Raw genomic sequence first — 144,179 nt, forward strand, 5'->3', positions numbered from 1 at the left:
GATTATAAGGGGATGAGAGAAGAACTAGCTAAGGTAGACTGGGAGCTAAGACTTTATGGTGGAACAGTTGAGGAACAGTGGAGAACCTTCCAAGCAATTTTTCACAGTGCTCAGCAAAGGTTTATACCAACAAAAAGGAAGGACGGAAGAAAGATGAAAATCGACCGTGGATATCTAAGGAAATAAGGGAGAGTATCAAATTGAAGGAAAAAGCACATAAAGTCGCAAAGCTTGCTGGGAGATTAGAGGACTGGGAAATCTTTAGGGGGCAACAGAAAGCTACTAAAAAACCTATAAAGAAGAGTAAGATAGAGTATGAGAGTAAACTTGCTCAGAATATAAAAACAGACAGTAAAAGTTTTTACAAATATATAAGACAAAAAAGAGTGGCTAAGGTAAATATTGGTCCTTTAGAGGATGAGAAGGGAGTTTTAATAATGGGAGATGAGGAAATGGGTGAGGAACTGACAGGTTTTTTGTGTCGGTCTTCACAGTGGAAAACACAAATAACATGCCAGCGACTGATAGAAATGAGGCTATGACAGGTGAGGACCTTGAGAGGATTGTTATCACTAAGGAGGGAGTGATGGGCAAGCGAATGGGGCTAAAGGTAGACAAGTCTCCTGGCCCTGATGGAATGCATCCCAGAGTGCTAAAAGAGATGGCTAGGGAAATTGCAGATGCACTAGTGATAATTTACCGAAATTCACTAGACTCTGGGGTGGTCCCGGTGGATTGGAAATTAGCAAACATGACGCCACTGTTTAAAAAAGGAGGTAGGCAGAAAGCAGGAAATTATAGGCCAGTGAGCTTAACTTTGGTAGTAGGGAAGATGCTGGAATCTATCATCAAGGAAGAAATGGCGAGGCATCTGGATAGAAATTGTCCCATTGGGCAGACGCAGCATGGGTTCGTAAAAGGCAGGTCATGCCTAACTAATTTAGTGCAATTTATTGAGGACATTATCAGTGCAGTAGATAACGGGGAGCCGATGGATGTGGTATATCTGGATTTCCAGAAAGCCTTTGACAAGGTGCCACAAAAAAGGTTGCTGCACAAGATAAAGATGCATGGCATTAAGGGTAAAGTAGTAGCATGGATAGAGGATTGGTTAATTAATAGAAAGCAAAGAGTTAGGATAAATGGGTGTTTCTCTGGTTGGCCATCAGTAGCTAGTGGTGTCCCTCAGGGATCCGTGTTGGGCCCACAATTGTTCACAATTTACATAGATGATTTGGAGTTGGGGACCAAGGGCAATGTGTCCAAGTTTGCAGATGACACGAAGATGAGTGGTAAAGCGAAAAGTGCAGAGGATACTGGAAGTCTGCAGAGGGATTTGGATAGGTTAAGTGAATGGGCTCGGGTCTGGCAGATGGAATACAATGTTGACAAATGTGAGGTTATCCATTTTGGTAGGAATAACAGCAAACGGGATTATTATTTAAACGATAAAATATTAAAGCATGCCGTTGTTCAGAGAGACTTGGGTGTGCTAGTGCATGAGTCACAGAAGGTTGGTTTACAAGTGCAACAGGTGATTAAGAAGGCAAATGGAATTTTGTCCTTCATTGCTAGAGGGATGGAGTTTAAGACTAGGGAGGTTATGTTGCAATTGTATAAGGTGTTAGTGCGGCCACACCTGGAGTATTGTGTTCAGTTTTGGTCTCCTTACTTGAGAAAGGACGTACTGGCGCTGGAGGGTGTGCAGAGGAGATTCACTAGGTTAATCCCAGAGCTGAAGGGGTTGGATTATGAGGAGAGGTTGCGTAGACTGGGACTGTACTCGTTGGAATTTAGAAGGATGAGGGGGGATCTTATAGAAACATTTAAAATTATGAAGGGAATAGATAGGATAGATGCGGGCAGGTTGTTTCCACTGGCGGGTGACAGCAGAACTAGGGGACATAGCCTCAAAATAAGGGGAAGTAGATTTAGGACTGAGTTTAGGAGGAACTTCTTCACCCAAAGGGTTGTGAATCTATGGAATTCCTTACCCAGTGAAGCAGTTGAGGCTCCTTCATTACATGTTTTTAAGGTAAAGATAGATAGTTTTTTGAAGAATAAAGGGATTAAGGGTTATGGTGTTCGGGCCGGAAAGTGGAGCTGAGTCCACGAAAGATCAGCCATGATCTAATTGAATGGCGGAGCAGGCTCGAGGGGCCAGATGGCCTACTCCTGCTCCTAGTTCTTATGTTCTTATGCAGCCTCAGAAGTACATCCATGGTCTTGTATTCTAGCCCTCTTGACATGAATGCTAACATTGCATTTTCCTTCTTAACTCCCGACTGAACCTGCACGTTAACCTTAAGAGAATTGTGAACAAGGAATCCAAAGTCTCTTCGTGCTTATGGTTTCCTGAGCATTTCCCCATTTAGAAAATACTCTATCCCTAAATTTCTCCTTCCAAAGTTCATAATCTCACACTTTTCCACATTGTATTTCATTTTCCATTTCATTGCCCACTTTCCTAGCTTGTCCAAATCCTTCTGCACCCCCCTTCTTTACTCAATACTACCTGTCCCTCTACAGATCATTGTAACATCTGCAAACGTAGCAACAGTGCCTTCAGTTCCTTCTTCCAGATCGTTAATGTATATTACAAAAAGTTGTGGTCCCAGCACAGACCCTTGAGGCATACCACTCGTCACCAGCTGCCATCCTGAAAAAGGCCCCTTTATCCCCACTCTCTGCCTTCTGCCAGTCAGTCAATCGTTTATCCATACCAGGATTTTACCCTTAACACCATGGGTTCTTAGCATATTTAACAGTCTTCTATGCGGCACCTTGTCAAAGGCCTTCTGGAAATCTAAATAAATCACGTCCACTGATTCTCCTTTGTCTAACTTGCTTGTTACCTCCTCAAAGAACTCTAACAGATTTGTCAGACATTACCTCCCTTTGACAAAGCCGAGCTTACTCAGTCCTATTTTACTATGCACTTCCAAGTACTTCGCAATCTCATCTTTAATAACAGACTCAATCTTACCAATGACCGAAGTCAGGCTAACCGGCCTATAATTTCCCATCTTATTCCTCCTTCCCTTCTTAAACAGCGGTGTTACATTAGCCACTTTCCAGTCCTCTGTGACCCTTTCCATTGGGCTGTGATGCTCCATTGGGCTCCTTTTGGGGAATGGATTCTCAGGATTGGCTGCTTTTTTTGTTGTTGCTTGTTTTGTATATTTGCCTCATCATTTTGTACAAAGGAATGTTGCCCTGATTGGGCGGGTTGGAATGCTTTCTATCTCTCTATCTTCTGCCATGTGGAGATGGATGGAATGAGGGAAAGAAGAGGGGATGGGACTGATAAGTCAAAAACATTGGACCACTGCGACCCACAAGCAATATGATCTGGATGCTGTGACTCCCATCTCCAAGCGGAACATGTTGAAAACACTCAGCTGGTTGAAATTGTTCACTACTGCCTCCCTTGTTCTCATGACTCGAACTTTGGACCTGGAGGTATCAGGTGACCTACTGAAGGTGCGGAGGGGCGGTGTCTCAACTTCACTGATCAACTGGATGGCTGTCTTCCGATACCTTATGGTCTACTGGTGACTTTCTGCGCAGATGCCTATGAACTGTCCCAGTTGCAGAGCTGTGTGTATTGTTGGTGTTGCATGGTAGTGCTACTTTTTTACATTTTTGTAGATCGTGCACAGACAGACATTGATTGACACACAGGATGACCAATGAACACACAGAACACAGCAGCCAATCATCAGACAGGACACGGAGACTATAAACCAGAGGGCACTAGTTTACCCGCTCTCTTGGGATGCAGCCTCTGAGACAGTCAGAGCCTGTGAGCAACAACCGGAACATCCACCATGTGGTAGTAAGATAGTCTGGTCAGGTTAGCCTCAGGTCTCCAGTCAACTCAGCATAGTATCAACCCACAGTTAAATTATGATTAATAGTTAAGAGTTCAATAAAATAGAGTTGCATTTCTTCAAGTGTTTGAAGCCTGTCTCTCTCACTGGTATGGTAAATGCAGTCCTCGCAGACCCAGCACACCATGGTACCAGTGAGTCATGTTAGAGTTTGACGGACCTATCTTGAGATAGTCTGCCTTTGACCAGCAATCAGCCATCTGGTAACATGGACAGCGTCCGCCGTCCCCCGCCGCTCCGCATCGTCGGCAACCCCAGTGGCAACAGGAAGATTTTTAAGCAGAAGTTTCAGCTGTATCTTGAAGCCATCGACCTTGAAGCCGCATCGGATGCCAGAAAGATTGCTCTCTTCCTCCCTACAGCCGGGGACCACGCTATCCACATTTTTAACTCCCTCACCTTTGCTGAAGGTGAGGACAAGACAAAGTTTAAAACAGTCCTGCTGAAGTTCGACAGCCACTGTGACATCGAAGACAATGAGAGCTTTGAACACTATGTGTTCCAGCAAAGGCTTCAGGGTAAGGATGAACCTTTTCAGTCCTTCTTAATCCATCTCCTTATCCTTGCGCAATCCTGCAACGACAGCTCCACTTCCGACTCCATGATCCGCGACCAGATCATTTTCGGGGTCCACTCCAATTCCCTTCGCCAGCAGCTCCTTAAAGTTAAGCAGCTCACCCTCACCATCGACGACCTGTGTCCTACATAAGCATGCTAATAACCGGTACTCCCATATCAAGGCGGCAGGGATGGCGCGGCAAGGCTCCCACGATGCGGAGTGGGTGCAGGCCGTAAAACAGCTCTAGGGCCTGAGTCTGGATGGGGCAGCCATTTTGCGCGCCTTTCCCGGGCTCCTGCACATGCGCGCAACGACCGAGGGGACAGCGAGGTCGAGGACTGAACTGCACAGGTGCGCACATTGTTTGACCACACCGCGCGTGCATGGTGGCGCACGGAGCGTCCTGACGTCAGCGCCATGACGTGCAATAACTGTGGCTCCGCCCACTTGAAGTGGCAATGTCCTGCGAAACGTCGATGCTGTCTCTAGTGTGGCAAGCTTGGCCACTACACAGCCCTTGCAGATCTGCTCAACTGCCCAACACATATCGATCCCAACAGCAGTGCAGGAACATCTGGTCAGTGCAGCAACCCGTTGCAGACTCCGACATGGTTCCACATCCCCACACCGAGGATCTCACATCCCCATTCCGGGTGGGTATCATCACCAACCATACGATGCTTTCCGCAAAAAAGGCTAAATGACTCCCAGTGATGAGCATTGACCCAGACGACGAGTGGTGTGCCACTCTTACGGTCAACCAGAATTCCTCGCCCGCCACAGAGACTGAATTTATAGACTGAATGTTTCATTGCCTTGTGCTTCGTTTACACATTTGTACATATTGTTTCTTCCTATTTTGTTGTATGCACTATCTGCACTGGACACGTTCCTATGTAAATACGTTCATGCATTTTGTATACAGTCAAGCTCCTAGTCATGTAAATACGCTCACATACTTTGTACATAGTCAGGCTCATACACACACTCACTATTTATTGACATATATACATTTTTGTAAAAGGGGGGAGATGGCATAATATACACACAAGTATATGATGGTGCACAGACAGACATTGATTGGCACACAGGATGACCAATGAACACACAGAACACAGCAGCCAATCAACAGACAGGACATGGCCACTATAATGCCAGAGGGCACTAGTTTTCCCGCTCTCTTGGGATGCAGCCTCCGAGACAGTCAGAGCCTGTGAGCAACAACCAGAACATCCACCATGTGGTAGTAAGATAGTCTGGTCAGGTTAGCCTCAGGTCTCCAGTCAACTCAGCATCGTGTCAACCCACAGTTAAAGTATGTTTAATAGTTAAGATTTCAATAAAATGGAGTTGCATTTCTTCAAGTGTTGGAAGCCTGTCTCTCTCACTGCTATGGTAAACGCAGTCCTCGCAGACCCAGCACATCAGAAAAGTTTAGAGATTTAGTAAAATTTAACACCAAAAAATATGTTGTTTAATTAATCAGTTAAAAGTCTTAAAATGTACACTAAACGATGAGGTTTGTAAGTTGCAGAGCAACAGAAGAAGAAAGATGAAATATTCTGGTTAACATCCTGTCTAACAAATCAGCAGATTCAAGATTTCAGTGTCAGCAACTGTAAAACTTTGTGACAAAATATCAGCTAATCAGGGAAGTTGGTTACTGGGAACTCCAGTAATGTCATAAAGCAGCATCATTCAGCCCAGCTCTTCCCCCCTAAACCTTTGAAAGTGGAACTAGGACAGTTCATGTCCAAAACATCCCACCCTGTTCACACTGAGTATCTCAGTTCAGCGTTCAAAGTTGAACTTTAGAGCCAGTTTGTCCCAGTGGGGCAGTGGAAAGGTGGGAAGCAGCAGAGGCAGTTGATCGGACTGTTTCAAGCTCAGTGACAAAGAAGCTCCATGAGTTGTTCACACTTTCTGGAGGTCAAGATAGACGGCCAATGGGAAAGGGAGAGACTTTCGAGATAGAGATGTATAAAATATTCAACACTATGTTTAACACAAAGGTGGTTTATTTGACAATTATCGAGAATATTAAGACATATAACTGAGATTGATTTTATTAACATCAATAGTAGCAGATCTGAATGAACATATTGCAATCCTGGATGTGATTAATACAAAAGAAAAATCACTGTAGTTACTTGTGAACATCTCAGCAGGTGGGATGAGGTAATGACTCCCTTCCGAGACTCGAAGCTGATGAATGGCCTCTCCCCAGTGTGAGTGTGCTCATGCACAGTGAGATTAGAAGGTTCCCTGAAATCAGTCCCACAATGAGAGTAGCTAAAACGTTTCTCTTCCGTGTGAACACGTTGATGGGACATCAGTTCCCCATAACTTTCAAAACACTTCTCGCAGTCTGGGCTTTGAAATGATCTCTCACCAGTGTGTGTTCGCTGGTGTCTCAGAAGGTAGGATGATTGAGTGAATCCTTTCCCACAGTCTGAGCAAGTGAATAGTCTTTCTCCAGTGTGGCTGTGCTCATGCAAAATGAGATTAAATGATTTCATGAAGACAGTCCCACAGCGAGAGAACCTGAACAGTCTTGCATCAGTTTCAAAAGATTGATGAGACAGCAGCTCCCCAGAAGTCTTAAAGCTCTTTGCACAGTCAGGACATTTAAAAGGTCTCTTCCCAGTGAGAGTCCGCTGGTGTCCCTTCGTGCTCCCGCTGGTGTCCCAGCAGGGTGGATGACCGAGTAAATCCCTTCCCACACTCAGAGCACGTGAACGGCCTCTACACAATGTGAATTTGCTGGCATGCAGTAAGTTAAGATGATGTCTTGAACCCAGTCCCACAGTGAGAGCACTGAATGGTTTCTTAACACTGAACTCGCTGCTGTTTCAGCAAGTGCATTGATTGAGTGAATCCATTCTAACTTCTAACACTCAGAGCAGGTGAACAGTCTCTCCCCAGTATGAAATCCCTCGTGTTGAGTCAGTTAGGATAATCACCTGAATCGAGTCCTGCAGTGAGAGCACCTTGTGAACAAGTTGATGGGACAACAGCTCTCCAGAACTTTTAAAGCACTTCCCACAGTCTGAACACTTAAAAGGTCTCTCATCAGTGGAAACCTGCTGCTGTCTGCAGATGTGCTAAATGAATGAATCCCTACCCACACTGAGAACAGGGGAATGGCACCTGCCCAGTCAGACTGAGGCGATTAGTTTTCAGCTCACTTTCGTTATCAAAATCCTTCCCACTGCCTGCACAGGTCAAAAGTTTCTCCCATTGTGACGGCATTTGTGCTTTGACAGGTCTGATGAGCGGCTGAAGCCTTGTCCACACACAGAACACTTGTACAGTTTCTCCCACTGTGAATGGTGCTTTTTCCTTCCATGTTCAAAAACCAACGATATTCCGGTTGCAGGAAACTGGGCAACGCCGTCAGATCCTGATGTGCTTTTTTCAAAATAAATTTAGAGCACCTAATTATTTGTTTTTCAAATTTTAGGGGCAATTTAGCATGGCCAATTCATCTAACATGCATATTTTTGGTTTGTGGGGGTGAAACCCACGCAGACACGGGGAGAATGTGCAAACACCACACGGACAGTGACCCAGGGCCGGGATTCAAACCCAGGTCCTCAGTGCCGCAGTCTCAGTGCTAACCATTGTGCCACATGCTGCCCTCTGTTGTGCTTTTTGGTTTGAGTTCCCCAACTGCAAATCCTTCCCTTCTAACACACAGTGAAATTGAATTCAAACAGAACAAGGGGAGTGAGAGACAACCCGTAAAAATACAAACGCAGGTTGTGAAATTGAACTGAATTTGTGGGGCTGGCACGAGGAAACGGTGACCATGAAAGCGAGAGGACTGTTGTAAAAACCAACTGTGTCACTAATGTCACTCAGCGGAGAGTGTGAAGGAGCACAAGCCAAATAATGTGGAATGAAAATCAAGACAAATTACTATGGGTGCTAGAATCTGAAACAAAAGCAGACAACATTGAAGAATCTCAACAAGTCTGACAGCATCTGTGGAGAGCAAAAGTTAGCTAACGTTTTGAGACTGGATGATTCTTTGTCAAATCTGGAGAGAACTGGAAGGAAGATGAGATTTATACTGTTGTTGGAGGGGGGGAGCGAAGAACAATGGGTCTGAATAGAGGACCACCAATAGATGGAGATTGACAAAGATGTTGTGGACAGGAAGACAAAGGGAATGTAAATGGGGGAGGGGAAATCAAGGCTAAGAAACGTGCTGATATTGGCACATTAAGAAATTAGAAGGCGCTAATGGCAGAAAAAGGTAAACAGTGTGTCAAAGTACAACTAGGAACAGGTGGGTCAAGTGGGGTGAAGGAAAACCAGATTGATGAAAGAAATGAAAATAAATGGATAGAAATAAAAATGGTGTGAAGGTGGAGGAGAGAGTCGCAGTCTGAAGATTTAACATGCTTAACCGTAAGATGAGGTGCTGTTCCTCCAGTTTGCACTGGGCTTCACTGCAAAATTGCAGCAGGCCAAGGACATGTGGGCATGAGAGCAGGATGGGAAGTTAAAATGACAAACATTGTCTGTGCGGAGTCTGCATGTTCTCCCTGTGTCTGCGTGGGTTTTCTCCCACAACTCCTGAAAAACGAGCTGTTACGTAATTTGGACATTCAGAATTTTCCCTCTGTGTACCCAAACAGGCGCCGGAATGTGTCGACTAGGGGCTTTTCACCGTTAACCTCATTGCAGTGTTAATGTAAGTCTGTTTGTGACACTAAAGATTATTAACAGGAAGGTCTAGGTCCTGCTTGTGGACGGACAAAAGGTGTTCTGCAAAGTGGTCACCCAGTCTGTGTTTAGTCTCTCCAATGAAGAGCAGAACGCACTGGGAGCAGCAACTGCAACAGACCAGATTGAAGGAGATGCACGTGAAGTGTTGCCTCACTTGAAAATAGTGTTTGGGTTCTTGGATGGTGAGTATGAAGGAGGTAAAGGGGCATGTGTCCCACCTTCTATGATTGCATGGGAAGATGCCGTGGGAAGGCGGTGAGGCATTCGAGGTGATAGAGGAGTTGACCAGGGTATCCCGGAGACAACTGTCCCTGCAAAATACTGATGGTAGAGGGAGGGCTAGATGTGTTTGGTGGTGGCTTCATGCTGAACTTGATGGAACTGGTGGAGGACATTCTTTGAATGAGTTGGCTGGTGGGGTGAAAAGTGAGGACAAGGGGGACCCAATCCTGCTACTTGAAGAGGGGAAAGGGTAGGAGCAGTGGTGCGGAAATGGATCTTTGAGAGCCCTGTCGACCACAGTGGGTGGTAAACCACAATTAAGGAAGAATTAAGTCATGTCAGAAGGACTGTTTTGGAAAGTGGAATTAATACAAGTGTATCAGGTTAAAAGTAACTTCAGGTAAAGAGTCAGTAAAACCTACTTTAACAGGGACAGAATAACTGAACATTGGTAAAGAGTCAATTCACGGAAGGTTAAGTGATTGAGAGAATGGTAGCTGCCTGAGTTGACGCAAGGACAAAGAAGTGCTCATCCCTAACACGCAGCCTTAGACCGTAGAACATAGAACAGTACAGCACAGAACAGGCCCTTCGGCCCTCGATGTTGTGCCGAGCTTTGTCCGAAACCAAGATCAAGCGACCCCACTCTGTCATTCTGGTGTGCTCCATTTGCCTATCCAATAACTGCTTGAAGGTTCCTAAAGTGTCCGACTCCACTATCACAGCTGGCAGTCCATTCCACACCATAACCACTCTGTGTGTAAAGAACCTACCTCGGACATCCCTCCTATATCTCTCACCCCAAACCTTCTAGTTCTGCCCCCCTTGTAACAGCTACATCCACCTGAGGAAATAGTCTCTGAACGTCCACTCTATCTATCCCCCTAATCATCTTATAAACCTCTATTAAGTCACCTCTCATCCTCCTTCGCTCCAATGAGAAAAGCCCTAGCTCCCTCAACCTTTCCTCATAAGACCTACCCTCCGATCCAGGCAGCATCCTAGTAAATCTCCTTTGCACCCTTTCTAATGCTTCCACATCCTTCCTGTAATAAGGTGACCAGAACTGCACACAATACTCCAAATGTGGTCTCACCGGGGTCCTGTGCAGTTGCAGCATAACCCCTTGGCTCTTAAACTCAAGCCCCCTGTTAATAAACGCGAACACACTATAGGCCTTCTTCACAGCTCTATCTACTTGAGTGGCAACCTTCAGAGATGTGTGGACATGAACCCCAAGATCTCTCTGTTCCTCCACATTCCTCAGAACCCTGCCGTTACCCTGTAATCCACATTCAAATTTGTCGAACCAAAATGAATCACCTCGCACTTATCAGGGTTAAACTCCATCTGCCATTTTTTGGCCCAGCTCTGCATCCTATCAATGTCTCTTGGCAGCCTACAACAGCCCTCCACTTCATCCACTACTCCACCAATCTTGGTGTCTTCAGCAAATTTACTGACCCACCCTTCAGCTCCTCCTCCAGGTCATTTATAAAAATCACAAATAGCAGAGTACCCAGCACTGATCCCTATGGTACACCGCTGGTAACTGGTCTCCAGTCTGAAAATTTTCTATCCACCATCACCCTCTGTCTTCAATGTAATAGCTAGTTATTTTCTGGTTTAGCACTGGGCGAAATCGCTGGCTTTGAAAGCAGACCAAGACAGACCAGCAGCATGGTTCAATTCCCGTACCAGCCTCCCCGAACAGGCGCCGGAATGTGGCGACTCGGGGCTTTTCACAGTAACTTCATTTGAAGCCTACTTGTGACAATAAGTGATTTTCATTTAATTTCATTTCACTTGGCCAAATTTCCCTCTATCCCAGTGTTCTTCAAACTTTTTTTTTTCCGGGGACCCATTTTTACCAACTGGCCAACCTTCGGGACCCAACCCGGCCGACCTTCGCAACCCACGTGGCCGACCTTTGCAACCCACACTGGCCGGCCTGCGCGACCCACCATTTTCTCTTACGTTGTTTGCGGCTGCCAAAAATGGAGGAAATTGTTTTGGGTCCCTTTGGCCCTCGTACACGCTGCTCCAAAGATACCTGTTGGATGAAGGTGAAGACTCAGGAGAACCGCATCACTGTGGAGAAGTAGATACAGATATGGAAGAAGGAAAGATAAACTATGTACCTTTAGCAGCTGCTGAGGAAGCCCTTTTTGGAGATGGATTACGTAAATAGGTGGAGGGATTACCAAGGACAGGCTGGGCAGTGGTCAATGATAGATTGGAAACGTTAAAGTCAGGAAGGATTGATGGAGGGTTGTCAGCACAGGTGGCAGAACTCGTGGCACTCACACAAGCCCTAAAATTATCTGAAGAAAAGGTAGTAAATATATACACAGACAGCCGGTATGCATTTGGGGTAGTACATGACTATATGATAGCATGGGGAAGAAGAGGATTCATAACGACAGACGGTACTCCAATTAAACACAAACAAAGGATAGAAGCGCTACTAAAGGCTAGTGGGCTCCCGAAGGAGGCGGCAGTAATCAAAATCAAAGCCCACCAACAGGAACCAGGAAAGGATGACCGTAAGTGGCCTAAATTTAAAGGAAATCAAGCCGCAGATAGAGTAGCACAATTAGCATTAGAACAAAAGGCCATTGATGAGCTACCAGTAGCTGTGGCAGACCAGATAAAAGACGAAATAGATATCTTAAAGCTGCACGAGGACATCTCGGAGGAGGAGAGAGGGAAGTGGAAGCCACACGGAGCTAATAGAGAGAATGAAATGAAAATCGCTTATTGTCACAAGTAGGCTTCAAATGAAGTTACTGTGAAAAGCCCCTAGTCGCCACATTCCGGCGCCTATTCGGGGAGGCTGTTACGGAAATCGAAACCGTGCTGCTGGCCTGCTTGGTCTGCTATCAAAGCAAGCAATTTAGCCCTGTGCTAAACAGGTCATAAACAGGAATGATGGTGTGTGGAGATATAATGATAAAGTAGAAGCGCCAGAATGTATGCAAAATACCCTCCTGCAATTACATCATGGACTCTCGCATGTAGGAAGGGAAGCTATGACGACTAGTATAAGAAAGGAATGGTGGTGGAAAGGAATGGGAAGAGACATAGCTCGGTATTTCCACTGAGATGTGACCTGTGCACAATATAATCTCGGTCGACCCATAAAAATAAAAATGGGATACCAGACCCGGCCAAAGAGGCCATGGGAACATCTACAAATAGACTTCACAAGACCCCTACCACCATCCAATGGAAAGACGTATTGTTTGGTGATTATTGATCAGTTTACCTGGTGGGTAATTCCCTACTAGGAATTGTACGGCCACCATGGTGGCCAGGATATTGGCAGAAAAGGTTAATCCGAGATGCTCCAAATTGATTCCGATCAGGGGACGCATTTTACTGGGAAGGTAGTAAAAACGGTGTGCCAACCCGGGGATAAAACAGAAATTCCACATCCCCTACCATCTGGGATGGTAGAGCGAATGAACCGAACCCTTAAAAATGCTTTGGCAAAAGCTATATAGGTGTCAGGAAAAACATGGACTGAGGTATTATCCATAATCCTGATGAAATTAAGAGCTACAACGAATCGTACAACTGGATTAACCCCATATCAATAAATGACTGGAAGAGCGATGCAGCCAACAGAGAATATTATCACTGGTGGGGCCGATGTAGGCCCGTTGAAAGATAGGATTAGACAATATGTATTGGAGCTGAGCGCCCAACTAAAAGAGATGCGTAAATCAGTCAAGGACAATCAGGAACAACGAGACACTCAGAGATAGCTCAAAAAACTTCCTGATGTCCTTACTGCAGGGAGTCGAGTAATGGTAAAAACATTACCTGAAAAACGCGGTTTTGCCCGAGATGGAACGGGACCATACCAGGTTATAATTAGTGGAGATACTTGTGCATGTATAGACATTAGAGGTAAGGGGGTCGGGAAACATTGGACTCAACTTAAAACGCACCCAGGCGACAGTTCAAAAAAAAATGTGATTTGCTTGATTTACAGACCCTCCTCTCAAACCTCCAAGCAAGCTGAACGGGAACGTGGGCAGTAGTGCGTGGCCGGTCTAGGCTTTGGGATATTGTTAATTTAGAGTAATAAGGATGAATCTGATAAAATTGATACTGTGTTTGGGACTGCTGGGAGTCGGCAACTGTCTCCATAACAGCAAACGAGAATTACATGTGAATACGTACCTTTATATGTCCTATGTGTATGCAAGGGATGCCAATGTGTCACAGTGTTGGGTTAGTGCTCATGTACCAATACATGCAAAAGGAGAGATCCCCCAACGTCCCATCTCTTTTAATACTTCTGAAACGGCACAATGGTGGCTAAGGAATGGCGATGCAATCACACCGCGATTAGTATTCTCGCCATTCTTTCACAACAGGAATACTATAGAAAAATGGGAATCGGCTGGGTATTATATGAATCAGTTCGAGGATTGGTATCGACATGAGTATGATGGCCACTATGACCCCCCCTCATTTTGTCCTGACTAATACATCAGGGATAGGCCGCCCAAAGGGAGAAATCTGCTTCCTAAAAACTGGGACACGAGATGCCACCAGAATACGAGATATTTCATGTGAACACTATCTCAATGTCACCCCCTCATACGGCAAAAGCACAACCCTTCAGACTATTATGAACCTGAAAACTCCCAGTAAAACTGAAGGAGGCAACGTAATATTTACAACCTCCTGGATGGGTGATCAAGTGACAAACCTGGCCCTGTACAATGGAAATACGTAAAATAGCAAAGATCTTAGAAGAAGTAGCCAATGACACCAGAGGCATTGCTCAAAATGAGCAACGAGATAGTGGCCATAAGAACGGTGGCCCTACAAAATAGGGCAGCCTTAGATTACCTCCTAACCAGCGAAGGAGGAATTTGTGCCGTGATTGGTTCCGAATGCCTGATAGTTCGGACAATATTACTAACCTTGCTGATCATATTTGGAAGGTCCTACTTGGAAGGTCCTGGGGCTCTTACCTGATGCATGGATTGATGATACTTGTCGGAATTATGATTGTATGTTGTATAATCATTGGATGCATTAACACGTGTTGTAAAATGGCTACGGCTCGAATGATGCCAGTACACTCGGCCCGTAATCAGAACGACATCCTGGTAATGATCACCACAGAACAAGGTGGTGAAGAACGGGGTGACACATATGATGATGTGTTTATAAGTAATTTAAGACTAAACATCGAAACAGGTTATAAGCCCGGGGATGTTTAAATTAGAGACAGGAAGGTGTCTGTCTGACCAAGATCTGAAATTGGAACAAGACAGCAACAGGGATATTGTTGGTCTGAAGAATTGTTGACACAATATTTGTCCAAAAGGAGGGATTGTTCAGGTAAAAATTGTACATGGAGAAGTTCAAATTAAGGGTTGTACATGGAGAAGTTCAAATTAAGGGTCTCTCTATTTTAATTATGCTTGCAATAATGTAATTGGGATTCTGCAAATATCTGGTGCAGCTTTCAATAATATGATTGGAAGATTCTGCAGAGTTCTGATACAAAAGTGCATTAAACTAACCGTTTGCTGTTGAGACACCTGCTATTCTTGTAACTGAAAACAAGGAGTTGTGGACATCAGTTATCAAATGCTTTCAGAGGGATGTGATTGGAAGCTAATTGTTGCTAGGGGCACCTAATTAGTCATGTATGTAACCCCTTCAAGCTAATGAGGAACATGTATAAAAAAGGCTACCTGCCGCTGTGAAATGGAGAAGGTGACTGCGAGCACTGCGGAGTGCCGCTCTTCTCCCAAAAGCTTTTGCCAATAAATGGGCTTGACTCAACTCTTTGGTGTGGGCAGGTTATTAACTACTTCAAGCCCCTAATGGGGCAACAATTGGGGGCCATGGAGCATAGCCTGACAAAGGCAGTGCCATCAGTGATGGGCACCAGGGCTAGAGTCCCCATAGTGCTGGGCACCGACGGGGCCAGCGATAGGGACATGAGGGGGCAGAGTCAGCAATGCCAACCGGGGGCACCGTACAGCCCATTGAACCTGGTTGGGCATGGGGGTATGCATCTTGCAAAGATGTCGGCCTTTCACTCTCTGCAGACAATGGATATTGGAATTCAACCAGCAATTATGGCCTTCCTCCTAGTCTCTGCAGCCTTCGGGGATGCCCTGTGGCTGTACGAGCTGGAGCTTCACGAGGAGGAGACAGCTGCAGCAGCGGAACCTGCCCCAGAGGAACAGGAGGCAGCCACACAGGATGGAGAGCTGAACCTCCCAACAAGCCGAGGAGGAGGAGGTGCCAAGGAGGTCCCTCATGAGGCCTTGTGTGTACCAGAAGCACATGTCATTCGAGGACCTGCCGGACCAGGCATGCAATTGAAGAATCCGGCTGAGCAGCGGGACATTGCGACATATATCGACGGGGTGGCCTGGGTCCAGATGGTGATCGACAGGATGCATGTCGCCCACAGGCACCTGCAGATGACCGGACAATCTACACAAATCAAAAGAGGTTCCATTCGATAAATGCTCGCGGTCTTTGCCTCAAGACTCAGTGTGCCCTATCGAGTGCTGGCGCAGTAAATACCTCATCACAGACTCTTCAATTGGGAAAATTTCGCAACAAAGTATTTGGTCGGCCATATTCCCTCAACTCCCTTGGGTAGACCCACTTGCCTCAGGTTCATGCGCTTGGATCTATTTTCTAAATCATCCGGCTTCCCCTTGAAGCCCTTGTTCCTATCCCCAACGATTGCCATTGCAGCCTTCAATGATGCAAATCTGTCTTCCTAAAGGGATATGGCCTCCTCCACATTTTTCAATTTCTCCGCCTGCACCCTACTGCTTTAATTGTTTTGCTCAGCTGCTCCCTGACTGGGCATAACGATTCCTCTATTTTGACTTTAAATTAAGCTTTCAATTACTCACTGTTTTTCTTGAAGAGCTCATCTATTTCTTCACCAAATTTCTTCAATTCTCCGACTACCACTCCATGTCGTGGGTGATAGGCATGGCCAGTTCCTCTGCCATCTAGGATGCCTCATTGCTCATGCTCAACATCTGCAACTTCATCCCTCCGCCCCTTTTCGATATCACTTTCGACATTGCACTCTTTGTGGTCAGTTTCACTTCGGAGAAGAGTCCATTTTTAAAAAAAAAGCAAATTCCTCCGATCGGGTAGATAAGCCCAACACACCAGAGCCTGCCTGGGAGTCATCTGAGATGTGGCCACTACTTCATGCCGCAGCACCGGAGGTCCACACCTTCAGGTGTTAAACTACGTTTTCAAATTTTCTCCTTTAGAGAAGGCAGACTACGAAAAGCTGTTCATATTGGCTGATCTGAAAAGGATTATAGGACACAAATTTATGAATTTGGGCAATACAACGGGGATGGGAAGAAGAAATTTTGCATGCTGAGTGGGAATACCATGGAACTTACTTTCAAAGGCGGATAACATCTAGGTCCTGATGAATCGGGTGCCTCTGCTGTGATATTTGAATTGAGTCTCCGGTTAATGCAAATTATCTTCGCATATCCTGCAATGAAGGTTAGAATTTGAGAAAAGACAAACACTTATCTTCTTTGGAGTTTTCTGCGTATGAATCCTCCCCTTTTGAGCCTCTGTAAAAGGAGTTTCAAAAATCCATCAGTGTCAGAGCAGGATAGAAAGTCACAATATTTTCTCCTCCTGCTGCTTGGAACAGGGTGCTCGTGCATGCGCTCTGCTCCAGATTGCCCCAGTACAAATGGATGGCGTTACCTCAGGGAGTCCAATTCAGGCAGCTGCTGCCGCAGTCTCGCTTGGTGCAAACGTAGCACCGATTGGTTCTTATTCGGGGTTTGAGTTCATTACGGGGTGCCTATTAAACCTCTTCACCCACTCCTCTGCCTCAATTGCCCTTGTACAATCAGCAATTTCTCTCCACGGACGAATGCGAGTTGACAACATCCCTCTGTCTGGAGCCTATCCTGAGCATGCACCGGTTGGATTCCTCAAAACGCATGCTCCATTCGCAACTCACTGTGCCATAGAATCATAGAATTTACAGTGCAGAAGGAGGTCATTGGGCCCATCAAGTCTGCACCGGCCCTTGGAAAGACAACCCCACTTAAGCCCATGCCTCCACCCCATCCCCACAACCTAGTATCCCGACGTAACCTTTTTGGATATTGAGGGCAATTTATCATGGCCAATCCGCCTAACCTGCACATCTTTGGAGGAAACCAGAGCACCTGGGGAGAACATGCAAACTCTGCTCAGACAGTGACCCAAGCTGGGAATCGAACCTGGGACCCTGGAGCTGTGAAACAACTGCGCTAACCACTGTGTTTGCACAGGGATTTCATGCAAGGCTAGTGCCGATTCTGATGCGCTGTGAATGCTGGGTAACAGCCACGCCATTTAAAAGAAAAATTATCGCATATAATTATTTTTTTAAATCTATTTTATTGAACATTGTTAGATAAGTACAAAACAATAAGACAAGAAAGAAAACAAGCAACGATAACTCCCAACCGCCCAGAACCCTACCCACTCAACAGCTGACAGTTACAAGCGCCTTGAAGTATAAAATAAACGGCTGCCAACTTTTGTCGAACCCCTTAATTGCACCCTTCACGGTGAACTTAATTTTCTCAAGATGCAGGAACTCCATCAGATCCCCCAGCCATAGTGAGGACTTGGGGAGAGAAGCTGACCTCCACTCCAACAGAACTCACCTGCGAGCGATCAGTAAGGTCAAGGCAAAACCATCCACCCCCGCACCTGTCTGCAGCTCCAGCATGTCTGACAATCCAAATATGGTCCCTAAGGTGACAAATTAAGTTCTTTACCATCAGTCTGGTCTCAATAAAACTCGAGAGGGATCTGTAGGTATGGCATTATTTACATAGAATTTTTTTTTAACATAGAATTTACAGTGCAGAAGGAGGTCATTCGGCCCATCGAGTCTGCACCGGCTCCTGGAAAGAGCACCCTACCCAAGGTCAACACCTCCACCCTATCCCCATAACCCAGTAACCCCACCCAACACTAAGGGCAATTTTGGACATTAAGGGCAATTTATCATGGCCAATCCACCTAACCTGCACATCTTTGGACTGTGGAGGAAACCGGAGTACCCGGAGGAAACCCACGCACACACAGGGAGGATGTGCAGACTCCGCACAGACAGTGACCCAAGCCGGAATTGAACCTGGGACCCTGGAGCTGTGACGCGATTGTGCTATCCACAATGCTACCGTGCTGCCCAATTTATTTTTAAACAACTTGCAAGGCTGACCCGCTCTATAGAGATTCAGAACACATACAGTCTCCTGAAGCTCCCAGAACCAAGTGAGGCCAAGGACAAAGCGATCTCTGCACATATCATTCAAATGGCATCAAGTTTCACATACAAGATTCCTGTAGGCCATCCTATACACCTCCTGACCTGGCCATATATCCTGATTGGCTCACTTCGCATTCCTCAACCCTGGGCCTCTTGTTACCCAGCATTCTAGCGTTCATTAGCAGAGGGATTGAACTTAAGAGCCGTGAAGTGATTATGCAGTTGTACAAAACCTTGGTACGGCCACATTTGGAGTACTGTGTGCAGTTCTGGTCACCACATTTTTGGAAGGATGTGGAAGCTTTGGAAAAGGTGCAAAGGAGATTTACCAGGGTGTTGCCTGGAATGGAGAGTAGGTCTTATGAGGAAAGGTTGAGGGTGGTAGGCCTTTTCTCATTAGAACGGAGAAGGATGAGGGGTGACTTGATAGAGGTTTATCAGATGATCAGGGGAAGATAGACAGTCAGAAACTTTTTCCCCGGGTAGAACAAACCATTACAAGGGGACATAAATTTAAGGTAAATGGTGGAAGATATAGGGGGAATGTCAGAGGTAGGTTCTTTACCCAGAGAGTAGTGGGGGCATGGAATGCACTGCCTGTGGAAGTAGTTGAGTCGGAAATGTTAGGGACCTTCAAGCGGCTATTGGATAGGTACATGGATTAGGGTAGAATAATGGAGTATAGATTAATTTGTTCTTAAGGGCAGCATGGTAGCATTGTGGATAGCACAATTGCTTCACAGCTCCAGGGTCCCAGGTTCGATTCCGGCTTGGGTCACTGTCTGTGTGGAGTCTGCACATCCTCCCCGTGTGTGCGTGGGTTTCCTCCGTGTGCTCCGGTTTCCTCCCACAGTTCAAAGATGTGCAGGTTGGGTGGATTGGCCATTATAAATTGCCCTTAGTGTCCAAAATTCTATGATAATCTATGATTAACCAAGGACAAAAGTTTGGCACATCGTGGGCCGAAGGGCCTGTTCTGTGCTGTATTTCTCTACGTTCTATGTTCTATATTCTTTTCACCATCCTCTGCACGAGGCTCCCCTCCCCCCTTTCTGGCCATGCTTCGCTCAATTTCTTTGTTCTTTGTCTGTTAACTCACTACCATCAGACCGGCTCTATCCTCTACATTATTCTAACTAATTACCCTAATTTATATCACATTCGTTTTTTCCAATTCCTCAAAGGGACTGGGCTCCAATTTCATTTGTAGAATCGCCGACATGGTGACGAAAGAAGGAGACCATGACTAGAACATATGCACATGGTTTGCCGGGCTCCTCCCTCAGCACTCACATTTATCCACCACTCGGCTAAATAGCCGATTCATCCCAGACCTTGTTAAATGCGCCCAGTGTCCCACCTTTAACTGCTAAGTCCAAGTCATGTGCATGGTGAACTGATGTTCATCCTTCACAGGGCTTCAAACCACACACCCTTCTCCAATTCCGTCCCAACTCCTCCTCCAACTTGGCTATAATCACCTCCAGGGATGTGATATCCTCTGCTAGTATTTTCATGTAAATTCCCAAACTAATCCCCTCCTTCTTCCCGCGAGAGACAGAACACTTTCCAACAGCTATGGTGGCAGCACTACAGCAAAAGGTGGGAAGACCTTCCTCAAAAAGTCCCGAACCTGCAGATACTTAATATTTTCTACTGTGGGAGCTCAAACTTCTCCGATAACTCCTCTAAACTCATGAACCACTCCTCCAGAAACAAATCCCTCATTCCTTCCACCCTATTGTCCTTCCAGCAACTAATCTTGCCAACTGGAACATATGGTTAGCACAAATTGGCACCAACTTCGATACCGCTCCTCATTTGGAGTGCTGTCCAAATAATCTCCATATCTTCAGCGTAGCAGCCACCACCAGATTACATGATTATCTCCCAGGTGAAAACGGAAGCAAAGCCATCAAGAATGCCCGCAGCCCCGAGCTCCTACATGAACCTGACTCTATCTCAACCCAAAGTGCCTCCTGGTTCCCGCACCATCCCAACTGCCTGCTGGTCCCCGCACCACCCCAACACATCTCTGCATTTGCCACCCAATCATAATATATCAGGCTCGGCAAATTCAATCCCATGGACTGCTGATCCTTGGGCAGGAACATTTTCAGAATCCTGCATACCTTGCCTGCCCCTATGAAGGCTGAGATTCATCTCTCTACCACCATAGAAAATGCTTTAGGTTAAAAAAAGGGAGACATTGGAATAGAAACAAAAACCATGGCAAAATGTTTGAACTGGGCCTATCAAAGACAGGGGGGGCTATCCACCTCTGGAGATTGGCCTTAATCCTACTCACCAGACCCGTAAAGTTCAATTTGTGAAGCCAGGCCCAGTCACGAGGCGGCCCAGTCCCAAGGCACCTGCACCCCAAGGTACCTGTAGTGAGTGACCATCAGACGCAATGGCAATACTAACAGATTAGCTCCATTCTCTGACGGAGTAACTGAAAAATGTTCACTTTTCTCCACATTTAGCTTATATCCAGAAAAAGCCTCCAAACGCTTCAACAGGGTAATTATGTCCCCATTGTGGGGACCATGTCCGCAACATGCAATAACAGATCATCAGTGTGCAGGGACACCCTATGCTCCCTCACTATCTCCCTCGACGTATCTAAATTCCTCAAATCGATGACCAAAGGCTCAGGGGCCAACGCGAACAGGAGAGGAGACATAGGTCACCCCTGCCTCATTCCCTGTGCAACTGGAAAAACCTTGAACTCCCATTATTCGTACAATTGCTGGTCTTAGGTTCCTTATATAATGGCTTAATCCAGAACACAAACTTGGACCCTATTCTAAACTGCTCCAACGCCGTGAAGAAGTAACTCCACTCTACTCTACCGAAGGGTGTCTCTGCATCTGACACCACAATAACCTCCTGTTCCAGCCTTCCAATGATGGTAAAATCAGTCAAGAAGTGCCTGCCCTGTACGATCCTTCCCAACAACTTGTGGGAGATACTACTGCAACCTGAACACCAATACTTTAGCCAAAACCTTTGCATCTTCATTCAGTAAAGGGGTCCTCCACCTCTGTGTGTTACAGAGCCTGCCAGCCTGTCCCACCTCCACCAATGTGAGTTACAGAGCCGCAGTCTCTGTCTAATGTCCCCACTTCACCTGAGTCACAGAGCCTGCAGCCTCAGTCTAATAACCACCCTCTGTCTGAGTTCCAGAGCTTGCAGGCTCTGTCTAAGGCTCCACCTCAGGCTCACAAAGCCTGCATGCAGCCTGTCTAATGTACCTGCTCCACCTCTGTGAGTTACAAAGGCTGCAGCCTGTATCTAATAATAATAATCTTTATTGTCACAAGTAGGCTTGCATTGCAATGAAGTTACTGTGACAAGCCATTAGTCGCCACATTGCGTGGCGATACTTGCGTTGGACTGAGCACAGTAAGAAGTCTGACAATACCAGGTTGAAGTCCAACACGTTTGTTTCAAACACTAGCTCTCGAATGTCGAGCTTATATAACAGCATATCTTTCAGGACTAGTGGGAGGAAACCGGGGCACCCGGAGGAAACCCATTCAGACAAGGAGACAAGAGGAGAACATGCAAACTCTGTACAGACAGTGCCCCAGCCGGGAATCGAACCTGGGACCCTGGCGCTGTGAAGCCACAGCGCTAACCACTAACCTACCGTGCTGCCCAATGCCCCTCCCCCCCACCTCAGTGAGTTGCTGAGCCTCTGTCTAATATCGCTCCTGCACCTCCGAGCCACAAAGCCTGCAGCTTCTGTACAATGTCCCCACTCCATCTCTGTGAGTTAGTGCATGTAGCCTCAGTCGAGTGTCTGTTCCGGACCTCCCTCGTCCCTCCACAGCGGTTCACACTTCCTGCAACCAGACGGAGCCCACCCCTACACACCGCAGCCTTTCTGATGGAGATAGGCGCCCTCACACGCGGTGCACAGAGTCAAGCCATCCGCCATTATACCGGAAATTTTAAGGCAGCTGACAGTTCGTTCTTTGAATTTTGATTAAGTGTGTTATTTAGAACTAACCGGGCCGCAGTATCTTTACCATTGGCATGCACGGGTTAACGCTCACGATCCTCAAACAAGCAATGTTCAGTGATGCGCAATCGTGGTCACCATCATTATTGGGCATTGTGGCGTAATGCGCATGCGGTGTCGCCATATTTGTAAAGGGGCAATGTGCAGCAGGCAGAGAGAGCCATGTAGGTACAGGAAGAGAAATTGCAGTAAATCTGTCTCTTGAGCAGAGTGAAAATCCTTTTGGAAAGTAATTTTAGTGTTTTCGAAACGAGGGTTTCCGAACGACAGACTCAAACTAAAACTCCCGTCAAGGTCTGAGAGATTCACTCGCTATTTCATGACCCGAATACCGGTAAACATTTTGAAAGTGGAAGGAAAAATGTTTGTTCTGTCTGTGGGGTAAGATTTCGGATATCAGAGTGACTGAGACTCTTTTTATGTTAAAGTTGAGTTCAATTACACTGATCTCATTGGCAAAGGTAAATAATTTGCTTTTGTATTATGTATACTTTTTTATCAATTTGCAGAATGTGGGTGTTGCTGGCTAGGCCGACATTTATTGCTTATTCCTAATAATAATTATAATAATAATTGCATATTGTCACAAGTAGGCTTCAATGAAGTTACTGTGAAAAGCCCCTAGTCGCCACATTCTGGTGCCTGTTCTGGGAGGCCGGTACGGGAATTGTACCCGTGCTGCTTGCCTTGTTCTGCGTTACAAGCCAGCTGCTAAACCGGCCCTGGAGAAGGTGGTGCTGAGTTGCCTTCTTGAACTGCTGCAGTCCACGTGGTGCAGATCCACCCAGAGTGCAGGCAAATCGAATTGTTTCATCAAAAAACTATATTAGCTTTGAGGTAGCTAAAATTGGTCGACTATTGCCTGACGTTATCAGTGAGAGTTACAGTGGGGCAGCACGGTAGCATGGTGGTTAGCATAAATGCTTCACAGCTCCAGGGTCCCAGGTTCGATTCCCGGCTGGGTCACTGTCTGTGTGGAGTCTGCACGTCCTCCCCGTGTGTGCGTGGGTTTCCTCCGGCTGCTCCGGTTTCCTCCCACAGTCCAAAGATGTGCGGGTTAGGTGGATTGGCCATGCTAAAAATTGCCCGTAGTGTCCTAAAAAGTACGGTTAAGGGGGGGGGGGGTTGTTCGGTTACGGGTATAGGGTGGATACGTGGGCTTGAGTAGGGTGATCATTGCTCGGCACAACATCGAGGGCCGAAGGGCCTGTTCTGTGCTGTACTGTTCTATGTTCTATGATAGTCCCAGTTTTTATTAACATTTGTTCATAGAATAGATCACAGATTTTACAGTGGAGTAGGAGGCCATTTGGCCCATCAAGTCTGCAACGGCCCTTGGAAAGAGCACCCCACTTAAACCCATGCCTGTACCCTAACCCATTAAACCCACCCAACCTTTTTTTTTTGGACACTAAGGGCAATTTAGCATGGCCAATCCACCTAACCTGCACATCTTTGGAATGTGGGAGGAAACCCATGCAGACACTGGGAGGATGTGCTTTCCTATGCATTATATGTAAATCCCTCATAATTTTATATATTCCTCCCTTCAGCCTCCTGTTCGAAACAAAACAACACCAGCGAACCAACAAAATAAAATTCTCCATTTTTGGCACATCTTAAATCTCCTCTGAACCCTCCCTAATCACATCCTTCCTGTACTCTAGCTTGATCCAACTTGTATTTATTCAGTTCCAGCAGAACTGCCCTGCTTATATATTCTACTATTTTGGTAATGGAGGTAGTAATCTTGTAGCTTTCTTAATAACCTTATTTACCTGTCCTAACTTCTGTTGACATACACTCCAAGATCCCTGTGAAATTCTCAATGTCCTACCATCAATAATCCTTTACCTTGACTTCCTTATTTCTTTCTCACTGTCAAGCATACCAACATGTTTGTGTCATCTGCAAACTTCTTATTCACAACACTACATCAAATCCAAATCAATGCGCTCAGCCAGGAATCCTGCAAAATCTCACCACTGGAAACAGCCTTCGAGTCACAAATCAACACCCATCGACGATCATTGATCACTCCTGTCATTGATCCAATTTTACATCCACTTGTAACTGTCTCTTGGATCTCTCAAGCTTTATTTTGCTGACCTGTTTGTCATGTGGGACCAGAGAATGTTTTAGATCATAGAATTTACAGTGCAGAAGGAGGCCATTTGGCCCATCGGGTCTGCACCGGCTCCTTGAAAGAGCACCCTACCAAGGTCAACACCTCCACGCTATCCCCATAACCTAGTAACCCCACCCAACACTAAGGGCAATTTTGGACACTAAGGGCAATTTATCATGGCCAATCCACCTAACCTGCACATCTTTGGACTGTGGGAGGAAACCGGAGCACCCGGAGGAAACCCACCCACGCATGTGCAGACTCCACACTCCCAAGCCGGGAATCGAACCTGGGACCCTGGAGCTGTGAAGCCGTTGTGCTATCAACAATGTTACCGTGCTGCCCTTGTGGGAGATTCTAAAACTATCGGCCAGAATACATGACCGTTACTGATCAATCCAACAGGGAAATAAGGAGTTTTCTTTAGAGAGTGGTTAGAATGTGGAACTCTCTACCACCAGAACTGGTTGTGGCAAAAAAAACTGAGACACCTTCTAAGGAAACTAGACAAGTAATTGAGAGAAAAGGAAATAAAAAGATAAACTGAAAGACTGAGCTGAGGTAGATGGGATGAGAAGAGAGGTGTGTGGTGTATAGAAACCAGCAGAGACTAGTTGGTCCAAATTACCTGTTTCTATTCTGTATATTGTAATTCTATGTGAACTCTTTTCACAAGGTCTGAGAAGAGGAGGATTTACAATCTGGGGAGAGGATTGTACGGCAGGAACAGAACTTCAGCCTGGAAACAGTCCAGGAGCACGAGGACCATCCATATATTAATAATAATAATCTTTTATTTTCACATGTACAAAGTTACTGTGAAAAGCCCCTCGTTGCCACATTCCGGCGCCTATTCGGGTAAGCTGGTACGGGAATTGAACCTGCACTGCTGGCCTTGTTCTGCATCACAAACCAGCTGTCTAGCCCACTGAGCTAAACCAGCTAAACCTTGTTCCTCTTTGATAGAATCAAACCAGTGTTTATTCTCCATCTAGTTAACAGACATTTCATTTTGTACAGCTTGTACTGAACTCCATGGCAACACAGATATTGTGCTTCTCTCTTCCTAATCGTCAAATTCAGATTTGTTCCTCCCAGTTTATCTAATACATCATCTGCACCTTCCCAATTAGCCTCCCAATCCCACCCACATCTCACATTGAGCTGTTAATGTAACAAGTAGCGTGGTTCTCGCTGCTAGGGTTGAGGTGAGCAACAGTATCTTCTCCGTTGTCTGCAGTCGTAAGTGATTTTTCCGGGATAATGAGGTGCCAGTTACTCTAATACTGTCAGGTAGTTCATTATTGTTTGGATCAGGGCAGCGCAGTGGTTAGCACTGCTGCATCACAGTGCCGAGGACCCGGCTTTGATCACAGCCCCAGGTCACTGTCTGTTTGGAGTTATGGACTGAACCTGGTAAACTGGGAGCTGATGTGTTTTTGGAGGACGAACAAGGCAAGGGAATTGGAGGGCCGAAGGGCTTGTTCATGTGTTGTACTGTTCTTGTACATAATGGATGGCTAACAAGGCAAGCAAATACACAATGGACGGCAGGACACTAGGAAGTACAGAGGAATGGAGGAACTCTGGGGTTCATGTCCAAAGATTCCAGAAGACAGGTAGGACAGATCGATAAGGTGGTTAAGAAGGCTTATGGGATACTTGTCTTTATTAATGCAGGCATAAAATATAAGAGCAGGAAGGTTAAGATGGAGCTGTGTATAGTGCTGGATAGGCCACGGCTATAATACCATGTGCAGTTCTCATCGCCACACAACAGGAAGGAAGCGATTGCACTCTAGAGGATGCAGAGGGATTCACCAGGCTTTTCTTGGGCTGGAGTTTCACCGAAGAAGAGAAGCTATTTAGGTTGGGATTATTTTCATTACAGCAGCTATGGCTGAAACGGGACCCGATTGAGATGTACAGAATTATTTTAATTTTTTTAATTTTTATTTTTTTATAAATTTAGAGTACCCAATTTTTTCCAATTAAGGGCCAATTTAGCGTGTTCAATCCACCTACCCTTGCACATCTTTTGGGTTGTGGGGGCGAAACCCACGCAAACACGGGGAGAATGTGCAAACTCCACACGGACAGTGACCCAGAGCCGGGATCGAACCTGGGACCTCAGCACCGTGAGACTGCAGTGCTACCACTGCGCCACCGTGCTGCCCTTACAAAATTATGAGGGATATAGATTGGGCATAGCAAAAAAAACATTCCCCTGGGTTGAGGGGTTAATAACCAAGGGGTATAGATTTAAGGTAAGGGGCAGGTGATTTTGAGGAGATTTAAGGGAAAACTCTTTCATCCAGAAGGTGGTGGAAATCTGCAACTCACTGCCTAAAATAGTGGGAGAGGTAGGAACCCTTGCAACATGTAAGAAGCATTTAGATGGGCACTTGAAATGCCAGAGCATACAAGGCTATGGATCAAGTGCTAGAAAATGGGATGAGAACAATTATGTGTGTGATGGCCGGCACAGACACGATGGGTGGAAGGGCCCCTTGCTGTGCTTTAAAACTCTGTGGTTCTATTTTGGGTGTGAGAGTCTGGGAGGTGGGGCCCCGCTTACCTGGGAAAGTTGTCACCTGCCACCATGTTGACGCTGCAAGTTCAGGGAGAATGATGGCCATTTTGGGCACTGATTTATAAAAAAATATATGTTCTTTACATTTTGCCGCCACCTAACCTCCCACTGTATTACTTTCCAAAAACCTTAAAACCTGTGTCCCTTTGTTCTTGAACCAACGAATGGGAACCGCTTTTCCTTGTCTACCTTACCCAAACCTGTACACCACTATCAGACATCCTGTCACAACCTCCTTTTCTCTCCGGAGAACAAGCCCAGTTTGCCCAGACCCACCTTGAAGCTAAAATTCCCTCAGTCCTGGATTTCAGCCATCCTGGTATATCTCCTTTCCACGTAACGTAAGGCACAGGGGCAGGAGAAGGGTGGGTGGCCCAGGGTTGCCAACCCTCCTGGATTATCCTGGAGTCTCCAGGAATTAATTGAGGATTCATATCAAGAATGCAGCTCTGTGCATTTATTGAGGGACATTGAAATAAAAAATTAATTTGTCAATATATTTGAATATTTCTCTTTTCAGATATAAACAAATATTGAAAATGGGGAGGGGGGAAGGAAAAGGCTGTTTGGTTGAGAGTCGAGCTTTATCCAAATGGGTAATGACTATTTTTGCTTTCTGATGGCGGAGGAAGGCATTGTGTCACAAGGATGGGTGTGTTGGTCGATTAACAGTTGGATTGTGAGGGTACATGATGATGAAACCATCAGGAATACATGGGAAGATCGTTTAATCCGGGGTGGCCAACTCTTGTGGAGAATATAAAGTGCCATTCTGGCATGAAGGTCTTTGGAGCTGTGGCGGGGAGGGGGGGGGGGGGGGGGGGGGGGGGGGTTGCGGGTGTGCTGCCAGAATAAAAGAACAGCTACTGCGCTTTCAAGATCCAGATTTTGTGAAAAAACAGCATCCGCTGATGCATGCAACACGGGACAGTTGGCTCAATTATGGGACAAGCCCTGGTCACCCTGGTACTGAATCTGTTTTGTCATTCACTATGATCATGGCTGATCTTGGCTATTTTCCTTCTGAATGCTCTTATCTAATTCAATGAAAATTCCTTTTGCAGGCTTCAGAAACTTAAACCAATTATCAAGATCTGTCAAAGCTCCTCGATTCCTCAGGCCCTGAAAATCATCAGCCACTGACTATAGAAGGTAAGAGGTTTGCCAGTTCTATCCATGAGGAAAGATTTCAGCTACAGTATGTCTGGAATAGCAATGCAATGTCAGAATCCCTGGTGAGATCACACATTGTCCGTTCTGGACACCACAACTTCAGAAGTAATGATTGGCCCTACCTGAGTGATACATGAACTCCTGAAGGTACAATAATGGATAAAAATTACACCAATGAGTCAGAGTCATTATGAAAAAGAAAGAGCCATTCAGTCAGTTGTACTCCCCTGCTCTTTCTCCAACATATTTATTTCCCTCAAATATCTATCTAATTTGTTTTGAAATCTTGGAGCAGCCCCACTTCCACCAATCTCACAGGCAGTGATTTGATGGTAATTACCAATCGCTGCATAAAAATGTTATTCTTCACGATCCATCTGTATCCCTTTCCCCAAACCAGAAATATGTGTTCTGAGTACTTGTAGTATCAGCCAAAGGGAAGAGCATTTTCTTGGCAACGTTGCCTAAAGCTGTCATCACCTTGCGCACCTTGACCAGACATTCCTGCAGCCTCCAAGGAGAACAGTTCAAGCTTCTCCAATCTAACCTCATACACCTCGATCAGACATCCCTGCAGCCTCCAAGCAGAATAATCCCAGCTTCTCCAATCTAACCACATTCACCTCGATCAAACATCACTGCAACCTCCAAGGAGAACAGCCCTGGCTTCTCCAATCTAATTTCATATTCCTCGATCAGATATCCGTGCAGCCTCCAAGAAGAAGAGTCTCAGTTTCTGGAATCTAACTCCTACACCTCAATCAGAGAGCCCAAACGTCTCCAATGTAACTGCGTACACCTCATTCAGACATCCCTGCCGCCCTAACCTCATATATATGGATTAGACATTCCTGTTGCCTCCAAGGAGAACAGTCACAGCTTCTCCAAATCTAACCTCATACATTTTGATCAGACATCACTGCAACCTCCAAGGAAACAGTCCTAGCTTTCCAATCTAACCTTGCATAGATTGATCAGATATCCCTGTAGCCTCCACGAACAGCATCTACTGCACCAATCTTACCACATATGCCTTGATCAGACATCCCTGCAGCCCAGAAGGAAAACATCCATAGCTTCTCAGCTGGGGTCTGGCAAATGGAATACAATGTTGACAAATGTGAGGTTATCCAGTTTGGTAGGAATAACAGCAAAGGGGATTATTATTTAAATGATAAAATATTAAAACACGCTGCTGTACAGAGGGACCCGGGTGTCCTAGTGCATGAGTCGCAAAAAGTTGGTTTACAGGTGCAACAGGTGATTAAGAAGGCAAATAGGGTGGCTTGTGGCACAGTGGTTAGCACTGGGACTGCGGTGCTGAGGACCAGGTTTCGAATCCCAGCCCCGGGTCACTATCCGTGTGGAGTTTGCACATTCACCCCATGTCTGCGTGGGTTTTACCCCCACAACCCAAAGATGTACAGGTTTGGTGGATTGCCAACTCTAAATTGCCACTTAATTGGAAAAAATATATAATTGGGTACTCTAAATTTATTTTTAAAAAATGAAAAAGAAGGCTAATGGAGTTTTGTCCTTCATTGCTAGAGGGATGGTGTTAAAGACTAGGGAGGTTATGCTGCAACTATACAAGTTGTTAGTGTCCACACCTGGAGTATTGAACCTGGGGCCTCACGGTAGCATGGTGGTTAGCATCAATGCTTCACAGCTCCAGGGTCCCAGGTTCGATTCCCGGCTGGGTCACTGTCTGTGTGGAGTCTGCACGTCCTCCCCGTGTGCGCGTGGGTTTCCTCCGGGTGCTCCAGTTTCCTCCCACAGTCCAAAGATGTGCGGGTTAGGTGGATTGGCCATGCTAAATTGCCCGTAGTGTAACGTTAATGGGGGGATTGTTGGGTTACGGGTATACGGGTTACGTGGGTTTAAGTGGGGTGATCATTGTTCGGCACAACATCGAGGGCTGAAGGGCCTGTTCTGTGCTGTACTGTTCTATGTTCTATTGTCTTCAGTTTTGGTCTCCTTTCCTGAGAAAGGACGTACTGGCGCTGGAGGGTGTGCAGAGGAGATTCACCAGGTTAATCCCAGAGTTGAGGGGGTTGGATTACGAGGAGAGGTTGAGTAGACTGGGAATTCGTTGGAATTTAGAAGGATGCGTGGGGGATTCTTATAGAAACATATAAAATTATGAAGGGAATAGATAGGGTAGATGCGTGGAGGTTGTCTCCACTGGTGGGTGAAAGCAGAACTAGGGGACATCGCCTCAAAATCAGGGAAGTAGATTTAGGACTGAGTTGAGGAGGAACTTCTTCACCCAAAGGGTTGTGAATCCATGGAATTCCTTGCCCAGTGAAGCAGATGAGGCTCTTTCATTAAATGTTTTCAATATAAAGACAGATAGTTTTTTGAAGAATAATGGTTATGGTGTTCGGCGGGAAAGTGGAGCTGAGTCCACAAAAGATCAGCCATGATCTCATTGAATGGCAGAGCAGGCTCGAAGGGCCAGATGGCCTACTCCTAGTTCTTATGTTCTCCAATTTAATTTCATATCTCTCGACCAGACATTCCTGCAGCCTCCATGAACAGCTTCTACCTCTCCAATCTAACCTCGTTCACCTCGATCAGGTGTCCCTGCAGCCTCCAAGGAGAACAGGCCCAGCTTCTCCACCCAGGTTGATAGGGTTGTGAAGAAGGCCTATGGTGTGTTGGCCTTTATTGGTAGAGGGATTGAGTTCCGGAGCCATGAGGTCATGTTGCAGTTGTACAAAACTCTAGTACGGCCGCATTTGGAGTATTGCGTACAGTTCTGGTCGCCTCATTATAGGAAGGACGTGGAAGCTTTGGAACGGGTGCAGAGGAGATTTACCAGGATGTTGCCTGGTATGGAGGAAAAATCTTATGAGGAAAGGCTGATGGACTTGAGGTTGTTTTCGTTAGAGAGAAGAAGGTTAAGAGGTGACTTAATAGAGGCATACAAAATGATCAGAGGGTTAGATAGGATGGACAGCGAGAGCCTTCTCCCACGGATGGAGGTGGCTAGCACGAGGGGACATAGCCTTAAATTGAGGGGTAATAGATATAGGACAGAGGTCAGAGGTGGGTTTTTTACGCAAAGAGTGGTGAGGCCGTGGAATGCCCTACCTGCAACAGTAGTGAACTCGCCAACATTGAGGGCATTTAAAAATTTATTGGATAAGCATATGGATGATAAGGGCATAGTGTAGGTTAGATGGCCTTTAGATTTTTTCCATTTCGGTGCAACATCGAGGGCCGAAGGGCCTGTACTACGCTGTATCGTTCTATGTTCTCCAATTTAACCTCGTACACCATTTTTTTTTTAAATTTCCAATTAAGGGACAATTTAGCATGGCCAATCCACATGCCCTGCATGTCTTTGGGTTGTGGAAGTTAGGCCAACGCACACACGGAGAGAATATGTGGACACCACAAGGGGCCAGGATTGAACCCAGGACCTCGGTGCCGTGAGGCAGTTGTGAAAACCACTGCGCCATTGTGCCATCCTAACCTCAAATATTGATCAGTCATACATGTAGCCTCCAAGGAGAACAGTCCCAGCTTCCCCAATCTAACCTCATTCACCTCGATCAAACATTCCTGGAGCTTCCAAGGAGAACAGTCCCAGATTCTTCAATCTAACCTCATTAACCTGAATCAGACATCCCTCCAGCCTCCAAGAACATTCCCAGCTGCTTCAATCTAACGTCATACACCTCGATCAAAGATCTATGCGGCCTCCAAGCAGAAATCTCCCAGCATTTCAAATCTAACCTTATACACCTCAATTGGACATCCCTGCAGCCTCCAAGCAGAACTGTCTCAGCTTCTCAAATGTAACCTCATACACCTCGATCAGACATCCCTGCAGCCTCCAAGGAGAACAATTCCAGCTGCTCCAATCTAACACACAGAACATAGAATTTACACTGCAGAAGGAGGCCATTCGGCCCATCGAGTCTGCACCGGCCCTTGGAAAGAGCACCCTACCTAAGCCCACACCTCCACCCTATCCCCATACTTCCACCCTATCCCCGTAACCCCACCTTACCTTTTTTTTTGTTGGTCACGAGGGGCAATTTATCATAGCCAATCCACCTACCCCTGCACATCTTTGGACTGTGGGAAGAAACCGGAGACTGTCTGTGTGGTGTTTGCACTTTCTCCTCGTATCTGCGTGGGTTTCCAACGGATGCTCTGGTTTCATCCCACAGTCCAAAGAAATGCAGTTTAGGTGGATTGGCCACGCTAAATTGCCCCTTAAGTGTCCAAACGTTTAGGTGGTGTTAAGGGGATAGGGTGGAGGCGTGGGCTTAAGCAGGGTGCTCTTTCGAACGGCAGGTGCAGACTCGATGGGCCCAATGGCCTCCAGCACTGTAAAATTCTATGACTCTCTGAATCTCCAATCTCAGACACCTCAATCTGACATCACTGCAGCCTCAAAGAAGAACAGTCCCAGCTTCTCCAATCTAACTTCATACACCTCTGTCAGACATCCCTGAAGTCTCCAAGAGTGACCTAAGCTTCTCCAATCTAACCTTTCTTAAAATAAATTTAGAGTACCCAATTTTTTTTCAAATTACGAGGCAATTTAGTGTGTGTGACCGACCCTGCACATCTTTGGGTTGTGGGGGTGCAGACGCACGCAGACACGGAGAGAATGTGCAAACTCCACACGGACAGTGACCTGGGGTGGGGATTGAACCCGGGTCCTCTGCACTGTGAAGCATCAGTGCTAACCACTGCACCACCGTGCTGCCCCTTTCTCCAATCTAACCTGAAACAGCTTGACCAGACATCCCTGCAGCCTTCAAAGAGGACAGGTCCAGTTTGTCCAATTTAACCTCTTACTTCTTGATCAAACACCTACAGCCTCCAGGAACAGCCCCAGCTAATCCAATCTAAATTTGTACACCTCGATCAGCTATCTCTGAAACCTCCTGAAGGGCTGCAGCTTCTCCAATCTAACCTCGTACACCTTGATTAGACTTCCCTACAGCCTCTGAGGAGAACAATCCATACACCGCAATCACACATCCCTGCAACCTCCATGAACGGTCCCAGCTTCTCCAATATCAACTCGTATACCTCGAGCAGATATCCGTGCAGCCTTTTAGAACAGTGCCAGCTTCTGTACCTAATCTGATACACCTCGATCAGGCATCCTGCAGCCCCAAAGGAGAACAATCCCAGCTTCTCCAATCTAAATTCATATACCTCGATCAGACATCCTGCAGCCTGCAAGAACAATCCCAGCTTCTCCAATCTCACCTCATAACCTTGATCAGACTTCCTTGCAGCCTCCAAGAAGAACAGTCCCAGCTTCTCGAATTTTAACTTGTTGTGCATCGAGATCAGACATCTGTGCAGCCTCCAGAAGCAGGCTCATCCTCTACTATCTAAGTTCATACATCTTGATCAGACATCCCTGCACCCTCCAAGTTTAGCCCCTGCTTCTCCAATCTAACCTTCTACACCTCGATCAGACGTCCCGGCATCTTCCCAGAACGGCCCCACAGTCTGCAATCTGACTTCATATACCACGAACGGACATCCGTGAAGTCGCCAATGTAACCACGTACACCTCATTCAGACACCCCTGCTGTCCTAACCTCATACACATTGATTAGATATCCCTGCTGCTTCAAGGAGAATAGTCACAGCTTTCCAATCTAATCTCGCATACGTTAATCAGATATCCCTGTCGCCTCCATGAACAGCGTCTACTGCACCTATCTTACCAGATTTTGCTCGATCAGACATCCCTGCAGCTTGAAGAAAAACAGCTCCAGCCTCTCTAATCTAACCTCATACACCTCAATGAGAGATCCCTGCAGCCTCCAAGGAGAACAGACCCAGCTTCTCCAATCTAACCTCATACACCTTTTAAAAAATATTTCCAATTGAGGGGCAGTTTAACGTGGCCAATCCACCTGTCCTGCACATCTCTGGGTTGTGGGGGTGAGACCAACTCATACACGGGGAGAATGTGCAAACTCCACATGGGCCAGGATTAAACCTAGGTCCTCGATGCCGTGAGGCAGCAATGGTAACCATTGTGCCATCGTACCGCCCTAACCTCATACACCTCGATCAGACATCTCTGCTGCCTCCAAGAAGGACCAGCTTCTCCAATCTAACTTCATACACCTCGATCAGACATTCCTATAGCCTCCGGGAACAGTCCCAGCTTCTCCCATCTCACCTCTATTAACGTCGATAAGATATCGCTGCGGCCTCCAAGGAACACAGATCCAGCTTCTCCAATCTAGCCTCATTACACCTCAATCTGACATCCCTGCAGCCTTCATAGAACATTACAGCCCAGTGCAGACCCTTCGGTCCTCGATTTTGCGCTGACCGTGAAACCCCTCTAAAGCCCATCTACACTATTCCCTTATCGTCCATATGCCTATCCAATGACCATTTGAATGCGTTTAGTGTTGGCGAGTCCACTACTGTTGTAGGCAGGGCATTCCACGCCCTTACTACTCTCTGAGTAAAGAACCTACCTCTGACATCTGTCCTATATCTATCTCCCCTCAATTTAAAGCTATGTCCCCTCGCGCTAGACATCACCATCCGAGGAAAAAGGCTCTCATTGTCCACCCTATCTAATTCTCTGATCATCTTGTATGCCTCAATTAAGTCACCTCTTAACCTTCTTCTCTCTAACGAAAACAGCCTCAAGTCCCTCAGCCTTTCCTCATACGATCTTCCCTCCATACCAGGCAACATCCTGGTAAATCTCCTCTGCACCCTTTCCAATGCTTCCACATCCTTCCTATAACGCGGCGACCAGAACTGCACACAATACTCCAAATGCGGCCGCACCAAAGTTTTGTACAACTGCAACATGACCTCATGGTTCCGAAACTCAATTCCTCTACCAATAAAAGCAAACACACAGTACGCTTTCTTAACAACCCTCTCAACCTGGGTGGCAACTTTCAGGGATCTATGAACATGGACACCGAGATCTCTCTGCTCATCCACACTACCAAGAATCTTACCATTAGCCCAGTACTCTGTCTTCCTGTTATTCCTTCCAAAATGAATCACCTCACACTTTTCTGCATTACACTCCATTTGCCACCTGTCAGCCCAGCTCTGCAGCTTATCTATGTCCCTCTGTAACTTGTAACATCCTTCTGCACTGTCCACAACTCCACCGACTTTAGTGTCATCTGCAAATTTACTCACCCATCCTTCTACCGCCAGGTCATTTATAAAAATGACAAACAGCAGCGGCCCCAAAACAGATCCTTGTGGTACACCATTAGTAACTGGACACCAGTCTGAACATTTCCCATCAACCACTACCCTTTGTCTTCTTCCAGCTAGCCAATTTCTGATCCAAACTGCTAAATCACTATGAATCCCATGCCTCCGTGTTTTCTGCAATAGCCTACTGTGGGGAACCTTATCAAACGCTTTACTGAAATCCATATACACCACATCAACTGCTTTACCCTCATTCACCTGTTTAGTCACCTTCTCAAATAACTCAATAAGGTTTGTGAGGCACGACCTACCCTTCACAAAACCATGTTGACTATCTCTAATCAAATTATTCCTTTCCAGATGATTATACATCCTATCTCTTATAAACCTTTCCAAGACTTTGCCCACAACAGAAGTAAAGCTCACTGGTCTATAGTTACCGGGGTTGTCTCTTCTCCCCTTCTTGAACAAGGGGACAACATTTGCTACCTTCCAGTCTTCTGGCACTATTCCTGAAGACAAAGGTGACTTAAAGATCAAAGCCAAAGGCTGAGCAATCTCCTCCCTAGCTTCCCAGAGAATCCTAGTATAAATCCCATCCGGCCCAGGGGACTTATCTATTTTCACACTTTCCAGAATCGCTAACACCTCCTTATGAACCTCAAGCCCTTCTAGTCTAGTAGCCTGTATCTCAACATTGACTTTTTCCTGTGAGAATAGTGACGAAAAATATTCATTTAGCACCTCTCCTATCTCCTCGGACTCCATGCACAACTTCCCACTACTGTCCTTGACTGGCCCTACTCTTACCCTAGTCATTCTTTTATTCCTGACATATCTGTAGAAAGCTTTAGGGTTATCCTTGATCCTACCTGCCAAAGACTTGTCATGTCCCCTCCTGGCTCTTCTTGGCTCTCTCTTTAGATCCTTCCCAGCTAACTTGTAACTCTCAAGCGCCCTAACTGAACCATCACGTTTCATCATTACATAAGCCTCCTCCTTCCTCCTGACAAGTGTTTCAACTGCTTTAGTAAACCATGGTTCTCTAGCTCAACCACTTCCCCCCTGCCTGACAGGTACATACTTATCAAGGACACACTGTTCCTTGAACATGCTCCACATTTCCATTGTGCCCATCCGTTGCAGTTTTCCTCTCCAGCCGATGCATCCTAAGTCTTGCCTTATCGCATCATAATTGCCTTTCCCCCAGATATGACTCTTGCCTTGCGGTATATACCTACCCCTTTCCATCACTAAAGTAAACGTAATCAAATTGTGGTCACTATCAGCAAAGTGCTCACCTACCTCCAAATCTAACATTTGTCCTGGTTCATTACCCAGTACCAAATCCAATACGGCCTCGCCTCTCGTTGGCCTATCTACATACTGCGTCAGGAAACCCTCCTGCACACATTGGACAAAAACGGACCCATCTAAAGTACTCGAACTATAGTGTTTCAAGTCAATATTTGGAAAGTTAAAGTCCCCCATAACAACTACCCTGTTACTTTTGCTCCTATCCAGAATCATCTTTGCAATCCTTTCCTCTACATGTCTGGAACTTTTCGGAGGCCTATAGAAAACTCACAACAGGGTGACCTCTCCTTTCCTGTTTCTAAACTCAGCCCATACTACCTCAGTAGTCGGATCCTCATCAAACGTCCTTTCAACCACCGTAATATTGTCCTTGACTAACAATGCTACCCCATCCCCTCTCTTACCACCTTCCCTGAGCTCACTAAAATATCTAAACCCCGGCACCTGCAACAACCATTCCTCTCCCTGCTCTATCCATGTCTCCGAAATGGCCAAAACATCGAAGTCCCAGGTACCAACCCATGCCGCAAGCTCACCCACCTTATTCCGGATGCTCCTGGCATTGAAGTAGACGCACTTTAAACCACCTTCCTTCCTGCCGGTACACCCCTGCAACTTCTAAACCTTACTCATGACCTCACTACGCTCAACCTCTTGTGTACTGGAGCTACAATTCAGGTTCCCAATCCCCTGCTGAACTAGTTTAAACCCTCCCGAAGAGCATTAGCAAATTTTCCCCCCAGGATATTAGTACCCCTCTGGTCCAGGTGTAGACCACCCCGTTTGTAGAGGTCCCACCTACCCCAGAATGAGCCCCAATTGTCCAGGAATCTGAAACCTTTCCTCCTGCACCATCCCTGCAGCCATGTGTTCAACTGCTCTCTCTCCCTATTCCTCGACTCGCTAGCACGTGGCACGGGTAACAACCCAGAGATAATAACTCTGTCCTGGATCTATGTTTCCACCCTAGCTCCCTGAATTCCTGCCTTACATCCCTATCCCTTTTCCTACCTATGTTGTTGGTACGTATGTGGACCACGACTTGGAGCTGCTCCCCCTCCCCCTTCAGGATATCAAAAACACGATCCGAGACATGGCGAACCCTGGCACCTGGGAGGCAACACACCAACTCTCTCTCGTTCCCACAGAATCTATCCCCCTAACTATGGAGTCTCCAATGACTAATGTTCTTATCCTCCCCCCCCCCCCTTCCCATCTGAGCAACAGGGACAGACTCTGTGCCGGAGACCTGCTACCCCATGGCTGACCTCTGGTAAGTCGTTCCCACCCCCCCCCCCCAACAGTATCCAAAGCGGTATACCTGTTACCAAGGAGAACGACAACAGGGGATCCCTGTACTGACTGCTTCCCCCAGCTTCTCTCACCATCACCCATCTGTCTTGAATTTTTGGCATAACTACCTCCCTGAAGCTTCTATCTATGACCACCTCTGCCTCCCGAATGATCCGAAGTTCATCCAGCTCCTGCTCCAGTTCCCTAACATGGTTTTTGAGGAGCTGAAGTTGGGTACACTTCCCACAGGTGAAATCAGCAGGGACACTGACGACGTCCCTCACCTCAAACATTATGCAGGAGGAGCATTGTACTGCCTTCCCTGCCATCTCCTCTAGATAAAAACAAGAAAAAGAAAGGAAGAGCTTACCTGATATTCCCTCAACCCCTTAGGTTAGAGGAGGTGGAAGGGTGGGGGACTCGGGTTGTGTCTCGGGTTTAGCAACCGCCCAACCTATATACAGGTACTCACCTTCCCGACAGGCCCCTGCTCCCGCCAAAAATCCGGAGGCCGCTCCTGCTGAAAAGCAAGTGAATCCAAAGGTTTACACTCTGTACACATACTCACCTTCCCGACAGGCCCCTGCTCCCTCCGAAAATCCGGAGGCCGCTCCCTCTGAAAAGCAAGTGAATTTAAAGGCCCACACTCACCTTCCCGACAGGCCCCTGCTCCCGCTGAAAATCTGGAGGCCGCTCCCGCTGAAAAGCAAGTGAATTTAAAGGCCCATACTCACTCAAGTTGAAGAGTCCCAGCGTTGCCAATCTAATTTCAAACATCTCGATCAAACATGTCTACAGACTCCAGGAGGAGCCGCAGCTTCTCCAATCTAACATTGTACACCTTGATCAGACTTCGCTACTACCTCCGAGGAGAATAGTCCCAGCTTCCCATGTCGAACTTCATACACCTCGATCACACATGCCTGCAGCCTCTAACAACGGTCACAACCTCTCCAAACTAACTTCATACACCTCCATCAGACATCCCTGCTGCCTCCATGATGAACAGTCTCAGCTTCTCCAAACTATACACCACACCTCGATCAGACATCTCTGGCGCCTCCTCGAATGGTCCCGGTTTCTTCAATCTAATGTCATGCACCTCGATCAGCTTCTGTCATAGTTCAGTGAGATCTGATCACTTTTTGGCTCTGTACAAATGTAACTCGCAGAGACACAGCTTGTGTAATAATAGTTCAGTGACAGCTGAGCACTTAGTGAGTGACCAAGTCTGTAGATGTGTAACTCAGATAGGAACAGCTTGTGTCACAGTTCTGTGAGATCTGATTATTTACTCAGTGGGTGAATCTGTATAAATGTAACTCAGGCTCAACGTGTGTCAGAGTTCAGTGAGAACTGATCACTTACTGAGTGAGTGACTATAGAAATATTATTCAGACTAAGGTTTGTTAAAACAGCCCTTGGGGGAAGGAAGCTCTGAACTAATCATTAAATTTATCTTCTTAATTGGAAAAAGGCGATTTGTTCCAAACATTCACATTGACTAATGAAGTCATTAAAAATGATTTGTTGTTGTGAGTTCAATTATTTTCTCCAAAGAAAGTGTAGAAGTGGGATTGACCCACAACCTGAGTCACCAAAGAAACAGAGAGGATCTGGAGAGGAGAAAATAATTAGTAGGACACCAGATACTAAATCTGGAACAATGAGCACCGAGTGGAAGGAGTGTGTGGGATGGGGATTTACAGATTTGGGGAAATGAAAGGAGAAATAATTTTCCATTAAAAAAACTAGATTTGTCTGTTCTGAATTTCTATCCTGTACTGAATGATTTTATAAACTCCGCATACAGCGGATTAGAGAGAGATTGGGAAACTGAAACCAAAAATCTCAACGAGATCTTAAGAAATCAATTAATCCCTGTATGATTAGCCTTTGATTATGGAAGGAGATTTTTTTTCTGTTCTGTCCATGGAGGGATATTTGGATCATCAATATTATTGAAAGAATTACTGGTACAGACACACACACACGTCAAAATCTCCTCTTGGGGTTAAATATATCATGTGTGTAGAAAGTTCGATTTCCTCTAATCGGCTGCATAGTAGCATAGTGGTTAGCACAGTTGCTTCACAGCTCCAGGGTGTCGGCTTCGATTCCCGGCTTGGGTCACTGTCTGTGCAGAGTCTGCACGTTCTCCCCGTGTGTGCGTGGTTTCCTCCAGGTGCTCCAAAGATGTGCGGGTTAGGTGGATTGGCCATGCTAAATTGCCCTTCGTGTCCAAAAAGGTTACGTGGAGTTACTGGGTTAGGAGGACAGGATGGAAGTGTGGGTTTGTGTAGAGTGCTCTTTCCAAGGGCCGGTGCAGACTCAATGGGCCGAATGGCCTCCTTCAGCACTGTAAATTCTATGATTCTATGAATGCAGTTCACCGGAAGTGGAATGGAATTGGCAACTGGGGAATAAAAATAATGGCTTCAATCTTCCCAATATTTTATTGGAGGTCCCTGGAGGAAGCAGAAAAGAAACCACTTGGCACACAGCACAGAATGGGAGGTCACCCCTCACCCCATTCCCCTGGTTACACAAATCATTTACCTTGGACTGACCCACACTTGGGCAGGGCTGGGTCAAGGTGCAGGAACCTGCAAACTGGTAGGTTGAGCTGTGAACTGGGCAGGATTAGGGGATTTGATTGATGGGTCTGGGGCTTTTCCAGAGCAGGCCCAGTCACTGCTTCCCCCCATTTCCTCGTGGATGTTTCACTGAAGTCGTGCTGGTGAGTGTTTTTAAACTCTGTCTCACTATCTTGACCCATCAATCAAATCCCCTAATCCTGCTACTATCTTGGGAATGGAGGTGGATTGGAAGTTGCTGTGAGTGTTTTGTTTCTCAGATGGGCTCAGGCAGGAGTAAAGGGAGACAAAGTTACTCAGGTGGAAATAGGTAGTCTTAGTGATATGTTGTCAGAACATCAGCTTGTGGTGAAAAATAACTGTGAACAACCATCTCACTTTTGTGGACGGACCGAGAGATCTTGGGGTTCATGTCCATAGATGTCTCAAGGTTGCCACTCAAGTGGACAGAGCCGTGAAGAAGGCCTTATAGTGTGTTAGCGTTTATTAACAGGGGGCTTGAGTTTAAAAGCCTTGGGGTTATGCTGCAACTGTACATGACCCTGGTGAGATCACATTTGGAGTATTGTGTGCAGTTCTGGTTACCTCATTATAGGAAGGATGTGGAAGCATTGGAAAGGGTGCAAAGGAGATTTACCAGGATGCTGCCTAGTTTGGAGGATATGTCTTATGAGGAAAGGTTGAGGGAGCGAGGGCTTTTCTCTTTGGAGCTGAGGAGGATGAAAGGCGACTTAATAGAGGTTTATAAGATGATGAGGGGGATAGAGTGGATGTTCAGAGACTATTTCCTCGGGTGGATGTAGCTGTTACAAGGGGGCATAACTATAAGATTCAGCGTGGGAGATATAGGAGGGATGTCCGAGATAGGTTCTTTACTCAGAGAGTGGTTAAGGTGTGGAATGGACTGCCTGCTGTGATAGTGGAGTCGGACACTTTAGGAACTTTCAAGCGGTTATTGGATAGGCACATGGAGCACACCAGAATGATAGGGAGTGGAATAGCTTGATCTTGGTTTCGAACAATGCTCAGCACAACATCGAGGGCCGAAGGGCCTGTTCTGTGCTGTACTGTTCTCTGTTCTATGTTTATCACCTCCCTGTTCCCCACCCAATGGTCTAAACACACTTTCAGGTGAGGCTGCACTTCATGTGCACCTCCTTCAATCTGGTCCATTGCATTCACTACTCCCAAAGTGGTCTCCTTTACATTGGACAGACTAAACGCAGACTGGATGACTACTTTGGTCCATCCGCAAGCAGGATCCAGACCTTCCTGTTGCTTGCCATTTCAACTCCCCATTCTGTTCTTATGTCCACATGTCCATTCTTGGCCTGCTGCAATATCCCAATGAAGCCCAAGGCAATCTGGAGGAACAGCATCTCTTCTTGTGATTAGGCAGGTTACAGCTTTCCAGACTTAACATTGAGTTCAACAACTTCAGTCTGTCAAATCTCTCCTCCACCTTTTTTTTAAATTCAGAGTACCCAATTATTTTTTTTCCAATTAAGGGGCAATTTAGCGTGGCCAATCAACTGTTTTTGCACATCTTTTGGGTTGTGGGGGAGAAACCCATGCAAACACGGGGAGAATCTGCAAACTCCACACGGACAGTGACCCAGAGCTGGGATCGAACCTGGGACTTCGGCGCAGTGAGGCCGCAGTGCGAACCCACTGCCCCACCGTGCTTCACCCATTTGTATTTCGTTCAATTTATTTTCTTTTGTTCCATCAATAAATTTTCCTCATCACCGTTCCCACCTCATCAGGGTCCCTATCCCACCTCATCAGGGTCATCCGTTCCCTGTTCTAAGTTGTCTTTGACACACTGCTTATCTTTGTTCTGCCATTAACACATTCTGATCACTTAATGTGCCATTATCAGCACGCTTCTTATTCATAGTAAGAAGTCTTACAAGGATAAAGTCCAACAGGTTTGTTTCGAAGTCTAGGTGCATGATTAGCACCAGTTCCATTCCCTTTGTGCTTTTGTCTCCCATATCTTTGTCAATCTCTCCCTAGTCTCCACCTATTGCTGGCCCTCTATGCAGTCCCACTGCTCCACAGTCCCACCACCAGCCCCCCCCCCCCCCCCCCCCCCCCCCCCAACCACCACCACCACCAAACAGTTCCAGTGGGCAGCACGGTAGCATGGTGGTTAGTACTGTGCTTCAGAGCGCCAGGGTCCCAGGTTCGATTCCCGGCTTGGGTCACTGTCTGTGCGGAGTCTGCACGTTCTCCGTGTCTGCGTGGGTTTCCTCCGGGTGCTCCGGTTTTCACCCACAAGTCCCGAAGGACATGCTTGTCAGGTGAATTGGACATTCTTGAATTCTCCCTCTGTGTACCCAAACAGGTTCCGGAATGTGGCGACTGTCGGCTTTTCACAGTAACTTCATTGCAGTGTTAATGTAAGCCTACTTGTGACAATAAAGTAAGAAGTCTTATAACACCAGGTTAAAGTCCAACAGGTTTGTTTCAAATCACTAGCTTTTGGAGCACTGCTCCTTCCTCAGGTGAATGAAGAGGTGGGTTCTAGAAACATTTATATAGACAAAGTCAAAGATGCAATACGATACTTTGAATGCGAGTCTTTGCAGGTAATGAAGTCTACAGGCCCAGATGGAGCATCTGGAGACAGGGCTAATCACAGGTTAAAGAGGTGTGGATTGTCTCAAGCCAGGACACGGTAGGATTTTGCAAGCACAGGCCAGATGGTGGGGGGGGGGTGAATGTAATGCGACATGAATCAAAGGTCCCGGTTGAGGCCATACTCATGTGTGCGGAACTTGGCTATAAGTTTCTGCTCGGTGATTCTGCGTTGCCGGGCGTCCTGAAGGCCGCCTTGGAGAACGCTTATATAAAGATCAGAGGCTGAATGCCCTTGGCTGCTGAAGTGTTCCCCGACTGGAAGGGACTGCCTGACGATTGTCGTGCGATGTCCGTTCACCCGTTATCGCAGTGTTTGCATGGTCTCACCAATGTACCACGCTTCGGGACATCCTTTCCTGCAGCATATGAGGGAGACAGAAACAAACCTGTTGGACTTAAACCTGATGTTATAAGACTTCTTAATGTGCTCACCCCAGTCCAACGCCAGCATCTCCACATCATGTGACAACGATTATTATTACAAAGAAAAGGGCAGCACGGTGGCGCAGTGGTTAGCACTGCTGCATCACAGCGCTGTGGTCCCAGGTTCGATCCCGGCTCTGGGTCACTGTCCGTGTGGAGTTTGCACATTCACCCCGTGTTTGTGTGGCTTTTGCCCTCACGATCCAAAGATGTGCAGGGTAGGTGGATTGGCCGTGCTAAATTTCCTCTTAATTGGAAAAAAATCAATTGTTAGGTGAATTTAAAATCAATTTAAAATTTATTCAAAAAATATATAAATTATTGCAAAGAAATTTCTTACCAGCTCTGTTCACTCTCCACAGATGCTGAGAATTTCCAACATTTTCTGTTTGTGAATGGTCTGGTTCAGCTTCAAGCTGGAAGAGAGATGGATGGTATTGATGGTTAGGGTGTGGAGTTTGAAGCTGGGATTGGATTAGAAAGATTGGAGAGGCTGGGACTGTTTTCCTTGGAGCAGCAAAGATCAAGATTATGAGGGGCACGGATAAATTGGATAGGAAGACACTTTTTCTATTAGTAGCGGGGTCAATAACCAGGGGGCATAGATTTAAGGTCAAAGGTAGAAGGCTGAGAGGAGAGTTGAGGAGAAACCTTTTTCACTCGGAGGATGTTGGGAGTCTGCAACTTGCTGCCTGAAAGGGTGGTTCAGTCAAACTCGTAACATTGAAGAAGTATTTAGATATTTACTCGTGCGGTCATAACCTCCAGGGCTATGGGCCAAGTGCTGGAAAATGGGATGAGTGTAGTCAGAGCTTTGTTCACACTGTGGACACACGATGGGCCAAATGGTCCATTCTGTGCTTTAAGCGTGTTCTTGAATCTATAATTATATCCTGAATTCTCACTTCTCAATCTTTCCAACACCAATGTTAAACTGACTGATCTGTTGGTGCTGGGCTATTCCTTCCATTTATGATTCGTCACGATTTAATATTAATGATAGAAAGTGCGAGGAAAATTAGAGAAGTGATGAAATTGTAACTATATTTAAAAACACTGAAAACTGATAAATAATTCAACAAATTATTCACAGGTCAAGACATAAACGAGAGCTAACAAATGAAAATATGTCTAGTGCAGATTAAAATCAAGCTTCTTTATTTGAGAATAAGAACTGCATTTTGGTTTCTGACTTTGAACAAAATAAGCTGTGCAAACAGTGGGACAAACATTTTCAGATTGGCTGCAGCCAGGGGCGGCATGCTGGTGCAGCGGTTAGCACTGCTGCCTCGTGGCGCTGAGGATCCGGGTTCGATCCTGCCCAGAATCACTGTTTGTGTGGAGTTTGCACATTCTCCCCGTATCTGCGTGGGTCTCACCCCCCACAACCCAAAGAGATGTGCAGGGTGGGTGAATTGGCCATGCTAAATTGAATCTTATTTGGGGAAAAAAAAGAATTAGATACCCTCAATTTAAAAAAAAACGATTGGCTGCAGTCAGTTAAAACGAGTTTGAAGACTTCCGGTTGCGGCTATGCAGAGCTAAGTTGCATGTTCGGCAGCTCCCGCCTAGAACGGACTTTTGGGCTCTTTTCAGGGCCCCCAATGGCATTTTTCCGACATTTCCTGGTGTGGGAAGGAGACTGCAACATTCCCCCGACAGTGTATGGCTTAGACCAGGAGCGGGGCGACTAAAAAAGTGGTGGTGAAGCCAAAGAAAGTGCGAGGGTAGAAAAGCAAGATGGCGGCAGGCGGAGACCAGGCAGCGTGGATTCAGTGGGCGCAGGAGCAGCAGGAGGATATCCAGCGCTGCTTCAGGGAGCTCAAAGCGGGGAGCCGATGAAGGCTTCTATTGATAAGCTGCTGGAGACCCAGGAGACAGCGATCCGTGAGGTCTGGCAAAAGATCTCGGATAACAAGGACGAGATCTTGGGCCTAGCGGTAAAGGTGGGGACGCACGAGGCGCTCCACAAGAAATGGCAGGAACGGTTCGAGGAGATGGAGAATCAGTCGAGGTGGAAGAATTTGCGGATCCTGGGCCTCCCGGAGGGGCTGGAGGGGTCGGACGTGGGGGCCTATGTGGTCACCATGTTAAACTCGCTGATGGGATAGGGGTCCTTGCAGGGGCCCCTGGAACTGGAAGGGGCCCATAGAGTACTGGCGAGGAGGCCCAAGGCGAACGAGCCGCCGTGGGCGGTGCTGGTGTGGTTTCATCTGTTAGCTGATGGGGAGTGCGTACTCAGCTGGGCCAAGAAAGAGAGGAGCAGCAGGTGGGAGAACGCGGAGGTTCAAATATATCGGGACTGGAGTGCGGAGGTGGCGAAGAAGAGCGCCGGGTACACCGGGCGAAGGCGGTGCTGCACAGGAAGGGGATAAAGTTTGGCATACTGCAACCGGCGCGTCTGTGGGTCGCCTACAGGACCTGCACCATTATTTTGAGTCCCCAGAGGAGGCGTGGGCCTTTGTTCAGGCCGAGAAGCTGGACACAAACTGAGGGTCGGGATGGGGCGTCGTGCGTGGGGATGGTTGGGGATTGTTGTGGTTGTGTAACATTTTGAGGGGGGTTCTTTGTTCTTGTTTATTTTTGGTTTGGTGTGGGTGGTTAGGGTGGGTTGGGCACTGTTTTGGTTGGGTCTGACGGGTGGGCTCTTGGAGGGGGGCAAGTTAACGGAGTGGGGAGTGGATGGCCAGTGGGGGGGAGAGCGCCCTGCGGGGGAGGGGGAGGCCCGAGTCGGGGGTGAGGGGACTGGGCCTGTAAAAGGAGCTGCGCCAGAGGAGGCGGGGTTGGGCAGGTGGAAAGCGCGGGCTTTTTCCCGTGCTGGAGGGGGCGGGGCAGGGAAGCGCGGGCTTTTTCCTGCACTTCGGATGGCAGGTGGAGGCGGAGGGCCTGCTGGTGGGTAATGGAGGGGGTGGAGAAGTCCCATAATGGGAGGAGTCGAAGGAGAGGCGGGAGCGGCCGGGGTTAGCAGGGGTCAGCTGACTTGCGGGAGTGCAATGGAGGGAGCAATGCAGCTAGGAGGGGTCCTAGCTGGGGTGGGGGTAACTGGGTTGCTTCTGGTATGGTCAAGGGGGAGCTGGAGCGAGTAGGGGTCGGGACGGGGGTTTGCCGCCGTGGGGAACGGGCCTGGCGTGGGGTGTGGGTGCGTGGCTGGCCGAGGAGGGGTTATGGCGAGTCGGCGGGGGAGGGAGGCGGGCAGCCCCCTGATCCGGCTGATAACCTAGAACGTAAGGGGACTGAACAGGCCGGTTAAGTGGGCCCGGGTGTTCACGCACCTGAAGGGGCTGAAGGCGGATGTGGTCATGCTCCAGAATACACCTGAAGGTGGCGGACCAGGTAAGATTGAGGAAGGGGTGGGTAGGTCAGGTGTTTCATTCGGGGCTGGATGCCAAAAATCGGGGGGTGGCAACCTTGGTGGGAAAGTGGGTGTCGTTCAAGGCATCGAGCATTGTGACAGACAATGGCGGCAGGTACGTAATGGTAAGTGGTAAGCTGCAAGGGGAGAGGGTGGTGCTGGTCAACGTGTCTCCCCGAACTGGGATGATGCGGGTTTTATACGGCGCATGTTGGGTCGGATCCCTGACGTGGAAGTGGGGGGCCTAATAATGGGAGGGGACTTTAACACGGTGTTGGATCCGGCACTGGATCGCTCCAGGTCTAGGACGGGTAGGAGGCCGGCGGCAGCTAAAGTTGGTTTAGCTCACTCGGGGCTGGTTTAGCTCACTCGGCTAAACCGCTGGCTTTTATAGCAGACCAAGCAGGCCAGCAGCACGGTTCGATTCCCGTACCAGCCTCCCCGGACAGGCGCCGGAATGTGGCGACTAGGGGCTTTTCACAGTAACTTCATTGAAGCCTACTCGTGACAATAAGCGATTTTCATTTTCATTTTCACTTCAAGTGCTGAGGGGGTTTATGGACCAGATGGGAGGGGTGGACCCATGGAGATTTGCAAGGCCGGGGGCTAGGGAATTTTCGTTCTTCTCGCACGTTCATAAGGCCTAGTCCTGGATCTACGTCTTTGTTATGAGCAGAGCGCTGATTGCGAGAGTAGAGGATACCGAGTACTCGGCGATAGCCATTTCGGATCACGCCCTGCATTGGGTAGACTTAGAGCTGGGGGAGGAGAGGGACCAGCGCCCGTTGTGGCGCTTGGAGGTGGGGCTGTTGGCGGACGAGGAGGTGAGCGAGCGGGTCCGAGGAAGCATAGAAAGATACCTGGAGGCCAACGATAACGGGAGGTCCGAGTGGGGATGGTCTGGGAGGCGCTGAAGGCGGCGGTTAGGGGAGAACCAACGAGAGAGCAAGCTATCCTAGATCTGGTCCTGTGTAATGAGGCAGGAATAATTAATGACCACATCGTTAGGGATCCTCTTGGGGGGAGTGATCACAGCATGGTTGAATTTAGTATACAGATGGAGAGTGTGATGATAGAATCCAATACTAGGGTCCTCTGCTTGAACAAAGGGGACTACGATAGAATGAGGAAGGACCTCGCTAAAGTAGACTGGAAACAAATATTTTATAGTAGGACAGTTGAGGAGCCGTGGAGTACTTTCAAAGAAATCTTTCATAGTGCTCAACAAAAGTATATTCCAGTGAGAACGAAAAATTGTAAGAAAAGAGGTAATCTACCATGGGTGTCTAAGGCGATACATGAGGCTGTCAAATTGAAAGAGAAGGCTTACAAAGTGGCCAAGATCAGCAGGAAACTAGAAGATTGGGAAAACTTTAACGGTCAGCAGAAAGCCACGAAAAGAGCCATAAAGAAAAGTAAGATAGAACACGAAAAAAACTGGCACAGAATATAAGGACAGATAGCAAAAGTTTTTATAATTATATAAAACTAAAAAGAGTGGCTAAAGTAAACATTGGTCCGTTAGAGGATTAGAGTGGTATTTAATTATGGGATATGATGAAATGGCGGAGGCATTGAACAAATATTTTGTATCGGTCTTCACAGTGGAGGACACTAATAACTTGCCAGCAATTGACCGAGAGAAGAAGGTAGGTGAGGACCTGGAAACCATTACTATCACGAAAGAGCAAGTGTTGGGCAAGCTAATGGAGCTCAGGATAGATAGGTCTCCTGGCCCTGATGGAATGCATCCCAGGGTACTGAAAGAGATGGCTGGAGTAATAGCAGATGCACTAGCGGTAATTTTCCAAAATTCGCTGAACACTGGGGCAGTCCCAGAGGATTGGAAAACAGCAAAAGTGACGCCACTGTTTAAAAAGGGAAGTAGACAAAAGATGGGGAATTATAGACCAGTTAGCTTAACCTCTGTCGTGGGGAAGATGCTTGAGTCTATTATCAAGAAAGAGATAGGAGGGCACCTCGATAGAAATTGTCCCATTGAACGGACGCAGCATGGATTCATGAAGGGCAGGTCATGCTTGACGAATCTCTTGGAATTCTATGAAGACATTTCGAGCAAGGTAGACAAAGGGGACCCAGTGGATGTGGCGTACCTAGATTTCCAAAAGGCCTTTGACAAGGTACCACACAAGAGGCTGCTCCATAAGATAAGGATGCATGGTGTTAAGGGTAGAGTACTAGCATGGATAGAGGATTGGTTGTCTAACAGGACACAAATAGTGCTATTCTGGCTGGTAATCAGTGACGAGTGGTGTGCCTCAGGGATCGGTGTTGGGACCACAATTATTTACAATTTATATAGACGATTTGGAGTTGGGAACTACGTGTAAGGTATCCAAGTTTGCAGATGACACGAAGGTGTGTGGCAGAGCAAAGTGTACTGAGGACTGTAAATCCTTACAGAGGAACATTGACACATTGAGTGAGTGGGCAAAGGTCTGGCAGATGGAGTATAATGTCAATAAGTGTGAAGTCGTGCATTTTGGTAGGAGTAACAATAGAACGGATTATTACTTAAATGGTAAAAAGCTGCAGCATGCTGCCATGCAGAGGGACCTGGGTGTACTTGTGCATGAGTCACAGAAGGTTGGTCTACAGGTGCAACAAGTAATTAGGAAGGCAAATGGAATTTTGTCCTTCGTCGCGACGGGGATCGAGTTTAAAAGTAGAGAGGTAATGTTGCAGTTGTACAAGGTGCTGGTGAGGCCACACCTGGAGTACTGTGTGCAGTTTTGGTCTCCACACTTGAGAAACGATGTGCTAGCACTAGAGAGGGTGCAGAGGAGGTTCACTAGGCTGATTCCGGAGTTGAGGGGGTTATCGTATGAGGGGAGGCTGAGTAGATTGGGATTATATTCACTGGAATTCAGAAGGTTGAGGGGGGATCTAATAGAAACATATAAAATTTTGAACAGAATGGATAAAATAGAAGTAGAAAGGATGTTTCCACTGGTAGGTGAAAGTAGGACAAGAGGGCATAGCCTCAAGATTAGGGGGAGCAGATTTAGGACTGAATCAAGGAGGAACTTCTTCACTCAGAGGGTGGTTAAAGTATGGAATTCCCTACCAAAAGGAGTACAAGGATCCCCTGCAGTGTGGGTTTTACAGGCCGATTTTGTTGTTAAATGTAGATGCCAAGGTGTTGGCGAAGGTCTTAGCCACGAGAATTGAGGATTGTGTGCCCATCCACGAAGACCAGAAGGGGTTCGTGAAGGGGAGGCAGTTGAACGCGATTGTGCGGATGCTCCTGAACATTGTTATGATGCCGGCGAGGGAGGGAAAGGTGGAGATAGTGGCAGCGATGGACGCTGAGAAGGCCTTTGATAGGGTAGAGTGGCGGTACTTGTGGGAGGTGCTGGACAGGTTCGGGTTTGGGGAGGGGTTCGTCAATTGGATTAGGCTGTTATACGAGGTCCCGATGGTGAGTGTGGCCACGAACCAGAGAAGGTCTGAGTACGTTCGGTTGCATTGTCCCCCCCCTGCACTTCGCACTGGCGATTGAACCCCTGGCTATGGCACCGAGGGCGTCGAGGAACTGGAGGGGGCTGGTGAGGGGTGGGGAGGAGCATAGGGTGTCGCTCTATGTGGATGACTTGCTGCTATATGTGGCGGACCCGGTGGGGGGGATGCCGGAGGTAATGAGGATCCTCAAGGAGTTCGGGGATTTCTCAGGGTATGAGCTCAACATGGGGAAGAGCGAGTTGTTCGTGGTTCATCCAGGGGACCAGGAGAGGGGGATTGGCGAGCTCCCACTAAAAAGGGCGGAGAGGAGCTTCAGATACTTGGGGGTCCATGTGGCCAGGAGCTGGGGGGCCCTGCATAGAGGCTGGAGAGCCCTGCATAGAGGCTGGAGATGGCGTCTTGTGAGGGTACGAGTCTGGAGGCGCTGGCAGCGGCTCCCTCCAACGAGGTATACCACGAGCCCGGTGGTGGCGGCTACCCTCAAAATTTGGGGGCAGTGGAGGTGGCACAGGGGGTGGTGGGGGCCTCGGTGTGGACCCCAATACGGGGGAACCACCGGTTTGTCACGGGGAGAATAGATGGAGGGTTTATGGGGTGGCACAGGGCAGGGATGAGAAGTTCGCGAGCCTGGGTGAGCTGGAGGAGAAGTACGGGCTCCCCCCGGGAAACACCTTTAGGTATCTACAGGTAAGAGCGTTTGCCAGGCGGCAAGTGGTGGAATTCCCGCTGCTGCTGCCACGCACGGTACAGGACAGGGTGCTGTGGGGGCTGTGAGTTGGAGAGGGGAAGATTTCGGCAAAATACCAGGCGATGCAGGAGGAGGATGAGGCCTCAGTGGAGGAACTGAAAGGTAAGTGGGAGGAGGAGTTGGGGGAGGAGATCGAGGAGGGGACGTGGGCAGATCCCCTAGGGAGGGTGAACTCTTCCTCTTCGTGCACGAGGCTCAGCCTCATACAGTTTAAGGTGCTGCACAGGGCACACATGACCGGGACAAGGATGAGCCAGTTTTTTGGGGGTGAGGACAGGTGTGTTAGGTGCTCAGGGAGTCCAGCAAACCACACCCATATGTTCTGGGCATGCCCAGCGCTGGAGGAATTTTGGAAGGGCGTAGCGAGGACGGTGTAGAGGGTGGTAGGATCCAGGGTCAAACCGGGCTCGGGGCTCGCAATATTTGGGGTCGCAGAGGAGCCGGGAGTGCAGGAAGCGAAAGAGGCCGGTATTCTGGCCTTTGCGGCCCTGGTAGCCCGGCGGAGGATTCTTCTTCAGTGGAAGGATGCGAGGCCCCCAAGCGTGGAGGCCTGGATCAATGACATGGCGGGGTTTATTAAATTGGAACGGGTGAAATTTGCTTTGAGGGGGTCAGTCTAAGGGTTTTTCAGGCAGTGGCAACCGTTCCTAGACTTCCTGGCAGAACGGTAGACAATGGTCAGCAGCAGCAGCAACCTGGGGGGAGGGGGTGGTGGGTTTATTTTATTTTTGTTTTTCTATATTGGGGGATCTGAGGGGGTGTATATATTTGCTATGTGTTTCGATGGGTGTTAATTTATTATTTATGTATAGGGGGAGGGGGGCGTTGAGTTGTTTTGTTCTATTTTGTATTTAATTAAATTGGGTTCCTTTTTCATTTTGTTTTTGATATTTTGTGAAAACTTTAACAAAAATTATTTTTTTTAAAACAAGTTTGAAGCTAAATCCTGAAATCGTGTAAATCTGAGCTCAACCCAGACCAACAGAAAACTGCTGATGGTTAAAGCGGCCAAGGTCTGGATGGGGGAGGTAGAATTATAGAATTCCTACAGAAATGCAGAAGGAGGCCATTCGGCCCATAGAATCTGCACCAATGCTCTGAAAGAGACCGTACCTCGGCCCAATCCTGCACCCTATCCCCGTAATCCCTCCTAACCTACACATCTTTGGACACTGAGGGACAATTTAGCATGGCCAATGCACCTAATCTGCACATCATTGAACTGAGGGAGAAAACCGAATCAAGCAGAAGAAACCCATGCAGACAATGAGAGAAACTCCACACAGACAATCACCCAAGGCTGGAATCTCTGGTGCTGTGAGGCAGCAGTGATAACCACTGTGCCGCCAGGAAGAAGTCTGACAACATGGCACTGGGGCTGTTTAGCACAGGGCTAAATCGCTGGCTTTGAAAGCAGACCAAGGCAGGCCAGCAGCATGGTTGAATTCCGGCACCAGGCTCCCCGAACAGGCGCCAGAATGTGGCGACGAGGGACTTTTCACAGTAACTTCATTTGAAGCCTACTTGTGACAATAAATGATTTTCATTTCATTTCATTTTCACAGGAGAAAGGGGAGGAATTACTTGGGTAAACAGGGACCCGGGGACAATAGCAGACGATGAGAATCATTGGGAAGGTTGCAACAGGATAAAGGGCTATTCAGAGAATGGTAGAATGGTTACAGCACAGTTTAGCTCAGTTGGCTGAGCAGCTGGTTAGTGATGCAGAGCAAGGCAACAGCATGGGTTCAGTTCCCGTACTAACTGACTTGCCCCTGGTCAGTCAGCCTCAGTTTCGATCACCACCAATCAGCTCTCCCCCTCGAAAGGGGAAAGCAACCTATGCTCATCTGCGACTATGGTGACTTTACTTTCTTACTTTTACAGAACAGATGACGGTTGTTAGGTCTGTTGTGCTGGCCCCTTGCTGGTACAATTTACCGCCTCCCTGTCTTTGTCCTGTAGTCCTGCAATTTATTCCTGGCATTAATAATACTTGGTTAGTGAATGGACGCAGATAAAATCAACCTGTTCACAGTGAGGCTCCCCAAGGTCCATTAGCCGTCTGTTTGTAGAGGGTCCTGGGGGCGGGGTGGAAGGTACCATTTGGGACACAGCACAGGGCGGGAGTCACCCGTCCCCCGGTTACACAAACCACTCACCTTGGACTGGCCCACACCGAGGCATGACTGGATTAATGTGCAGAAAGCTGTTGGGTTGAGCTGTGAAGTGGGCAGGTTTGGGGGAGGGTTTGACTGACGGGTCTGGGGCTATATCAGAACAAACACAGTCATCACTACTTCCTCCCTTTTCCTCATGCATGTTTCACTGAAGTCATGTTCATAAGTCCGTAAGATATAGCAGCAGGGGCGGCATGTGGCACAGTGGATAGCACTGGGACTGCGGCGATGATGACCTGGGTTCGAATCCTGGCCCTGGGTCACTGTCCGTGTGGAGTTTGCACATTCTCCCCATGTATGAATGGGTTTCACCCCCACAACCCAGAGATGTGCAGGTTAGGTGGATTGGCCACGCTAAATTGCCCCTTATTTGAAAACAAAAATAATTGCGTACTCTAAATTTACAAAAAAAATAAAATAAAACAAAAAACAAAGAAAGATATAGCAGCAGAATTAGGCCATTTGGCCCATCGCCATTCAGTCACGGCTGATCTCATCCTGGCCTTAACCCCATCGTATTGCCCATTCTCCATGATCTTCAACACCTTACCAATGAAAAATCTGTCCAACTCCTCTTTAAATGTACTCATGTCCCAGCTTTCACTGCCCTCTGGGCTAAGAAATTCCACAGATTCACAACCCTTTGATAGAAGTAGTTTGTCCTCAACTCTGTTTTAAATTTGTTAGTCTTATCCTAATACGAGGACCTCTCCTTCCAAAATGCCCCTCAAGAGGAAGTGTTGGTGGGTGTTTCTCGACTCTGTCTCACTATCCCGGGAATGGAGGTGGATTGGAGGTTGCCGTAAGTGTTAGATTATATTGTTTCTTCTCATTCTTCCTGCTTCTCCAACTCGCAGTTCTAGGCTGTAGATTCTGGTGACTCTGAATGTAGGTTGGTTGTTAGTCTCAGCCTTACTCTGGATTCGCAAGGTTCATTGTGCTATAATAATGGTGGGCGATCCTCCCAAAATGCTCCGCGTGGTAGAATATGGTCGATCTCATGGAAACTTGTAAAATTTTAATAGGACTGAACAGGGTAGATTCAAGAAGCATGTTCCCGATGGTGGGGTGTCCAGAACCAAGGGTCACAATCTGAGGAGACGGGGTAGACCATTTAGGACTGAGAGGGGGAGAAATTTCTTTACTCTGTGCGGTTGGCCTTTGGAATTCGCTATCACAGAACGCAGTTAGATATAGCACTTGGGCGAAGGGGATCAAAGGATATGAGGGGAAGGCTGAATGAAGCTATTGTGTTGGATGATCAGCTAGGATCATTGTGAATGGCGGAGTGGGCTTGAAGGGCAGAATGGCCTCTGCCTGCTATTTTCTATGTAACTTTATTTTTGGGATTTGGGTGTCACTAACAAAAGCAGTAGATATTGTCAGTCCCTGTTGTGTGTTGATCAGGTGTTGATGGGCCTTCTTCCAGAATGCTGCAGTCACTGTAGTGAAGGTGCTCCCACAATGCTGTTTGGTTGTGATTATTCAGGACCCTCGCATCTATTAAAGCGTAGTATTCTGCTGGCTGTCTCTCAGTATGTCCTGCCACCTTGATTCATAAACACCAAGCTCCAGGTCCTCCAGTCCCTGTGCACTTCTTTCAGACTGGGCCTTTAAGAATCTGTTGCCTCTTCCTACTCCTGACAGAATTCATCATCTCACTGTGAAGGTTGTGATCCCTGAAATGTATAAGTTCAAGGAGAATTTTATCACAGTTTCAATGATATTAATTGGAAATGTTATGATAGATAGAGGGGAACTATTTATATTGCTTGAGGTATCTAGGATTAAAGAATGCTATCTGAACATTAGAGCCAGACCTTTCAGGAGTGAAATTGGGAAAATCTTCTCCAGGGAAAGTTGGTGGAAGTTCGGAATTCTCTTCCTGAATTGGCAGTTCATGTTTGATCAATGTTCCATGTAAAACTGACATTGATAGATCTTTGTTAACCCAAGGTATTAATGAAGAGACACGAGACAAAGTGTCACTGATCAGCCAGCATCTGATTGCATGGTGGGATAGGCTCGAGGGCCGAAATGACCAACTCCTAGAATCATAAAAACTTACAGCACAGAAGGAGGCCTTTCACATTTTGTACTGGTGCTATCTCTTTGAAAAAGCGATCATGCTCTTGCTGTTTGTAACCCTGTAAATTCCTCATTCACAAATGCCCGTTAACTCCTTTTTAAAATTCCAGATTCCAGCACCTTTTCAGGTAGAATGTTCCAGATCCTGACAACTCTCTGCTGGTGCAGAAACTGCTGAGTGCAGAAGGGGCTGGTTTAGCTCACTGGGCTAAATCGCTGGCTTTTCAAGCAGACCAAGCAGGCCAGCAGCACTGTTCGATTCCCGTACCAGCCTCCCCGGACAGGCGCCGGAATGTGGCGACTAGGGGCTTTTCACAGTAACTTCATTGAAGCCTACTCGTGACAATAAGCGATTTTCATTTTTTTTCATTTTCGGAAGGTTGTGAAGTGCTGAACAGAGCTACTGTTCCGCGAGCTTCTTTGTAACAGCAGGACGCCAAGGACAGAGAAGTCCTTCAGAGAGTGATGCGGAGAATTAAAATGAAAAGTGACTGGATGTTCCGGGTCAATCTGACAGATTGAACGGAGGTCGTTGCACAAATTGATCACCTAATCTGTGTTTGGTCTTCCCAGTGTAGAACAGACCACAGCGTGATCAGTGAATACAGGAACTAAATTCCAAAGATTACAAGTAAATCACTGTTTGCTTTCAGCTTTCAAAACCTTGAGAACAGCCTGAATACAGATAGTTTATAGGGCAGCAAGGTGGTACAGTGGCTAACACTGCTGCCTCACGGCGCCGAGGTCCCAGGTTCGATTCCGGCTCTGGGTCACTGTCCGTGTGGAATTTGCACATTCTCCCCATGTTTGCATGGGTTTCGCTCCCACAACCCAAAGATGTGCAGGGTAGATAGGCACGCTAAATTGCCCCTTACTTGGAAAACATAAATTGGGTACTCTAAATTTTTTTTAAATGATAGTTTATTTGAAGAATAAAGCTTGCAAAGTAACGTAAACTGATTGTCAGAATATTACATTCTATCTCAGTTACAGGAATTTTTAACATCACCATAAATAAACCTCAACTGCCTGAATGAACATGGTGTGTTAATCACATCCAGTCCTGGATGTCATTAACAGCAGAATCTAACCCCTGTGGTCACTTGTGAACTCGCCGGTTTCTCAGCAGTTGGATGATAAATTAATTCCCTTCTCACACATGGAGCGGGTGAATGGCTGCTCTCCAATGTGAACTCACTGGTGTGTCTTGCAGATGATGGATTTTCCCTGCACCAGCTGCTCTTCTAATTGTTGAGTTGGGGAGATTCAGTCTACATTCTGGTTTAGTTGCAGCTTAATGAAGTCCATTTCTGTGTATTCCCCCAACCTCTGTCCTTTTTTTTTTCTCTCTCTCTCCTCCCTCAGAGGCTAGAGTCTTGTAGGCCCAGACCAGGTGGCAGTTTTCCTTCCCTGGAGGAAACTAATGAACCAGTTGTATTTTTACAATGGTCCAGCAGCTTTCACGGTCACTTATTCCTGGGACCGTCCCCACAAATTACCAGATTCATTCAACTCAATTTCACAAGCTGCCTTCGTGTTTTTTTTGGGTTCTCTCACTTTATTTTTCTGCTTCAGATCAATTTCACAGGGTATTAGAAGTGGAGGATTTGCAGTCGAGGAACTCGAACCATGAATGAGATCCAAACTGATGATTTATGTTCGAATTATCAGAGCCTGAACATCATTGGATTTGGAACATGGAAGAAAAAAGCACTGTTCATTGGGGAGAAACCGTATACATAGAAACATACGTAGAAAATAGAAGCAGTAGGAGGCCATTCGGCCCTTCGAGTCTGCCCCGCCATTTATTATGATAATGGGTGATCATCAAGTTCTGTACCCTGACCCATCCTTTAGCCCCAAGAGCTATATCTAACTTCTTGAAATTACACATTTTGGCCTCATCTTCTTTCTGTGGTAGTGAATTCAACAGATTCATCACACTGTGGGTGAAGAGATTTCTCCTCACCTCAGTCCGAAAAGGTTTACCCCTTATCCGCAAACTAACGATTCGTAGTTCTGGATTCCCCCACCATCGAGAATATTCTTTCTGAATCTACCCTGTCCAATCCTGTTAAAATTTTATATGTTTCTATGAGATCCCCACCCACTCTTCCAAACTCCAATGAATATAATCCTAACCGACTTGGTCTATCCTCATATGATAGCCCCGCCATCCCAGGAACCAGCCTGGTAAACCTTCGCTGAACTTCCTCCATATCAAGAACATATTTCCTGACGTAACGACACCAAAACTGTACACAATACCCCAGGTATGGCCTCACCAATGCCGACATATTTGCAGTAAAACCTCCCTATTCCAATACTCTAATCCTCTTGCTATGAAGGCCAACATACCTTTGCCTGCTTTACTGCCTGCTGTACCTGCGCACTACCTGACAGTGACTGATGCACAAGGACACCAAGATCTTGCTGAGTATCCACATCTCCCAATTTATACCCATTCAGATATTAATCTTCCTATTTCTGCTACCAAAGCGATAACCTCACATTATCCACATTTACTGCATCTGCCATGGATATGCCTACTCACTGAGCCTGTCCAAATCCTGCTGATGCATCTTCCTCATTGCTTGCCCTCCCACACAACTTTGTATCGTCTACAAGATGCACTGCAGGAACTCGGCAAGGCTCCTTATGCAGCACCTTGTAAATCCAGGAGCACTACCATCTCGAAGAACAAGAGCAGTTGATACCTGGAAACCCCACTAGCTGGAGGTTCCCTTCCAAATCACTCACCACAATTACTTGGAAATACATTACCGTTCCTTCACTGTCGCTGGGTCAAAATTCTGAAAGTTCCTCCGTAACAGTACTGTAGATGTATCTACATCTCCGGGACTGCAGAGGGTTTGGAAGGTGCTGCGTAAGGAATCTTGGCAAGTTCTTGCAGTGCATTTTATAGATGGTCCACATGGTTGCCACTGTTCGTCAGTGGTGGAGGAATTGTATTTTAGTGGAAGGTGTAGCAATCAAGTAGGCTGCTTTTTCCTGCATGGTGTCAAGCTTCTTGAGTGTTGGAGCTGCACTCATCCAGTCCAGTGGCGAGTATTCCATTCCACTCCTGACTTGTGCCTTTCAAATGATCGACAGGCTTTGGGGTCAGGAGGCGAGTTACTCGCCATAGGATTCATAGCCTTTGACCTACTCTGGTAGCCACAGTATTAATATGGCTAGTCCAGTTCAGGTTCTGTTCAATGGTAAACCCCAGGATGTTGATTTTGGGGGATCCAACGATGGTAATGCCATTGAATGTCATGGGGTGATGATTAGATTCTCTCTTGGAGGAGATGGGCATTGCCTGGCACTTGTGTGGTGCGAATCTAACTTGCCGCTTGTCAGCCCAAGCCTGGATATTGTCCAGGTCTTGCTGCACATGGACTGCTTCATTATCGGAGGAGTTGGGAATGGTGCTGAAAATTGTGCAGTCATTACCATTTCTGATCCATTGATGAAGCAGCTGTAGATGGAGAAGGTTGGGCCTAGGACACTCTGTGAGGAACTCTTGCAGTGATGCCCTGGCGCTGAGATGATTGGGCTCCAACCAACACTACTACCTTACTCTGTACCAAGTATGGCTCCAACTAGCTGAGAGTTTCCCTGCTGATTCCCATTGAATCTCGTTTTTCTAGGGATCCTTGATGCTATATTCGGTCAAATGCTGCCTCGATGTCATGGACATACTAAGGTGAGGCCTTTTCAATGTCCAGTCTGCAGAAAGTACTTTTAAGTTCAGAGAGCCTGATGTTCCATCAACTTGTTCACACAGACAAGAAAGTGTTCAGATGCTCTTACAGTGGGACTGGGATCAGGTGCCGATCTGTCCTTGCTAAACATTGACGCACTCACACTGGGGAGAGACCGTTCTACCTACTCTGTGTGGGACTGAGATCAGGTGGTCATCTGACCTCACTCAGCATTGATGCACTCACACTGGTGAGAACCGTTCACTTTCTCCGAGTGTGGGAAGGGATTCACTGATTCATCAACCTACGGAGATACCAATGGGTTCACACAGACTTTTCAAATGCCCGGCCTGCAGGAAGTGGGGCCAAAGTTCCAGGAATGTCCCATCAATGTGTTAACGCTGAGGAAAGGCTGTTCAGGTTCTCTAACTGGGGGACTGGGATCAGTAGTCATTTCAACTCATTGCACATCAGCACAATCACACTGAGGAGAGAATGTTCACCTGCTCCCAGAGTGGGAATGGATTAATTAATTCGTCCAACTTGAAGACACATCAAACAGTTCACACCAGGAAGAGACTATTTACCTGACCCAAGAATGGGATGGTATTCATTCATTTGTCCCATCTTTGAGTTTACAGATGGCGGGCTAAAGAGATACCAGGATCTCCTCTTCCTGATTCCCCCAGATACTGAAAACAGGAATGTGTACAGAGCAGTATTGTGTACGTTGTTAAGCTTTGTCATCTTTAAAGTCTTGCAACAGTTTTTCAGTGTTCTGATGAGACCGCATCTGGAATATTGTGTGCAATTTTGGTCTCCACATTGAAGAGAGAATGGGCGGGATTCCCCGGTTGCCGACACCGAAACCACATTCGGCGGTCGGCCGGAGAATACCTGTTTCTGACAAAATTGGGGGCGGCACCGCTTTCCGGATGCTCCACCCCCTCCAAAGCCATCATATCGACGCCCTCAGGACGTTGCCTGAGGCTCACCCTCTGTAGCTCCACCCCGGCCGGCCGAGTTCGCGATGGCGTCAGTCACATGTGCTATCATCCGTTGGGAACTCAGCGTGGCAGCTGTGGACACAGTCCAGCGCCGCCACAGTTGGGGGCGGGCTGAACCGTGGGCAGGGGTTCTTGTCAGTGGCTGGAGGCACTGTTGGAGGGTGGTCCGGGGCTCACGAGCCAGACAAAGGGGGGCGCTATTCTGCAAGCCAGGTCTGCGCATGGCCGACGCCATGTTGCAAGGCGCGGCCGCTGTCGGCCGCCGCCGTGCATAGGCACGACCAGGGACCCGGCAATTCTCTGGCCTGTTTCGGCAGCTAGAGCCGGGTGCTCTACGGTGCTCGGCTGCTAGCCCCGAGCCAAACGGATGATCGGTGGTCGTTTTGCGCCGAATGTTCGGTCGTCAAATGTCACCGTTCCCATGCCAGCATGAGGACATAGCCTCAGAATCGAAGACTCCAGCCAAATATACTTGCATTGAAGGTGGTACAGCAAAGGTTCACTAGATTTTTTCCTGGAATTACGGGGTTTTCCTATGTTACAGGGCTGAGTAAATTGGGCTGAAATTCCCAATTGAGGCAATTTCAATGAACCTACACAATTCTGAATGGGTTAGATAGAGTGAAAGCTGAGAAATTGTTTCCACCGTTCGGGAAATCTAACACGGAGGCAGAGTTTGAGAATAAGGGGCTGATCATTTGTGACTGCAATGTGGAGAAATTACTTCAAAGGGTTGTGAATTTTTGGAATTCTCTAAACCAGAGGATTGTGGATGTTCCTGCATTGGACACATTTCAAGCTGGGATAGATAGGTTTCTGGTCTGTCTGGGAATGAAGAGGAGTGGGCGGGAAACTGGAATTGTAACCCAAGATCAGCCAACAGTTAAGGTTTCACAAGTTAAGTTTAAGAGCGTATTTTAAATATACTTTTTATTACATGTACAATGTTTATAATGAATATTCATTGAAAAAGTAATGTTGGTAACACCGGATAATAGTAAAGCCGGTAATACTTGAAAGTTATTTTTATTGTTGCCCAAGGACCCAATAACAACTCGAAATGGCAGAATCCCTACAGGGAAAAAAGCGACTATGCGGTACATCGAGTTTGCACCAGCCCTTGGAAATAGCACCATACTTAAGCTAACGCCTCTACCCTATCCCCGTAACCCTACCGAACTTTTTGGACACAAAGGGGCAATTTAGCATGGCCAATCCACCTAACCTGCACATCTTTGGATGGTGGGAGGAAACTGGAGCACCTGGGGAAAACTCACGCAGACACGGGGAGAAAGTGCAAGCTCCACACAGACAGTAACCCAGGCCGGAATTCAACCCGGGTGCCAGGAACTGTGTAGCAGCAGTGCTAACTACTATGCTGTTTCTGTGAGACAACAGAACTGTGCGCAGTGTCCTACTGGAGGCTGCGCAAAGTGTTCCTCCGGAGGCCCGAGGCTGCTGGCGGTTTCTCCGTGGTTTCTGAGGTAAATGTGCAGTTGTTTCTCACTCAGTATCGGCAGCCCAGGGATTTCCCCCGATAATGGAAGTTATGCTGCCACAATTTGAATTGGTTAGTTTAAATAGTTCAAATATTCCTCATGTTGTGAACATAAATAAATAGATTAATCAATTAGTATTACTTTAGGTATCAGGTCTGATGGGAGAATAGTGAATTTCTCTATCCCACACTGAATAGCGAGTTTCTCCTTGAATAGCGAGGTTCTGCATTCCATACTGAATAGCAAGTTTCTCCATCCCACATTGAATAGCAAGTTTCCCCATTCCAAACTGAATAGAGTTTCTCCATTCCAGACTGCAGAGCGTTTCTGCATCCCACACAATGGTGAGTTTCCCCATCCCAAACTGAAACGTGTGCATCTACATCCCACACGGATATTTTCCCCTTGTCTTGGACTGGGAAAATCAAGTTGCGCTGTGATAACAGTTGGCATTAACTGTCCAGATGCACAGTTACATGTCAGCATCTTTCTAGTTACACAAAAATGGTTTGCAACCTTGGAACTATAACCCAACTATATGTTCAATAAATCATTTTAACTTTGATTATATGATACTCTGTCTGGAAGGAAAATAGTTAAAATATTATATTGTATCGATGAATGGCACTGAAAAAGAATAAATCTGACATCAGAGATCAGTAAGGAGGATTACAGCAGGTTAAAGTCCAACAGGTTTATTTGGAATCACGAGCTTTCAGAGCACAGCTCCTTCATCAGGTGAGCCAGAGATGAGCTTGCAATATTAAAGCATGTGAGATTGGGGGTAGTACATTAGGGTGGATTGAGGATTGGTTAGCAAACGTGAAGCAGAGACAAGGACTCAACAGACATATTTTCAGAAAGGCAGATAGTAAGCAATGTTGTGCCACTCGGATCAGAGCTTGGGTCCGGATTATTCACAAGCACTGCTGCCTCAGAGCGCCAGAGACCCTGGTTCAGTTCCGACCTTGGGTGACAGTCTGTGTGGAGTTTGCACTTTCTCTCTGTGTCTGCGTGTGTTTCGGTTTCCTCACAATCCAAAGACGTGCATGTTTGGTGGATTGGCTGTGCTAAATTTGCCACATAGTATCCAGGGATGTGTAGGTTAGGTGGCGTTATGGAGATAGGATGGAGGAGTAGGCTGAGGGAGGGTGCCATGACAGGGGGTCGGTGCAGAATCTATGGGCCAAATAGCCTCCTTCTGCACTAGGGTTTCTATGGTTCAATGAATGCTGATAGGTAGAAAACAGTGAAGCCTCCATCCCTGGATGGTCTCGAATCACCAACCTTTCAGTTAACAGTCGGACATGGTGACCAATTGCACCACAGAGCCTGATACTGCAGAAATTTACAAGATATCCTATACCAGGATGTCTGCGAGTTCTCTACATAGCAATTCTATTTCTGGAAAACTTGATCCAAACCGAAATCATGACCATACTTTTTACAATTCTGTACAAGTCTCTTTGGCTATTTTTCCACCACTGTTGCTGTGGATTGGATTGGATTGGATTGGATTGGATTTGTTTATTGTCACGTGTACCGAGGTACAGTGAAAAGTATTTTTCTGCAAGCAGCTCAACAGATCATTCAGTACATGGGAAGAAAAGGGAATTGAACAGAATTCAAGAAAATACATGAGAATACATAATAGGGCAACACAATATATACAATGTACTACATAAGCATTGGCATCGGATGAAGCAGACATGGGTGTAGTGTTAATGAGGTCAGTCCATAAGAGGGTAATTTAGGAGTCTGGTGACAGTGGGGAAGAAGCTGTTTTTGAGTCTGTTCGTTCGTGTTCTCAGACGAATGCACTGATTATTCCCTTTCTCCTAACACGGGCATGTAGGAAAAATGAATCCACATCTCCTATGATACAGAGAGACTGAATGCAATGGCAGGGAAGGGAATTGACAACCAGAAGGCCAACCCGCCAATGCTTTCCACTCTTGATACCAATACCATTATTCACAGCTGCATCTCCTTCCAACACTGTGATCCATTTCCCTCAGGATTTGTTCCTGGATTTAATATTTCCCAGTTTTGTGTCCTCATTTTGAAATCCGATTCGCTTCAAAATCCAACACAAATTGAATTAAAAACCCAACTGTCAAACAATGGGAAACAAGTCACTCAGAGTCCCTTGGTGCTAATTTTCAGATTCACAACAGTCAGCTTTTCAATCAAATGAAGGCATTTTACAGTGAAACGATTTGGAAAGTTGCTAAGATTTTTATTTCTGATTCACTCATCAATTGTGTAAATGCTACTTGGAGGTTTAGTGAGCGGGATATAATCTACCTGCATGTTCCTGACCCTGTGCTCGGTGTACTGGGAGGTTTGGCGTGGGTTGGAGTATCTTGTGTCCCAGGGGTGGACAGTAACCCGCTTACTGAAGCTGCAGTCCCGCTCTCTGCCGGCAGTGCGTGATTGGAGAGTGCAGGGGAAAATCCTGCTGCTTGTCCGTGTCTCACTCACTGTGGAGCTGGGAAAGAGAGAATCATTGAGGGGTTATCTTTAGGGTCATACAGTACAGAATAAACCCTTCGGCGCATCGAGCGTGTACTGACAAAACAACACTAAATCTACACTAATCTTACTTTTCAGCTCTTGGCCCAGAGCCTTGAATGTTATGACAGTTCAAATGCTGTCACCCACATACTTTTCAATGGTTGTGGGGTTTCCCACTTCTCATACTCTTCCCGGCAGTGCATTCCAGACTCCCACGACTCTCTGGGGGAAACAATGTTTCCCCACACTCTTCACCTGAAAATTACGCCCCCTCGTTATTGATCTTTTAACTACAATTGATCCAGATACGGCTGATAATAATCCTGATCAGTGTCACAAGTAGGCTTACATTAACACTGCAATGAAGTTACTGTGAAAATCCCCTAGTCTCCACACTCTGGCGTCTGTTCGGGTACACCGAGGCTGCTGAAGTGTCTAACTAGTTAGGTGTAGATATATGATAGGTTTTATTCTTTCTTTATACTTTTTGCAATTAATTTTAGAAAAAGCGGTTACCCGTGCGGCAAACTGCTGGGTAACAGTGGATCAGAACGTTTTGGAGATTTTCTTTGCAATTAAATGACTGCCCAAAACTGTGAGACAATGAATGCTTAAGGGGGAAAAAATAGTTAAGGCTCCGTCCCTGGATGGTCTCGAACCAGCATCCTCTGGGTTAACAGCCAAATGCGCTGACCAGTTACGCCACAGAGACCGAGACAGAAATGACACATGAGCTATCCTTAACCAGGGTATCAGCGAGTTGAAGCTTCAGATTGCTACCACTAGAATGACAATTGTTTTCCATCAGTTTTAATCTTCCAAAATAAAGGGCAGGACATTCATTGTGGATACATGGGAGCAGTCTGATTCCACACATTGCAAACATGTCCATGTCAGCAGGAACCAGCTCTCTTACAACTGGTGACTTCTTCCTCCAAGCCTTTCGGTGTCTTGTCTGTTACCAAGTATTCTGATTGTCCCGAAGATGATATTAGTTTGAATGCCTGATGTTCAGTAACGAGAATCCTTTCAATGACTCAGATCAGCTAATTTCACCGATAACATCAGAGTCAATGTTCCAGCATCTTAAAGAAGTGAAAGGTGCCTGAATCGGACAGTTCACTATTTATTCTCCTCAGATTCCGGTTCTCCTTAAAGTTTCTAAAGAATCACAAAGCTGGAGACTGCATTTTCTGGTTCAGTTCATAGGAACAGAAGTAGGCCATTCAGTTCCTGGAGCCTTTTCTGACGTTCAATGAGATCATGGCTGATCTGTGGCCTAAATCCATGTACCTTCCTTTGGCCCGTATACTTGAACACCTTTGCTGCACAAAAATATATCTATCTCAGATTTAAAATTAACAACTGATCTGGCATCAATTGCCATTTGTGGAAAACCATTCTAAATCTCTACCACTCTTTAAGTGTAGAAGTGCTTCCTAATATCTCTACTGCAATAATTCTTAGACTATGCCCCCTAGTTCTGAAATTGTCAACCAGTGGAAATAGTTCATCTTTATTACCCTGTCTATTCCTGTTAAAATCTTACATCTTTGATTAGATCACCCGTTAGCCTTCAAAATTATAAAGAAAAGAGGCATAATTTGAATAATCTCTCCTCATAACTTAACCCTGATGTCTAGGGATCATTCTTGTTAATTTACGTTGAACTTCCTCCAAGGCCAGATTATCCTTCCTTAGTTGTGGTGCCTATATCTGCTGACAGTACTCCATGTGGGGCCCAACCATGATTTTGTAAAGCTGCAGCATAACATCTGCATCATAGAATCATAGAATTTACAGTGCAGAAGGAGGCCATTTGGCCCTTCGAGTCTGCACCCGCCTTTGGAAAGAGCACTTTACCTAAGCCCAGACCTCCATCCTATCCCCGTAACCCCACCTAACCTTTTTTGGACACTCGAGGCAATTTAGCATTGCAAATCCACCTAACCTTCACATCTTTGGACTGCAGGAGGAAACTGGACCACCCGGAGGAAACCTACGCAAACACGGGGAGAACGTGCAGACTCCGCACAGACAGTGACCCAAGCCGGGAATCGAACCTAGGACCCTTGAGCTGTGAATCAACTGTGCTAACCACTATGCTACCGCGCTGCCCTTATACTCCAGTCCTCTAGATATAAAGGGCAGCATTCCACTTACCTTCTTTATTACTTTCTGCACTTGTTCATGACATTTGAAAGATCTATGCACCTGAACACCCAGGTCTCTTTGGACAGCTACTGAATTTAGCTTCATAACATCTAGAAGGTACCCTGACTTATCCTTTTTTGATCCAAAATAGATAATCTCACACTTGCTTACATTAAATACATCTGTCACAGTTTTGCCCTTTCATCTAGTCTATCAATATGCCTTTGTAATTGTATGCTGTCATCTGGACTCTACAATCCCACCCAACTTTGTGTCATAAGAGACGTCTCTATTTCTCCCCCCCCCGCCACCTGCGAATTGGCAATATTTTCCTAAATCTCCTGTCAATCCTCCACCTTGCACTGTGTCTACGGATGAGGTAATTCAGTTTTGTGGAGATTATATAAACATGGATTGTTATCTTTGGAACAAAGGTAAATAGGGATTTCTTGGAACTGTTCAACATAATGGGTTGGAGGCTATGGGGATGGGCGCTTTGATAGAGCAGATAGGGAGAAACTGTTTCCACTGACAAGGATCAGTAACCAGAGGACTGGGATTTAACATAATTCAAGAAATTCAGATTTTAACGTATACAGCGCCTTTCCCGACCAGTGGATGTCAAAATGAAATCATTGTTATAATGGCCGACTTCTGCTCCTATGTTTCATGGTCTATTCTTTAGTTCCCTTGAAGCTGGACTATTCCCAGCCTCCCACATAAAGATGGGATCATTCAAACATTAAAACCAAGCTGACTTATTTGATTTTTACAAAATAATATTAAAATCTGGAACTGCTGGAGTTTATTAAAATATCCAATTACTGCAGTTACTTGTGAACTCGCTGCTGTCTCAGCAGGTGGGATAACTGAGTAAACCCCTTCCCACACAGGGAGCAGGTGAACAGTCTTCCCCCCCAGTGTCAGGTTATGGTTGTTCAGTGCGTTGAGATGACTAGCTGAACCCAATCCCACAGTGAAAGCACCTGAATGGTGTCTCATCAGTGAGAACACGTTGATGGGACATCGGTTCCGAGGAATATTTCAGCACTTCCAACAGTCTGGTCATTTCAAAGGTCTCTCCTCAGTGTGAACTCGTTGATGGGACATCAGTTCCGAGGAGCGTTTGAAGGATTTCCTGCAGTTTGAGCATTTAAAAAGTCTCTCGTCAGTGTGAACTCGTTGATGGGAGATCATGTTCCCGGAATATCTAAAGCTTTTTGCACAGTCCGGGCATTTAAAAGGTCTCTCATCAGTGTGAATTCGTTGATGGGATACCAGATTTCCGGAACTTTTATAGCATTTCCCGCAATCTGGGCACTTAAAAGGTCTCTCATCAGTGTGAACACGTTGATGGGACATCAGTTCCCCGGAACTTTTATAGCACTTCCCACAGGCTGGGCACTTAAAAGGTCTCTCATTAGTACGTGTTTGTTGATGGGACATCAGGCTCCTGGAACTTTTATAGCACTTCCCACAGTCTTGGCATTTAAAAGGTCTCTCATCAGTATGAACCCGTTGATGGGACTTCAGTTTCCAGGAACTGTTAAAGCACTTCTCACAGTCTGGACATTTAAAAGGTCTCTCATCAGTGTGAACTCGTTGATGGAACATCAGTTCTGAGGAACGTTTGAAGCACTTCCCACAGTCTGAGCATTTAAAAGGTCTCTCATGAGTGTGAACTCGATTGTGGGACAACAGTTGTGAGGAAAGTTTAAAGCACTTCTCACAGTCTGAGCATTTATAAGTTCTCTCATCTGTGTGAACTCGTTTATGGGAGATCAAACGTCTATCAGTGTGAACTTGCTGATGGGCTATCAGATTCCCGGAACTTTTAAAGCACTTCCCACAGTCTGGGCACTTAAAAGGTCTCTCATCAGTGTGAACCCGTTGATGCGACATCAGATCTCCAGAACATTTATAGCACTTCACACAGTCTGGGCACTTAAAAGGTCTCTCATCAGTGTGGACCCGTTGATGGGACATCAGGTTCCTGGAACTTTTAAACCACTTAGTACAGTTTGGGCATTTAAAAGGTCTCTCATCGGTGTGAACCCGTTGATGGGACATCAGTGACCAGGAGCTTTTAAAGCATTTCCTGCAGTCTGAGCATTTAAAAGGTCTCTCATCAGTGTGAACTTGTTGATGTGAAATCAGGTTCCCATACATTTTAAAGCACTTTGAGCACTCTGGGCATTGAAAAGGTCTCTCATCAGTATGAACTTGCTGTTGTGACAGTGGGTGGGATGTCATAGTAAATTCCTTCCCTCCCTCTCAACAGGTGAATGGTCTATTTCCAATGTTACGCCATCGATGAATTTCCTAATTGAATCCTTTCAAAATCCTCACATTTTAACAATTTTTTCCCGTTTCTGTGTTTATGGTCTGATAGATCAAATAATCAGCTGAATCGTTGTCCACATAGAGAACATCTCTACACTATCTCCCCAAAGGGAACGGTGCTTTTTTCTTGCATGTTCAAAGTCCGATGATATCCAGGTTCGGATAAATTGGGCGACTCTGTCAGATCCTGATGTGATGTTTGGTTTCAGTTTCCCCACTGCAACTTGTCCCCTTCTATTCCCCTGTGAAATTGATTTAAAACAGAAAAAAGGAAGTGAGAGAGAACCCTTGTGGAATTGTGCTGAATGAATCTGGTAATTTGTGGGGCCAGCAGTAGGAAATGTGGCCATGAAAGCTGCTGCATTGTTATGAAAAGCCAACTGGATCACTGATGTCCTTCAGGGAAGAGAATCAGCCACCCAGTCTGGGTCCACACAAGATGGGAGGAGGGGGAGGTGGGCGGGGAAGAGGCAGAGAGTAATTCTATATATCTGTAAGAATCTCCCAAACTCTCAAGCTCCACTATTTAAAAAGACCAGGTTTACCTGTGCATGTGAACACCAGCACCCACATGTCACAGACTACTATGACTGGACTGGTCTCCAGTCCTGGATAACTGAAATTTCCTCAATTTAAATATTGGGAAGACTGAAGCCAATGTCTTCAGTCCCCACTTCAAACACCGCCCTATGCGCACTGACACCATCACTCTTCTTGGAAATGTCTGCGGTCGTTCCCCTGAGTAACAAGTATACCGTTTTGGATACTTGTGGGGGGGACGACTTACCAGGGGTAAGCCATGGGGTACGGGCCTCTGGCACGGAGTCTGTCCCTGTTGCTCAGAAGGGAAGGGGGGAAAGGAGTAGAACATTAGTAATTGGGGACTCAATAGTCAGGGGCACAGATAGGAGATTTTGTGGGAGCGAGAGAGACTCACGTTTGGTATGTTGCCTCCCAGGTGCAAGGGTACGTGATGTCTCGGATCGTGGTTTCCGGGTCCTTAAGGGGGAGGGGGAGCAGCCCCAAGTCGTAGTCCACATTGGCACTAACGACATAGGTAGGAAAGGGGACAAGGATGTCAGGCAGGCCTTTAGGGAGCTAGGATGGAAGCTCAGAGCGAGAACAAACAGAGTTGTTATCTCTGGGTTGTTGCCCGTGCCACGTGATAGTGAGATGAGGAATAGGGAGAGAGAGCAATTAAACACGTGGCTACAGGGATGGTGCAGGCGGGAGGGATTCAGATTTCTGGATAACTGGGGCTCTTTCTGGGGAAGGTGGGACCTCTATAGACAGGATGGTCTACATCTGAACCTGAGGGGCACCAATATCCTGGGGGGCAGATTTGTTAGTGCTCTTTGGGGGGGTTTAAACTAATTCAGCAGGGGCATGGGAACCTGGATTGTAGTTTTAGGGTACGGGAGATTGAGAGTATAGAGGTCAGGAGCACAGATTTGACTTCGCAGGAGGGTGCCAGTGTTCAGGAAGGTGGTTTGAAGTGTGTCTACTTCAATGCCAGGAGTATACGAAATAAGGTAGGGGAACTGGCAGCATGGGTTGGTACCTGGGACTTCGATGTTGTGGCCATTTCAGAGACATGGATAGAGCAGGGACAGGAATGGTTGTTGCAGGTTCCGGGGTTTAGGTGTTTTAGTAAGCTCAGAGAAGGGGGCAAAAGAGGGGGAGGTGTGGCGCTGCTAGTCAAGGACAGTATTACGGTGGCGGAAAGGATGCTAGATGGGGACTCTTCTTCTGAGGTAGTATGGGCTGAGGTTAGAAACAGGAAAGGAGAGGTCACCCTGTTGGGAGTTTTCTATAGGCCACCTAATAGTTCTAGGGATGTAGAGGAAAGGATAGCGAAGATGATTCTGGAAAAGAGCGAAAGTAACAGGGTAGTTGTTATGGGAGACTTTAACTTTCCAAATATTGACTGGAAAAGATATAGTTCGAGTACATTAGATGGGTCATTCTTTGTACAATGTGTGCAGGAGGGTTTCCTGACACAATATGTTGACAGGCCAACAAGAGGCGAGGCCACATTGGATTTGGTTTTGGGTAATGAACCAGGCCAGGTGTTAGATCTGGAGGTAGGTGAGCACTTTGGAAACAGTGACCACAATTCGGTGACCTTTACGTTAGTGATGGAAAGGGATAAGTATACCCCGCAGGGCAAGAGTTATAGCTGGGGGAAGGGCAATTATGATGCCATTAGACATGACTTAGGATGTGTTGGTTGGAGAAGTAGGCTGCAAGGGTTGGGCACACTGGATATGTGGAGCTTGTTCAAGGAACAGCTATTGCATGTTCTTGATAAGTACGTACCAGTCAGGCAGGGAGGAAGGGGTCGAGCGAGGGAACCGTGGTTTACCAAAGAAGTGGAATCTCTTGTTAAGAGGAAGAAGGAGGCCTATGTGAAGATGAGGCGTGAAGTTTCAGTTGGGGCGCTTGATATTTACAAGGAAGCGAGGAAGGATCTAAAGAGAGAGCTGAGACGAGCAAGGAGGGGACATGAGAAGTCTTTGGCAGGTAGGATCAAGGAAAACCCAAAAGCTTTCTATAGGTATGTCAGGAATAAAAGAATGACTAGGGTAAGAGTAGGGCCAGTCAAGGACAGTGGTGGGAAGTTGTGTGTGGAGGCTGAGGAGATAAGCGAGATACTAAATGAATACTTTTCGTCAGTATTCACTCAAGAAAAAGATAATATTGTGGAGGAGAATGCTGAGACCCAGGCTATTAGAATAGATGGCATTGAGGTGCGTAGGGAAGAAGTGTTGGCAATTCTGGACAAGGTGAAAATAGATAAGTCCCCGGGGCCGGATGGGATTTATCCTAGGATTCTCTGGGAAGCCAGGGAAGAGATTGCTGAGCCTTTGGCTTTGATTTTTAGGTCATCATTGGCTACAGGAATAGTGCCAGAGGACTGGAGGATAGCAAATGTGGTCCCTTTGTTCAAGAAGGGGAGTAGAGATAACCCCGGTAACTATAGGCCGGTGAGCCTAACGTCTGTGGTGGGTAAAGTCTTGGAGAGGATTATAAAAGATACGATTTATAATCATCTAGATAGGAATAATATGATTAGGGACAGTCAGCATGGTTTTGTGAAGGGTAGGTCATGCCTCACAAACCTTATCGAGTTCTTTGAGAAGGTGACTGAACAGGTAGACGAGGGTAGAGCAGTTGATGTGGTGTATATGGATTTCAGTAAAGCGTTTGATAAGGTTCCCCACGGTCGTCTATTGCAGAAAATACGGAGGCTGGGGATTGAGGGTGATTTAGAGATGTGGATCAGAAATTGGCTAGTTGAAAGAAGACAGAGAGTGGTAGTTGATGGGAAATGTTCAGAATGGAGTTCAGTTACGAGTGGCGTACCACAAGGATCTGTTCTGGGGCCGTTGCTGTTTGTCATTTTTATAAATGACCTAGAGGAGGGCGCAGAAGGATGGGTGAGTAAATTTGCAGACGACACTAAAGTCGGTGGAGTTGTAGACAGTGCGGAAGGATGTTGCAGGTTACAGAGGGACATAGATAAGCTGCAGAGCTGGGCTGAGAGGTGGCAAATGGAGTTTAATGTGGAGAAGTGTGAGGTGATTCACTTTGGAAAGAATAACAGAAATGCGGAATATTTGGCTAATGGTAAAATTCTTGGTAGTGTGGATGAGCAGAGGGATCTCGGTGTCCATGTACATAGATCCCTGAAAGTTGCCACCCAGGTTGATAGGGTTGTGAAGAAGGCCTATGGTGTGTTGGCCTTTATTGGTAGAGGGATTGAGTTCCGGAGCCATGAGGTCATGTTGCAGTTGTACAAAACTCTAGTACGGCCGCATTTGGAGTATTGCGTACAGTTCTGGTCGCCTCATTATAGGAAGGACGTGGAAGCTTTGGAACGGGTGCAGAGGAGATTTACCAGGATGTTGCCTGGTATGGAGGGAAAATCTTATGAGGAAAGGCTGATGGACTTGAGGTTGTTTTCGTTAGAGAGAAGAAGGTTAAGAGGTGACTTAATAGAGGCATACAAAATGATCAGAGGGTTAGATAGGGTGGACAGCGAGAGCCTTCTCCCGCGGATGGAGGTGGCTAGCACGAGGGGACATAGCCTTAAATTGAGGGGTAATAGATATAGGACAGAGGTCAGAGGTGGGTTTTTTACGCAAAGAGTGGTGAGGCCGTGGAATGCCCTACCTGCAACAGTAGTGAACATGCCAACATTGAGGGCATTTAAAAATTTATTGGATAAGCATATGGATGATAAGGGCATAGTGTAGGTTAGATGGCCTTTAGATGTTTTCCATGTCGGTGCAACATCGAGGGCCGAAGGGCCTGTACTGCGCTGTATCGTTCTATGTTCTATGTTCTATGTCTGGAGACTGAACCACTGTTTACAACAATGGTGAAATATTTATTTTTAAATTTAGCTTTGCAGAGTTGACAGGTCTGAGTTTGCCGTTGTCGTTTCCAAGGTTCAATTCTGGCCTTGGCTGACTGTCTATGTGGATTTTCCATGTGCTCCCCGTGTCTGCGTGAGTTTCCTTCCAGTGCTCCGATTTGCTCCCAAAGTAAAAAGTTATGCAAGTTCGGTCGATGGGCTATGATCAATGCGTTGGGTTACAGTGATAGGATGGGGAGTGCGTCTAGGTAGGGTGTTCTTTCAGAGAGTTGGTACAGACTCGATGGGCCAAATGGTCTCCTTCTGCACTGTAGGAACTCCATGGATTTAAAAGTCAACCAGATTATTGTGGATCTGGATTCTCATGTAGGCCAGACAAGGTGAGGACGTCATTTTTTTTCCCTGAACACCATTCGTGAACCAGATAATGAACAATGATAATTAATAATTGTTCCTTGCTCAACATCAGACTTTCAATTTCAAACTTTTATTAAATTCAAGTTCCACCATCTGCCGTGATTTGAATTGGGGGCCCCAGAACATTACCCTGGGTGTTACCCCAAGATGACCTACCAAGCACACATATGTTCCACTCCCAACAGTGGGATTCAATCCGTGAGGGGCCTGAGACCTTATACTTTATATTTTTTAGAAATACTTCTTGATGTACCGCTTTTGATACTATTGAGAGGTATGACCTCTCAGTGGAAAGCAGTAACAGCCAAATTTGTTGCACCACGGCTGGTTCTGCTGCAGAGGGGAGGAGTGAAAAGTGTGGGAATGCAATAGTTATAGGGGATTCAATTGTAAGGGAATAGATAGGCATTTCTGCCAGTGGTCGTGATACACATTGGTACAAACAACGTAGGCAATGAAAGAGTTGAGGTCCTAAAAGTAGAATACAGGGAGTCAGGAAGAATGTTGAGAAGTCGAACCTCAAAGGTAGTGATCACAGGATTACTACCAGTGCCACATGTTAGTCAGAGTAGAAATAGCAGGATATATCTGATGAAGACGTGGCTGAAGGGATTGTGTGAAGGGAAGGGTTTCAGATTTCTGGGGCACTGGGACTGTTTCTGGAGGAGCTGCGACTTGTACAAACTGAACGGGTTGCACCTGGGCAGGAACGGGACTGGTGTCCTTTGGGGGAGGTTCTTACGAGAGGGGTTGTGGATCTTGCGAGAGCGGTTGTGGAGGGTTTAAGCTAATATGGCCTAAGCAGGATTCAGAGCAGGGGCGAATCAAGACAATACAAAAAAACAGCAGAGAATAAGAAAAGCAATAGGCAGAGAAATCAAGGGCCTACATCAGATAATGACACTGAAAAATAGTAGGGATGGGACAAGGAATGTCGAAAGGACTAGCCTTAAGGTTGTGTACCTGAATGCTTGGAGCATTCAAAATAAAAATAATTTGTTGCACAAAGGGGTATAATGTAGTTCAGATTACAGAGACATGGCTGGAAAGTGAACAAGGACGGGAAGTAAATATTGAGGGCAAAACATTATGGGCGCCACGGTAGCACTGTAGTTAGCACTGTTGCTTCACAGCATCAGGGACCCGGGTTCGATTCTCAGCTCGGGTCACTGTCTGTGAGCAGTCTGCACATTCTCCCCGTGTCTGCGTGCGTTTCCTCCGGGTGCTCCGGTTTCCTCCCACTAGTCTCGAAAGACGTACTTGTTAGGTGAATTAGACATTCTTAATTCTCCCTCGGTGTACCCGAACAGGCAGTGTAGTGTGGGGACTAGGGGATTTTCACAGTAACTTCATTTCAGTGTTAATGTAAGCCTACTTGTGACACTAATAAAGGTTATTATTATTCAGTTTTTAGGAAGGACAGACAGAAAGTGGTGGTGGAGTTTGATTGTTGATTAAAGAAGGTTTTGATACAATATCAAGGAAAAATATTAGCAGAGACAATGTGGAATCTGGATGCTACACCTGGAGTATTTTGTGCAGTTTTGGTGTCCTTATCTGAGGAAGGATGTTCTTGCTATGCAGGGAGTGCAGCGAAGGTTTATGGACTGATTCATCGGATGACGGGACTGTCAAATGAAGAGAGACTACATTGGTGAGGATTATCTTAATTGCAGTTTAGAAGAGTGAGGGGGATCTCACAGAACGTACACAATTGTAACAGGATTAGACAGAATAGATTTTTAAAAAATCTTCCTGGTGGTGGGGGGGGTCCAGAACTCGGGTTCATAGGTTGAGTATAAGGGTGTTATGACGGTGGTGAAGAGAAATTCTTTCACCCAGAGGGTGGTGAATCTGGAATTCACTGCCATTAAAAAGTAGAGGCCAAAACGTTATGTAATTTCAGGAAGGAGTTCTTGATTAATAATAATGATTATCTTTACTAGTGTCACAAGTAGGCTTGCATTAACACAGCAATGAAGTTACTGTGAAAATCCCCTCATCGCCACACCATGGCACCTAACAGCATCTTTCGGGACTTGTGGGTTGAAACCGGAGCATCCGGAGGAAACCCACGCAAACACGGGAAAAACGTGCAGACTCCGCACAGACAGTGACCCAAGCCGGGAATTGAACCCAGGTCCCTGGCTCTGTGAAGCAGCAGTGTTAACCACTGTGCTGTCATGCCATAATTATCGTAATGAATGGCGAAGCAGGCTAGAAGGGCCAAATGGCCTCCTTCTGATTCTGTTTTCTATGTATGTTTGTAAGTATGATATCCTCATGGATATTTGTAAAATGTTCATATTTTTATTGTTAAATTACTTTTATTAATTTGTAAAATGTTAGAAACTGGACAAAGAGCTTGTTTTGCCATTTAAAATGGCCCAATCTATTTCTGCTTGTGACCTCAACAAAAGGAACTCTCTGGGAGTAAAAATAGAGTTTCACACCTTATTATCTCTGAAGAGACATTTTGATTCTGGACTCTGGAGCCTATGTGAAACAATTATTCTCTGTGATCTCTGTACTGTAAATCTTTATTTTCTCTGTCTGTCTTTTGCTGTAAGAGTGCAAAAGAGGCAGTGTTCAGACCTTCTTACCTATTTTGACTGTGTAAATGATCTTTCCCTTCCTGATCCACCTGACCTGCACACCTTTGGACTGAGAGAGGAAACCGGAGCACCTGAAGAAAACACACGCAGACACGGGGAGAGCGCACAGACTCCACACAGTGACCCAAGCCGAGAATCGAACCTGGGACCCTGGAGCTGTGAAGCAACTGTGCTAACCACTATGCTACCGTGCTGCCCACATTGCTTGACATGTCCCTGTCTTCCCTCATGTTTCTGAAACTTCCATGCATCTTATGATTACTCGCAACAATTCTTGTTCCCCCATCACCCCTGTGCTCACTGACCTGCAAAGACTCCTGGTTCTGAAGCACCAATATTTTACAATTCTCATCCTTTATTTTCTCCATGGTTGTGAACATCCATAGCTCTGTCACCTCCTCCAGCTGCACACCCATCAATATTTCTACCCTCATCTAATTCCGGCCTCTTGAACATTCCTGATTTAGTCGCTCCACCATTTGTGACCGTTCTTTCATTTGCCTGTGCCACAAACTCTGGAAGTGAGAAACCTTGGTGTGCAGGTCCAAACGTTTGCATCTGAAGTGCTGTAACCTGACCAGGTGCTGGAAATGGGACCAAAATGAGTTACTAGTTTATTTTTCCTCCTTATTCCTGGAGCAGACAAGGGCAGCACAGTGGTTAGCACGGCTGACTCACGCTGCCGAGGTCCCAGGTTCTGTCCCAGCTCTGGGTCACTGTCCGTGTGTTTGCATGGGTTTCACCCCCGCACCCCAAAGTCGTGCAGGCTAAGTGATTTGGCCACTTTAAATTGCCCCATAATTGGAAAAAATCGGTACTCGAAATAAAATGTTTTAATTTCTGAAGCAGACAGGATGGATTGATCGATCTCTTTCGTTCTAATTTCTAAAACATTGAACAGATTGCCCCCAACCAACATGGACGCTGCGCGTCACTGTATATCGCCCCGCACAAAGATGTCCACCAGGCATCCGCCCTGCTGCACAATCATGGCGGCTGTGAAATCTGGTCTGTGACTGCAGAAAAAAAACTGTGGCCCCGCCAAGTGTAAACGGGAGACCGGAAAATTGTTTTTCGAAAATTGGATTTTACACAATATGTTTAGAAAGCCTCCCTGCCGATCATTCGCCCCTTCCGTACCGTCATTCCACCCACTTAAGGATTGGACATCAGATCAGTTGCTTTCGTCCGCCATTACTCACAATGCGCATGCTCCACTCCTCCCCTCCCCGCCTTTATTCACATCGCTTGCTCGGAGCATTAGCCCCTCCCGTTCGATCCTCCAGATCCGCCCCCTCTCTTCCTATTGGTCTTAAACTGCAGTCAATCAGCCGGGCATTGCAGCGAGTTCGAACAGTGAGTGGAATATTGAAAGAAGCAACGAATGAAGCTAATAACATAGCATTCGGTCAAATTGTGTTTGTTTATAAATGATTCGTGAGTTACAATGCCAAGGGTGAAGCCAGTCTAATACCCACACATCAAGAAGGAAACAAAGTAAGACACACAGCAGGACAATTATTATGTTTGACATCAATGCCTATATAATCTCAGACTCAAGATATACTAATAATCTTTATTATTATTATAGTTTATAATAATAATCTTTATTGCCACAAGTAGGCTGACATTAACACTGCAATTAAGTTACTGTGAAAAGCCCATAGTCACCACGTTGTGGCGCCTGTTCGAGTGGCGCTGTAGCATAGTGGTTAGCACAGTTGCTTCACATCTCCAGGGTGCCAGGTTCGATTCCCGGCTTGGGTCACTGTCTGTGTGGAGTCTATACGTTCTCCCCGTGTGTGCGTGGGTTTCCTCCAGGTGCTCCGGTTTCCTCCCACAGTCCAAAGATGATAATAATAATTGTTTATTGTCACAAGTAGGCTTTAATGAAGTTACTGTGAAAAGCCTCTAGTCGCCGCATTCCGGCACCTATTCTGGGAGGCCAGTATGGGAATCCCCAAACAGGTGCCGGAATGTGGCGACTAGATGTGCGGGTTAGGTGCATTGGCTATGCTAAATTGCCCTTAGTGTACAAAAAGATTAATTGGGGTTACCGGGTTAAGGGGATGGGGTGGAGGAGGTGTGTGCTTGAGTGGGGTGCTCTTTCCAAGGGCCGGGGCAAACTCGATGGGCCGAATGGCCTTCTTCTGCACTGTAAATTCTATGAGTACACAGAGGGAGAATTCAGAATGTCCAAATCACCTTCAGCACTTGTGGGAGGAGACCGGAGCCCTCGGAGGAAACCCATGGAGACTGAGAGAGAACGTGCAGACTCCATACAGACAGTGATCCAAGCCGGGAATCGAACCTGGGGCCCTGACCCTGTGAAGCAATAGTGCTAACCAATGATAAATGATTTATTTTAATTCAGTTAACACATGTTAATTCAAAACTATTTTAGACTGAATTCTGGGACACAATTTCATCCCATGACTCAGTCTCAGGATCATACTCAAAATTGACAAGGAAAACAAAAACGTGGCCTGAAGGCATTGATGCAAGGCATCAAGTATGAACAATCACTACTGGCACGAAAAATATACTTCCCTCACAATCAAAGAAAATAAGCATTGAAACACTCCATCTCATGGATTGAATTAGTGCAGTTTAACTTGTAGAATCACTGCAGTGCTTCGCCCAGTAACTCCACCTATCTGCTAAACCTTTGGACACTAAGAGACAATTGATCATGGCCAATCCACCCAACCTGCACATTTTGGGGCTGTGGGAGGAAACTGCAGCACCTGGAGGAAACCCACTAATCAACCAATATTGGTTTTATAGGTTTAGAATTATGTTCTGCAATTAACTCTTGTAATTCTTCAGTTCTGCAGATTACTGAACCGTTGTTGATTTTGTACAGACTTTGTGTACTTTTAAAGGTAGGAAACTCCTGCCAAATAAGCACAGAGAGAAGTAATAGCGACCTTTCCATAACCTGAGCAAAACATAGACAGCATGTTTCCCCCATTCTGAACAGATGGACAAGAGAAGTTATATTTCCTGAATAAGAAGTAACAGAAACAGATGTTAATAAGAGGGATGGTCACATGAGTAATTGATACACTGGAGCGCTGTCAAGGGACTAAGGGAAATCATATCATGAGATCATAATTAGACCAATCACATAGAAATTAGTCCCACCTGGGTAGAGATTAGTTAATAGGCAGTATTTTGCACTAACCAAGATATGTATTGAGTATAGGACTGTTTGCAGTGCCTGCTATTCAGGAGGAAGACATTGGGAGAGAGGGTATGGGTTATATTAAGGTGGATGGTCAAACAGCACAAACATATCGGGATCAGGGCCAAGAGCAACGGAATCAGGCCCGCAACCTCCAGGAAATAGAAATGATAAGGGTGTAAAAGAGAACGACAAATACCTGATTAACAGGATGTGTTCGGTCCGTACAGAAGGAACGTTATGCAGCCAAACCTTAACACCTGGTGTCGACCAGGACCCTTTCCTTTAAACTTTCAGATGACACCTACCCCATTGAGGGTATGGGGATTTGTGAGGCTTTTGGGAGCTCTGGGACAGCTGTGGGTACCCAAGAATTATGATCTGTCACTGCATTTAGATTTTAGATTTAGGTTTGTTGTCACATGTACTGAGGTACAGTGAAAAGTATAGTTTTGAGTACCGTCCAGGCAGATCACTGCATACAAGAAAAATATAGGATATAAGATAAATACACAATGCAAATACATAGACATCAACATGGATATCGGGTGAAGTCTACGGAGTATAGCCAACTGGCCTTTGAAAGTATTGTAGAATTTGATTTCAGCGCTTTTTCAGGTAGTGTATTCCATACCTTAGTAAGCTTCTGTGTGGAAAAATGTTTACTCATTTCCCCTCTCGTACTGGTTACAATGAATTAGATTTAAAAGAAAGCTTACACAAAGATCCAACCCCAACTGATATGACGTTCCCAGTCAAATACATTTAAATTCTGTCAGATATCTTTCTGCCTACCCTGAGGCCCCAGAAACCCCATTATTAGAGGACCTGATAGGCACAAGCAGCAAGGAGGGGGGACCATGTGGGAAAATATATGGACAGTTACTGGACAAAGCTCGGACACCACTGGACAAGACCAGATAAAAATGGGAGGATGAGCTAGGGACAGAGGTAGGATGGGACTTGTGTACAAATGCGAACAGTAATCGGAGGTGGGGGCATAGGTTTAAGGTGCGAGGGGCAAGGTTTAGAGGAGATGTACGAGGCAAGTTTTTCACGGGCTTGGAGGGCCGAAGGACCTGTTCCTATGTTGTACTATTCTTTGTGGTGCAAGTGGATTTACAACAAACGCAAAAAGAACACAATTACATGAACTATGCGGCTTGATATTGTCGGTGCTCGAAAGATATTCGGGCAAGCGTTCGGGAATGATCCTTTATTGCCTACGTATTGATAAGGAGAGGAGAACTGGAGAATCCTTAAGGCTTCTTCCGTCTGCTCTGCCCAATTGTGTACAGTCAGCCTTTTTATCGGGCATAAGACCATAAGACATAGGAGTGGAAGTAAGGCCATTCGGCCCATCGAGTCCACTCCGCCATTCAATCATGGCTGATGGGCATTTCAACTCCACCTACCAGCATTCTCCCCGTAGCCCTTAATTCCTCGCGACATCAAGAATTTATCTATCTCTGCCTTAGAACATAGAACAGTACAGCACAGAACAGGCCCTTCGGCCCTCGATGTTGTGCCGAACAATGATCACCCTACTCAAACCCACGTATCCACCCTATACCCGTAACCCAACAACCCCCCTTAACCTTACTTTTTAGGACACTACGGGCAATTGAGCATGGCCAATCCACCTAACCCGCACTTGAAGCCATTTAGCGTCCCGGCCTCCACTGCACTCCGCGGCAATGAATTCCACAGGCCCACCACTCTCTAGCTGAAGAAATGTCTCCGCATTTCTGTTCTGAATTTACCCCCTCTAATTCTAAGGCTGTGCCCACGGGTCCTCGTCTCCTCGCCTAACGGAAACAGTTTCTTTGCGTACAACTTCCAGTAAAGTTAATTGTTTCTAGTCATGCACACATATTTACATATGATACAAAGAGGTAGGCCTGAGACAATAGGGGCGGGATTCTCTGGTCCCCGAAGCCGAAATCGCATTTGGCGATCGGCCGGAGAATCCCCGTTCATCAGTGAATCGGGGCCTTTTCTGCGATGCTCCACCCCCTAACGTATGCCGCGCGCCGTATCGACAGCCTCAGGACACTGCCTGAGGCCCACCCCCGATGCCCGCTCACGACCGGCCGAGTTTGCGTTGGTCGTGTGTGGTCTCATCCGTTGGGAACTCGGCGTGGCGCATGTGGACTCAGTCCAGCGCCGCCACAGTCGAGGAAGGGCCGATCCGCGGGCAGGGGGGACTTTCCCAGGGGCTGGAGGCACTGTTGGGGGGGTGGTCCGTGGTGCGCGAGCCGGCCAAAGGGGGTGAATTATTTAGCAGGTTGGGTCTGCGAGCGACCGGCACCATGTTGCACAGCACGGCCGCTGCAGGCCGTCGCTGTACGCTTGGGCTGCCATTCGCCTGGCAATTCTCCGGGCCGTATCGGCAGCCAGTGCCAGGTGCTCTACGCTGTTTTGATGCTCGTTCCCAGCCAAACGGAGGATCGGTGGCCGTTTTACGCCATTCGTTCCATCGTAAAACGTCACCATCCCCACGCTGAGGTGGGGATATGGCCGCAAAATCGGAGAATCCAGCCTGAGCTGTTTAATCGCGTCCCATTGCAAATGTCATAATCTTCAGTGGTAAACGGATGGAATGTCCGTTCAGACAATGGTCACTTGATCATGTCTTTATTACAGTTTCTGTGCTGTTAGCAAGGACATTCAGCTGTGTCCTGTTTATAGATGTAGTGAAACATTCACCTTTATTTGCACTGCCTATCTATGTATATCCAGAACTAGCCAGACAACAGTGAGGGTGCTGCTGCTGATGTGCTAATTTTCCTGTTCCCCTGACTAACCCCCTGCTGAGCTCAGTTTCCTCTCCCACATTCCTTCCTTTTTGTACGCGATGACCAACAGGCAGCACAGGCACGTTGCTTTGATGAGGAGAACCTGTAGGTGTCAGACTGGCGCACATGGCTCTGCAGCAGCAGAGTGCTAATTGTATTAGGACATAAATTACAACGACTGTCACTAAAATGATTAGGGCATACTTTAGCATATATTTGAGGATGCCACCCAACCATCCTCCAACAACAGGCAGCCACCCCCACAAGTCAAAAGGATTTTCCTCTGCTATTTTATATAAGGCCTGCAACTGATCATGTATGGTTTTAACATGTGTTTCTATGAATCTGTTTTGGCTATGATAGAAACAACCAGACTGATTTTTGGCCACTCATACGCAACCCTGGGCTGCTAGGAGAGAGTCCAGTTCTGTATGATCACCTTAGACGGGGACTGAATCTTAGATTGCAGGGCTTGGATAGCGTCCGCTGTGTTATTTTCTATCCTTTCCATAGTGGCTGAGATATTGATGATAGCTCTCTCTAACTGGGCTACACCCAGACTGGGGAACACGGCCCTCAAAAACTGGTGGAACCCGGTACCCCTAATGACAACGGGCATCACGCTTGTGGCGTCTCCCACTAAAAGGGTTGTGATTGTGAATTAAGTGGGCATAAATACAATCCACGGCATAAGCTTCAGGGGCTGTATACCCTATGGTGCATGTGCCCACCCCCCCCCCCCCTTCCCAGTCTAAAGGTAATGTCTTATAGGCATTAAGGCCACAAAACCAAAAGAATCCTTGGCGCACAAGAGTGGGATACCAACTGGTGTGGCTTTGACAAAGGGTCATCGATTTGGAGGCTAATGAGTAATTGAATTGATGCTCCTGAACACTACAGGTTCATCCGAGTCTCAGTGCCCAGAGGGTGGGAAGGTTCCAACACTCGCCCTGGGCCGCCCATCCACAAACAATGGAGATGGTCCTGCTAAAGCAGGCACTGGATGACCACAACCACCAAATGCCACTATAGGTGAGGTTGTCGGCCTGCTGGCAGCTGCAGCTACCATTTTTGTAAGTGAGGACTGACTCGCACCCTGGGAGAGATGCCTCCCAAATGCTGCGGATGTTAGCAGCGAGGCTTGAGAAGCGGAAACACTCCTCGCTGGCGTTGTAGTCAGCAAGGTACTGTCGATGACTAAGGCCTGTACTTCCTACTCTAATACTTCCCTCGGTGAAATTCCTGCGGACTCACAGGTGTGTTCCTCCTTTTGCCACAATTGGGGTTGGCTAGTTCCTCCAAGTTTTATATTTCTAATTAGGGCTGTTATTTGGTTCTTATGCCAGGAAGTATTAGAATGGGGCAGCACGCTGGTGCAAGTGGTTAGCACGGTTGCCTTACGGCACTGAGAACCCAGGTTCAATCCTAGCTCTGGGTCACTGTCTGTGTGGAGTTTGCACATTCTCTCCGTTTTCGCGAGGGTTTCACCCCCACAACCGAAAAGCTGTGCAGGATAGGTGGCTTGGCCACGTTAAATTGCCCTTTAATTGGAAAAAATGAACTGGATACTCTAACTGTTTTAAAAAAGGAAGTATTAGAAGGGAATGCAAGCAAACACAATTCTGGGGAGTAGGCGGTAGTGGGAAAGTTGGTACAGAACCAGCAATTAGTCCGATTCACTTGGGAGGCTATGACCTGCATTAGCAGAACAGCAGAGCTATTTACCCAGGCCCGCGCGATACTATATGAGGTTACTGCACAAATTAGCACAATATTCAAACAATATTCCGTTGTGGGGGCCCGCTTGGAATGCGAAATGCATATCCACATCGGCTTCCCTTCAAGCTTCAGTGCTGTGTGTGTTGTCAGCAATACCTCATGTGGTCCTTCCCAACGAGGTCCCAGACAATCCCTCCATCGGTAAGCCTTCATGAGTACGTAGTCCCCCGGCTGGTAAATGTGGCAAGTCTCACTGGTCGGTTCCTTCTGGGCCTAGGCGACCTGTGAATGAAAACCCTTCAAAGATTTTGTTAGTGCAGTGCGGTAATTTAGCATCACTTCACTTCTGCTGTGGATGTCCAGTGCTTTAATTGTTAGGGTGGCACTTACTGGCAGCCTCGTATGCCCACCCATAATGACTTTGTGGGGTGTCAGTCCGGTGGTTTTGTTAGGGCTTGACCTCAGTATCATAGTGCAATAGGCAAGGCCTCTGGCCATTTTAGACGGTCTCGCGAGACAATTTTGCTATTTTGGTTTTCAGAATGCCATTCTGTCTTTATACTGCTCCCGTAGATTGTGGGTGATAGGGGCAAGACAGCCGTTGTTTAAATTGGAGTCACTTCAGGAGCTCCTTAACCACTTGACATTAAAATGTGGCTCATTGTCACTTGACATGATTTCAGGAATGCCAAATCTCGACAATTTCTCTTAGTAAAACCTTGGCTACCGTTACTGCATCATTCGTCTGATAGGAAATGCTTCTAGCCATCTGGAAAATAGATCTACAATTACCAATATACAATTGAAACTCAAACACTTGAGTGTTTCAATGACGTCCATCTGCTTATGTACAAAAGGCCCCCAAGGCTGAGGTTGTTAAGCAGGTTGGACACTCGGCATTTTTTCCATATTAAATTTTAAACGTATTTAGCAGTAATTTTAGCACCGTAAGCAGCAAAACCTAGGGGATACCACATCAGCTACATAATATGATCCATCTATCACTTTACTGCTTGTGTGAAGTGATGACACCCACGGCAGTAGCTGCCTTGGGGTGACAACACGGCCGTCGGAGGACACCCGAAGAGCAGATGTGATTTGATCGAACCGTTGTCAGCCCAGGCCATTTTATCTGACATATCAGCTGCAGTTGATCGTCATCAACAGATGGGGCTCCAGCAGGAAGCTATTTGTAAACATCGGATCCACACGCACTGTCTACAGTTCTGCTGTCAGAAAACGTCCCATTTCGTCAGCACTGGTCGCACATGGCTGAGCAGTAACTTGAGCTAAAAGGTCTCCCTTGGATAAGAGCTGCAGGGAGTGTTGAAGGGTGTAGCGCTCAAAGATGTGGCCATCAGACCAAAAGACATAGGAGCAGAATTAGGACACTCTGCCCATCGAGTCTGCTCCACCATTCAATCATGACTGATATTTTTCTCATCCCCATTCTCCTGCCTTCTCCTCAGAACGCTTGATCCCCTTATTGATCAAGAACCTATCTCTGTCGAAAAGACACTCTGTGATTTGGCCTCCACAGCCGTCTGCTGCAAAGATTACACAGGTTCACCACACTCTGGTTGAAGAAATTCTTCCTCATCTCTGTCTTAAAGGATCGTTCCTTTAGTCTGAGATTCTGTCCTATGGTTCTAGTTTTTCCTATAAGTGGAAACGTCCTCTCCATGTCCACTCTATCCAGTCCTCGCAGTTTCAATAAGATTCCCCCCCTCATCCTTCTAAACTCCAGCGAATACAGGCCCAGAGTCCCCAACCGATCCTCATACGACAAGCTCTTCATTCCAGGAATCATTCTTGTGAACCTCCTCTGGACCCTTCCCAAGGCCACCACATCCTTTCTTAGATTCAGGGCCCAAACCTGCTCACAACACCCAAATGGGATCTCACCAAAGCCTTATACAGCTTCAGAAATACATCCCTGGTCTTGTATTCTAGCCCTCTCGACATGAATGCAGAAATTGCATTTGCCTTCCTAACTGCCGATTGAGCTTGAAAGTTAACCTTGAGAGAATCAAGGACTCCCAAGTCCCTTTTTCCTTCTGATTTCCTAAGCATTTCTCCATTTGGAAAATAGTCTGTGCCTCCATTCCTCCTTCCAAAGTGCATAACCTCACACTTTTCCACATTGTATTCCACATGCCACTTTTCCCACTCTCCAAGCCTGTCTCAGTCCTTCTACAGCCCTATTATGTATTTTCTTGAATTTTGTTTAATTCCCTTTTCTTCCCATGTACTGAATGATCTGTTGAGCTGCTTGCAGAAAAATACTTCTCACTGTACCTCGGTACACGTGACAATAAACAAATCCAATCCAATCCAGTCCCGATCTTTGTATCATCTGCAAACGGAGCAACAGTGCCTTCAGTTCCTTCTTCCAGGTCATTAAAGAATATTGTGAAAAGTTGTGGTCCCAGCACAGACCCCTGAGGCACACCACTAGTCACCGGCTGCCATCCTAAAAAACACCCCTTTATCCCCACTCTCTGCCTTCTGCCGGTTAACCAATCCTCTATCCATGCCAGGATCTTACACTTAACACCATGGGCTCTTAACCTATTTAACAGTCTCCTATGCGGCATCTTGTCAAAGGCTTTCTGGAAATCTAAATGAATTACGTACACTGGTTCTCCTTTGTCTAACTTCCTTGTTACCTCCTCAAAGAACTCTAACAGATTTGTCTGATATGACCTCTCTTGGATGAAGCCGTGCTGGCTCAGTCCTATTTTATCATACACTTCTAAATACTCCACAGTTTCATTTTTAATAATGGCCTCTAAAATCTTACCAATGACCGAAGTTAGGCTAACCGGCCTATAATTTCCCGACTTCTGTCTCCCTCCCTTCTTAAACAGTAGTGTTACATTAGCCACTTTCCAGTCCTGTAGGATCCTTTCTTTCTCCAATGATTCCTGAAAGACCACTACCAATGCCTCCACAATCTCCTATTGCTTTTTTGGTTGTCCTCTGCTCGCTTTTAAAGGCTTCTCAATCTTCTGGCTTCCCACTATTTCTCACCAGTTTGTACACTTTTTCTTTTGCTTTTATGCTGTTCTTGACTTCCCTCATCAGCCATGGATGCCTTGACTCACCTGAGAATGTTTCCTCCTCCTTGGGATGAATTTATGTTGTGCCTCCCGATTAAACCCCAAAAACTCCTGCCTTTGCTGTTCCACTGCCTTCCCTGCTGGGCTCCTTTTCCAATCAACTCTGGCCAGCTCCTCCCTCATGTCTTTGTAGTTACCCTTATTTAATTGTGATACCATTATATCTGATTCCAGCTTCTCCCTCTCAAACTGCAGGGTAAATTCTATCATATTGTGGTCACTGCTCCCTAAGGGTTCCTTTACCTTAAAGTCCCTAATCAGGTCTGTCTCATTAGACATCATAAAATGCAGAATTGCCTGTTCCTTAGTAAGCTCTGTGACAAGCTGCTCTAAAGAAAATCTCTGCCACATTCCACAAATTCATTTTCTTGGGATCCACGACCAACCTGATTTCCCCAGTCCACCTGCATATTGAAGTCCCCCATAATTATTGTAATATTGTCTTTTTTAAATGACTTTTCTATCTCCTGATTTATTTTCTGCCCCACATCCTGACAACTGCTACGGGGCCTGTATATAACTCCCATCAGGGTGTTTTACCTCAACTCTAACCACAGAGGTTCTATGCCTTATGATCCTATATTGCTCCTTGTTATCGATTTAACGTCATTCCTTACTAACAATGCAACCCCCACCCCTTTGCCCATTTGCCTGTCCACTCGATAGGACACATATCCTTGTAAATTTAGATCCCTGCCCTGATCCCTTTGCAGCCACGTCTCTATGATGCCCACAACATCGTACCGGCCAAGTTCAATGTGTGTAACAACGCATTTACCTTGTTCTGTATACTCATTTTCAATGTGGTGCAAAATTTCAATGTGCACAACAAGCATACCTTATGCCATGGTGAGGTAACTTGTGCGGTAATCTAAGCGAACCCCACAAGATCTCAGAATGGCAGCTTACCCAAAGTCCCGAAGGTTTCAGTGTGTGGCTATTGTGAACAAGGCTGTACCACCAGACCCAAATCCTTGGCCTTGTAGTGTCCCGTAACACAGAGTGTAACATGAAGGGTGGCATCACTGTGGCCCTTACTGAGGATTTAGGCAACAGGGGAATATTCGACTGTCATGGCTATGCTTTTGGGGCCACAGTAAAGAAATTCCGTACAAAACTGAAAATGTTCACCGAGGTGTGGTGTGGCAACAGATGTATAATTGGCATCACAACCTTCCGGGTCAAAGTAGGCAGTACAGTGTCGATAGTGGTGCCAGCATTTAATTGTTGTGTCAAAATGTGGAAACCTCATTTGGTCGATGTGATTCTGTCCCAAATTTTGGATGACCTGGTATAGTCTGTGAGAAAGCTCTGGAGTCGTAATTTGCCACCGCCGTATAGCAGGGCTAATAGTAAGAGTCTGTTCTGTGAGTGCAAGTATATGTCCATAATGTTGTTCCGGTACTTGTCGACTAATTCCTCCTGGTGTACAAATCAAATGGGGGTGCAGCCCAACTCGCATTGTCGATATCTGCCCGGTACGTTAAGCGGGATGTTATTGGAAATTAAATATTGGTGTTCTCGTGAATGGCCCTGAACGGAAAGAGGAACCCGATCTGATGAATTGAAGACGTAAATTCCTGCAAGGTGGAGTAGTCAGCGTTTCTAACAGTGGAGTAAGTCACCCCTGGAACGAACAGGAAATCCCTAATGTGGCCGTTAAGCAACAGGGCAAGAGAGTTGAGGGATGGTCACAATTTATGAGCTGGAGACAAGAAGCTGAGAAAAGGAAGGAAGAGTCCAGCCGTGGGAGTAGAGAGGATGCAGAATACAAAAAGAGGGACACAAAGGTAAAAGTAAGGAAAATTAGGTGAGAGAGGTTGAAAAAACTCCACGATGCAGTGACCCTCACAGCATCATACTGGAGGACCCCTCCAGAGTGGTCCAGACACCTGAACCGCATCTTCAGGACGCCGAAGCACCGAATGATCACACCCTGGTCGCTGTATGCGCATCGTTGTAGCGGGTCTCTACGTCCATCTGTGTACCTCCAGATAGGTGTCACCAGCCATGGCCGCAGCTGGAAACCCCTGTCACCAAGGAGCCAACCCCTCAAGCCGGGTGTGGGGGGGGGGGGGGGGGGGGGCGCGCTCTTGAACATGTCAGGAATCGTTGAGTGTGCCAGGATGAAGGCGTCATGCACACTACCTGGGTATCGGGCACAGACGTGCATGATGTGCAGCTGATGGTTGCATATCAGCTGCACATTCATTCGATTCTCCAATCCCCAATGCCAAAATCGCATTCGGCGACGCGACTGAAAATCTCCAATGAAGTCAAAATCGGGGGGTGGCACCGCTTTCAAGATGCTCCGCCCCCTGAAAATTGGTGTACTCTAGGAGTATGCCACATCCATGGCCTCAGGCCATTGCCTGAGGTCCGCCCCGCAATACTACGTCCCCGACCAGCCAAGTTCCCGACGTCATGGGACACATGTGATCTCACCCATTGGGAACTCAGCGATTTCAGTGTTGGGGATCGGAGAATCCAGCCCGAGGTGTAGAGCTGGGTGGGATGGCGTTGGAGGACCTCTCCTGGATATTCAGATAGAAGACTACACTGCCGACTTTTTATGGGATGCTGGAAGTTCCTGTACCACCCTAAACACATGCAAAATCACTGACCTACCCTGGCGAACTGGGGAAACCATAATTATGAATGGATTCACTAGCCAGTCACAGGGAAGGTTGGAGACCACACTGTAAGAATTCAGATGTTCAGATTTAGTTTGCTTTCATTGGACCATTTTAGTAAATCTATACGTAAAAGCAGAACATTTTCTTGATTCTGACATGATGCAAACATTTTATTTATCCTTTAGCCCTGTACACTGTTGTACTTCACAAATGGGGAATGGGACAGAAAGCCCAGTGAAGATTCCCATAGGAGCCTAACCTGGGCGAGGATGTACTGTAGGAGAATTGTGGGTCAGTCCCTCTGATCTGATAGATGACTCAAGTGCAAGAAATAATTAAGCAACATGTTAAGGCATTTGCAACTCACAAACATGACTGTGGCCAAATGGTAAGTGAAATTAGGATGGATGGCCCAGACCCAAGCCGGAATTATGATGGTAACAACAAGCTTGTTACAGCAAGGAATGTTACAACCTGTTGCATCTACAAACAATTTACTGATTAGGGCTGTATGAACATCGGACAGATCCTGGTGACTGACAATTGACTGTAGAGAATTACTCGATTGACCGCATTTACGGTCGGAACTAGCCTCGAGACCATGATAAAACAGCCCCGACAAGCTCGATATTTCACGGTATTAGATTTCAATGTGTTCTTGGTGAATTCCGTTATACAGCGAATGCCAGTATAAATTTGTCTTTATCTTTCAATACCAACAGTATACATAGACGTGGTTGCCCAAAGGGTTTCACAACTCAACTTGTTTTTTCACCAAAGACAAGCTGGAGGTCTCCGACATGTTTCTCGGCCCGAGTGCTTACTTTAGCACGTAGATGACCTCCTCCTTCAACAGACAGGAGGGAGGACTACCTATCCCATCTCTAGCTTCTTGCCCAATTCCGAAAAAACATTCCTCTTCCGAGAAATGTAAAGTCCATCTGATCCTTTCCAGGATTAGTCGGCTACTGCCGTAACCATGTTGATGGATTCACCACAAAAGCCACTCCTTTGTCGGCACTCCTCAAGAAGGACGTCCCGTGGCAATGAATGTAACAGCGTACTCAGGCCATTGTGGACCTGAAAAGGCTCTAGCCACAGTTCGAGCTTTACAGCCCTCAGATCCATCACTTCACTTTGCTCTAGAATTATCGGCCAATGAGTCAATCATCTGGGCTCTTGTGCTGCAAGAAAGAAATGGCAGGCTCCGTCCAGTCGCACATGCATCCCGACTCTTGCCCCCGTGGAACAAGAGTTTTCTGAATGTGGACGGCATCGGTAAGCAGTTTTCTGAGTAGTACAGAATTTTGCATGCATTATTGGATTAAACCTGTTTACTACTCTCAAGGAAAATACTCCAATCCAGGTGTTACTGGATGGACACATTAACGATGGGACAGTAAGTCAGAACCTCATAGTCCGATGGACACTAATGGTCCAAGACATTACATTTAAGTGAACCAGAACATCCACCTTTCGTGCAGATAATCTCAGTTACCATGGGGAACAGCATGAATGTCAGGTCTTGACAGTGAATAATTCGAACGGACAGTTCGTGGCAAAACAAAAATGGGGAAGCCCAGGGCACCATGGCCCGGGTCGGCCCTACCCTTAATGTTTTTTGTAGATGGCTCTTCCATGGTAGAGGATGACATTCGGAAGTGAGGTTGTGGTATCTGTATGGAAGATTACCAAGGCACACCATTAGTAGAATTGGCATTAACATTGTCAAACAAAATGAGTGCCCAGGCACGGAATTAGCAGCAGTCACTTCTGCGGTTAGTCATAGAACATACAGTGCAGGAGGAGGCTATTCAGCTCATCGAGTCTGCACCAACCCACTTAAGCACTCACTTCCACCCTATCCCCTTAACCTAATAACATTTTTGGTCACTAAGGGCAATTTATCATGGCCAATCCACCTACCTGCACGTCTTTGGACTATGGGAGAAAACCGGAGCACCCAGAGGAAACCCACGCAGACACGGGGAGAATGTGCAAACTCCGCACAGACAGTGACCCAGTGGCGAATCGAACTTGGCACCTTGGAGGTGTGAAGCCACAGTGCCATCCACTTGTGCTACCCTAAGTCACCAAGATAAATTTACCCCACCATTAGACATACACTAGATAGTATGTATGTGTTCAGTTGTATATCGGTATCTCTGCCACCGCAGGAGACAAGAGGGTTTCTATCAGCAGACGGGAACCCTTTCATCATGCTTCACTTGTAAAGTACATTTTTCAGTTGGCGCAGAAACAGGAATACGGCAACCTGAAGGTCAAACCCCTAAGAAATCAACACCCGCAGGGAACATTAGAGCAGAGGAACTGGTAAAGCAGGCCCCAGCAAATGAGAGACATGGCAACCCCCAATTGGCAAAACATATTGACGCCGTCACATTTAATCAGATGAAGACAGGGGACCTGGTAGAGCCACAGAAGGCAGATGAGGATTTGAAACAAATCAGGGATGCAGTGTTTCAGACATCTTGTGCTAAATGGAAAACTAAAATAGACATAAAGGGCGGACTCGATCTTGAGGACAGAGGATATGTGTTGTCGATCAAGAATCAGAATCAGATAATCCATCACTGTCACAATGTCCAGAGACACCAGGGTGTCAATACAAGTACAGAAAGAAGCAAACGTTTATGTGCGTGGCCATAAGTAGATGGAGATGTCAAGCATTATGTAGAAAATGGTCTTGTTTGTGCCCAAAATGATCCAGATGACTATGCTAAGAAAGGAGAACAAGGCTGGTAAACGGGCCATTGAAAAATTTACAAATAAACTATGTGGATCCCTTGTCACCATCTAAGGGAGGTACAAATATACTTTGATTATCATTGATACATTTAGTAAACGGATGCAGGTGGTCATTGGATGGGGACTTCCCCATTGAATCAGACTAAGGAACCCATTCCGTAGCTCAGGCAATGCAGAATACAATGGCCCTATTAGGAATAAAAGGGAAATTCCACAATGCTTATCACCCACTGTCTAACGGTATATAGGAACGAGAAGAGCCTTCAAAAGCATGATTTGGAAACCCGTCCAACAAAATAACTCTTCTTGGAATTCTGCTCTTTGTCGAAGTCATAGACTTTGCAGTGCAGAAGGTGACCATTCGACCCATCGAGTCTGCACCGACCCCTGGAAAGAGCACCCCATCTAAGCCCACATCACCACCCTGTCCCCGTAACCCAGTAACCTCACCTAACCTTCAGGACACTAAGTTGCAATTTAGCATGGCCAGTACACCTAACTTGCAAGTCTTTGGTCTGCTGGAGGAAACCGGACCACCCGCAGAAAGTGCAAACTCCGCAGACATTGGGAGAAAGTGCCACACAGACAGTCACCCAAGGCCGGAATTGAACCTGAGTTCCAGGAGCTGTGAGGCAACAGTGCTAACCACTGTGCTACAGTGCCGCTCCTAATGATATTATGAAATACCATGTGCACTCAGCAGGTTTTCCTCCTCATGTCCTGATGGCAGGAATTGAATCCTCATTAGGATTGGATATTTCAGAGGCAGAATTCAACTAAGCCATGAAAAAACTGCAATATTTGATGGATGATGTATAAGACTCACTTATGGCCGTTGCAGTTAAAAAGGACAGAAAACCGAGTGAGTAAGGGGATGGATCCAGGAGCCAGAAGCCGAGTGGGTGCGTGCGGAGGAGGCCTCCTGCATGGGGACCTCCCTCCGGGCCCTCGCCACGGCAGCACTCCCATCCCCACCCAAAAAACACCCCAGCAGCCCAGTGGTGACAGCCACCCTCCAATCCTGGAACCAATTGCGGCAGCAATTTGGCCTGACCAAAATGTCGGAAAAGTCTCCCATCTGCAACAACCATAGGTTCACACCAGCACTGATTGACGCCACCTTCAAAAGGTAGAGGCAGGACGGGGGGACACTGACAGTCAGGGACCTATACACGGACGACAGGATCGCAACACTGGACGAACTGACAGAGAAATTTCAGCTAGCTGGGGGGAACGAGCTACGGTACCTGCAGCTCAAAACCTTCCTACGAAAGGAGACAAGGACGTACCCACAACCGCCACGACAGACACTACTGGAAGACCTACTGGACGCAAGTATCCTAGAGAAAGGGAACTGTAGCGACATGTATGACCGACTGGTAGAAAGGGACAACACCGTACTGGATGCAACAAGAAGGAAATGGGAGGACGACCTGGGGATGGAGATAGGGTGGGGACTCTGGAGCGAAGCACTGCATAGGGTCAACTCCACCTCCACGTGCGCAAGGCTCAGCCTGACGCAACTAAAAGTGGTACATAGAGCCCACTTAACGAGAAACCGTATGAGTAGGTTCTTCCCGGAGGTGGAGGACAGATGTGAACAGTGCCAAAGAGGCCCGGCCAACCACGCCCACATGTTCTGGTCTTGCCCCAGACTTGTGGAGTACTGGACAGCCTTCTTCGAGGCTATGTCCAAAGTGGTGGGGGTGAGGGTGGAGCCATGCCCGATAGTGGCGGTCTTCGGGGTTTCAGACCAGCCAGATCTATTCCTGGGGAGGAGGGCGGACGCCCTTGCCTTTGCCTCCCTGATCGCCCGCCGTAGAATCCTGTTTGGCTGGCGGTCAGCAGCACCGCCCAGAGCTGCAGACTGGCTGTCCGACCTCTCGGAATCTCTCCAAATGGAGAAAATCAAATTCGCCATCCGAGGGTCAGACGACGGCTTCCATAGAACGTGGGAGCCATTCATGCAATTGTTCCGGGACCTGTTTGTGGCCAACGTACAAGAGGAAGGAAGAATAGTCGGGTGGCCAAGAATCAGGGGAAAATGGACGGGAACTGGGGGAAGGTAGCCCGGGGGGGGGGGGGGGGGGGTACGGGTTCGTTATGGGGGTTTGATGGCAAGCTAAGGCCCAAAACCAAACTATAAATAAATGCCTATAAACATGTGCCTCGGCCATATTGGGGACTGTAAAATATGTATGCCGGCTAAAGGGGGCGGCCACAATTGTTGTTATGAAGATGCTTACCTGTAAATATACATGTTAAATTTTTGTGTTTTCTTTTTTTCTCTCTAATAATTTGTAATTTGTCATATATAAAATATGAAAACTCAATAAAAAGCATTTATAAAAAAAAGGACAGAAAAAACAAGGGCAGAAAAGCATATTTTGAAGGGAAGGTCAAGCTTGTGGAGTTAGAGATCGGAAACAAGTCACGCTCCAAATTCACCACCTGAAACTTTTCTGTCCCCTAAATATAGCAGACTACATTCTATAGTAGACAAAGGTAGACAACGTAAATTTGGTTTACAAAGTTTTATTGGACTCTGGAAACCTGGAATGTTTGCATGTGGAACCATACAAACCAGTTGAAGCTATTCACCTTCATTGCAATCACCAGCAACACGTGTTGCAGGATGCGAGTGAGGGAGGTGCAGTCCCACCTTCCGCTCCTCCCCTAGTAGAGAATGGAGTGTCTGTGGGCCCTTCTGCTATCTCTGATCAGGCGACAGGTTTGCAGAAGCGCTGACAGGCAAAACCTCGAAGACGATTCACAGCATGCCTCCACTTCCCCCCACCCCGCCTCCCTTCCAGATTGGGAGAGAAAAAAGGGAAATGGGAGACCAATAGGCAGGCAACATCCTGGTGAATTGGAACAGTTGGCTAGCAACCTTGAAACTATAAATAAGAGCTTATACTATCTTAATCCCATTTATAGGTGTGAAAAGATGAACTGAAAACATAAGAAATAAGAGTTTCAAAAAGATGTTGAAAACTATCTTCGGACAATTTAATGAAACCATGAAGCATGAAACTGAGGGAAATAAAAAAAATGAAGCAGGCTTAGATATTGTGAAAATGTTGAAAGGACATGCAAAAATGATTACCCAGCCGTTAAAAGAGAAGGCTAACAATTCCGCGGAATCAGAATCAAATTCATTGCAGTATTTATGGAAATTGGATGATTGAACAATTGTGGCAAAAATTGGAAGAAGTGAATAAATGCATGAGCGCCACCGTAGATTTGAATGAAAAGTTACCAAATTTGACCAATAGGGGTATTAACTGGAAAAATTACAAGTTACCAACTTAATGTTTGGTTCAATAAAGAAGGCAAAGGGATTAGTGGAGAAGCTTTAGGAATGGTACGAGGAATTTCCATCATCCCACCTGAAGAGTCTGCGATATTGGTCTTTGAGGTAGAAAACATTGGAATCATCCAGCATGATGTGTGGAATGGACAAAAAGATAGGCCCCTATATGCGACCGAACAGGACAAAACATTAGTAGGAACTGTGCTGAAAACTTGTCAGCAAAATTATAATCTGTCCATACCTAATATACCCATCAGAATATGACAACTGTGATTAAAGACTAATGAGAATGCAACTTGTACCCGAGATGTTAGAGACCTGGAACAGAAAACACAAGGGTTGCACATGTGGGTAAAGGAGAATATTGTGTGAGCAACTCAAAGCGACGATATTGGCATGGGATCAGCCATCACCATATTGTTTGGAGGAATAGGCTTTCAAGTCCAGGTCTGCTCCCATTTATGTCCCAATTCAAACAGCGGCAGGGGTTGTGTGAACATCAGGCACAGATCCAACAGACCATGGGAGCATTTTGCAGTCCATTGAGGGCATGACTGCAGTTAGCACACTGGATGATGAATTGGAAATTGGGGATGGGCAAGGTTTACTGCTATTGTCAAAAGCGCTCATCTCATTGAAGTACAGTATTAACAATAATTTGCCTGAATTACTACCTGCTGATTCAAGCTCTGTACTGTCTTTTGTAATTTGTTAACTCGGCTCTCATTTTACTCTGGTTCCCAGCATAAATGAATGGGTTGATGCAGGAACTCAGTAACTGGAGCACATATCCACCTTCAGGAAGACTAAATGTGACATTACTAAAATTGGGAACAGAGGACTAAGTTACATTTGAAAAACGAACCTAGACGACAACATGTAATGCAACAGGATGAAAAACGAAAATGGCAAAGAATAACCAAATTAGCTTTCTCCACTTTTTAATCTCTGCTACTCTGATTCTCTCCACTACGCTGGGTCCAGACTCTCCTGCATGCTCTATTGGCTGCAAGAATGTGTCTGTTGGTTGGAGAATTTAACAGTAAAATCAGAATGAATGGAAGACAAGGGTTTAAAATAGAGCGAGGTCAGTCATATGCAGCCCATGCCAGATATGTAAAACCTTCATCCTTTACGCTGCAGGACCAGGGATGGTTGACAGCTTCAAATTCCGAGGTATGCACATCACCAAAATCTGTCCTCATCCACCCACATCGACATTACCACCATGAAATGAAATGAAAATCACTTATTGTCACAAGTAGGCTTCAAATGAAGTTACTGTGAAAAACCCCCAGGTGCCACATTCTGGCACCTATTCGGGGAAGCTGTTATGCGAATTGAACCGTGCTGCTGGCCTGCCTTGGTCTGCTTTCAAAGCCAGCTCTTTAGCCCAGTGTGCTGAAAGCACAGCAGCAAATATACTTCCTCAGGAAACTAAGGAAATTCCACATGTCCACATTAACTCTTACCAGCTTTTACATATGCACCATAGAAAGCATCCTATCTGGCTGCATCACAGCCTGGTGTGGCATCTGCTCAGCCGAAGACCGCAAGAAACATCAGAGAGTCGTGAACACTGCCCAGCCTATCACACGAACCCGCCTCCCATCCACTGAATCTATCGAAACGTCCCACTGCCTTGCAAAAGCATAATCAAAGACCCCTACCGTCCGGCTTACCCACTCTTCCAACTTCTTCCATTGGGAAGGAGATACAAAAATCTGAGAACAGCACAAACGGATTTAAAAACAGATTCTTCCCTGCTCTTACCTGACTCCTAAACGACCCTCTTATGGACAGACCTGATTAATGCTTCACCCAATGCCGGTATCTATGCATTTACATTGTGTACTTGTGTTGCCCTATTATGCATTTCCTTTTCGTTTCATGTGTTAAATGATCTGTTTGAGCTGCTCACAGAAAAATACTTTTCACGGTACCTTGGTGCATGTGACAATAAACAAATCCAATCCAATTATGTATCTCGGTTGCTAAAAGTCTCGAAAACAGGAAAATATCTTGCCTCATTCCTTGGACCTGTTGTAAAATTCAGATTGATTGTGATGAATTGTACAATTTCTTGTTGCATCGTGTACCTATCAGGATTGCAAATATCAAATTAATGAATTGTCGACAGTTGATATAATATTGCTATTAAATTTGAAATATTTTAATTATGTGTTTGCTTATTATTATTTCTAAAAGTGTTTAGATCAGAGATAGGCGTTCGGGGTCGTGGCAGCAGCAACCCGGGGAGGAGGGGGGAGGGGAGGGGAGGGGGGAGGGGGGAGGGGAGGGGGAGGGGGAGGGGAGGGGGGGAGGGGAGGGGGGAGGGGAGGGGGGGGAGGGGAGGGGGAGGGGAGGGGGGGGCAGCAATGGTCGTGGGGGGACATACACGACTGTAACGCGGGCAAGTCTGCTCGCTGCTCATGTCTGTAACTGTAGGCTGCCTTGTTTGTTAAGTTGTTGCTTGGGGGGGAGTGGGGGGGAGGAATGGTGCGCGCGAGAGGGCGGGCGAGGGAGGGATATTTGCCTAGAGGGATTGTGTTGTAAATAATTTAAAAATTAGTAGGGGTAAATGTCTGTATGGAAAAACTCTTTCAATAAAAATTATTTAAAAAAAAAAAAAAAAAATTATTTCTAAAAGTGGCACTTCTGTTTTCTTTATTTTATAATGTTTTCTAGCACTGTCCATTTATTCATATTTAGTCAATGGGCATAGAAGCTGAACTAAAAAGAGAAAATGCTGGATAAACTCAGCAGGCCTGACAGCACGTGTGCAAAGAGAAATAGTTCACTTTTCAAGTGCATCTAACCTTTCTAAAGAATGAGAAGGGTCATTTTTCTCGAATCCATTCCCACTCCATAGATTCTGCGAGATCTGCTGCGTTTGTCCAACATTTTCTGCATCCGCTGTATTTTGCTTTTATTATGGAAGGTGAACGATATGCTTTTGGTATTTAGCAATTGTCCTGCATCAATTTATGTCTTCTATGTTTTTGGACCCAGAATTCTGGCCATGGGACAGTGCCTCGTGAACAAAACACAAAGTGCGACGAGCGTATTTAATTACATCTCAGAGCCTATTATAACCTCTACGGCTATGTAATAACTATGTGGGACATTGATATCCTTCATTAAATTGGTAAATAATAAGAGATAAATGACGGACTCTCTGTCTCCCCACAAATGTGGAGAAAAACCGCTGGGCTCGTAGAGCTGTCCAGAAAGTAGCTGAATTAATCAGTGCGTTCAAAGGAATGGAATAAAACTGAAAACAAGATAAACAACTGACTGGATCATTTTTCCTTATGCATTATTGAATTCACGTGGTGGGCAAGTATCTAACTGATTTTTTGAAGGGTGGCGGAGAATCACAGTCAAAGAGTTGATTATAATGTCCAATTCATGTTGGATTTTACTATTTTGATTAATGAAATCATTTACCAATAAGTGTCGGGGATATTCTTTAACTCAACTCTAAATTTAATCTGAGTCCCTGCATAAATAAACGGGTTGATGTAGGAACTCAGAAGCTGAAGCATAGTTCTACTTCCGTCGAGAATAAATATTAAGTTACCGAAATCAGAACCTGAGGGATAGGTAACTTTCGCAAGTAGAACATAGAACAGTACAGCACAGAACAGGCCCTTCAGCCCTCGATGTTGTGCCGAGCAATGATCACCCCACTTAAACCCACATACCCCTAACCCAACAATCCCCCATTAACCTTTACACTACGGGCAATTTAGCATGGCCAATCCACCTAACCCGCAAATCTTTGGACTGTGGGAGGAAACTGGAGCACCCGGAGGAAACCCACGCACACATGGGGAGGACGTGCAGACTCCACACAGACAGTGACCCAGCCAGGAATCGAACCTTGGACCCTGGAGCTGTGAAGCATTGATGCTAACCACCATGCTACCGTGAGGCCCCAACGGTTATAAAAAAATAAGAAATATAACAGGATGAAGCTTCCTGAGATACAGAAGAGTAAAACAATGGACATTTTACGCTTCTCCAACTCTGGATCACTCTGATCCTCTCCTTTGCTGTGGGTATGGATTCTCCTCTGGGCTCTATTTGCCACTATAATGTGCCTGATGGTCAGCGCATTGAGCAGTAAAATAAGAATGAATGGGAGACAAGGGGTTAAAATGGTATAAGTCCAGTCAAATGCGGCCCATATGGGTGACGTATAAAATATTGATTTTCCAAGACAAAACCAAGGTATATCGTTAATGATAAAGTAAGGCTAATATGCAAAGTACCAGGGGATGTTTGCAACACAACTCAGAACACAGTTCCTATCACCAGTGCCAGTTTTCTTGTGCAATATTTTATATTCAGCTTCTGGCAACAAATTGCCATAAATTAGCACAAAGCTGAGACTACAGACTGCAGTGATGGAGAGGAAGCTGAATGGGAAATAAATACGGTTTAATATCACAGCTGGAATAATGACCAGGTGATCGCTGCCATCGATACCAAGTAGTAACTGATACATCGAGAGAGACCACATCTTCCTCGGGATATGATCAGATTCAATGCCACGTTTGCTGCGTTCAAGACAAATATGCTCAGTGATAGAGAAAAATATCAGAGAAAATGCTACAAATGCTGAAAGGTCACGGAGCAAATGTGAAAAGAGACCAGAGTAAGCAAGCTCTTCAGATAGCTTGGGTCAAGCTTCTCGCTCAGTTTCTGTGGCGCAATTGGTTAGCGCGTTCGGCTATTAACCGGAAGGTTGGTGGTTCGACACCATCCAGTGGCGCTGTTTGCTCTTACATTTTCCGTTTTAGTTTTCTCACTTTTCCAGAACAGCATTTGGAACATTGTAACCAAGAACAAATCGCATAAACTGTATCAGCTGCACTGTTTTACAGTGAGTTCACACAGAAGTAACTTATTCTTTGACAACTCATTGCAAATTGCACGAAGTACGAATCAGACGACATTGAACACTTTGGAAAACTGAACACATTTTGGTTCAGTTAGAATGAACACCTCAATGAATCCCTCGTCCTCATCTGCACCATGTGACAGGGAAAATTAGAATAGCAGCAACATTCCACCTCTGTAATGTCCAATCATCCGCTGGAAGCAGAGCGCGCCAACTGCAGTTTCAAGCAGCGGGTTCCTGCTCATCCCTGGGACACAAGAGTCTCCAACGAGGCTCTCCCAATACACCGAGCACAGGCCCAGGATCATGACGGCAGAATATATCCCGCTCACTGAACTTCCGAGCAACCTAAGTGAGTGTGAGTGAGTCGCAAAAAAATTTGTCACGAACTTTCTAAATCTTCTCACAGTAAAATTCTCTCACTTGGTAGAAGGTTGACTGTTGTAAATCTGAAAATTATCGCCAAGGAATTATTGTTTCCCTTTTTTGTCTGTCAGGTTTGCAATTCAAATTGGTGACTGTTGAAGATAATCTTGTTTCAAAATGCTGACACAAAAGGAGAAAGTGTTAAAATCGTGGAATAATTCGTGAGGAAACTATCACAAGAGTTTCAAGGAGGTGTGCTTTAATTCGGAAGCTGTGAATTATGTTATTGATAATTGAGTGGAAATGTTTGGCCCTGTGCGCTTCTCGGAGGCAGGTTTCTTCGCATTCGCTGCAATCAGCCAGTTACGTCACTGCGTTATTAGATGTCATTTGACATCATCAATGTGCCCGGCAAGCTCAGTCGGCAGAGCATGCGACTCTTAATTTCAGGGTCGTCGGTTCAAGCCCCACGTTGGACGTTGTTCCATTTTAATGCTGCTTGCATTGTTCCACTGGAAGAAAGCGCTCCTAACATACAGAAAAAAAATCTATATTGGACATTAAACTTACGACGAGATGACTCAGCTGGAGGAAATACAATCAGTTCTTCACTTGTTCGACGTGTAAATCCAAGAGGTATTAATGTTAAATGAATTTTACAGCAATGCAGCAGGTGACATCCCATGTCGATAAATGCCAAATGTTTCGAAGGGAGAGGAAAACGGGAAACGGATATTGCTACAAATGAAAGAACGTTGTTTCAATTGAAACTGAAAAGTCTGGGAAAATTAATTAAGGCAATCGCAACAATGTTTGATATTAGCGAGGAAAGCAACTGGATGTTCACAGTTTAAGCCATGATTCTGTTCGGGGAACTATTACTTCTGAGTCAGATGGTTTTAAATTCAAGCTCACTTCCAGGACATGAGCACCGCGGATGTCTGCATGTGCCTGGCGCGCATCTTTTCGCTGTGCCAATAAATGGAGTCCAATCAGAATGCAAAAACGAAAATAACACCTGCTATTGTTCACATTGCAGCAAGATAAACAACAGCCACATCAAGGTATTATGAAATCATTCAGTAAATGTCTAAGCAATAAAACATAACTACATTTAGAGGGTGACAATTTTCGCAGTTATAGTGCAAACCAGAATAAAACCTAACTTTGCATAGTGATGTTGGTGTGATAGAGCTGCCGCAATGAGAGCATGAACAACAAAACGATTGCAGAGACAATTGAGTTGGTAATAGTAAATAGGGGAAATTGAAAGCTGAATCTGATGAAATGGCGCTAGTCAAGGCAACAGTTACAGAGAATAAGTTATACTGGTACTGAGTCCATACTATGTCAGTACAAAGGGAAAATAAAACATTATCGCGATTGCTTTGACTCATCAACAATCCGGGGAGCCATACCTTTCAATTTTTTCATGCAAATTTACTCCTTTCCTTTTAAGTAATAACATTTCCTGTATTGCTGTCCCATGCGAAATACTTTTCAATTTCCCTACGTTGAAAATCATACACTGCATTTCTGCCACATTCCCAAGACGTTTGTGCTCCTTGGGTTTCCAATGACTGTCTTGTCTTCTCTTTTCTCTGCACGTTGAATGAGATCAGGGCGGACTGAATTTGCTGGAACAGTGCATAATATATCCCTGCAATGAAGAGTAATTTGCCATTGAAAGGGAAAAACTGAAGAATGAAAAACTGTCGAAGCGCAGAGAGATGTGATATTGCAAGATGAGGGAAATTATACCAGGTCGGCTTAACTTGGGGAAATTATCCAAGGATATCTGTACCATAGAAACGTATTATTGGTAATTAACACAGCGACATAGCTAAGCAATGATTCCCATAATGAATGACTAACCGATATACTTGACCTGGAATCGCAATCACAACGGTGTAGTAATCACAACCTGTTGGTGACGAATGCATTTCTATCTGTCGTTCCAATTGTGTATTGTGCTGCACTCAGTGATTGTCACGTTTATCTGTGTTGTCAGACTCCAGGGAGATACATAAATCATCTCATCCTTTACATTAGTTACACTAATTGAAGCATACATATTGGGCAAATTGTGTTTTATGTTTTGATGCAGTAAAATGTGTTTCAGGACACCGACACAGCTCCAGAGTTAAATACTCAGAGAATGGCCCCAGTTAAATTATTTCACAAACAATCATTAGAATTAAAATTTTCGATAGTTTCAATCGTAAAACTGGGTATTGTACATCAGCAAGAATTAGATTTCACTCGCTATTTCTGAGTTCGGTGGCTGCACAAGTTTTATCGATTGAATCGATACCTCAACAGAAACCAGGCGATTCTCCGTTTGGATCATTAATCAGCCCATGTGGTCAATATTAACGTGTATCCTTGTTTCACATCTCTCTGGGGCTGTATAATCACTTTAATGCAACTTTATATACATTCGTGTTATTAAGCACGTGCTTGTTCGTGCTTGTTTACCTGTTTAAATTCAGTATTAACCTGCCCGCATTGAAGTAAGCAATAGAAAGATTCACTCGCGCAAAGTTGATTACAGGCGAGGCCAGGTCCGATTCGATGGTTAAATGCAGTTTAAGCAAGTCCAATTTAGTAAATCTATATTCAGTCCTTACCTACTCAGGTTCCGACTACGTTGGTCATTAGCAGTGCAGCAAGATTTAGTTCGGTGCAGTCAACAAAAGTGTGGACAGATCCGCGTCAACAAGTATGAATTTTCCGGTTGAGTACTTCTTTCCTTCGACAGAACTGTAGACAGAACAAATTTAGTAAATGTACATTCAGTACAGCCACGTGCTGTCCAGTTTAGCACCGTTATTTTTAGCGCACATATTTAATTTAGTATGGTTAAATGCATAGTCAGTGAAACTCTCTGCACCTTCATCACCCACCATCTGAGCAGGCATCATTTATTGAATTGAGAGCCACCAACCGATACTTCCGACAGGTTGAACGTCTTTTCGCAATGAAAACGTTATTTAACTCCACTCACGTCTTCAGGATACAAGTGATTGCTCGGTTCGCCCGCATTATTACTGGATACATGTGCCTTTTTTGGACAAGCAGAACATTCCTTGCTCCCGTCTTCCTCAAGCCGTCACCCTCACCTTTTCCCGACATATTGATGACTGTAACAGTGCAGTTTCATACACACACCCTGAGCCTGAAAAACACACATTTGTTTCCAAATTCTACCTTTTTTACGGGTTTCACTTGGTCCCATTTTGCGTTTCCCAATCACTTCCTGGACTTTGATGTGTACAATTCTGGGGATAAGTTGTAGGCCAATATTGACTATACTAACTGAAACAGCTTTATTGACGGCAATTCTGTAAACCCGTTTAATTGCAATGACTCCCTTACTTCTCCGTGTTTATTTTTCATTTTTGTTGCATCTTTCCAAGAGATTGGAACATCCAGATTAGCGCTCCCGATATTTCTACCCATCTATTCAGCTGAGAATCTCCACCCCACTGTGGTTGACAGATCCACGTTCATCCCGTTGCTCGCAATTGTGCTCTCACTTCATCTTCCCCTCCCTGAACCATGATAGAATTCCATCTTTTCGTCACCTCCCACCTCCACAGCATATGCAACCATTGAATCATTTTCTGCGTTTTACATCATGACCAGTATGATACAAACAGCATGTTTCTATCACTTCCCCTTCACATTCAACAGTCAGAACGCATCATTTATTCCTCTCCAACACTCAATTGTTCCAATTACCTAAAAACTACCTTTACCGCACCACCTTCACATACAAGCAGAGGAAATGACCTTGTCCCTCCGTTCGCTTCACTACCCAAGGCCCAAACCATTACTTCCACATGAAACCGTGATTTGCTTCCAAGTCGTTTTAATTCATATGGTGTGTTTTTGGTTCAAGGTGCACTCCACTCGGCATTGTGGAGTTGTGGAGACGGAACATAAGTTTTGGTGATGATTTCCAGGAACATCTCCAGTCACCCCACAGATGTGATCGCGTGTTTCTGGCCATGTGTCACTTTCATTCTGGACTCGGCTGTAACGTTGCGCTTCCTGTGCTCGCCATCTTGCACTGATTTATTTAAACTCAATCTAAGTTTGAAGGAAACATCTCTTTCGTTCAGATTCTTTACAGATGTCTTGACTCAACATAAAGTTATGCAATTGCTGATCACAAGCACTGCTCCCATTTCCTTCGTTTTTCCTTATTTTTAAATCTTTTTATCGTTTTTCAAACCAGCCTTGAATAGATGGCTATTCCTCTATTCAAATTTTTACTTAATCGAAACAAGTCTCTTGTGCCTTTCTGGTTTCTTTCCCACCTCATTTTGACGTTTTTTATTTCATCTTCCCTACCTTCAGTTTATTACAGTCCTACAGTTCTATAATTTCGTAACCCCCTTCCCTCACCCACACACAATCACACACAAGCACATACACGAACAATAACAAACACATTCACGCACACACACTTTCTTACACACTCACACACGCACACACTCCCACACTCATACAAACACACACCCACACTTTTTCACACACTCACAAACACACTTTCTCGCGCGCTTTCTCTCATGCAAACACGCCTTCACACATATCAATTTCTCTCTCTCGTAAACACACATGCATCCTTTCTCACGTATGCAGTCTTTCTTACACACTCTCCCTCACACGGACACAGACTCACGCAGACATACTCTTCCGCTCACACGTACTCTCACACATGCACACATACATTCCTTTCTTGAACCTATCTTTGCTTATATATTGACCTAAATATACCGATCTTTTCACCGTGCTCATAAAATCCCACGATCCTGAAAAGTGAACCTGACATATGTTTCAAGACTCTCTTGTCTATTAAGTATTTCTATCACGTTCTGTTTCATTCAGCTCTGCACGGTCACACTCACGGTGAAAATGCCGAGCATTGCGCGGTGGTTTCAGGGTGCACGTATCTATTTCTATTTCAGTAGGGACCGTTCTAATTTATTTTCCTCCAATGTGCACATGTCAGCCGATAATGGTGAATGTGCAGAGGTGTTGTACATTTTTAGGCTGTGTGCGGTAAGATCAGCACGGTTCCGCTTAGCGTTGCATGGCGAAACTCAGTACATAGAAATTGATTGAACATGGGGTCCATTTGAGCACGATTATTTTGTACTTCTCCAGTTCATCAAGGCCCTACGTTGTACAGATCGGCATTGTTCAGCTCAGTTATTTTAACTGATGACGGGTAAGTCCGGGCGATACTCCTTGTGCAGGTTCAGATCAGGCAAGTTGTTTCATTATGGACATTTTGCGCAGTTGTACTCAACATGCGCTGGCCCAGCTCGGTCCCACTTGAGGTTATTCAGTGTGACCGGGTGTAGGCCGGTAACAAATGTTTTGCAGAGGCCTAACTGCACGCTCACTTTGCGCAGAAAATATTTGCTCCACACGGTTGCATGCAAGTTAATCTCAATGTGACTGCATTCGATGGTGACGGGCCAGTTGATTATGATTCTATGATTAGTGTCAACTGGCCCATGTCTGGGCGGTGATAATCCAGTTGCACGTGTCACAAACTGTTTCATTTATTCAGAGGCGATTGGTTCGTTTGTGCATTTTTACAGTCCGTCAGGACTTCTCCGGTCCGAACCTGTTCCAGTCAGGGTGTAAAGGCCCAGTACAATACTATTATTGACAGTGTGAGCCTGCCAACTGCCATTTATAGGTTTAGTGCACAACTGACTAATTCAGAACGATTACATTCAGTGCGCACAGGTCCAGCTACATTCTCTGTGCACAGGTGCATCTATATTCAGTGAGCGGAAGTCCAGCAATATTCACTGTGCAGAGGTCCAGTTCTGCAGCAAATATTTCAGCGTGGCCTGTGCTATCTCCGGGTGCTTTATTTAATGTTGTGCCATCAAAAATCGCATTGTTGTGATCAACCAGGTGTTTACAGTAAATTCAAGGCAATAGAACAGATAATTAAAACCTCCAATGTAAGAGATCTAACCAAGTTCCAGTTTTATTTCACGATAATGCAATCGTAGTTATCCGCACTTACAATATTTTGGGTGTGGGTGAGGGATCGGGGAGGTCACCATTCACCTGCACTGCACTCCTTAGAAGGCACGGTAGCACAGTTGCTTCACAGCTCCACGGTCCCAGGTTCGATTCCTGGCTTTGGCCACTGTGTGTGCGGAGTCTGCACGTTCTCCCCGTGTCTGCGTGGGGTTCCTCTGGGTGCTCCAGTTTCCTTCCACAGTCCAAAGATGTGCAGATTAGGTTGATTGGACGTGCTAAATTGCCCGAAGTGTCCAAAACAGTTAGATGGGGTTACTGTGTTACGGGGATGGGGTGGAGGTGTGAGCTTAAGGAGGGTGCTCTTTCCAAGGGCCGGTGAAGACTCGATGGGCCGAATGTGAAGTCTATGAAGTGCAGGTTAGAAACAACATAATTACTTTGAGTATTCATTCGTAACTTTGCAAATCTTTGGCACAATCTACAAGGCAAGTCACGAGTCAGGTGGAATAATTTCCATTTGGATGAATAAGTGAATACAGCTACAACAAAACTCAAGAAGTTTGATATAATCCAGGTCAAAGCAGCCCGCTAAATCAGATCAACGTCAAGCAGGTTAAGGGTTCACTCCCTCCACCACTGGAGCCCTGCACCATCTAATATATACAGAGTAAAAGCTCAGAACGGATTCTGCGATTTTATCACAAAGTAATTTGCCATCATGCAAATTGAAACACAAACACCTGCATATTGCCTTTCAGGTAAAACACCATTCGTGTTGGCTTTGTGGAAACCTGAAACCTCCTGCCTCTCTGCAATTTGGTGCCATGGATTACAAGGACTAGACAGGCTCCAGAATGTGACTCGTTTAAAAGGCCACTCAGAGGCGAGAAATAAAGATTTGCATTGTCAGCAATGGACTTATCAGATGAATGGATTAAAAACAAAGCAATCATTTTCAATTGAAAATATTAAACCGATTTGGAAAGAACGTCCTGAGTAAATCCATCTGGCCTGAATTGAGAAAGCAAATTGAACTATTACAGCACCGCTGGGTTATATATGTCAAGAGAGTGTGGAAAGAACATTCAGGAATATTTTGCGGGGAAATCATAAACAAAGTCAAAATCAGACAAGAAATACATTGCATAAATGAATTGTAGAGATTCAATCATCCAATATTCTGTTCTTAGAAGGGTCATATCGACTCGAAACGTTATCTCTGTCCTCACTCCACAGATGCCGCCAGACCTGTTGCATTCATCTATAATTTCCTGTTTCTATTCCAGATTTCTCTTATCCGCACTATTTTGATTTATCACATATTGTGAATTCGTTTTCTGTTGTGGTTGGAATGCCCCATTCCCGCCTCGCTATGTGGACATGAAAAACAACCTTCCACAACCACTCTTTGGCTTTGGTTGCCAAGCCAATTTTGTATCCAATTGGCGACCTCACCCGGGATTCCGTGTTATTCAAACTTTTGCAACAACCTACCATGCGGTACCTTGTCATCTAACAACTTACCCACTACAGAAGTAAGGTCTGTAGTTCGCAGGCTTATCAATACAGCCCTTCTTAAACAAGGGAACAACATTTGCTACCCTCAAATCTCCTGGAACCACTCCTGTGCCTAACCATGATTCACATGTCTTAGCTCGGGGGCCGGCAATTTCCTCCCTAGCCTCCCACACCGTCCTGGGATACATTTCATCAGGTCCCGGGGATTTACCTATCTTGATGGGCTTTAAAACCTCCCGAATCTCCTTCTCTACTATGTACGCACCTCAAGAAATCACTTTTTATTTCCCCAATTTCCCTAACATTCGTGCCTTTCTCAACAGTAAATACTAATGATAAATATTCATTTCTGACCTTTCCCATCCCTTGTGGAACCGCACATTGATGACCTTGTTTATCCTTAAGAGGCCCTACCCTCTCCCCAGTCACTCTTTTGCACTTTATATATCTGTAAAAGCACTTTGGAGTTTCCTTTGCGTTATCTGCCAAGACAATCTCGTGTCATCTTTTGCCCTACTGATTTCTCTCAACTCTACTCCGACAAGCACCAAACACTTCAAGAGATCCGCTCGATCCCAGCACTCTGCATGTCACATGACTCCTGCTTTCTTTTGACCATGGCCTCAATATCCCGAGTCATCCAGGGTGACCTACTTCTACCAGCCATACCCTTCACTCTAAGAGGTGAACCCTGGAAATCAGGATTTTGAAAGACTCCGACTTACCAGCTGTCTCCTTGCTTCTAAACAGCCCCCCCCCCCCCCCCCCCACCCAATCAACATTTGAAATTTTCCACCTCATACCACCGAAATTGGCCTTGGCCTAATTTAGAATTGTAACTTTTGGGCCAGAACTATGATTCTCCATAGTTATCTTTAAACTAATGAAATTATGGTCTCTGGTCCCAAAGTGATCACTCACTAACACTTCCGTCACCTGCCCTTCCTTATTCCAACAGAGGAGGTCAGGTTTCCTCCCTCTCTAGTCGGGCCATCCACATGTTGAATGAGGAATTCTCCCTGAATACACTCGACAAATGTCTCTCCATCCAAACCCCTAGTGCGATAGCTGTCCAAGTTCACATTGGGAAATTAAAGTTCCTGACTATTACCACCCTATTTTTCCAGAAGCTATCTGAAATCACCTTACATATTTGCTTCTCGATTTCCTGCTGACTCTTTGCGGGCGTATACTACAGTACTGTCAAAGTGATGAATGAAATGGAAAATAAATGAAATTAAATTAAAATGAAAATCGCTTATTGTCACGAGTAGGCTTCAATGAAGTTACTGTGAAAAGCCCCTAGTCGCCACATTCCGGCGCCTGTCCGGGGGAGGCTGGCACGGGATCTCACCCTTCTTATTTTTCCTCATTTTTAAGTTCTATATAGTTCATATAGACTCAGTGGGTATATCCTCTCTCTGTACTGCCGTGATGTTGTCACTAATCAAAAATGCAACTCCCCCCTCCTTTCCTATCTCCTGGCCTATCTTTCCAACAGCATCTGTACCCCGGAACATTGAGTTGTCAGTGCTGCCCCATCTTTAGCCATTTTTCAGCAATATCTATAATATCCCATTCCCATGTACCTATCCATGCCCTGAGTTCATCTGCACTGCCCGTTAGGACTCTTGCATTGAAATGAATGATGTTCAATCTGTTTCTCGGCCATCCACTTTTCTCGTCACTGACTTTTGTTTCTATCCCTTCTTTACTATGCCCTGACTTCCTGCATTGGTTGCAGCCCCCTGCCACGTTAGTTTAACCCCCCCCCCCCCCCACCACCGTCTCTCAGGCCACGCATTCATCCTGTCTATCCTGTCATTCCTATTCTTACTAACACGTGGTCCTGGTAGCAATCCTGCGATTATTACCTTTGAGGTCCTACTTTTGAGTTTAGCTCCGAACTCCCGAAATTCAGCATGTAGGACCTCGTCCCGTTTTTTTACCGATATCATTGGTGTTTTCTGTTAATCTACCCCTTTAGAATAACTTCAGCCACACTGAGACATCAGAGACCCTTGCACCCGGGAGGCAACATACCTTCCTGGAGACTCCTTTGCTTCCACAGACACACCTACTCCCCCTACAATCAAATCCTCTATCACTATAGATCTACCACCCTTTCTCCTGTCCTGCTGCGTAGCAGAGCTAGCCATGGTGCCTTGAGCCTGGCTACTGCTGCCTTCCCCTTGTGAGCCATCGTCCCCAACAGTATGCAAAACGGTATACCTGTTTTGGATGGAGATGACTGCAGGGGACCCTGAACTGCCTTCCTACTCTTCCTCTGTGTTGGCCACCGATTCCCTGTCTCCCTCAGTACTCTTTATCTGCAGTGTGACCAACTCGTTAAACGTGCTATCCACGACTTCTTCAGCATCGTGGATGCTCTTAAGTGAGTCCATCCCGCCGCTGCAGAGCCGTCAGGCGGTCTAATAGGAGCTATAGCTGGACACATGTCTTGCACGTGAAGGATCCAGGGACATGGACGTGTCCCTGAATTCCCACATCGCACAAGAAGAGCATGACTCGGGTCTGGGATCGCCTGCCATTTCTTAACCCTTGCGTTAACTTATACAACGACAATGTAAGAAAGAAGATAAATGAAAAGAAAAGAAAATCAACTTACCAGTCACCACTACTTACCAGATAGATTCAAATAGAGCATATCCGCACATGGCCAATCAAATGACAGCCCTCCTGTAACGTCACTCTTCAGTTTTCCTCCAAGTCTAAACCTCAGATTCACTGTTTACCCGCTTACCTACCCAAGCCTTCGTTGGTTCAATTGCCCGTCTCTGCTCCGCTCCCGAAAAGCCAGAAGAAAGAAATCAAAACGAAAGGAAAAAACACCTCTTCCTCCTCTGCATTGAATTACCACACTGCTCCAAATTATCAAGTTTGACTCAGAGTAGTTAAGCTTCAAACAGAAGAATGCAATTTAAATCTTTGCCTCTAATCAGGCGTCAGGTGATTGACAGAAAATTGCCATTTAGCAATTAGGGTGGGGCAGCTCCAGCTAAATCGACATGAAACTTTTAGCTGAGCAAAAGAAAATGTTAAATTCACCATTTACCTTATTAATCACCACATTGCTCCAAATTACCAAGTTTCAATCCTCACTCGAACTTTCTCACTCAGTCTTTACTCCAGTGAGCATTGGTAGCACAGTAGCAAAATGGTTAGTTCTATGGCTTCACCATGCCAGATTCCCAGGTTCGATTCACGGCTTAGGTCACTGTCTGTATGGAGTCTGCCCATTCTCCCCGTATCTGCATGGGTTTCCTCCGGGTGCTCTGGTTTCCTCCCAGAAATTCCTAAAGACGTGCAATTCGGTAATTTTGACATTCTGAATTCTCCCTCTATGTACCCGAACAGGAAACTCGGGCCTTTTCACAATAACTTCATTGCAGTGTTAATGTATGCCTACTTGTGACAATAAAGATAATTATTATAAAGTAATATTATTTTAAAAGCAGAGCAGTCTGAAGACAACGAAGAGGCTGAACATATCCAGTAGATGCAGTTATTTGAAGACTGAAGGGGTTCTAACCAGAGCCAGTATCTGTTGAGCAAGCACGTATTATTCAATGCCCTGCTAATTATAAACTGGATTAAGAGCTGCCTGTTTATTTTCTTGTTATCTCGTGGGAAATTGTATAGTTGAGTTAAGGAGTAATTGTAAGCTGTTCTTTTCTTGTGTGAAGTTAAAAGTTTAATATTGTATTTATAATAAAGTTTGTTTTAGAAATACTAAAGTCCTATTTTTCACGCAATCACTCCTGTAGCCAATAATTCTTTTCGCACAGTCTTAAAATAAACTAAAATATTGGAGTTTCGGTCCAGTATTGTACCCACCGTTTGGGGTCTGAACAGGGATCGTAAAAAAATCTATTTGTCAATTTCTTATTTCCTCATTGCAACATACTATCCCACCTACTTTGGTGTCATCTGCAAATTTCGCTGTAGCACATTCTAGCCCTGCATCCAAGTCATTAATATATGTTGGAAATAGTTGGGACCCGAGAACCGAACCCTATAGCACCCCACGAGCTACGTCTTGCGAGCCAGAAAAAAAGACCTATTTATCTCGACGTTCTGCCTTCATTCCGTTAGCCAGTCTTTTATCCAAGCAATAAAATTTCCCCTAACTGCATATGACCTTAACTTGTGGATGAATCTTTTGTGCAGCACCTTATCAAAGCATACTTGAAGTGCAGATATATTACACCTCCAGGGTGCCTGTCATCCATTTTCCTTGTTACATCTTCGAAGAACTCGAGCAAATTTGTCAAACATGGTTAACCCTTCATAAAACTATGCTTCCGCCCATGGGTTCCATTTGACTTTCCAAATGTCTTGTGATTACCTCCTTAATAATAGATTCTGACAATTTCTCAACGGAAGAAGTTGTACTAACTGATCAATAGTTTTCTTCTTCCTAGAATAAAGGTGTTGGATTAGCATTTTCCCAATCTTCTGGAACCTTTCCCGCATCCCGGGAATTTTGCAATAATATAACCGACGGATCTACTGTCTATGCTGTCACTTGCTTTAAGTTCCTAGGATGTAGGCAATCAGCCACGGGGGACCTGTCTGCATTCAATCACAATACTTTTTTTCACTAACTTTTCTCTGTTGGAGACTCCCTACAGTGCAGGATGAGGATCTGAACACCATCTATTCTGAATCGTCCCACCTCACCTTATGGACACAACGGGACAATTTACGATGGCAATGCACATAACCTGCACATCTTTAGACTGTTGAAGGAAACCGAAGTACTCAGAGGAAACCCAGGCAGTCAGTGGGAGAATATACAAACTCCACACAGAGTTGGCGTTGTGAGGTAGCATTTCTAACAAATATGACATCGTCCCACCCTATTAATGATGATTGCTCTAAGAGTGGTGGACGGAGGATTTTCAGATATATTCTACTGTTACTATTTCGTGCAGTAAGGGTCAATGCCTGGGTTAGTGTATGTATGACTGCTGCAGTCACGTTGTTAATAATCATGGTTTCAGAGGTTGGCAGCCATGGATGCAAATAAAGCATCGTAAAAAAGCTTGAGCTAATACAGATTTGACAGAATAAAGGGGGATTCTCTGCATGGTTAACTATATTTCAGCTTCTAAGATGATGCACTTAATGTCTGGCGCTAAGATATCAGGAATTTTGCAGAAAACAAAACAGTTCAGTTGAGTTTAAAATGGAGCTGCGTGTAGAAGTCAAGCATTTTGCTGTCAATGCAGTTCAGTTAAAGACATGTCTGTCTACACATTAGCAGTTTCTTTCCAGGCAGTTCAGACTTCTCATTTGAAGAAGTTAGATTTCGATTTGGATTTTGTTGATTGTCACGTGTACCGAGGTACAGGGAAAAGTATTTTTCAGCAAGCAGCTCAATAGATAATTAAATACATGAAAAGAAAAGACAAGAAAAGAAAATACATAATAGGGCAACACAGGGTATGCAATGGAACTGCATAAACACCGGCACCAGGTGAAGCACACATGAGTGTAGCTTAATGAGGTCAGTCCATAAGAGGGTTGTTGCGTTGTCTGGTAACAGCGGGGAAGAAGCTGTTTTTGAGTCTGGCCATTCGTGTTCTCAGACTTTTGTATCTCCTGCCCGATGGAAGAAGTTGGAAGAGTGAGTAAGCCGGGTTGGAGGGGTCTTTGATTATGCTGCTCATTTCCCCCAAGCAGCGGCGGTGTAGATGGAGGCAATGGATGGGAGGCAGGATCGTGTGATGGACTGGGCTGTATTCATGACTCTGAAGTTTCTTGCGGTCTTCGGCTGAGCAGTTGTCATACCTGGCTGTGATGCAGCCAGATAGGACGCTTTCAATTGTGCATCTGTAAAAGTTAGTAAGAGTTAATGTGGACATGCCGAATTTCCTTAGTTTCCTGAGGAAGTATCGGCGCTGTAGTGCTTTCTTGGTGATATAGTCGACGTGGGTGACCAGGACAGATATTGAAGATGTGTACCCCTAGAAATTTGAAACTCATAACCATCTCCACCTTAGGCAATACAACCAGAGGTTCTGCATGGCCCTGGTCAGGTATTTTCTTTAAGGCAGTGTCAAAAGTTCTCTTTTTCTCAAAGTAAATTATCCATACATCTCTGTACAACCGGTATTGCTGGGTTTTCAATGTGTTTAACAGTCGATTGCGTGCTGATATGTTTTGTTGTTTTTGTTTGAGTCTGAATAAATATAGCAGTTGAGGGTTGTTGTACTCACGTATTGATTAACATTCTTTAAGGGTTAGCATTGCGTGGGTTTGCACTGCGCCCTCCGGTTCCCTCCCATATCCAACGATCGGCACGTTAGGTGGATTGGCAAAGCTAGATTGCCGCTTTGTATCCTTAGGCTAGTTGGGGTTACAGAGATGGAGTGGGAGAGTGATTTTATGTGGGGTGCTCTTTAGGATGGTCAGCCCAGACTCTATGGGCCCACTGGTCTCGTTCTTCATTATCGGGGTTCTATGATTCTATGATTCATTGATTGTGGAGATCGGCGTGGTGAAAAGCGAGGAAACGGTAATTCCACCATTGTTATGGGAGGAGAGCAAAGTCAAAAGCAGAAGTATGAGAAATGCGATGAATATGGTGCTCGGGTGGCACCAGCCTGCTGAGGAAATTGGAAGATATGTTGAAAGCATTGAATGGGATATTTGAACCCGCTGAACAGTTGAAACAGAAATTCAAACATTGGATATATAGAACAGTATTATTCAAATTGTGAAGTGTACAAACTTAAAGTCGAAATAGATACTGTAGTTAGTGAGCTCACTGTAAATATTAGGAAGTAGTTTAACCTTACTGAAGTGCACATCAAAATGGAGGAAAGGAAGGACAAATCAGGAGATAGGCCAAGTGAGGTGTGGAAACGGTGGAATATGGAAGTATCAAGGAATGTTCCAGGTATTCTACAAAAACAAACAGACGGAGCTCGGAGCCATGAGGGTGTCCAACCCATTTTGTTTTTGGTGGGGAAGACTGATTGCAGTTAAAAGAGCAGTTGATTCCCTGCGAAGACGATCAACTAGAAGGAGGAGTGCAGCAACGTATGGTAAATGGTTGGACCTATGCTCAAATATGGATGAGATCCCTTAGATGTCGGGATGGGGTGTGGTGCAGGATAACGGTCTTAGTATCCATGGAGAAAGATAAAGCACTTAGTCCACGAAACTGCCTAATTAGTGGATGACATATGCCGAGTAATACATTGAGTTGACAAGCGAAAAAATGACTTCTGTTCACAATAAATGCAACATTTCCAAGAGGAGAAGACCATAGCGAGTATAAGTTTACGTAAGTGGCGTGTGAAAGCTGAATATAACGGTGCTGAGCAAGTAATGTTAACGTTGAATGCGTTTTTGAGGAGCTAGTCTTGTTCAATCGAAATATAAAATTAGTCTGGAGCAGTTGTTCGAAATCTGAAATAACAATGTCACGGACATTCAATTGCGGGAAATGCTAAACAGAACTAACAGCCATAGTGGCTATGGAAGCTAGCGTCCATCCGGAGCGTTTCCAGCATGTTAGGTCCTTAGCTCAGGCTAAATATAGTCCCAGCAAGGTGAGGCAATTCATCCCTATAGTTACCGTGCAGGGCTAGGCCTCAGCAAACTGTATGAAACCATGCTGAACAGAAACTCTGCACACTGCACGGAACTGTGCTAAACTGTACTGGACTAGGCAATACTGAAAATAAATTTAGTGAACTGTTTCTGCTCACCGTTAGCCATTGAATATATACGTATTTCCTGGGCAAGCAGATACTTGAGGTTATCCTGAAGAACTTAGCCTGTTCTCGGAGAATATAATGGATTTGGCGTGCTGCATGGTTTAGGCAGCCCATTATGTGAAACGGAGTACACAGCTAAATCGCTGGCTTTGAAAGCAGACCAAGGCAGGTCAGGAGCACGGTTCAATTCTCGTACCAGCCCCCGAACAGGCGCCAGAATGTGGCGACTAGGGGCTTTTCACAGTAGCTTAATTGAAGCCTATTTGTGACAATAAGCGATTTTCATTTCATTGAAACACCGAAACGCTCGACAGCATCATTAGAACATAGAACATAGAACAGAACAGGCCCTTCGGCCCTCAATGTTGTGCCGAGCAATGATCACCCTACTCAAACCCACGTATCCACCCTATACCCGTAACCCAACAACCCCCCCCCCCCTTAACCTTACTTTTTTTTTAGGACACTACGGGCAATTTAGCATGGCCAATCCACCTAACCCGCACATCTTTGGACTGTGGGAGGAAACCGGAGCACCCGGAGGAAACCCACACACACACGGGGAGGACGTGCAGACTCCGCACAGACAGTGACCCAGCCGGGAATCGAACCTGGGACCCTGGAGCTGTGAAGCATTTATGCTAACCACCATGCTACCGTGCTGTCCTGAACATTATTATTAATTTATTTGTTTCAATCCGCAAGGTCGAACCGTTTAATTATCTCCCTGGAGCCCATTATCTGTTATAAATGTGAGAGTCTCTCAGGATAGTGCAAAACACATTCTCGAATTGTAATCGAAATGCACGGATTACCAAGAGGTCTACTGTTTGCAATTTACTATCCTGTCCTTGCAGCGATCGGTGTTCCAGGTATAGCGGTTTAGTTACATATTCATTATGGACATCATTGTACCGACCCTTCTCTCAATTTATGACGTTACACGATCACTTTTGTGATTTTAAAGATGCTGCTCCGATACGGTATTTTTATTCTTTCTCCTCTTTAACTTTTTATTTTTACCAATTAATGGGACGTTCACTTTATCTGAGATAGGTTCATGGTTCCACATCAATCGTATTAATTGTGTGTTGACAAAATAACTTATCCTATTTACGAACGGAATTCATCCTTATTTCTGTTGTAATTTCACATGCCTTTATGGTGTAATTACTCCCCATAATCAGGATAGTCTCTTCACACTGCTATTATGCTATCGTTCCTTGACCAGCAGCATTTTAACCTTGTAATTATGTATTTGTTCTATCGACCGCGACCATCTCAAAGTATAGATGTAATTTTCCTGTTTTAGTTACACCATTTCTCTCAATGAATTATCGCAGAGTTTATTGACATTAAATTGCGCGTCAAATGAGCCTGCTGCCAGTGTCCCCGTGCGTGCGTTATTTAATTTTATGTAGCAGCATTTTGTTATTGATATAGAGGTTCAATGTTACCATGGCACCTTATTTCGGGCACTGGAATGCGGAAGTTTTCTCCAAGCTAGTTGCAAATTTTTTTGTGATAATTTTATTAGCGGGATCCTCACGTCATTATCTTGGTTTAAACGCGGCACCCTTGACAATGCAAGACTCTTGATTCACTGTAGTCCTGCAGAAGCACATGAATCCATGACGTTCTGCCTCAGATTCGAGAGTTCTACCAATTGGTCTGCAGCGGCATCTTTGCAAGTTGAGTGGCTTTATTGGTTGATGTGGAGAAATATTGTGGTAGTTTCTGATCATCATCAATCAGAAGTCTCAACTTTTTCCGTGCAATAAAACCATTTACAATTGAGTCATAACTTCTTCCTGGCTTTTTTGATTTTGTGTGAAACGTTTCCCTTTTTAGAACATCCAATGTCACGTGTTGCCGTTTTGCCTAATTCCTTGGTCAATCCATCAGTTTGGCAATGTTTTGGGCTGTTCATGCTTTCTTGTCTACACTTTAAATGAGATGATAATTAATTGCATTATCTGTAAATGGACGACAAATTTGGAATTTCAGTGTCCACTATAGGACTGAAACAGTAATCTCGCTGACAGCACAGTAAAATTGTTTGATGCAATTAAGAATTTAAGTTTCGCCAGTCAAGAGGAAGTCCAAAGAGACTTTTCTCTCTTTGCAACGGTTTTGCGACCTCTGCATATTTGCAATATTTTATCTTTTGCCCTTTTTGTTCTCCATAATTTCTCCAGTGGTTTTGTTTTTCTGTTGCAGCTAATTTGATAGTGATGGTCATCCTACCTCGAGGAAGATGTGGCCTCTCCAAATGTATCACTTATTACCTGGTGTTCATGGCAATAACGGATCTACTGGTAATTATTACCGCTGTGATATGGAACCGGATAGCAGGTATTTACTTCCCATTCAGTTTTCTCTCCATCACTCCGGTTTGTAGTCTCAATCTTATGCTACTTTATGGAGTCCGGGATTCGTCTGTCTGGGTAACAGTCGTTTTCACCTTTGATCGATTTGTTGCCATTTGTTTCCACAAGCTGAAAACAAAATTTTGTACAGAGAAAACAGCGACTGTGGTTATCGGAACTGTCTGTGTTCTGAACTGTGTTAGAAATGTCCCCTTATACTTTTCTTATGAGCCTGCCTTCATCATTAACGATATACCCTGGTACTGCAACTTGAAAACAACATTTTATACGTTACCAGCTTGGGTTGCATTTGACTGGATTATCGTCATACTAAATCCTATTCTTCCATTCATTCTGATTTTACTGTTTAATTCACTGACCGTCAGAAACATTGTAAGGGCCAGTAGAGCCCGCAGGCGACTCCTGGAGCATAGAACTGGGGACAATCAGAGAGACGTGGAGGTGGAGAAGAGGAGAAACTCCATTGTTTTACTCTTCTGTGTATCGTTAAGTTTCATCCTGTTATATACGTTCGTACTTCTAACGTTTCTCTGTGTCCAATTTGCGAATGTTAGCTATTTCTCTGGCAACAATTACAAGGAATCAAATTTTAATCTGGAGGAAGTTGGATTTATGCTTCAGCTTTTGAGTTCCTGTATTAACCCATTCATTTACGTAGCGACGCAGGGTAAAATCAGAGAGCAGTTCAAGAATTGGGTAGCATATCCGTTCTGTCTGATGTTTAAACTATTGAACCATAGAACCATAGAACCATAGAACAGTACAGCACAGAACAGGCCCTTCGGCCCTCAATGTTGTGCCGAGCCATGATCACCCTACTCAAACCCACGTATCCCGTAACCCAACAACCCCCCCTAAACCTTACTTTTATTAGGACACTACGGGCAATTTAGCATGGCCAATCCACCTAACCCGCACATCTTTGGACTGATGTGATTTGAAGATAGAACAAATTCCGACATGAGTTCGACATTATATTACATCAATTGCTTTGCTGTTCATTTTACACGTGGGCATTTCAATGGAGCTGTGAGTTTTCTCTCTCACACATTTGTTCCTCCTCCCGGGTCCGCAGGACCTGAACAGGCAACGTTTCATGCGTGTCTGAGAGTGCGTAATCAGAAAGACGAGTTGGTATTAAAAAGGGGAATTTTTGTTCAATGGGAGTACTCCCACAATCACAAGCTTGCAAATCATGCCACATAGATGAATTAGCATGATTTCGAATTTGAGAACGCACTGGAAACAATGAGTTACCGTAATCATCTAAACTCTCACCGAAGCCAAATTCTATCATAGAATTTACTGTGCAGAAGGAGGCTATTCGGCCCATCGAACCAGCACTGCGTTTTCTGCATCTGCCATTGGAAAGAGCACCCTTACTTAAGCCCACATCTCCACCCTATGCCCATAAACCCTGTAACCCAACCTAACATTTTTGGACACAAAGGGCAACTTAGCATGGCCAATTCATCTAACCTGCACATCTTTGGACAGTGGGAGGAAACCGGCGCACCCGGAGGAAACCCACGAGGATACGGGGAGAACATGCACACTCCGCATAAACAGTGACTCAAGCCTGGGACCCTGGAGCTGTGAAGCAACAGTGCTAACCATTGTTTCAGCCTTCAGGACTCAGTGTGGTTCACAAGATTCGGGCAACGCCGTTTCTGCCTTATCCCCTTATATTTATTGTGACCTTATCCTATAATGGGGAGGGAGGGAGAGAGAGAGAGGACAGAATGTACAGCACGAGGTTTTCCTGATATTCTGGTGATTGCTGGATATTTAGAATAATCTAAGAGAGGTGGGAATAAAAATGGAAATCAGTAGATATTTATGAATTAGGTGTAATCGCTGGATGTCAGGCTTGTGTCTTTATTGCCTGAAAATGATTCTGAGTGACTGATGGCTTTGATATATTTTGCATCGGAGAGGTTGGTGGAAGGAATTTTTGAAATGAACTCGATGAGTCGAATACCCCTCTTCTATCGTGTAACGGTCATCGTTATCGACGAGGAGACTTCTGCGAGAATGCTTTCCATGGCTTTAACTACCAAAAGAAGACATTTTCTGTGCGACTGCTGTTAGGTGTTCCTATTGACATTTCCCTCCCTGCCCACGGGGTGTCATGCCTTCCTCACGCAAGGCCATATGTTTTTTTGGGATATCACGTAACCACATCCTTATCAGACGCATTCCTGATGACGTCCGTGCTGCATCCGGTCAATGGTAATTAGTTTATGATCAAACCCTGTGGTCAATTCGTCAACCAATTAAAAATACCTTGAGAAATACTACCACTGATGCCTGATTTATTCGCTCTTTTTGTTCCGTAGGAAGTCTATAAAATGCACAAAGGAAATCCCAATCCCCACATTTACGGTCTTGGCCCTTTCAACCTCCCCGCTCATACATACAATTTACTAGCTTAGCTTCATGGAGCCATGTTCACAAAATCTTACCATATGTTCAATCTATTTTTCTTCAATAGGTTATTCACAGTTTCCTGGGCGAACTCTCCATTTTCTTTTCTCTTCTCTCCAATCGTGTCTAGCATTCGCTATTTGAGCCAAAATTCATAAACTGTCCTACAATTTTCAGAGAAATTGCCAAAATGAGGTGAGAACGCACGCTAGCTCGACCATTGAAAATGAAAATGAAATGAAAATCGCTTATTGTCACGAGTAGGCTTCAAGGAAGTTACTGTGAAAAGCCCCTAGTCGCCGCATTCCGGCGCCTGTCTGGGGAGGCTGGTACAGGATTGGTTCATCTGAAGTGTGCACAGCTTGTGCAGATTTTAATTGTGCTGCAATAGCCTTCTTCCACACAATGTCCAAAGTGGTGGGGATGAGGGTGGAGCCATGCCAAAACGTGGCGGTCTTCGGGGTTTCAGACTAGGCAGATCTATTCCTGGGGAGGAGGGCGGACGCCCTTGCCTTTGCCTCCCTGATCGCCCGCTGTAGAATCCTGTTCGGCTGGCGGTCAGCAGCACCACCCAAAGCTGCAGATTGGCTGTCCGACCTCTCGGAATCTCTCCAAATGGAGAAAATCAAATTCGCCATCTGAGGGTCAGACAACGGCTTCCGCAGAATATGGGAGCCATTCACGCAATTGTTCTGGGATCTGTTTGTGGCCAACGAACAAGCGGAAGAATAACCAGGTAGCCAAGAATAAGGGTGAAGTAGGCAAAGCATGCAAGGGTGAAATATACAGGGGAAGAGGGGGGGGGGACAGCTAAACCGAAGAGGAATAAAGGCGAACCACAGGAGGGGGAGAGGGGAGAGACAGGGAACAAGAGAGGAGAACCAGAGAGGTGGGGGGGGGGGGGGAGTAGGCAGGGAAATGAGAGCCGGGAGGAAGGTACGGGATATAATAACGAACTTGGCATCTCCAGGAGCAGGGAACGAGGAGAATAAAGACGAAAGACGGGAGGAACGGCAGAAATGGAGGTGGGCGCGAGACGGCAGCGAGATCTGTCCGGGAGAAGCAAGTGACAACACCAACACCAAACCCATTCGTGTATTGCCCACTGTAATTGTTTCTCTGGCACCCGAATGTATATTTACCTCCCCAGTCTCCACTCTCCCCTCCATCCCCCACCCACAAACAGTCGCCTACTTATGTGTTGTTAATAATTATGCCAGGTGTACAGAGTTGCTGCTGTTAAGCTGGTGCACAATACCCTACCAGTTATTCTATTATATTTTTTATTGTATTTTTAAAAAATATTGATTATTTTATTTTCTTTGGTATGTTTGGGTGTACCCTTCTCTTCTATATATGCATGGACCTGTGGACTACATGTGGACTTGTGTACCCAGATCTCTCTTCCTGTCAATACTCTTCGGGGATCTGCCAGTTACTGTATGTATTCAACCTGTATTTAAATGAAATGAAATAAAAATCGCTTATTGTCACAAGTAGGCTTCAAATAAGTTACTGTAAAAAGCCACAAGTCGCCACATTCCGGCGCATGTTCAAAATGCTTTACCTCATATTTTTACGGATTGAATTCCATCTGCCATCCTTCCGCCAAAGCCTCCAACCGATCTATATCCTGCTGCATCCTCTGACAGTGCTCATCACAATCCCACAATGGAGTATATCAATGCAGACACTGATGAATGGGTAGGGGGTGGGGTGGGGGCTGGAGTTGGCTTTTTGAATAAGTGCGGGGCTGACCAGCCATTAAATGGGCGGTTTGACCAGTCAGGGCGTTGTTGTGCCGGTCGGTTGGGCCGGGTGTGAAGGAATGCTCAGTCGGTGGCGCAGGATCATTCCGCCAGAGTCGGCTGGAAAGTCTAGGGTGGGCATTGGGTTATGTTAATGGGGGTTCAGCGAATCAGGGAATGTGTTGGGTACTGTGTTCACGGGCGTTACAGAGTCGGGCGTTTTCAGTCAGTTGGTCCTGCGCTGGACAGTCGCCCGGTGGGCGAGTAGTTTTTTGACTCGATGTGGGGCTGGTTTTCATTCGGCTGGGATGAGAGCCAGTCCCGATTGTGATGTCAGCCAACGAAGGGGGAGGTGACGTGGCGAAACGTGGGTATGCTGTTGGAACCGGGGGAGGGGGCGGGGTTAGCCAGATGGGAATGTGCTGCTAATTATCTGGATGGGGAGGATGAGGTTGCCAAATGGGTGTGTGATGTCGGCCAGATGTGGCGTGGGGATGGACGTGGGAGAATGGGATGTGATGTCGCCCAGATAGGGAAGGAGGAGGGGGAGGGGGCGTTGGTAGATGGCCAGAGGGAGGTGTAATGTCGTCAAAATGGGGCTGGGGAGGTTGCCAGGTCGGTGTGTGATGTCGGGCAGCTGGAGGGATGTCAGAGGGGCCATTGCGCAGTCTGGGGCTCTGTATCCAAGCCAGAGGATTCGGTTTGTTGCCAGTCAGTGGATTCGGTTTTTGTTTGTAACTTGTATGATGCCAGTCCAGATCAATCATGACTGACCAGGAGATGTTCTCGTCCTTACCTTTGCCATTGGTGTGTTTTCGAAGCATTTTTCAAATTGAAACTGAACCTTTTTGGCCACGCTATGGAGGCACCTTGTTTGGTCATCAAGAACTGTGGTAGGACTCAAATGCCTGCCTTTGGATCAAAGGCAAGGATCATAGGCACGGCGGCACAACACCTACCAGGAAGTGAGAATATAGTGTCGTTATTCTCAGTGACGGAAAATTGTAAGTTGTGTTCCATAAGGGCAACAGCGGTTCAAATTCTGCATTAATGATTTGGAATCAAATACACAAATTCTAAATTTGGGATTGACACGATATTGGGGAAGACGGCAACGGAATTCTGGAGTACACTAATATAGATAAATCACTAGAAGTGCGAACAAGCAAAAAGTTTCCGCTTGAGGGAAAGAGCAGAACTGATCCAAGATCATGCCCAAGATATTCAATCGAGAATTCAGAAGACATTTATTTACTCAAATGTCGTAAGTATGTTGAATTCCACAATCCGACTTTTCTCCCTTTCACATCATTGTCCAAATCGTGGAAAGCGTTTGTTAGGTTCAAACAGGCCATGTTGGTTCTGTTCCCTGAATTTCTCTTTTAGATGCTGTGCCGGTAATATCATGTCCTCTGTGCCCCTTATTAGGTGCGAAAGGCATTGGGAATCTGGGAGGAGCTTTTCGTTTCGTCACCAATACAGGGTCTGCGTTCTCAGCACCTTGGCGTGAAACTGTGAAACGGGGACCATTTAAAACTCTCATAAAAGAAGCTCAGTCATTTATGCTATGTGCGTGGTGAAATCTGGGTATCTGCTGATAGGACAAATTCTGGAATGAGACAAATTCTCTAAAAGGCTCAGCTTCCAGCTCTCTTAGGCTCGTTAAGTATATGTAGTTTCAGTGACTCTGGTCCGTCCACAAGACAAAGGATTGTCACGGACCGAAAGACTTCCTGTAAGGTGAGGTATTTGGACAAGAACGATTAATCTGGCATCCAGAGCTCTGCGTCAAGCATGCTTGCATGCCAACACGAAGATCCTAAATATCTACTGTATCATCCAAATGTCACTTACTGCACCCAAAGGGCAATTACTTTGGAGTTTGGACTTACCTGCAGCCCCACGATAGGGTAGTGTCCTGGGCCCAGCCATCTTCAGCTGCTTAATCAATGGCCTCCTTCCGTCATAAAATCAGAAGTGTGCATGGTCTCTGATGACTGCAAAATGTTCAGCCCCATTCCTGACTCGGCAGGTACTGAAACAGCTTATGTCGAAATGCAGCAAGACCTGGAAAATGCTGAGGCTTGGGCTGACAAGTGGTAAGTAACATTCAAGCCACCCAAGTGTCAGGCAATGCCCATCTCCAACAAAAGAAAATCTAACCACCACCACTTGACACGCAATGTCATTGCACTCGCGGAATCCATCCTATCAACATGCTGGGAGTTGCCATTGACCAGAAACTGAATTGGACTAGCCATATAATTATTTTGTCGACAAGAGCGGGTCAGAGGCCAGGAATTCAGTGACAAGAAGTGTATCTTCTGACTCCCAAAACACTGTCCACCATTTACAAGGAGAGTGTGGTGAAATAGTTAGCAGTTGTCCAGGTGGGTATAGCTCCAACAACACTCAAGAAGCGCAGCACCGCAAGGACATAGCAGCCGGACTGATTTGCACCCGTCCCACAAGCATTCACCTCCTCCACCAGCGAAACAACAGCAGCTGTATGTATCATCGACAAGATGTAATGCAGTAACTCATCAAGTCTCCTTCGACAAAAGCTTTCTGACCCATGATCAATACATTACCAACTGAAAGTTGCTCTCCAAGCTACCCAACACACTGATATGGAAATATATCGCCGTACCTTCGCTGTCGCTGGCCCTAAATCCTGGAAGCACCTCAGTCACGGGGCTTTGAGTGCACCTACGCCATCGGAACTGCTGAAATTCGAGAAGGCAGCTCACTACCATCTTCTCAAGGGCAATTAGTGATGGACTATAAATTCTGGACTAGCCAGCGACGTCTATATTCCATGAATGAATAACATGGAACACGCAACCATCTGCCTGGGCCCGCAAGCGTGGAAACTCTTGAATTGGTGAAATGGACCAAACGAAGTTTACAAGCATGATGCCTGGAATGAAAAGCTTGTTGTCTGAGGAACGGTTGAGGGTTGTGGGTCTGTACTCATTGGACTTTAGAAGGATGAGGGGGGGGGGGGTCTTTTGAAACTGAAAGAATACTGCGAGGCCTGGATAGAATGGACGTGGAGAGGATGTGTCCACGCCTAGAAAATACTAGAATGAGAGGGCACAACGTCAGACAAAAGGGACGATTATTTAAAACAGAGATAATGAGGAATTTCTACAGCCAGAGGGTGGTGAATCTGTGGAACACTTTGCCGCAGAAGGCTGTGGAGGCCAAATCACAGAGTTTCTTTAAGACAGAGAAAGATAGGTTCTTGATTAATAAGGGGATCAGGGGTTATGGGGAGAAGGCTGGAGAATGGGGATGAGAAAAATATCAGGCATGATTAAATGGCGAAGAAGACTCGATGGCAGAGTGGCCTAATTCTGTTTCTCTGTCGTAAGGTCTTACGACGACTCACAATGAGGAAACATCAAGCCACAATACATCTGGTAGCTTCATTCTTATTCTGCACTTGTGGCACAAATCGTCCCCTCAGGATTGGCCACCTCAACCATCACCCAAGCTGTGCCATATGGAGACACCCCATCAGGCCTTAATATATTGGTCGCAAATCCCTATTCTCGTAATATAAGCATGTTGATTACCTTTATGAAATGAATTCGCGAACAGTTTGATGTGTTGCTGCCTCACACATGTGCGCACACACATAAATACACAGTTGCACACGCAGTCTCACGCAGACACACACAATCATACATTCACACGCACAATCATGTACAGTGAGAGAAACATATACACACATTCACGCTGGTACACACACTCGCCGACTCAGAAACATACACCCATAGCACACTCACGCACATACGCACACTCACGTGCACAGAGGCATACATACACACTCACGCAAAGACGCGCGCACACACACTTACACATATACGCACTGACACTCATTCTCATGCGCAAAGAGAAATACATTCACATCCACTCACGCAAACACACGCACTCGCACACACACATGCTCGCACACATTTGAACACATTCAAGTCCGCACACACGCGCGTGCACATACACACGCATGCATACACACACAGATGAATATTGACATCTTATTCCAAAGACCGATAAAACCGCACTTCAACTTAATTTTGCCATCTCCTTTGCCCGGGAGGCTTCGTAGTATATAAAAAGTCGGACATAATGTCTCCAGTCTATTTCACATGATATCATGATGAAATATCTCTCCCAACATCTTTGTTTGTTGAGGTGTGAATTAAAACTCAAATGTACCCCATACAGTGCCCTGGTTAACGTCCATTCCTTCAACCAAATGAACAGAAGTACATTACGAGGAATTGAGCCACTTCCCTATGTTGCCGACCTTAATATGCGGCAGTCGGCCTCATTCATCAGTAATTAGTCCATCTTTAAATGTTAGCACCTGCCGCAAAGGGCGAAGAGGCAATTGATCAGTGGAGGTCGTTTTTTGAGCGATTAATATAGATATTAAATGACAGCGACATTTTTACAGGAGCTTCAGTTTTACTGTTTCTCCAGCAGAAAGAAGTGAAACTTGAAGGTTTACATCATTTGAAGCAGACATGTTGTCAATGAATGTTGCACTGGGCCCTGTCTCTGTTCTTATTAATGTGTTCCTCTCTATATCTACATCAATCGGGATCGGATTACTTGTTTGCATTGCAATTCACCCTCTTTCGACAACTATTGCGTCAATCCACGACAATGTTAAAATTACACAACAGCTAAGTCTCCACATTCTTAAGATCAGATCTAGGTACTGCAGCCCTGCCATGTCCTGTAAGAAGTGTAGATGGGCGGAACCACAAATAAATTGACGACGAGTCTTCACAAAGTTCCATAATATCAATGGGGCACAGCAGCACAAAAGACAAGACCGAAACATATGCACCGTCATCCAGCAATGTCGAGTGGACGATCCACCTCAGGCTCTTCACTACCGGAATTCCAAATTGCTTTCCAGCCAACTAATTCCTTTTGAAGTGGAATCACTGTTGTAATATATGAAATGCAGCAATCTTCCACTAACAGCAACGTTAAAATGAGGAGAGAATATTTTCTCGTGATGTTGATTGAGCAATGAATATTGGACAGGGCACGGGCCTCTGATCTCGATTCATATAGTGACAGGCGATCTTCTATATCCACCTGACAGGTCAGAGGGGACGTCACATTCAAATCTCAAACAAAGGAGAGCATTTCCGACAGTGGAGGACTCTGTGAGAGTGTTAATATCGATTGGTGTGCTCAAATCCCAGCAGTGAGAATTGATCTCATTAACTTTCAACTTTGAAAGTGTAAAATACAGAGTCAGAGATAACAGACAGTTACTTTAAATTTGACAAAATGAATGGAAGGATTAGAGAGATGTGGTGTAACTTATTTCACGCACAGCGTGATCAGAGAATTGCATGTTTTGCCTCGCTCACCACCTTCAAATCAAACACTTTCTCCGCAAGGAGATGGCGAGGTGCCCTAGGGCTCCGATTGGCAAATTACTAGAAGCTCTAATAAACACGGACAGTTAGTAGAGTGGAAACTGGATATCAATTAACAGTTTCTCGAAAGGATTGGCCTCCTCAAGCATCACCAAAGCTGAGTTAGAGCATTCAGTGACACCACTGGAAGGAGCTTGGCAGAAATATGAGGAAGAATTGGAGACGGGAGTGCGTTGGGGACTCTGGAACGAAGCATTGAGTAGGGCCAAGTCCAACTCCTCCTGCACAATGCTCAGGCTAATGCAGTTTAAAGTAGTGAACAGAGCACATCACCGAATGATCAGGTTCTTCCCCGAGGTGGAGGAAGCCCGCCCAACCACACCTACAAGTTCTGGGCTTTCCTCAGCCTTGTCGGGTTCTGGGCAGCTATCTTCGAGGCGATGTCCAAAGTTGTGGGGTTGAGGTGGAGCTATGCCCGAGAGTGGCAGTCTTCGCGGTATAGGACCAGCCAGAACGTCATATGGGGAAGATCTTTTGTTTCCTTAAGCACGCGCCAGAGAATCCTGATCGGCTGGCGATCAGCAGCACCACCCATAGCTGTAAACTGACTGGTAGACCTGTCGAATTTCTCCATCTGGAGACAATCCAGTGCAGGATCCGAGGGTCAGACGAGGGCTTCCACAAAGCGTAGGGGCAATTCAGCAGCCTATTCCAAGAGAGAAAGGACGGAGGAGAGCAGACAAGAACACACACAATGGAGAGGAGCAAAAGGGGAAGGGGCGGGCTGGAGAAGAGGGAATCCAATGGAATCGCAGAGATAAAGATTTGGGGAAAATGGAGGAGGGGAGGGGGCAGAAAACCTCCCTCCCCTTCCCCCCCCCCCACCCCAAACCCACAAAGATAACAATTAAAACCGCCTAAAAGAGGAGGGGAGAGCAGTAGTGTGACACCCAACTGGTGTCAACAAAGGCCCACATTACCAACGGGAGGAGGGTGGGGTGGGGGTGGGGGGGGGGGTCAGGGAGGGGGAGAGAGAATGTACGTCAACATTTTTAAACAGGAAACGTCACAACATGTAAATATCAGCTGCACTATATGTTAAGTTGTTAATCTATAAAAACTGAACAAAATGTCAAGAAGAATTTTGATCTCATGTCCATCGTTGACCTTTTCCATAACAATCTTGAACCTAATGGATTTATGATCACTGTCTGCAAAATGCTCCCCCACTAATAAATTAACCACGTGCCCAGTTTCGTTACCGAAAGTTATACCCAGGACTAACTCCTCTCATTTAGGACCGTCTATATGCTGGCATAAAAAATCTCCTCGATACATTTGAAGAATTGCGGTCCCTCAGAATCTTTTGAACTTTGGCTTCTTCAGTTAATATTGGGGAAATTGAAAACTCACACTATCACTACCCTATCACTTTTACACCTCTCTGAAATTTGCCTACATATCTGCTCCTCTATTTTTCTCGTGGACTGCTTGGGGGCCACTAAAATGTCCCAACTAAGGTAATTGCTCCGTTTTGGTTAAGTGCTACCCATATGGCGTTACCTGAAGAGCCTTCTAAGATGCCATCACTCCTACTGCTTTAATTGATTCACTGATCAAAATTGCGACATACCATCTTTCACCTCCTTCCCTATTTCATTTTCATTTCATTTCATTTCATATTGCCTGAAGATTCTGTATCCTGGAGTATTGAGTTGCCAATCCTGTCCCTCTCTCCACCATGTCTCAGTGACAGGAATGACATCATCCCACCACGTTTTACTTTGCACCCTCAAATTAATCTGCCTTCTTTGTCAGACAGCTCGCATCAAACTATCTACCATCCAATCTTGTCGAATTCCCTGGTTACTTAACTGGCCTTGACGTTCTCCGCCTTCCTGATTCACTTGATGTCTCTTCTAGTTTTGGCTTTGCATCTATCCCTGCTGATTCTTCTCTCAGGATTCCAGGCCCCTGCCAAGCTAGTTTAAACTCTCACCAACAGCACTAGCAAACGTCGCTTTAAGGTCATTGGTCCCATTTCGGTCCATCTACAGCCTTGTACAGATTGTACTGTCCTCAAAACAGTCGCAGTATACCAGAAGTCTAAGGCCCTCCAGCCTGCTCCATCTCTCCAGGCAGGCATTCATCTGGACTAACCTCCTATTTCTATACTCACTCTGGGTCCTGTTTTGTAATCTACTCCCTAACTCAGTTAGAAATAAAGAGGAAATCCGTGACGTGGCGAGTGCTGAATTCGAGAAAAGTTTTTTATTGGAGGGGAATTCCATATTAGATGGTGTTTTGTATTAGAGGAGAGTGCAAAATGAGAGTTGAGTGCTGTATCCGAGTTGAGTGCAGTATTAGAGATGAGTGGTGAATTACAAGAGCGTATTTTTATACGTTCATGGGACGTGGACGTACATAAGAACTAGGAGCAGGAGTAGGCCATCTGGCCCCTCGAGCCTGCTCTTCCATTCAATGAGATCATGGCTGATCTATTGTGGACTCAGCTCCACTTTCCGGCCTGAACACCATAACCCTTAATCCCTTTATTCGTCAAAAAACTATCTATCTTTACCTTAAAAACATTTAATGAAGGAGCCACAACTGCTTCACTGGGCAAGGAATTCCACAGATTCACAACCCTTTGGGTGAAGAAGTTCCTCCTAAACTCAGTCCTAAATCTACTTCCCCTTATTTTGAGGCTATGTCCCCCAGTTCTGTTTTCACCCGCCAGTGGAAACAACCTGCCCGCATCTATCCTATCCATTCCCTTCATAATTTTAAATGTTTCTATAAGATCCCCCCTCATCCTTCTAAACTCCAACGAGTACACTCCCAGTCTACTCAACCTCTCCTCATAATCAACCCCCTTATGTTCTACACTAAACGCATTCAAATGGTCATTGGATAGGCATATGGACGATAAGGGAAGAGGGGTTTCACAGGACGGTGCAACATTGAGGGCCTAAGGGCCTGTACTGCGCTGTAATATTCTATGTTCTATGTTCAGCTCTGGGATTAACCTAGAAAATCTCCTCTGCACACCCTTCAGTGCCAGTATGTCCTTTCTCAAGTAAGGAGACCAAAACTGAACACAATACTCCAGGTGTGGCCTCACTAACATCTTATACAATTGCAACATAACCTCCCTAGTCTTAAACTCCATCCCTCTAGCAATGAAGGACAACATTCAATTTGCCTTCTTAATCACCTGTTGCACCTATAAACCACATTTCTGTGACTCATGCACTAGCACACCCAGGTCTCTCTGCACAGCGGCATGCTTTAATATTTTATCGTTTAAATAATAATCCCGTTTGCTGTTATTCCTACCAAAATGGATAACCTCACATTTTTCAACATTGTATTCCATCTGGCAGACCATAGCCCATTCACATAACCTATCCAAATCCCTCTGCAGACTTCCAGTATTCTCTGCACTTTTTGCTTTACCGCTCATCTTAGCGTCATCTGCAAACTTGGACACATTGCCCTTGGTCCCCAACTCCAAATCATCTATGTAAATTGTGAACAATTGTGGGCCCAACACGAATCGGTGAGGGACACCACTAGCTACTGATTGCCAACCAGAGAAACACCCAATAATCCCCACTCTTTGCTTTCTATTAATTAACCAATCCTCTATCCATGCTATTACCTTACCCTTAATGCCATGCATCTTTATCTTATGAAGCAACATTTTGTGTGGCACCTTGTCAAAGGTTTTCTGGAAATCCAGATATACCACATCCATTGGCTCCCCGTTATCTACTACACTGGTAATGTCCTCAAAAAATTCCACTAAATTAGTTAGGTGCGACATGCCCTTTATGAACCCATGCTGTGTCTGCCCAATGGGACAATTTCTATCCAGATGCCTCGCTATTTCGTCCTTTGTGATAGATTCCAGCATCTTCCCTACTACCGAAGTTAAGCTCACTGGCCTATAATTTCCTGCTCCTTTTTTAAACAGTGGTGTCACGTTTGCTAATTTCCAATCCACCGGGACCACCCCATAGTCTAGTGAATTTTGGTAAATCATCATTAGTGCATCTGCAAATTCCCTAGCCATCTCTTTTAGCACTCTGGGATGCATTTCATCAGGGCCAGGAGACTTGTCTACCTTTAGCCCCATTAGCTTGCCCATCACTACCTCCTTAGTGATAACAATCCTCTCAAGGTCCTCACCTGTCGTAGCCTCATTTCTATCAGTCGCTGGCATGTTATTTGTGTCTTCCACTGTGAAGACCGACCCAAAAAGTCTGTTCAGTTCCTCAGACATTTCCTCATCTCCCATTATTAAAACTCCCTTCTCATCCTTTAAAGGACCAATATTTACCTTAGCCACTCTTTTTTGTTTTATATAGTTGTAAAAACTTTTACTGTCTGTTTTTATATTCTGAGCAAGTTTACTCTCATACTCTATCTTACTCTTCTTTATAGCTTTTTTAGTAGCTTTCTGTTGCCCCCTAAAGATTTCCCAGTCCGCTAGTCTCCCACCAATCTTTGCCACTTGATATGCTTTTTCCTTCAATTTGTTACTCTCCCTTATTTCCTTAGATATCCACCGTCGATTTTCCCTCTTTCTACCGTCCTTCCTTTTTGTTGGTATAAACCTTTGCTGAGCACTGTGAAAAATCGCTTGGAAAGTTCTCCACTGTTCCTCAACTGTTCGACCATAAAGTCTTTGCTCCCAGCCTACATTAGCTAGTTCTTCACTCAGCCCGTTGTAATCTCCTTTGTTTAAACACAAAACACTAGTATTTGATTTTACTTTGTCACCCTCCGTCTGTATTTTAAATTCCACCATATTGGGCTCGTTCCTTCCGAGAGGATCCCTAACTATGAGATCATGAATCAATCCTGTCTCATTACACAGGACAAGATCTAGGACCGCTTGTTCCCTCGTAGGTCCCATTACATACAGTTCTAGGAAACTATCACGGATACATTCTATAAACTCCACCTCAAGGTTGCCTTGACCGACCTGGTTAAACCAATCGACATGTCGACTAAAATCCCCCATGATAACTGCTGTACCATTTCTACATGCATCAGTTATTTCTTTGTTTATTGCCTGTCCCACCATAATGTTACTATTTGGTGGCCGATAGACTACTTCTATCAGTGACTTTTTCGCTTTACTATTCCTGATTTCCACCCAAATGGATTCAACCTTATCCTCCATAGCCCCGATGTCATCCCTTACTATTGTCCGGATGTCATCCTTAAATAACAGAGCAACACCACCTCCCTTACCATCCACTCTGTCCTTCCGAATAGTTTGATACCCTCGGATATTTAACTCTCAATCGTGAGCATCCATTAACCATGTTTCAGTAATGGCCACTAAATCATAGTCATTCATGATGATTTGTCCCATCAACTCATTTACTTTATTCCGAATACTACGAGCATTCAGGTAAAGTACACTTATGTTGTTTTTTTTACCTCTGTTTTGAATCTTAACATCTCCAGTTTTATTCCTTTCAGTATTACTGGGCCTATTCACTGAGCTGCCTTCAGTCACTGTACCTTGTCCTGTCGCCCTTTTTGATTTTTGACTATGTCTTCTCTGCCTTGCACTTTTCCCCTTACTTCCTTTTGCTTCTGTCCCTGGTTTACTACCTTCCAACTTCATGCATCGGTTTCCATAGCCCTGCCACATTAGTTTAAACCTTCCCCAACAGCTCTAGCAAACACCCTCTCTAGGACATTGGTTCCAGTCCTGCCCACGTGCAGACCGTCCGGTTTGTACTGGTCCCACCTCCCCCAGAACCGGTCCCAATGCCCCAGGAATTTGAATCCCTCCCTCTTGCACCATCTCTCGAGCCACGCATTCATCCTATCTATGCTGACATTCCTACTCTGACTAGCTCGTGGCACTGGTAGCAATCCTGAGATTACTACCTTTGAGGTCCTACTTTTTAGTTTAACTCCTAACTCCCTGAATTCCACTTGTAGGACCTCATGACGTTTTTTAACCTATATCGCTGGTGCCTATGTGCACCACGACAGCTGGCTGTTCACCCTCCCCCCCCCCCCCCCCCCCCCCTCCCCCCAGAATGTTCTGCAGCAGCTCCGAGCCATCCTTGGCCCTTGCACCAGGGAGGCAACATACCATCCTGGAGTCTCGATTGTGTCCACAGAACCGCCTGTCTATTCCCCTTACGATCGAGTCCCCTATCACTATAGCCCGCCATTTTTCTTCCTGCCCTGCTATGCAGCAGAGCCAGCCACGGTGCCATGAACCTTGCTGCTGCCGTCCCCTGGTTAGCCATCTTCCCCAACAGTATCCAAAGCGGTATATCTGTTTTGCAGGGATATGGCCGCAGGGGACACCTGCACTGCCTTCCTACTCTTGAGCTGTCTTTTGGTCACCCATTTGCTATCTCCCTCAGTAACTTTCACCTGGGTGTGACCAACTCGCGTTTATTGCCCATCCCTATCAAACCATAAGACATAGGAGCAGAGTTAGGCCATTCGGCCCACAGCGTCTGCTCTGCCAATAAATCATGGCTGATATTTTTCTCATCCCCATTCTCCTGCTTTATCCACATAACCCCTGATCCCCTTAATAATCAAGAACCTATTTATCTGTCTTAAAGACACTCAGTGATTTGGCGTCCACAGCCTTCTGCAACAAAGAATTCTACAGATCACCACCCTCTGGCTGGAGAAATTCCTACTCATCTCTGTTTAAAATGATAGTCCCTTTAGTAGGTGTTGGTGATCTCTTATTCTAGTTTTTCCTACAAGTGGAAACATCCTCTCCACATCCACTCTATCCAGACCTCGCAGTATGCTGGAAGTTTCAATAAGATACCCCCATCATTCTTCTGAACTCCAACGAGTAGAGACCTAGAGTCCTCAACCGTTCCTCAAACGACAAGCTCTTCATTCTAGGGATAATTCTAGTAAACCTCCTCTGGGCCCTTTCCAAGGCCAGCACACACGTCCTTAGATACAGGGCACAACACTGCTCACAATACTCCAAATGGGGTCTGACCAGAGCCTCATACAGCTTCAGAAGTACATCCATGGTCTTGTATTCTAACCCTCTCGACAGGAATGCTAACATTGCATTTGCCTTCCTGCCGACTGAACCTGCACGTTAACCTTAGGGGAATCGTGAACAAGGATCTCCAAGTTCCCTAGTGCTTCTGGCGTCCTAAGCACTTTCCCATTTCGAAAATAGTCTATGCCTCCATTCCTCCTCCCAAAGTGCATAACCTCATACTTTTCACATTGTATTTCAACTGCCACTTCCATGCCAACTCTCCTAGCCCGTCCAAATCCTTTTGAGGCCCCCGCCTTCCTCAATACTAGATGTCCCTCTACACATCTTTTTAACATCTGCAAACTTAGCAACAGTGCCTTCAGTTCCTTCTGCCAGATCATTAATGTATACTGTGAAAGGTTGTGGTCCCAGCATAGACCCCTGAAGCACGCCACTAGATACCGTCTGCCATCCTAACAAAGACTCCTTTCTCCCCACACTGTGCCTTCTGCCAGTCAGCCAATCCTCTGTCCATGTCAGGATCGTACCCTTAACATCATTGGCTCTTAACTTATTTAATAGTCTCCTGTACGGCACCTTGTCAAAGGCCTTCTGGAAATCTAAATAAATCACGTCCACTGGTTCTCCTTTGTCTAACTTTCTTGTTACCCGCTCAATGAACTCTAACAAATTTGTCAGACATAACCTCCCCTTCACGAAGCCGTGCTGACTCAGTCGTATTTTAGCATGCGCTTCCAAGTACTCTGCGATCTCAACTTTAATAATGGACACTCAAATCTTACCAATGACCGAAGTCAGACTAACCGGCCTATAATTTCCTGTCTTCTTCCTCCCTCTCTCCCTTCATAAACTCTGGTGTTGCATTAGCCACTTTCCAGTCCTTTGGGACGCTTCCTGTCTCCACTGATTCCGGAAAGATCACCACCAATGCCACCACAATCTCCTCAGCTATCTGTTTTAGAATCCTGTGGTGTAGTCCATCCGGTCCAGAGGATTTATCCACCTTCAGGCCTTTCGGTTTCCCCAGAACCTTCTCCTTAGTGTTGGCCACTGCACTGACCTCTGCCCCGTGGTTCTCCTGGATCTCTGGCGCACCACTGGTGACTTCCACCATGAAGACCTATGCAAAGTAAATATTCAGTTCCTCTGCCATTTCTTTGTTCCCTATTATTACTTCTCCAGCAACATTTTCCAGTGGTCCAATGTCTATTTTTGCCTCTCCCCTACCTTTTATGTATTGAAAAAAACTCTTCCTATCTTCTTTTATATTACTAACTAGCTTGCACTCGTATATCATCTTGTCTCCCCTTATTGGTCTTTTAGTTGTCCTCTGCTCGCTTTTAAAGATGTCCCAATCCTATGGCTTCCCACTAATCCTCGCCGCGTTATATGCCTTTTCTTTTGTTTTCACACTGTCTTTGACTTCCCTCGTCAACCGTGGATGCCTTGTCTTCCCCTTAACATGTTTCCTCCTCCTTGGAATGAATTTCTGTTGTGCCTCCCGAATATCCCCCAAACCTTCCATTGCTATTCTACTGTCTTTCCTGCTAGGCTCCATTTCCAATCAACTCTGGACAGCTCCTCCATCATGTCTTTGTAGAAATCCTACTTTCAAACCTGATTCCAGCTTCTCCCTCTCAAACAGCGGGGTAAATTCTATCATCTTGTGGTCCTTGCCCCCTAAGGTTTCCTTCACCTTCAATTCCCTAATCAGATCTGCCTCATTTCACATCACAAAATTGCCTGTTCCCGAGGAGGCTCCATGACAAGCTGCTCCAAAACAAACATCTCTTAAACTTTCTATAAATTCCTTTTCTTTGGATCCAGTACCAACCTGATTTCTCCAGTCCATCTGCAGATTGAAATCCCCCATGATTATTGTGATATTATCGTTTTTATATCCTTTCTCTATCTCCTGATCTATTTTCTGCCCCACTTTTCTGACTACTGCTAGGGGGGCCTGTACATCAATCCCATCAGGGTATTTTTACCTTCGCGGTTCCTCAACTCTACCCACAGAGATTCTCTTCTTCTTCGTCTGATTTTTCTTTGCCTTCTTCTTTTTCGTTTTCTTATTCTACTTCTTCTACTTCCTTCTCTTTTTCCATATCGTCTACTTTTTCTTCTTCCTTCTTCTCTTCTTCTTCTGCTACTTCTTCCTCTTTTTCTCATTCTTCTTATTTTTATTATTCTCTTCCTTCTTCCTTTTCTTATTACGATACATGTTATTTTATTTTAACTTATTTTTTTATCGGCCATAACTGTTGCTGTGAATGCTACCACATATTGCCCATCACTACGTTCTGATTCTCCGGTCAGAATACTGAATGTATTCGTGCCCTGGATGAACTTCGCCAGCGTCCAGGAGTGTGAACGGTCTCTTGAGTCTGTGCCAGATGTCCACACTCCTCCCGCCGCAGCAGCTGCACCTGCAGCCTTGTTGATACCTCCGTGTTTGGATGAGCAATCTGAGGCCGAACATCATCAGGCACTACGACAGTTTTACAATTGGAAATGAACGAAACTCTCATTTCCCTTTCTCAGCTGTGCCTGTGTGTTTGCCCTTTCCTCCATGGTTTGTGGCACTCTCACTGCACCCGTTTCACGACTAAATACTTGAGTCCGTCATTTTTGCAGCAGGTTGTGTGGGAAATTATTTGATGTGCATCCTCGGAGATATCCTTCTTCTCCTCAGAGATAAAGGAATTTTGAACATGTTTAGTATGCCTCGACTCCTGTACCTGTTCTTGAGGAGAAAGTGGAGCGATGACAGGGTAACATCTCGACTTCATTGCGTATAACTAGGCGCTCTATCTGAGCGGTTTTGAAGACATGGATTTATTATTTGTGCTTCACAAGCTGTTATTTGCCTGTATCAGTCCCCTCGTTCATATTCTGGAGATTCGTCATTGTACCACCATTTGTATTTACTTGCCGTGTCCCTATGATTCCCAGATCGAGAGCCTCTTCACCCGCATGAATTATGCCACCCACCAACTGCTGTTCATGTCCTCTCCCTGTGTTTTAGCTCTCCTCTCCTGATAGCTTAATATTATACGCTAAATGATGACGTTTCTTGCCTTCGTGACTCATATAATTAATTCCATTCAGCACTGTAGCCATATTTGTATGTGGGACCATAACAGTGTTTCACGTCCTCTGCTATCACCACATATCGCTGCATAATTTCGCGAGGCAATATCCTCAGAGAGATACTCTGTGTATTTACAACTTAGAGATACATATCGAGGAAACGTTCAGTGTAAGCAAAATTATTTGCTCTGCCTCCTGCCATATTACTGTATCTGATATTTCAATTTACATGTTTGCTTTAAAACTGACGTTATTTGCTAGTTTACACTGGCAGACGCCATGCCATCAGTTACATTGTGACGGGTCCAACAAACGCTAACTGTTTGCGACCACCACCACCACCACCGCTCACCCACTCCCCCCTCCCCCGCCCACCACCACCACCACCACTTCGGACCTTTATTGAACGGCCTTGAGATGATCCGATTTCCACTCCGGCCCAATACCACACCATTCAGTTGATCTCCAGTAATCTGCAGGTTGTGTGCACCGGTTCAGTCTGCTCATGTTCTTCATAAACTGTCGTATCTACGGGGTGTTGCAGAATTAAACTGTTCATAATAATTTTTTTCCCCTCTGGGAATGGGGTCTGTTCGCTCCTCGGTCTTCTGGTCAACAGGAGGGTCAATGTTGCAGTGGGAACATTAGCCTGTCCAGTGTGCATGAAGGTATTAAACCAGCCCTTAAAGGTACTGAGGCACAAGCGGTCCACAAGAACAAGGCGATTTTTGGTCTGTTGGTCTGCCCCTAGTGTGGGTAGGAATTCACTCATGCCTTTGACACACTTGCCCACCCATACGTGTACACGGGCGGTCAGCTCACCAGCAGCTCCAAGTACAGCAATACAGTAGTACAATTGTTCCATTCACATACTGATCCACCGACTCAGCTACCAAGATGAGAAAGTATTCACCCGGCCTGCTTATGGCTATTGCGATGGCTATTTTTCTGTCTTGCCCATGTAACACAGGGACCTCACGGGTCAGAGTTCATCAACGTTTCTGATCTATGCATGGGTTTTCAACCAGCACACACAATGTTTTCAGGTATCAATCCCCTGTTTCATGAAGTAAGCCATAGACCTGCCTATTCGACCTACTGCGGCACCAACACATGCAAACATTCGAGAAACCAATCATCTGTTTGTTCTCGGGGCGGGGAGGGCTTAAGACAGTTGAGTTCCTAATTGAGGCATCAACATTCTTACTGTGGAGAGGAAGTTCGATGGAAAAATATCTCACGTGGACAAATTGTTAAATAGAATTTACACTTTTCTCCGGTTTTAACAGACAGGTTATGAGATCTTCCTGAAATTGACATATTGGAATTTAAAACAATTTCTGACCTGTAAATTACATGTACACGGAGCTATTGTGCCCATTTCTACGTTCTAAATAATTTCGGATCTCAACTGCCTGATTACGTAAATAATACAATCGATTTTAAACTGAACTTTCGCTGACATCAAGTATTCAAAAGAGAGCAGGTGCCAGGAGGAAGAAAAATGTCTGTTGACATCAAGTATTCAAAAGAGAGCAGGTGCCAGGAGGAAGAAAAATGTCTGTTTGCATAAATTTACGTTACTCTGGCAAATCTACAAAGATTAGTTATTTTTGCGACTCAGGGAAAAAGCTGCTCCAGATGTTTGCACGGTGTCTGGCCTCTCGAGTAGAAAAATTATTATTTTTACGTTTGAACTGAAACTTGGACTCGTAATTTATTGTTATATGGTGATGCCTTTATATTGAATGGTCTTTTTAACGATCATAATCAGCCAGCAAACGCAAACTATTTGTGAAGGCATTTGTGGCTGCAAAATCTGGTCAGCTGAATAATCAAAAAGTAATAGATACTTTCTTTGCGCATATAATCTCAATATTTATAACGACGTGCTTTTTGTTTGATAAATTTAACAATTTTGTGGCCTGGCTTCCTGAAACGTTAAGCCGAAAATCTGCGTGCATATGGTTCCTGATGGCCTTGGTAGATGAATGGCGCCGGCACGTTTGCGAAGGTACGATGGCTTTGAGCTGGTCCAGGGAAACACTGCAGCGTCATCACTTGAAATACATGCAATCACGTCCAAAGATGTGCAGGTTGGGTGGATTGACCATGACAAATTGTCCAAAATTCTATGATTAGCCTAGGACAAAGGTTCGGCGCAACATCGTGGGCCGAAGGGCCTGTTCTGTGCTGTATTTCTCTATATCTTTGTGAGCCCTGCCCAATTCCCTCCTCTTCAGAGAATCATTGGAATTGCTGCAGTGAATATGAATGCCATTCGGCCCATCTAGTGTGCACCCACCCTCCGAAAGCGGATCTACCTGGACCCACACTCTCGCACTATCCACGTAACCCGGACAGTGATCATGGCCAATCCATCTAACCTGCACATCTTTGGGCACTAAGGTACAATTTCGCATTGTCATTCTCTACCGACTGCACTAGGTGGATATATATGCTCCATGACCTAACTTGCATCCACAGAATTCTTCCAAAGGAGAGATGATAATTTGGCCCTCCGAGGCTACACCGACCCTCTGAAAGTGCCCCCTAAGTAGTCCCACTCCATTACCCCGCGCTATCCCCGTAACCCCACCTAGCCGGCACAGCTTTGGACAGAGCCAATCAACCTAACCGGCGTATCTTTGGTCTGTCGGCGGAAACCTGAACATCCAGAGGACTCCCACGCAGATGACTCCTACTTCTACCTACACAAACAGTTACTCATGGGCAAAATTGAACACGGGTCCCTGGCGCACTGAGGAAGCGGTGCTAACGATTGTGCCACCATGACGCCTTATGTGGTCGTCCATTTGGTGCCTCAGCTTACTCTGAATTTAAAAATGTCGAAGGTAAACGACCTGCAATAGTCGAAAGGTAGTAATGCGTTCGACTGAATCATCAATAACATAATTCATATATTCTACTACTTCACGGCACCTCCGTCCAAACTTTACAATCTGCTCTTGATTATTTTCTCTGCAGTATTTTAAACTGACATTTCTGGAATAAAGTTTGTGATGGCAAAATTGTTTACATTCATTGGGCAGCTGAACCACGTTGACATACACAGAGGAAACCCAGGGAGCACCAAAGTGAAAGCGGGAAAGGATTTTCTCTGAGAAGAGATAAACACGCTAAAAAAAACTGACATCAGCTTCGCTCTGTGCTGGTGGGGTTCGATTGAAACTTCGTGGATGTTTCTGTTAATGAACGGATATTGCAAAACTTTAGAGTGTTTGAGTTGATTTAATTCTCTTTTACCGGCAATTCGCTATGTAAACACACAAGTAAAAGCAAGAATACTATGCAGAGGGAAAGCGCAATGCATTTGGATTTAAGTTCTTTAACCGATCAGTCAAGATGACTGGTCCCCTGTTCATGTCAAAATTGTTCTTATTCTATCAGTGATGGTTACAACAGAGAAGTACATTCGGCCCATCATGTGCTGGCGGCCCTTGTAACATGAACTCAGCTAATTCCACTGCACTACATACCCTGGACAGCAATTTATATTTACCTCATTCTTTTTGATCGAATCATTTACGATGACACATTATCAGGAAAATGTGATTCCAGTTCAAAACACCAGGGGTTAAGCAGCCTCTCAGCATGTACAGTCAAATTGACTCCAAATTTAAGACTTTTCGATCAGATCACTTACATAGTTCTAATCTCCAGAGAGAACGCATCCCACTGAATGTGTACTCGGTGACAACCGTCTCATCTCAGGAATCAATCCAGTGAACGTTAGTCATACATAAATAGCGAGATAATTGAAGGAATAACGAGGGAAAGAGGGAAGCGATAGAGACACAGACGCAGAGACGGTGGGGTTGATAGCGAATGAAGCAGATATACAAAAGCAAAGAATAACAAAGAGAGACAAAATAGGGCAGACTCCCACAACTCATGAAGGGTCGAGCTCAAGAAAACGATACTTTACTTAATACCCAATACACATCAGACATCTGCAATGAGAGGGGGAAATGCTGGAAAAACATACGAAGTCAGCCACTAGGTGTGCACAGGGAAACAAAGAACATCCTTCATCCCATGACCTTATATTTTAAGCAGGAAACTTTAGATGTGGAGGCAGCTTCGAACAAGTTAAATCGAAGAGGGAAGAAGCATAATGACAGGGCTCTGATACGGTGGGAGTCAGGTGAATTTTAATGACAAACGTATTTGCGGTCCATTGCCTCAGTGTGAGGGAAACGTAGAATCATAGAATGATTACATCACAGAATGAGACCATTCAGAGATTCTTTGAAGGGGTCATATGTGTTGTGGATGAGGGGAATCGTTGGATGTTCTGTACTCAGATTTACAGAAGCCATCTGATAAGGTACCACATGGACGATTATTGTGAGAATTTAAAGTTAATCGTGTCGGGATGCAGAAAACCATGGTTTGGAGATTCGTTCGTTAAAAGGTAACAGATAACAGTTATCGAAATTGAAAAAGAAATTTATTCAGTTGTTTTCAAATTTATTTCACGTGTGCAGTTAATTCCGATGAACCAGCGATTCATTTTTCTCAGTCACTGAATACAATGTAATTCCCATTTCTCTACAGGCAGTTACAGGCATTGTTGCAGAAAAGAGGGGAATATTTTACCCAGCTATACAAGCCATGGGTAGCTCACTCCTGGCGGAGAGTGTAAAATTCTGGCAACTTCGCCTTTTCCAAGATCGATATTGGTGTTGTGGTTTCAGAGGAGTGCATTGATGAGGTTCTTCCGTTTTGGAAATTGCAAGTTGTACAATCACATTTTCAGGCACAATTCCCCTCAATGTTCATTTCGTGTTGATGGTTAATGCACTCAATGCAGTTTCTGGCTGAAAACAAGTCACATCTGCTTATTCAAAACATGCTATTATTCGCCGCTCCCACTCCTTTCTTGTCCCTGTGTGAACTGTCACAGTCAATTAATCCAGCACTATTTTCCCCCTGGTACCAACAAAACAACTATCCTTCAGTTCCTTCAAAACATTCCAATGGGAACCCTTCTGTGTGCAATTATTGATTTAAATGGCTGTTTCACTGAGAGGGCGACTGGAAATAAGTGGGTCTTTAGAATCTCGTCAGCTGGAGCTATTCTATCAGTTCATATGAAGATTATGAATGTACCATGGCCGTGCATGGAAAGCAGCGTGTAGAAAACAAATTGCAAGTTATGTAGCTAGATTCCCTACTGTTCTATCAGTTAGGATTTGGATTCAACTCACAGCTAGGGAGTAAACATTCAGTGATCTCGTGCAAATTGATCAAATCAAGGTGAAATACTTCCCGATTAAAACAGAAAATGCAGAACCCCTCCGGAAGCTGTTGAGGGATGATGCAGGAGGGAGGG

The 144,179-nt window shown here is 45.7% G+C and overlaps 1 protein-coding gene across 5 annotated transcripts; it reads right to left on the bottom strand.

Moving 5' to 3' along the window:
- Positions 1-6,452: 6,452 nt before the first annotated feature.
- On the bottom strand, positions 6,453-77,860 carry LOC119951692 (zinc finger protein 418-like). Of its 5 annotated transcripts, XM_038774933.1 has the most exons (6): positions 76,921-77,860; positions 64,496-64,679; positions 44,465-44,540; positions 16,839-16,936; positions 16,326-16,738; positions 6,453-7,863 (listed from the first exon to the last, which is right to left on the bottom strand). In XM_038774933.1, the coding sequence occupies exons 1-5, from the start codon at positions 76,965-76,967 to the stop codon at positions 16,697-16,699; spliced, it is 447 nt and encodes a 148-aa protein (XP_038630861.1). In that variant the 5' UTR covers positions 76,968-77,860; the 3' UTR covers positions 6,453-7,863; positions 16,326-16,696. The 5 variants fall into 5 exon arrangements, 3 of the variants coding, with proteins under 3 accessions (XP_038630861.1, XP_038630860.1, XP_038630858.1); XR_005457654.1 differs by lacking the exons at positions 44,465-44,540; positions 64,496-64,679; positions 76,921-77,860 and adding an exon at positions 22,768-22,843; XR_005457655.1 differs by lacking the exons at positions 44,465-44,540; positions 64,496-64,679; positions 76,921-77,860 and adding an exon at positions 22,414-22,547.
- Positions 77,861-144,179: the final 66,319 nt, after the last annotated feature.

This window comes from Scyliorhinus canicula, chromosome 17 (genome assembly GCF_902713615.1).
Source record: "Scyliorhinus canicula chromosome 17, sScyCan1.1, whole genome shotgun sequence".
NCBI lineage: Eukaryota > Metazoa > Chordata > Chondrichthyes > Carcharhiniformes > Scyliorhinidae > Scyliorhinus > Scyliorhinus canicula.

What these genes read in the sequence shown, in the direction of transcription:
- LOC119951692 (XM_038774932.1), bottom strand. Translation starts at nt 69,112, where the DNA reads ATGACATCCCACCCACTGTCACAACAGCAAGTTCATACTGATGAGAGA.